This window comes from Hyperoodon ampullatus (genome assembly GCF_949752795.1).
Source record: "Hyperoodon ampullatus genome assembly, chromosome: 15".
Classification (NCBI taxonomy): Eukaryota; Metazoa; Chordata; class Mammalia; order Artiodactyla; family Ziphiidae; genus Hyperoodon; species Hyperoodon ampullatus.
Window position 1 is genome coordinate 17,330,705 of NC_136928.1, and position 121,896 is coordinate 17,452,600.

At 42.0% G+C, this 121,896-nt stretch overlaps 3 protein-coding genes, 2 long non-coding RNA genes and 1 pseudogene across 11 annotated transcripts; 4 read left to right on the forward strand and 2 right to left on the reverse strand.

Moving 5' to 3' along the window:
- Window positions 1–19,638: 19,638 nt before the first annotated feature.
- LOC307064148 (protein FAM170A-like) lies at window positions 19,639–23,776 on the reverse strand (annotated as a pseudogene). Its single transcript has 2 exons — window positions 23,707–23,776; window positions 19,639–20,437 (listed from the first exon to the last, which is right to left on the reverse strand). The product of its transcript is annotated as a protein FAM170A-like (transcript).
- Window positions 23,777–31,331: 7,555 nt separating this feature from the next.
- On the forward strand, window positions 31,332–35,148 carry LOC307064649. Its single transcript, XR_013811304.1, has 3 exons — window positions 31,332–31,377; window positions 31,512–31,649; window positions 32,963–35,148. It is a non-coding gene; the product is annotated as an uncharacterized lncRNA (long non-coding RNA).
- Window positions 35,149–58,727: 23,579 nt separating this feature from the next.
- Window positions 58,728–92,385, forward strand: LOC307064647. 3 transcript variants are annotated; one of them, XR_013811300.1, is made up of 6 exons: window positions 58,728–59,279; window positions 61,412–61,496; window positions 68,306–68,397; window positions 69,849–69,965; window positions 90,079–90,204; window positions 92,332–92,385. It is a non-coding gene; the product is annotated as an uncharacterized lncRNA (long non-coding RNA). The 3 variants fall into 3 exon arrangements; XR_013811301.1 differs by lacking the exon at window positions 61,412–61,496 and having other exon boundaries at window positions 68,301–68,397; XR_013811302.1 differs by lacking the exons at window positions 61,412–61,496; window positions 90,079–90,204; window positions 92,332–92,385 and adding an exon at window positions 79,140–79,617 and having other exon boundaries at window positions 68,301–68,397.
- Window positions 84,817–86,226, forward strand: LOC307064639 (lipoyl amidotransferase LIPT1, mitochondrial). The gene has a single exon (XM_079721295.1). The coding sequence runs from the start codon at window positions 85,075–85,077 to the stop codon at window positions 86,194–86,196; it is 1,122 nt and encodes a 373-aa protein (XP_079577421.1). The 5' UTR covers window positions 84,817–85,074; the 3' UTR covers window positions 86,197–86,226.
- Window positions 92,386–92,506: 121 nt separating the features above from the next.
- On the reverse strand, window positions 92,507–103,336 carry LOC307064642 (MIT domain-containing protein 1). 2 transcript variants are annotated; one of them, XM_079721298.1, is made up of 8 exons: window positions 103,180–103,262; window positions 100,348–100,399; window positions 96,537–96,638; window positions 94,780–94,916; window positions 94,610–94,696; window positions 93,657–93,772; window positions 92,849–92,909; window positions 92,507–92,748 (listed from the first exon to the last, which is right to left on the reverse strand). In XM_079721298.1, the coding sequence occupies exons 3-8, from the start codon at window positions 96,583–96,585 to the stop codon at window positions 92,653–92,655; spliced, it is 546 nt and encodes a 181-aa protein (XP_079577424.1). In that variant the 5' UTR covers window positions 96,586–96,638; window positions 100,348–100,399; window positions 103,180–103,262; the 3' UTR covers window positions 92,507–92,652. The 2 variants fall into 2 exon arrangements, with proteins under 2 accessions (XP_079577424.1, XP_079577425.1); XM_079721299.1 differs by lacking the exon at window positions 100,348–100,399 and having other exon boundaries at window positions 103,180–103,336.
- Window positions 103,337–108,598: 5,262 nt separating this feature from the next.
- Window positions 108,599–121,098, forward strand: LOC307064646 (large ribosomal subunit protein uL30m-like). 3 transcript variants are annotated; one of them, XR_013811299.1, is made up of 6 exons: window positions 108,599–108,663; window positions 110,096–110,176; window positions 118,013–118,159; window positions 118,367–118,435; window positions 118,519–118,702; window positions 120,866–121,098. XR_013811299.1 is itself a non-coding variant. In XM_079721304.1 (5 exons), the coding sequence occupies exons 1-5, from the start codon at window positions 108,613–108,615 to the stop codon at window positions 118,649–118,651; spliced, it is 486 nt and encodes a 161-aa protein (XP_079577430.1). In that variant the 5' UTR covers window positions 108,599–108,612; the 3' UTR covers window positions 118,652–118,735. The 3 variants fall into 3 exon arrangements, 2 of the variants coding, with proteins under 2 accessions (XP_079577430.1, XP_079577429.1); XM_079721304.1 differs by lacking the exon at window positions 120,866–121,098 and having other exon boundaries at window positions 118,367–118,440; window positions 118,519–118,735; XM_079721303.1 differs by lacking the exon at window positions 120,866–121,098 and having other exon boundaries at window positions 118,519–118,735.
- Window positions 121,099–121,896: the final 798 nt, after the last annotated feature.

A 121,896-nucleotide genomic window follows, 5' to 3' on the forward strand; every position in this document is an offset into this window, starting at 1 on the left:
GTACCAATTCACATTCCCACCAGCAGTGCAAGAGTGTTCCCTTTTCTCCACACCCTCTCCAGCATTTATTGTTTCTAGATTTCTTGATGATGGCCATTCTGACTGGTGTGAGATGATATCTCATTGTAGTTTTGATTTGCATTTCTCTAATGATTAATGATGTTGAGCATTCTTTCATGTGTTTGTTGGCAGTCTGTATATCTTCTTTGGAGAAATGCCTATTTAAGTCTTCTGCCCATTTTTTGGGTTGGGTTGTTTGTTTTTTTGCTATTGAGCTGCATGAGCTGTTTATAAATTTTGGAGATTAATCCTTTGTCAGTTGCTTCATTTGCAAATATTTTCTCCCATTCTGGGGGTTCTCTTTTGGTCTTGTTTATGGTTTCCTTTGCTGTGCAAAAGCTTTGAAGTTTCATTAGGTCCCATTTGTTTATCTTTGTTTTTAGTTCCATTTCTCTAGGAGGTGGGTCCAAAAGGATCTTGCTGTGATTTATGTCATAGAGTGTTCTGCCTATGTTTTCCTCTAGGAGTTTGATAGTTTCTGGCCTTACATTTAGGTCTTTAATCCATTTTGAGCTTATTTTTGTGTATGGTGTTAGGGAATGATCTAGTCTCAAACTTTTACATGTCCCTGTCCAGTTTTCCCAGCACCACTTATTGAAGAGGCTGTCCTTTCTCCACTGTACATTCCTGCCTCCTTTATCAAAGATAAGTTGGCCATATGTGCGTGGGTTTATCTCTGGGCTTTCTATCCTGATCCACTGATCTATCTTTCTGTTTTTATGCCAGTACCATACTGTCTTAATTAATGTAGCTTTGTAGTATAGTCTGAAGTCAGGGAGCCTGATTCCTCCAGCTCCGTTTTTCGTTCTCAAGATTGCTTTGGCTATTCGGGGTCTTTTGTTTTTCCAAACAAATTTTGAAATTTTTTGTTCTAGTTCTGTGAAAAATGCCAGTGGTAGTTTGATAGGGATTGCATTGAATCTGTAGATTGCTTTGGGTAGTAGAGTCATTTTCACAATATTGATTCTTCCAATCCAGGAGCATGGTATATCTCTCCATCTATTTGTATCATCTTTAATTTCTTTCATCAGTGTCTTATAATTTTCTGCATACAGGTCTTTTGTCTCCTTAGGTAGGTTTGTTCCTAGATATTTTATTCTTTTTGTTGCAATGGTAAATGGGAGTGTTTTCTTGATTTCATTTTCAGATTTTTCATCATTAGTGTACAGGAATGCCAGAGATTTCTGTACATTAATTTTGTATCCTGCTACTTTACCAAATTCATTGATTAGCTCTAGTAGTTTTTCGGTAGCATCTTTAGGATTCTCTATGTATAGTATCATGTCATCTGCAAACAGTGACAGCTTTACTTCTTCTTTTCCAATTTGGATTCCTTTTATTTCCTTTTCTTCTCTGATTGCTGTGGCTAAAACTTCCAAAACTAGGTTGAATAAGAGTGGTGAGAGTGGGCAGCCTTGTTCCTGATCTTAGTGGAAATGGTTTCAGTTTTTCACCATTGAGGACAATGTTGGCTGTGGGTTTGTCATATATGGCCTTTATTATGTTGAGGAAAGTTCCCTCTATGCCTACTTTCTGCAGTGTTTTTATCATAAATGGGTGTTGAATTTTGTCGAAAGCTTTCTCTGCATCTATTGAGATGATCATATGGTTTTTCTCCTTCAATTTGTTAATATGGTGTATCACATTGATTGATTTGCGTATATTGAAGAATCCTTGCATTCCTGGAATAAACCCCACTTGATCATGGTGTATGATCCTTTTAATGTGCTGTTGGATTCTGTTTGCTAGTATTTTGTTGAGGATTTTTGCATCTGTGTTCATCAGTGATATTGGCCTGTAGTTTTCTTTCTTTGTGACATCCTTGCCTGGTTTTGGTATCAAGGTGATGGTGGCCTCGTAGAATGAGTTTGGGAGTGTTCCTTCCTCTGATATTGTTTGGAAGAGTTTGAGAAGGATGGGTGTTAGCTCTTCTCTAAATGTTTGATAGAATTCGCCTGTGAAGCCATCTGGTCCTGGGCTTTTGTTTGTTGGAAGATTTTGAATCACAGTTTCAATTTCAGTGCTTGTGATTGGTCTATTCATATTTTCTATTTCTTCCAGAGTCAGTCTTGGTAGGTTGTGCATTTCTAAGAATTTGTCCATTTCTTCCAGGTTGTCCATTTTACTGGCATAGAGTTGCTTATAGTAATCTCTCATGATCTTTTGTATTTCTGCAGTGTCAGTTGTTACTTCTCCTTTTTCATTTCTAATTCTATTGATTTGAGTCTTCTCCCTTCTTTTCTTGATGAGTCTGGCTAATGGTTTGTCAATTTTGTTTATCTTCTCAAAGAACCAGGTTTTAGTTTGGTTGATCTTTGCTATCGTTTCCTTCATTTCTTTTTCATTTATTTCTGATCTGATCTTTATGATTTCTTTCCTTCTGCTAACTTTGGGGTTTTTTTGTTCTTCTTTCTCTAATTGCTTTAGGTGCAGGGTCAGGTTGTTTACTCGAAATGTTTCCTGTTTCTTAAGGTGGGATTGTATTGCTATAAACTTCCCCTTTAGAACTGCTTTTGCTGCGTCCCATAGGTTGGGTCGTCGTGTCTCCATTGTCATTTGTTTCTAGGTATTTTTTAATTTCCTCTTTGATTTCTTCAGTGATCACTTCGTTATTGAGTAGTGTATTGTTTAGCCTCCATGTGTTTGTATTTTTTGCAGATATTTTCCTGTAATTGATGTCTAGTCTCATAGCATTGTGGTCGGAAAAGATACTTGATACAATTTCAATTTTCTTAAATTTACCAAGGCTTGATTTGTGACCCAAGATATGATCTATCCTGGAGAATGTTCCATGAGCACTTGAGAAAAATGTGTATTCTGTTGTTTTTGGATGGAATGTCCTATAAATATCAACTAAGTCCATCTTGTTTAATGTATCATTTAAAGCTTGTGTTTTCTTATTTATTTTCATTTTGGATGATCTGTCCATTGGTGAACGTGGGGTGTTAAAGTTCCCTACTATGATTGTGTTACTGTCGATTTCCCCTTTTATGGCTGTTAGTATTTGCCTTATGTATTGAGGTGCTCCTATGTTGGGTGCATAAATATTTACAATTGTTATATGTTCTTGGATCGATCCCTTTATCGTTATGTAGTGTCCTTCTTTGTCTCTTCTAATAGTCTTTATTTTAAAGTCTGTTTTGTCTGATATAAGAATTGCTACTCCAGCTTTCTTTTGATTTCCATTTGCATGGAATATCTTTTTCCATCCCCTTACTTTCAATCTGTATGTGTCTCTAGGTCTGAAGTGGGTCTCTTGTAGACAGCATATATATGGGTCTTGTTTTTGTATCCATTCAGCCACTCTGTGTCTTTTGGTGGGAGCATTTAGTCCATTTACATTTAAGGTAATTATTGATATGTATGTTCCTATTCCCATTTCCTTAATTGCTTTGGGTTCGTTGTTGTAGGTATATTCCTTCTGTTGTGTTTCTTGCCTAGAGAAGTTCCTTTAGCATTTGTTGTAAAGCTGGTTTGGTGGTGCTGAACTCTCTCAGCTGTTGCTTGTCTGTAAACGTTTTAATTTCTCCATCAAATCTGAATGAGATCCTTGCTGGGTAGAGTAATCTTGGTTGCAGGTTTCTCTCCTTCATCACTTTAATTATGTCCTGCCACTCCCTTCTGGCTTGTAGAGTTTCTGCTGAGAGATCAGCTGTTAACCTGATGGGGATTCCCTTGTGTGTTATTTGTTGTTTTTGCCTTGCTGCTTTTAATATGTTTTCTTTGTGTTTAATTTTTGACAGTTTGATTAATATGTGTCTTGGCATATTTCTCCTTGGATTTATTCTGTATGGGACTCTCTGTGCCTCCTGGACTTGATTAACTATTTCCTTTCCCATATTAGGGAAGTTTTCAACTATAATCTCTTCAAATATTTTCTCAGTCCCTTTCTTTTTCTCTTCTTCTTCTGGAACCCCTATAATTCGAATGTTGGTGCGTTTAATGTTGTCCCAGAGGTCTCTGAGACTGTCCTCTGTTCTTTTCATTCTTTTTTCTTTATTTTGCTCTGCATCAGTTATTTCCACTATTTTATCTTCCACCTCACTTATCCGTTCTTCTGCCTCAGTTATTCTGCTATTGATCCCATCTAGAGTATTTTTCATTTCATTTATTGTGTTTTTAATCGATGCTTGATTCATCTTTAGTTCTTCTAGGTCCTTGTTAACTGTTTCTTGCATTTTTGTCTATTCTATTTCCAAGATTTTGGATCTTGGAAATAGAATCTTGGATCAGCTTTACTATCATTATTCTGAATTCTTTTTCAGGTAGACTGCCTATTACCTCTTCATTTGTTAGGTCTGGTAGGTTTTTATCTTGCTCCTTCACGTGCTGTGTGTTTTTCTGCCTTCTCATTTTGCTTATGTTACTGTGTTTGGGGTCTCCTTTTTGCAGGCTGCAGATTTGTAGTTGCCGTTGTTTTTGGTGTCTGTCCCCAGTGGCTAAGGTTGTTTCAGTAGGTTGTGTAGGCTTCCTGGTGGGGGGGACTAATGCCTGTGTTCTGGTGGTTGAGGCTCGATCTTGTCTTTCTGGTGGACAGGTCCACGTCTGGTGGTGTGTTTTGGGGTGCCTGTGGCCTTATTATGTTTTTAGGTAGCCTCTCTGCTAATGGGTGGGGTTGTGTTCCTGCCTTGCTAGTTGCTTGGCATAGGGTGACCAGCACTGTAGCTTGCTGGTCGTTGACTGAAGCTGGGTGCTGGTGTTGAGATGGAGATCCCTGGGAGATTTTCGCTGCTTGATATTATGTGGAGCTGGGAGGTCTCTTGTGGACCCGTGTCCTGAAGTTGGCTCTCCCACTTCAGAGGCACAGCACTGACTCCTGGCTGCAGCACCAAGAGCCTTTCATCCACCCGGCTCAGAATAACAGGGAGAAAAAGTAGAAAGAAAGAATTAGTAGAAGAAAGAAAGAGAGAGGGAAAGAAAGGAAGAAGGGAAGAAAGGAAGGAAGGAAGGAAGAAAGAAAGGAGGGAGGGAGGGAGGAAGGATGGAAAGAAAGAAAGAAAGGGAGGGAGGGAGGAATGAAAGCAAAAGGAAGAGTGAATGGAAGAAGGGAGGGAGGGAGGGAGGAAGGAAAGAAAGAAAGAAAGACAGGAGGGAGGGAGGGAGGAAGGAAAGAAAAAGAAAGTGGAAAGAAGAAGGGTGGGAGGGAGGGAGGGAGCAAAGAAAAAGAAAGAAGGAAAGGAGCGGAGGGAGGGAGGGAGGAAGGGAAGGTAGGAAAAAAAGAAAGAGCAGGTAAAGTAAAATAGAATAAAGTATGAAATATAGTAGCGTTATTAAAATTAAAAAGTAATTATTGAAAAAAAACGGACAGATAGAACCCTGGGACATATGGTGGAAGCAAAGCTATACAGAGAGAATCTTACACAGAAGATTACACATACACATTCACAAAAAGGGAGCAGGGGGAAAAATCAAAAATCTTGCTCTCCAAGTCCACCTCCTCAATTTGGGATAATTCGTTGTAAAAAGAGGAAAAGGGGGGAAAGTCTTAAATCTTGTCCTCAAGGTCCACTTCCTCAATTTGGGATGATTCGCTGTCCATTTATGCACTCCACAGACGCAGGGCACATCAAATGGACCGTGGAGCTTTAATCCGCTGCCTCCGAGGCTGCACAGAGAGATTTCCCTGTCTCTGCTCTCACAGCTCGCGGGTCTCAGCCTTGGACCTGGCCCCGCCTCTGCGCGTAGGTCGCCGAAGGGCGTCCGTTCTTCGCTCAGACAGGACGGGTTTAAAGGAGCCGCTGATTCGGGGGCTCTGGCTCACTCAGGCAGAGGGGAGGGAGGGGCGCGCAGTGTGGGGCGGGCCTGCGGCGGCAGAGGCCGGCGTGACGTTGCAGCAGCCCGAGGCGCTCCGTGCGCTTTCTCGGGAAAGCCGTCCCCGGGTCTGGGGACCCCGGCAGTGGCGGGGTGCACAGGCCCCCCGGAAGGCGGGGCGGACAGTGACCCGCACTCGCACACAGGCCCCGCGGCGGCGGCGGCAGCGGCAGCAACAGCCCCAGCGTCCCACGCCCGTCTCCGAGGTCCGCGCCTTTAGCCGCGGCTCGCGCCTGTCTCCGGCGCTTCCCCAAGCAGCCCTCTTAATGCCCTCTCCTCGCGCACCAGGAAACAAAAGGGAAAAAAGCCTCTTGCCTCTTAGGTAGCTCCAGACCCTTTCCCCGGACTCCCTCCGGGCTAGCCGTGGTGCACTAACCCCTTCGGGCTCTCTTCCTGCCGCCAACCCCAGTCCTCTCCCTGCGCTCCGACTGAAAGCCGATACCCGAGCCTCAGCTCCCAGCCCCGCCCGCCCCGGCGGCCAAGCAGACAAGCCTCTCGGGCTGGTGAGTGGCGGTCGGCACCGGTCCTCTGTGCGGCAATCTCTCCGCTTTGCCTTCCACACCCCTGTTGTTGTGCTCTCCTCCGCTACTCCGAAGCTTTCCCCCTCCGCCACCTGCAGTCTCCGCCTGCTAAGGGGCTTGTAGTGTGTGGAAACCTTTCCTCCTTCACGGCTCCCTCCCACTGGTGCAGGTCCCGTCCCTATCCTTTTGTCTCTGTTTATTCTTTTTCCTTTTGCCCTACCCAGGTAGGTGGGGAGTTTCTTGCCTTTTGGGGGGTCTGAGGTCTTCTGCCAGCGTTCAGTAGGTGTTCTGTAGGAGTTGTTCCACGTGTAGATGAATTTCTGATGTATCTGTGGGGAGGAAGGTGATCTCCGCGTCTTACTCTTCCGCCATCTTCCTCCGGGGTCTATTTTCAGATTCTTTTCCCTTATAGGTTATTACGAAATATTGGGTATAGCTCCATATGGGTTCTCTCTTTCAAGGAGAGTCTAAGCATATGAGGACCTGAGTGTGCCATGTGTGCTTTTTTAAAAATTCCTGTTAAATTTAATTGGTTTCGGTTTTAATTTTTGTTTTATTTCATCATTTTTTTATTTTACAAGTAAAAGAAAAATTAAGGGAAATGAAGGACATCTTGCAGTCTACTGCTTACCTGCTTACAAATTAGCTGCTTTTATATTTCTGTAATCTCTTCATCATATGTATTCATGGATGTGTATTTGTATTTATAACATAGATACAGTTTTAAATTGTTTTTTTCATTTAATACTAGCTAACATTCACTTTTAATTGCTTTATCATGTTCCTGCAAACTTATGCACCTATTTTTTTTTTTTTTTTCCGGTATGCGGGCCTCTCACTGTTGTGGCCTCTCCCGTTGCGGGGCACAGGCTCCGGACGCGCAGGCTCAGCGGCCATGGCTCACGGGCCCAGCTGCTCCGCAGCATGTGGGATCTTCCCGGACCGGGGCACGAACCCGTGTCCCCTGCATCGGCAGGCGGACTCTCAACCACTGCGCCACCAGGGAAGCCCTGCACCTATTTTTTAAACTATTCTTTATTCACAGACATTTAGTTTAAAGACTTCTCCTGTTTTAGGAGCACTACAGTGACAGTGTTCCTGATTTAACCTTTTTCTCAAAATATCTGTTCTGAAGAATATTGCCCCTTTTTGCCCTTAACATAGTAGGTTTAGGTATTCAGAATTTAAGAGGTATGTTTTATATGTGGTGCCTTGGATGTTTTTTGGTAGAATATCCAAATACGGCAGAGCACAGCAGGATCAAACTGCTGCTTCACGCAGAAAAAATAATGTATTGTTAGAAGTTTTCTCACGACCAGAGTTAGATTCAGTCTTCCCCATGCTTGAGTCAGACCCTTTGTGTATTTTATTTACTGGTTTGTTTCTTTTTCCATCTTATATTTTTTTCTAATCAGAGTACTACATGACCTTAGTTTAAAAAGTCCAGTGGTACTTAAAGCACTTGTCACTGCATAGACAGCTCAGAACAATTGTATAAAGAGGTGCTTGGTTTCATCTTTGTTTTAAATATAAAGAATAGGGGTTGTGCAAAAAGGAGGAACCAACTCAGACTCACCCAGAAAACCAAGGGTCTGGAGTCAGAGTATTGCATTCAAGCGAAAGACAGAAACGGGGAAAGAGTTTTCATTCAGAGACCTGGCATGGCCTTTTGGTTAATTTCCACATATAACACTCCTTCTCAGCTGGTTCCCACCTCAATGAGAAAGCAGGTGCCATCAAATACTGCCAGGACTAAATTGGTAACTGTTTCTGGGGCACTTGGCAATAATAATTAAACAGTGAAAGCTTTTTAGTTCAGGATCCAGTGGTTAGAATTCTAGGGAGTTTACTTATGAGTTGTCTGAGAGCCCCAGGTAAATACACAAAGCTTTCTCTTTCATAGCTGCACGAGGAAAGTCAGTGTGGCATTGGCAGGATGGAAGGAGGGGCTGCTGGGAAGTCTGCACACCTCACAGGAGCCGGAGCAACTTCCCATCCTCCTCGTCTTCTCAGGGCTGCCCCTCTTCCACTGGCCACTGGGTATAAGATTGAGGTGGTGTTGTTTGTCGTAGGAGGCGGTGACCTTCAAGGACGTGGCCGTGGCCTTCACAGAGGAGGAGCTGGAGCTGCTGGACTCGGCCCAGAGGAAGCTGTACCAGGATGTGATGGTGGAAAACTTCCGGAACCTGGTCTCAGTGGGTGAGGACAGCCTTTCTCTGTGGGTGTCTTTGTGACCTTGGTGTTTCAAGGCTTTGGGCCTCTTGAGGTGGTTCCCTGAGTTTGGGGACCAGACTTTTGCAATTCCTGTGGGACACGAGAGGATGTCTCTGGTCTTTCTAAACAGTGTGTTTCAGGTCCTTTTCAATTATTTTGTAAAAGAACTGTAAATCGACAGTATCTTGCTGTACCTTGTGTATTCTTTTTCAGATTTCCCTCCCTGCCATTAGTGGATTATAAAGCCAATTTATTGAGCCCTACGTGTGATTTTTTTAATGAAATAAAATAGTATAGAAAATATCAGAGTTTCTTAGGAAGAGTACAACACATTGCAGCAGAAACTCTGGGCGATGGCATGAGTGGTGTGAGAGCCAGTGGGAACAGATTTGATGAAAAGAGACATTGGTTAGATATAGGTCATTCAAGCTTCGTTTTAGTAATGTATACTTTTCTACCTGTGTATCTAGGTTGTGAAATAAATGCTGTTTCTTCAGTGGGTCGTGATCCAAAGTTTGAAAAACACAGCTTTCAATACCTTGAATATGCAGTTGGAACTCAAATTTCTAGTAAACTTTAGCTCTAGCCCGTTCATGTTAACTTGTGACTTTGCATGTTCTCATTCTTCAAACGAGATACAAAACATATAGAAAGAGAAGAGAGGCTTTGGTTGATGAATTCAGCAACCCAGATAGAAATTTAGGTGAGAACCAAGCAGTCGTGAGTTCCTGTGGTTAGCTCTCTATCTGTTTTGCTTGTCACCAGCCCTGTGCTGTCCATCACCTGGTCCCAGTTGGAAATCTCTTTCCAAGATTATTGCATAGTCTTTGTACTGGTCACCTGTTGCCACCCTTCTCCTCCCACAGTTTGTTCTTTAGGTGGCAAAGTGATCTTTTGTAACTTTAAGTCAGGTTATGTTGTTGTTTCAAAATTCTCTTGTGGCTTCTTTTACTTAGAATCAAAACCACTTAAAGTGGCTTCTAGAGCCTTCTGTGGGCTGCTGTTCGTTCTCCACCACCTCCCTGAATACATCACCTCTCCTCCCTCTTACCCTATCTTTTCCAGACGTGCAAAGGATGCTTCTGCCACAGAGCCTTTTCCTTGTCCTTCTCTCTGCCTGGAATACTCTTTCACCTGTAATCTTTTAGGCCTCTACTTCTTTCAGTCAGTCACCTTAAAGATGAGGAGGTGGCTGTCCTCTGACCACCCTATGGAAAATACAGTCCTGTCTTTCTTACTCTCTCTGCCCTGCCTTGTTTTGTCTCTAAGCGTTTCACTCATGTACATTTTGTTCACCTGTTTCTCACCTCTCTTTCTTCCACTGGAGGGTAATCCAGGAGTGCAGGAGGAATTCGGTCTGTTATATGTTTATTGCTCACTAGCCTCAGTGCTTAGCATAGTCTTGGTACATGACAGGAACTCTTAAATATTTCTTGAATAAACGAATGAGTTAATGGATAGAGAAATTAGCCTTCCATGAAAATAGCTAGTAGGCGGTGAACAAATCCGAGTGAATAAGGGATATTGCTAAATGTTTTTTTGTCTTCAAATGAATTCCTAGCCTAATTCTAACTTCTCAGGTGCCCATGATGTGTGTATGTGTGTGTTTGCCTTTCTGTACAAGTTGGCCCTCATCAACTTGCACAAAAAATCTGTATAGAACCTGTAATTATAACCAAACTGAGTAAAATGCTTTCCCTGTGACTTTCCTTGAGCTCTTAGTAGCAGAGCAAATTCATTTGGGGAGGAAATACTGTTTTGAATGAGGATTCTTATGTCTACTTCTTAGGTAACCCTCCCATAGAAGGAAAGAAATTTCTATTTCCTTATCTCTTATACCAGGGGAGAACAGGTCTCAGAAAACAGCCAGCTGGTGAGTTAGCCTTTCCCTTAAAAGATTTGCCCCACTGCGTCCCATTTGCCTCCTCCAAAGCCCACCTCACTAATAAGAAATTGATCTTTGTTAGCTCTACAAACATTTTGTGTGTGTGTGTGTGCATTTGTATGTATCTTGTAGAAGGCATTTTAGATAATGTCACCTTGAGTGCTTTGATCATTCTTTAATAGTTTCTAGTCTGTTTCTTCTCAATATTTATCACAGGCTATGGAATTTATTCCCAGCTCACTCATAAACCCCATTCTTCACTTTGGAACTCATTCTTGTTAAAGACCAATGTATCTGTGTCCAAAAATTTTCCATGCTGTTTTTAAAGAGACAGCATTCTTCCCTAGCCTCTAAATTTTGACTCCTGCTTGGCAGGGGGAGTGGAGGAACATATTAGGCAGCACAAATGCCTCAGAAGGATCCAGTGCATAGGTCTTCATGCTTTTTTTTAACCCCACTGATTCTTAGAACCTTTTTTAAAATTAATTAATTTTTGGTTGCATTGGGTCTTCGTTGCTGCATATGGGCTTTTCTCTAGTTGTGGTGAGTGGGAGCAGCTCTTCGTTGTGGTGCGCAGGCTTCTCATTGCAGTGGCTTCTCTTGTTTCAGAGCACGGTCTCTAGGAACGCGGGCTTCAGTAGTTGTGGCATGTGGGCTCAGTAGTTGTGGCTCACGGGCTTAGTTGCTCTGCGGCATGTGGGATCTTTCCGGACCAGGGCTCGAACCTGTGTCCCTGGCAGGCAGATTATTAACCACTGTGCCACCGGGGAAGTCCTGGTTTTTAGCACCTTTCATATTCTCCTCAGCACTAACCCCCTTGGTGTGCTGCCGCCTCGGGTGCAGCCTTTCAACTTAAGCAAAACTGTACTTTCCAGTCCTTTTCCTGTATCTGATACCTGACTTGTAAAAGCTGTTTCGCTTCTCTGACTTGGTTCAAACTTAACCTGGGATTCAGAATTGTAGAGAATCCTAGAAATCAAACTGAGTTCACCTGTGCATGCATTTCTTGAGCCCTGACAAACTGCTAGGCACTGTTAAAGCTGTGAGCACAGCAAAATGCTTGTCTTTATTGATACTGTGTTATGGTAGGAATGACATGTAATTTTTGAAAGATGATTTAAATAGTATGTCAGAGTAGTCATTTGGTTTTAAATGGGTTTCATTAATGCTAAGTATTTGGGAGTTTAACAGACCATCTCTTGGTTTCTGTTAGTATATAAACCAGAGAACTTCGTTTGTCGTGTGAAAGATAAGCTGAACCATCCTGAGGTTCATTAAAGTCTCATACTGTGTCTTAAGTGTAAAATCTTGAATCTTTGAACAAAGCTTTCACGTGTCCACATCTCTGAATTCTCTGTCCTTATAGAAGAAAACAATCAAAGTGAGTTGAGGGCCGTTCAAGACAGAGGGTCAGGTGAAGAGCTTTCCTGCTGGCAAATCTGGCAACAAATTGCAAATGACTTAACCAGATGCCAAGACTCCATGATAAATAGTTGTCAGTTCCACAAACAAGGTGATTCCCCCTGCCAGATTGGGGCAGGACTCTATTCAAATTTCTGAAGATGAGAACCGTATATTAAATGATAAAGCAGGTGATCCCAGTAGTACTGGAAATGCAAGGTTTGCAACTTTGAGAGCCCAGGATTCTTGGAGGAAAACTTCATTGACTGAGTCACAGAATTATCAGAATAGACAGCAGCAAATTTCCATGAAAAATAAACTGTGTCAGTGTAAAGAGGATGTTGACACCATCAGTTGGATTTCACATCACCTTGATGCTCATGGAGTACACAAGGGTCAAAAATCTTACGGCTACAGTGATTATAGAAAAGATAGCACGAGGGTTTCAACACTGGATCAGAATACTATGATTCACACAGGACAAAAACCTTACCAGTGTAATGAATGTAAAGAAACCTTCACCGATCTCTCCACCTTTGATCTTCACCAGCAATTACACTCAAAAGAGAAGTCTCATGTGCAGTGAGTGTGGAAAAGGCTTCCGTTGCAGCTCGGTTCTTCATATTCATCAGAGAGCTCACGTGGGAGGAAAACACAGTGAGTGTGATGAGTGTGGCAAGGAGTTCAGTCAGAGCTCACAGCTGCAGACTCCTCAGAAAGTCCACACTGTAGAGAAACCATTCAAATGTGGGGAATGTGGGAAAGGCTTCAGTCGTAGGTCAGCACTTACTATTCATTGTAAAGTCCCCACGGGAGAGAAACCTTATAATTGTGAGGAGTGTGGGAGGGCCTTCAGTCAGGCCTCTCACCTTGAGGACCATCAGAGAGTCCACACTGGGGAGAAACCATTCAAATGTGACACATGTGATAAGAGCTTCAGGCGGAATTCACACCTTCGGTCCCATCAGAGAGTCCATACGGGAGAGAAACCGTACAAATGTGAGGAGTGTGGGAAGGGCTTCATTTGTAGCTCAAATCTATACATTCATCAGAGGGTCCACACAGGAGAAAAACCCTACAAATGTGAGGAATGTGGGAAAGGCTTTAGTCGGCCTTCAAGTCTTCAGGCCCATCAGGGAGTCCACCCTGGAGAGAAATCATACATATGTAATGTGTGTGGGAAAGGCTTTAGTCGGCCTTCAAGTCTTCAGGCCCATCAGGGAGTCCACACTGGAGAGAAATCATACATATGTAATGTGTGTGGTAAAGGCTTTACTGTGAGTTCAAACCTTGAGGCACATCAAAGAGTCCATACAGGAGAGAAACCATACAAATGTAATGAGTGTGGGAAGAGCTTCAGGAGGAACTCCCATTATCAAGTTCATCTGGTTGTCCACACAGGGGAGAAGCCCTATAAATGTGAGGTATGTGGGAAGGGCTTCAGTCAGAGTTCATATCTTCAAATCCATCAGAAGGCCCACAGTGTAGAGAAACCTTACAAGTGTGAGGAGTGTGGGCAGGGCTTCAATCAGAGTTCACGACTTCAGATCCACCAGCTGATCCATACCGGTGAGAAACCATACAAATGTGAAGAGTGTGGGAAGGGATTCAGTCGTAGAGCAGATCTTAAAATTCATTGCAGAATCCACACCGGAGAGAAACGGTATAATTGTGAGGAGTGTGGGAAAGTCTTCAGGCAGGCCTCAAATCTTCTGGCCCATGAGAGAGTCCACAGCAGAGAAAAACCATTCAAATGTGAAGAGTGTGGGAAGAGCTTTGGTCGGAGTTCACACCTTCAAGCCCATCAAAAAGTCCACACTGGAGAAAAGCCATACAAATGTGAGGAGTGTGGGAAGGGCTTCAAGTGGAGCCTGAACCTCGACATGCATCAGAGGGTCCACACAGGAGAGAAACCATATAAGTGTGGGGAGTGTGGGGAGCACTTCATTCAGGCCTCAAGTCTTCAGCTTCATCAAAGCATCCACACTGGAGAGAAGCCGTACAGATGTGACAGATGCAGTAAGGTCTTCAGTTGGTCTTCACAGCTACAGTCTCATCAAAGAGTGCACACGGGAGAAGCCTTACAAGTGTGAGACCTGCGGTAAGAGCTTCAGTTGGCGCTCCAATCTAACAGTTCATCACAGAATCCATGCTGCTGATAAATCCTATAAAAGTGATAGGAGTGGTAAGACCATCAGAGAGCCCACACACGAAAAAAGTTCCATAAAATGATTAAAACAAAAGCAACTCAGGTGTCATGTGAATTCTTCCAGTCATCAAGTTCAAAAGGAAAAAAAATCATTTGTTTCATTAAAGTCGGTGTTTCAGCCATAGCTCAACATGTCCCAGTAGTCAGGAGGCCACACGGCAGAGAACTCTGGTAAATGGTGTAGTAAGTTTGAACTTTGACCTCTATTAAATATTAGGGGAGAAGCCTTAGTGTGAGTTTTAGCAGGCCTTGTACAAAAGTATGATGAACATGCCAAAATTTATGCCCGTTACAACGTAAATTCCACGAATGCAGCGACGTTTGTTCTGAATCTACAGTCTGAGCATTGTCAGCTACTTTGTAGGTGCTCGATATTTGTTCAGTTAATGAATGAGGAAAAACTTTTTGAAAATTATGCTGTAATCCCCTCCAAAATTTCATGCAAATTTGTATTCAGAGCAGTTAACCTAAATCTGGCCTTCAAAGTAATTCAGGGAGACAAAAATTTGAAGTGTTAGAAAACCACTCAGTATTGCAATTTGTAATATTAATGTGGCATCGTCCTGCTATGATTAGCTCCATTTGTCTCCCCCCAGCCTCGCTTCAAGTTGGATCTTATCTTGGACTTTGTCTATCTAATATTCTGTGAATCTTATACAGTACAAATTTGGTTATCTTTTGTGACAGTATAGACTTACTGAAAATGGATTGTTCATCTTGCAATACAGAAAACATAATGTTGACCCTTTTTTCAAGAATGTCAAGGCAGAGGTTTAAGTGTCAGAAAGAGTTACTAATGACAGTGACAGAGGACAAACATTTCTTAGTAAATGAACTGATCGTTGGTTTCTTATTCACCACATTTCCGTCTAGGTTTTGATGTGATTGTCTCCCAAGGGTTTTAGCATTACTTTCATCAAGACTTCTTAAGTACAGAAAAGAGGCTGTTTGAAGTAGATTACTTTTGTCAAGCTCTCTATCTCCTTACTCCTCTCTGGCCTGAGATAAAAAGAAAAAAATTATTTGTTGAAATTTGGTAATTTCATCAAACATATTTATTCAATGACTGACTTGCACACTTTTTCCTAGCGGAGGATTGAAAAATTGATTTTCAAAGTGAAGTTGCTGAGTACATATCAAAACATAGAACGTGCGTCCCTTTGATATAGAAATCATAGAATAGGACCTTATAATTAGGAAATTCAAATAGAAAAGGTGAGTAGCATGTCAATGTTACTAAATTTTGTAAAAGTGAAATATTCAATAGGAATGTCTTTATATTTTAAGATACTTATGTAATAACAGATCTGTTAAAATGATGGCTTAAACTTAATGACAGAAGCATGTAACAGTTTAATGTATTTTAGGTAGGTACATCACATACCTTAATCAAACATGTATGTGTGTGTGTTAATGCATCCTATCATCTGTAAAGGGATATTCACCCTTATGTAAACAGTGGCAAGATTTTCAGGGATTTTTTCCACATTTAACTTCCATATTTTAAATTTTTCATTGAGCATCAATTTTCCAGTAAAATACTGTTATTTTTATAGTAACATAGGTAGTAAAATAATGTAAAATATAATATTAAAAATTACTAAGAACATATTAATCCCTCACAGTAAGAAATCCTATCATCATGAGGTATACATATATATGGCCAAAATTAAGGAATAGACCTCTAGAAATCAGTTATAAAAAGAAAAAATGTATATGGTTATTCAAAGATACAGAATATTAGTCAGTGTAACGGTATATTTATAATTAATGCATTTGAAGTTTAGGATAAATCCATGCAGCCCAGAATATTCTGTTTTAATTCCAACAGTAGAAATTTACACATCCTAGTTCTCCTCCTCAGGCTTCCTTACTGGGTGAATGGATGGATAGCTCGGGGTACCGGCTTGTCCTTTCAAGTGCTTGGTCTGACTGGAGAAGTAGCTGGGTCGTTCCAGACACTATGACACAGAGAACCATTAGCTGTGGGAAAAAAGGAATTTACCCCCCAAAAAACTTTTTAAAATTGTTTACAAAGTAACAATGATTGGGCAAATCCTGAAGATAGAGAGTGGGAATAGGTAAGTTTTAGAGGTAAAATTTATCAACGATTCCCTGAGGAAAAATGTGCATAGGGAAGAAACCTAGAATGATGGGAACAAGTTGTTAAGGAGGAGGTTTGCATACCATTTCCTACTTCTTAGTCATTTCACTGATGTTTAACACTTACTTGGTTAAAGGGCTTTACTCAGCAAAAGATGTATTTAATGTGAGAGGCAGGTTTCCAAGATTGGTTTCCTAGACCACACCTTCACATGTGTATGTAAAGTCCATGCTACCTCAAATTGCATTGCATTAGATGTCAGAAATCCTAGGGCTTTCTTGTTTGGTTTGGTTTGGTAGATATCAAACCACCAACTCTCAAGGTAATTTGTAGTTTAGTGAGTTAAGTCAAGGGCTGGAAAACTACCTCCTGTGAGCCCAAGCTGGCTCATTGCCTTTAAAGCTTTATTGGAACATAAAAGCTCTTTATTGGCCCATCCATTTATTTACCATCTTTGAGTGTTTCCCATTGTGCTGACAGTGTTCAGTGGTTGTGACGAGCACTGATGGCCCACAAAACCTAAAATATTTACTTTCTGGCCCTTCAGAGAAAAAGTCTGTTGATCCCTGTGGTAAGCCCAAAAGGTTTGTCTCTGTAAGTGAAAGACCACAAGTAGAGCAGAACTTAGACTTGGTTCAGTGAGGATTCCAGAGAGGTTTCCTTTTTGATTCTCATATCTGCCCTTCTGGTTGACCTTGTTCTTTAGTTTGGTTCAAAGACAGTGGTAGCGACTAGGGACTACCTGTTTCTTTCTTCACATTCAATGAAAGATCTGCTCTTCCATTCTTAGTGATGAGTAGTTCACAACTCACTCCCAGTGCATGGCTTCCTCTAACCTTGACTCCCATCTATGCTAAAGACTAAATCTTTAGCTTTGTATCCAGTTCCATTGGCCTTTGTAGGGCCTTCAGTTTCAACTCCCAGTTGATAGCTTGAGCTCGAAATCTATTTTTACCGTTGGGGATTTTCTGTCTTAGCTTTGAGCTTGGCTACATAGCAACACTTTGGGGGACTTGTTATAATCAGCATTTCTATCTTTCTTTCCTTCCTTTTTATTTCTTTATTTTTTTAAGGGGATCCAAAGTCAAATTCAGTCAGTGGCTGAATGACAACACATTGATTCACAACCTTGTAGATTCTCTTATGTCATAGGGCATCAGTGGGAAGGAGTAGAATCCTGGAAATTTGAGGTGGAAATATATGGGCAGATTGCAACAAAGCTGAGGCCTGTGACCTCTGACCTGTGACCTCTTAGTTGAGCCTGCTGTGCTATTAGAAGGAAGTCTGCCTCTACTCTGAGATAGTTTCCTTGCAGGGGACTGTGGATCCTCAAGACTTGCCTCCACTACCTCTCGTTTTTCCAGACCTAGTAATCAGACTAGAGTCCTTGAAATGGGGACGGGAGCAGGGAAGGGGTGGGTACCCACCGGGTATAAAGGATGACCATGAGGAGACACTATCTGCTAAAATAAGGACTTTTATAATTTATATCAATAGAAACCTGAGAAATAATGTGTGTGGATTTTGTAGGTATTGAAGCAGGTGGGAGTAATGTAATATTGGGTTAGGCTGGATTTGTTGATACGAGTGCATTCAACACCCATTCCAGACTCAGCGTGTTAGCCTGGCTACCTGGGAATGCCTTCAACAGTTTGCTCAAATGACTGAAACCTGTACCCAAAGTTAGCGTCTGCTAAAGTCAAACTGCCAGAACTTTCTAAGTATGTTGTAGCAAAATTTCTTGACGTTGGCATGACTGACATTTTGAACTGGATAGCTCTTTGTTGTTGGGAGCTGTCCTGTGCAATGTAAGATGGGCCAGTGGCACATACTCTTCCCTGCCACCCTAGTTGTAACAATAAAAAGTGCCTTGAGGGCTTCCCTGGTGGCGCAGTGATTGAGAGTCCGCCTGCCGATGCAGGGGACACGGGTTTGTGCCCCGGTCCGGGAAGATCCCACATGCCGCGGGGCAGCTGGGCCCGTGAGCCACGGCTGCTGAGCCTGCGCGTCCGGAGCCTGTGCTCCGCAACGGGAGAGGCCACAACAGTGAGAGGCCCGCGTACCGCAAAAAAAAAAAAAAAAAAAGTGCCTTGATACATACACATGAATGTGCACCAGCCACGTGGGGCTCATTCATAACACAGCTCCTTAAAGAAAAAAGTCTCAAGACACTGCCACATATTTCCTGGGAGGGGGGACCAAAAGTGTCCCCAGCTGAGAACCACCGCTGTAGAAGGTTTACAAAGGCATAGGAATGCCAGACCACTGGAGTGGATTTATCACATAAGATCTGCTCACCCAAACCCCCTATGTGCCCTGGGAGGGCTCAGAGGACACGTATTGTTGAGGGGAGCGTTAGCAGTCTTGGAATGCTCTGTAGCTGCTCTTCTCTGCAGGCCAGGAATGAGAGGGAAATTATGTCATAATGGGCTCCGTAAATTCAGTGAGGCTAATGGGATCGTGGGGCATCATTGGTCAAGTGGAAACACTTCATTGGCAGAGATAAAGTGAGCGTGTTTTTCACAATGAACAGCAAAATGAAAGGGCTCATTAGAATGCTTTGATACACAGAGATTTTTTATATTTGCTCATGTGCTATCTCTAGGGCTGAAATAAATGGGAAGTCTACTAATACCCTACTTGATTTGAATCAGGAGAAAAGCTCTAGGTCTGATGAACATGTCTGACCGGAATCAACATGGGAGTTGTGCTCCCTCAGCCAATTCGATACCATGAGTCAGTTCCCATTTCCAGAGCATCTTGAATGAAGGGCAGGCCGGGTCCCCTTGAGGGAGGTTATACCCTGGTTTACTACCAACTATCCCGAGGGTCGTTTCTTCTCCCTGGAAGGGATAAAACAACTAAGGTAGAACAGGAAGAGACAAGAAGCACTCCAAGCTCTGCTGGTCAGGATTACCCTCCAGCGTTGCCTTAATGCTCAGAGCCACACACACCACAGTGAGCTTGGCTCCAGATCAACTACCACGCAACGAAGGTTCTGGAACATTTCCATATCTCGGGGGACCTCATTTCCACGTGACTCTCTTTCATATTCCCCTTTGTCACAGAAGGCTAGGTCCAGTGGTCAGGATGAGATCTCAGCTCAGGCCCAAGGCTCTCAGACCTCAAAGTTCTGGTCCTGCAAGGGCCCCTGTCCTCTCTTCAGACCAGTCCTGGCTCTCTCTTCCGAGAAGGAGCTGCTGGCAGTACGTCCTCTAAGAGTTGAGGTCCATCATGCAGACCCTGAGAAAACTCCTAGGAAAAGGCTCCACCTTCTTGTTGAAGTCAACAGAGCTCAAATTCCTTTGGAAGTGCTGGGTGTGTCCCAAGTTGATGCAACTGCAGAGCCATTAGGTCAACCAGCACATGTGTGCGGCCCCTTCCCTTAGACTCCTCTGGGCCCTCGTGACATAGGCTCAGAAAACTGCCAGCCTCAAGCCTTACCTCTTCCAAGGACGGCCACACCGTCTTGCAGGATCTTCTGTCCCATGAATCTCAGTTGCTGTGTGGAACTCAAAAGAGAGGAAAGACCCTGCCTGCGGGGTCTCTTTGGGCTGGGGCCTTCTTGCTTCTCTTCCTCCTCCTCCTCCTCCTCCTCGTCCTCCTCGTCCTCCTCCTCGGGGTGATCTCGGATTCCACATTGCCCATCAGCTGGGCCATGGTGAGATGAAAGACACGGCAGCTGAAGCCCTCCAGGACGCCGCCCTTCACGTGCTGCTGGAGGATCTCCAAGGAGGGGAAGACCCGGCAGCAGGCCATGCACCTGAAGCCGGTCTCCATGGTCACCATCCAGTCCGGTGTCCTGGCGCTAGGTCTCTCCTCGACGGCAGGTGACCCTGATGGGCTGCCTGGCTCTGCCCTTTCCTCATCCTCTTTCTCCTCCCCAGTGGGCTCACTGTCAGACAGGAGGTTTTCGGTGGACACATCAGAGGGGTAAGTGCCTACTGTGCACGCATCCTCAGGAAGGGTCACTTCTTCTATCCTCAGCTGCTTTTCAGGCAACTCCAAGGGTTTCTTTGTCTTCCAGGAGACAGCGACACCCTTGTTCACTTGTACCTGCATGTAGTATATTTTCATGCCCCTTTCCTCTTTGTCTGGGTGCAGATCGTTCTTACAGGGTGAAGAGGGTGAGGAGGAGACACAGTGTGATGGGGGAGCGGTCTCTCCTTCTTCCTGAACCTGGGCTAGGGGTGCTGTAGGCTGGACAGTGTCTCGATGTGATCTCCGGATTCCTGAAAAAGGAAATTAAAAACATAATAACATGCATGGGCCATGCCGGAACCTGAGGGAGCAGGTGTGGTAGACAAGAGAGGGACATTTGCATGACGTAGCTATGTCGTGAGCTTGGTGTCTGTTGGCCGTAGGACGCAGTGGTGTATCTGTTGTCATGTGTGGGCTTTTCATCTGCGTGTTGGGGGATACTGGAGCGGTGTCTGTATACACGAGTGTGGAGTACAGTGGTGAGGGCTGTGGTATGTGAGGGATGCGGATGGATGCGTGTACGACGAGGAGTGTGAGTTTGGGAATATCGGTGGTGCATTCCTTGTGGAATGGGGCTGTAGTGCAGGAGGAGAGCACTGTGGAGCACGTGCTTGGGGTTCATGTGTACTGAGAAGGGCTGTGCCTGGAGGGCGCATGTGTGTGTGAGCTGTGTGGACCTGAGCTGGATGGTGCTGCTCTCAGGCTGGAGGTCTATGATGCAGAACTCTGTCCTTCTCTGCAAGCAAAGGCAAAGGGAAACCCTACATTTTCCTCTGAAGATGCTTAATCTGGTCCCTCTTCCCTCCACCTCAACCCCAGACGTTTCCGGCCCCTGCTCCTTGACTTCCCCACCATGGTAGTACCAGGATTCTCACCCGCCCCCCACCCCCGACTCAGCTGGGATCCACGCCCTCGTAACAGCTCAGCCATCCTGCCCAGGCTCCTCCACAGAGCCCTCATCACGTCTGATGACCCTGGGTTTCCTCTCAGCCTCCCTGGGATCTGTGTGCCTCCTGCCTCACAGCCAAGCACCCCCTCTCCTGAGGAGCCCCACGCCCTTACCAGCGTAGATGAGCTTGCGCTGAGAAGAAGCACACGAGAAGTGTTGAGGGGCAGAGGAGACCTCCCCTGCCCCTGGGCTGCAGCCTTGGGCCACCACAGTGGATCCAAGGTGAGGGGGATCCTCTTGTGACTTCGAGATTCCTGAGGGAGGAATGAAAGGCTCAGGCTGGGTTCATCAGTCCTCTGTCCAGAAGTATTTACCGAGTGTCTGGCACGTGTCAGGTGCAGTGAATACACACAGTTGAGAGTGTGGTTCCCAGTGGATACTCCAGGATTTAATTCCAATCAGTACTTACTCTGTCACTGTCTAGTTGGTAATGTAGGCCTCGGTGGTGACTGTGAGTGTGTGGGAAGAGTGAGTGATGTGTATCAGTTAAGTCTGTGGTAAGTGTGGGGTTGGCATGGGGAGCACAGTGCAGATGTGTCTTATCTGTGTCTGTGGCCTTTGTGTGCATGGTTTCTGTTCACAAGGCAGGAATTCTGGGACATGTAACTTTTCCTCATTACATGGTGTGGCTTGTATTTATGGTGTGTGTTCATTCATTCATTCACCAAGATTCATTAAGCAGCTACTCCTGTGTATCTGGCACTCTTCCATTGTTCTAGTCTCTGGTAATGCTGCACATTCTAGTAGGGGAAGACACAGACTAAACAAAAATACAATAAATATATAATACCTGAGCTGGTGGTAAGTATATAAGGGTTGCCAGACTAAGCGAAGAAAAATACAGGGCACCCAGTTAAATTTCAGTTTCAGATAAACCCAGAATAATTTTTTAGTGTAAGTATTGCCATGCAGTATTTGGTCTTACTTACTTTTAGTGTATGTATGGCCCATACAATATTGGGGACATACTGATACTGAAAAATTACTTGTTGTTTATCTGGAATTCAAATTGAACTGGAGAGCCCATATTTTCTCTGGCAACCCTGACATGGGTTAGTGAGACTGTGGTTTACTGTGGTTTGTACAAAGCGGGTCTTGCATTACTCAAGAATGTGTTATAAGTGTGGTGTGTATGACACGTGACTGGTTCTTATAGAGGTATTTAGCGATGGCTAAGGTTAGCTGTGTTTGTGCGAGAGTTGAGGAGATACATATATATATATAGTGTGTGTGTCCCCTATATATATAGTGTGTGTGTCTATATACATACCTCATCTCCAGCGTTTGGTGTTGGAGGACAGGATTGTGATACAGGTGGGTTGTATGAGAACGTAGTATAGGAGGGATGCGTGTATATACCTCCATGTGCTGTGTGTGGTTTAATACGGAAGTTATATGTGGGGTGTGTGATATTTTTGCTATATCAGAGTGTACATGGGTGTATGAGTTACTGTCTCATAAAACACCCCTAACAAGAATTCTGCATACACTCTTACATACGCCGAGTGTCACCCAGGTCCAGGCAGGGTGACAAGAACTTTACCACGCAGACTTTATATCTGATAAGCACTCTACCTCCATTCATCCTGCTCTTCTCAGCACTACCACACACACACACTCACACACACACACACAGGAACATAGAGAAAAATATTCTGAATGGTCAGGGGCGGTCATTGCCTTCACCAGCCTGTCCCAGCCACTGCCTGAAAATCTGCCTGCTGTCTAGACCTCCATTCTCAGGGCCCATCCTACAGTCTCCAGGGTCCTGGGCCTGGTAGGAGCTACTGGGCTCTAATCTGGGGCAGAGACGTCTAGCTGGAATTCTGGGGTGACCACCCCCGCCGAGGGCAAGCTACTCGCGTACATTTAATGCACGCAGGCACCACGTGGGCCGTAGCTCTCAGAGCTCCCCGCAGGACCCTGAGGCCATTTCTCACCCCTGCCCACGCGGTCTCAGTCTCTGGAAAACCCTTCCCTTCCCTTGATCTCCTTTGGGAAATTCTTCCTGTTGAAGGAATAAAACCTCCTTGCTTTCAATATGACACCATCCCTAGACAAACAATCTTCTTTCGAAGTGCATTCCACTTGTCCAGATACTTTTCAACAGGGCCTTCAACTCATGGGGCTTCTCTTTCCACTTTGGTAAAAGAGGCCAAGCAACTCATGGGTCTCTCTCAGCATCCTTGCATCCTTCACATCCCCCACCTCATGACCCCAGGGAAAGATCCAAGAGAATAAGAGAGAAATCGGGGACTGAGAAAAGCTGCACCTCTAGGTCTGTGCAAGCAGGATGCAGCCTGCTGTGAGTCCGACAAAGCTCCAGGCCCGGCTGCCCCAGGAGAGAGTCCTCAGACCAGCGGAGCTGACCTCCCATCTCCCAGGGGGCATCTGGCAGTTCTGTGCCGTCTCACACCACAGGGACGCTCCAGATGGATACGGCAGCATCAGTGAGACAAGGTCTCTCGCTCCCTGCTTCACAGGTGACACGTTCTCAGTCCCCCCCCCTTCCTAGAGAAGGTTCAGTTTGGCAGAAACCCATGTGCCCCAGACAAGTTGCCCCCCACATACCTCCTCCGTTCTCGGCAGTTTCCTGGGACTCTTCATTTTCTAGATGTTTCCTCTTTTGTCGCCGTTTCATGGTACCAACTAGAAGTCTCCCGTAGAAGATGCCTCAAGAGATGTCCAACTCCTCCTCTTCCCAACAGGTTGGCCCTTCTTGGCTATTGGGCAATCCGTTGAAATGATTCAATACAAATAAAAATAGTCAAGTCTCCTAAATGGCTGAAAAACTTGTACCACTTAGTGAACCAGCAGTACTGCCTAGTGCTCACCAGGGCTGTTAAGTTTCCAAGGTTGCCAGGCTCACAGCAGGATTCTGTGACCTCAGTGATGACATCAGAGCATTCTGTGGACCTAGGTTCAGCACAGTCTCTGCAATAGCACAGGCCCTTTTTTCAAGAACAATTCCTGTTTCCCAGCCGAAGCTTTCCCGTGAAAAGGAAAGGTTCATACCATATCTATTATAAATTGTATCATACCGTATCTATTATAAAAGGAACATTTTGATTGGAGATCTTTTAATGTCTTTTATATAGAGATTTAATATGAATATTTTAAATGGTCTCCAGTTTCCCTGTGGATTATTGACATTTTAAACTCTGCACTTCAATTTTCCCTCAATACGTGTAATTTTGTCACAGTTATTTCTGTACTTAAAGATGGGGAACTGTATAATTGATTTCTTCATTTTTTTCCCATCTCTTTCCAAGGTACTGCATTTGATTGTGTCTTAGGGATGAGTGAAAAATGCTAGTCCTTGAGTCAGGACATTGGGCCCTTTACCAAGTAACTCAACCTATCTGGGCTTCAGCTTCTGTATGTGCGATCAAGAGGCTTGGACTAGCTGACTTTTCAAATGCTGTGTTTCTTTGTTTCACTCTCACTTACTGATCTGCTACTTAAGAAGAGGGTCTGTTCTCATAAAGTAGCAACAGTCTTTTCCTAACCTTGGGTTGGGCGGAGTTTAACTGTTCGTACTCAGTTTGTTCGTTATATTTCCTTCTACGTATGCTTAGGTCTAAATAATTTATATGGCTCTTGTGACAATTTTTAGATCTTATTTGTTTCTTATTTTCTTTTACAGTTTCTAATTTGTTATCGCCAGTGTAGAGGAGCCTGATTGACTTTTAAAATTTATTGATCTTGTATGTGTGTGCCCTGTTGAACCGTCTTTTTAGTTCCTGCTAGTTTATCTGTGGGTTCTTTTGGGTCTCCTAGATAAATGAGCATATTAAATGTAAATAATGTGTTCTTTGGATAAAGTTTATTTTCTTGCCTCTATATATATAGAAGCAATATGTTGAATTGATTTAAACATTTAAATACTTACATACCTGTTATCACAATCTAACGTTCTTGATCTTATTTTCTTTCAATCAATATTATGTTTTCAAGATTTATCCACGTGAATCCATATAGATCTAGGTCTTTGATTTTTGACTGTTTGCTATTATTTCATCACCTGCGTATAGCATCATTTATTTTCCATTCAAGCATTATTGGACAATTGGATTGTTTCCCTCCCTTCTCTAGAATAAGCAATGTTTCCTAGAATATCCCTGAAGATGTCTGACAGTCGAGAAGGGCCAGTCTGCCCGAAGATTCCTACTTGCTTTTAGCCACCTTCCAACAGGCCATCTCCAGCCAGCAATTTGAAGCACAGATGAAATAAAAACTCCCCCAAGTGTGGAGATCTTAGGAGCTTCCTAGAAGGTAGGAGGTTAATGATAGGCATCCTGCTGGGATCCCAGGGGAGTCTGAGCTGGCCTGAAGCTCATCTTCCTCCTCCACCTCTCAAGAGAAATGTGGAGGAAAGAACACTTCCAAAACTGTGAGTAGGCAGAGGGAGAGAGATTGGGGGCCGAAGCTGCAACTGAGGTCTTCGAGTGGGCTGTGAGGACGCAAATCCTCTAGAGAGCCAGGCTCTGCCTTCTGAGCACTTCTCTCCTAAGGCTGCTCATCATTCAGGTGATGGCAGGCATATACAGCCGACTTGGGCCACACTGTCGCAGAAAGCCTTATCAGAATCTCTTCTTCTTCATACACTCGTGTGTCTGTTACTTGGTTATTGCCTTCGGTACTCCACTGATGTGAACCACAGTCGCCAGGGGATCGAGGACACTAGTGACCCATCTTGCTCTGTGGCATCAGTCCACAGCTTGAGGGTAAGGGACGAGGCCAAATGAAGGTCAAGAAGGAAGGATGGAGTTTGAAGAGAAGACCTGAGTTAAGGGTGTCTTCTCAAGTCTTGATGACTGAAATGTAGCTCCAGTACCTGAAGTCCTGCTTGTTCTCAAGGCTGACCACGGGGCTGGGTTCACTCAGTGAAGGAACCGTATACACGTAGTATTGCCTTGCTTGCTCACACTTGCCCTCCTCTGATACACACTCTGCAAGACTGATCTTCCCATGAAACAACTTTCCTCCTGCCACTGTCATCTCATGAACATTTGCTTCCCCTTCCTAGTGTCCCCCTAGAATGCCATTGCAGCCAATTCATAATTTGATAATCATGCTTCTTACCACAGTCTCAGCAACTTCTGATAAATTTTATTCACTTTATTCCATAGTCTTCACACATCAATAATCTTCCTTAACTTCCTAGCTGCAGGTTAACCCATTCGGAATCATTTCTTTTTCTTTCTCTTCTTTGGCAAATCTTTACTATCTTTTAAGGTCTTTTTCTTGTCTCTCTACCATCCTGCCTTCCTGAACTTCTTTTTTTTCCGTTTAAGTCACCTTTCAATCTCCTTCCCCAACTTCCTCATAAACATTTAGAGTTTATTCCTCACACGTTAGACAGCCGTTTATGAATGGCCAGGCATAATGGACTCAGAATGAGTTGGCACCCCCGAGGTACCTGTCTTGCTGGGGAGCCACAGGTGAAGGGCTGGCTGCTGGACACATGTTTGCATGGAGTCAGGCTGAGTGGCCCCGGGGTGTTTGCTCTGCACTTGTGTGTGTTTTTCGCTAGTTGGTTTCCTTGTCCAGCCACCTGTGACCTCCCACCATCCAGCCCAGGCAATCCTTCTCATCACAGGGGTAGGATGTTTGTCTCATTTTCCATCACATGCTTTCCGCAAAGTTTGGTTGTGAGTTGTTCCCATTCCAAAGACCTTTCCTCTTTGAAGAGAAAAGAGAAAATCTTTTCTCTCCTTTTCTCTCACTGCATTTCTGCTCTATTATCTCCTCTGTCCAGAATGGCCCCCTGACTCAAATGGGTGTAGATCCGAAGATGGCAAGAAATGCCAGCAATTCTGAAATAATAATACGGATGTATCAGGAAAACTTGAAAACCTTTATCCCGCCACATGAAAAAAAATTGCACTTCCAGTGTATTCAGAGTCTCAGTGTAGAAACACAAATGATGTAGAAATTGAATTACACTCAAGTTTTCCTTTCCTCCTTTCCTGATTTATTCTAATCCTCAAAGTTAACATGATAAACTCTTTGTTGTGTAAAGTTTCAGACATTTTCTACCCATGCACACTTTTCTTTTTTTCACATAAGAGTGTGACCTAGGTCACTTTCAACATGCTGTGATTCTGTGATTCACTGTCTCCCACCGAGTCATCCACTGATAAAGTCATCTGTTTCATGGAGAAATATTTCCAATAGCTAATAGCCAATGTCTGTGGAGTGCTTACTCTGTGTCGGTTTCTTCTAACTACTTTACAGTTAATTTGTACAACATACCCATGGACTAGGTACAATTATAAACCCCAAGGGACAGATAAGTGCAGATAAGTACAAATAAATACAGAGGCCAAGTGACTTGCCCAAGACACTGGAGCAAATCAAAATCCATGCCTCTGTAATCATTTTGCTCTATTGCCTCTGTCTGGGAAGCTTGATGATTTTGCAACTAAAACCTTAAATATCCTGTTCCATTTTTATATCTCTGACACAAGCGTGGGACTGTGCTACAGGGTAACTAACCTGACTACTTTTGAAAACCCTTATGCACCTGGATGAAAGTAAGCCAGGGACTGCAAGCTATAGATTTAAGGTTTCCTACCAACTTTTAAAAATAGCTTCTTGAATGCAATTTATGTAATGTCAAGTCTAGGATGTAGTCCAAATAGTAACAGAAAAATGGAGATATGTAGAAAAATACTTAAAGTTGACAAGTATTGGGGGTGTAGTATTTTTGGGGCCAGCGTGTGGACCACAGGAAAACTTGCTGTTTCCATCCCAAAGGGAAGAGCCCTACGTTGCAACTGCCAAGGTCCCTGGGGCAGCAAGTGGGCTCACTGCTTAGTAAAGAAGCATCCTCAGTTTGATAGAATCATATGGGAGCCTTGCATTTGGTTAGCAGTTCTACATTCTTGAGGTACTAATATTTTCAGGGTGTGGGAGGGTATCAAGCTCTGAAAATACCCTTGGGGAGATTTGCTTATTAAGTTTGGCTTTTTCAATCTCTCTAATACTTCTTTACTAAACACCAGGTGGTTTCCTTCGCTTGTCAGAATCATGTTGTTTTTCCCTTGTCGAATGAACTTCCAAATACTTTTGGATGAGCTATTAAGTTTGGAAAAAAATATACATCTCTTTATAATAAGGAAGATAATTACAATGACAAGTAGAAAAGACTCTAAAATGGAGAATATACGCCATTACAGGCAATTAATGGGTGTGTGAAGCTCGGGCTCACTGTCCAGGACATAGAAATAAAAGCTGAGCATCCTTGAGGCATCTCTTGGATCTCTATAAGCCTCCATCATTTCTGATGAGTAGGGTTGACAGATAAAATATGGGCTGTTCAGTTAAATATGAATGTCAGAAAAACAACGAGTACATTTTTAAGATAAGTATGCCCCAAATAGTACATAGGATCTACTTATACTAAAAGTGATGACTTACTATTCATGTGAAGTTCAAGTTTAACTGGGTGTCCTGTATTTTTATTTATTAAAGGTGACAGCCCTACTGATGATTCACAATGGAGGCAGTTCAGGAACGGTACATGCTGGCTCTCGGACAGTCAGAAATGGTTCCAGCAGATCCAGGTACAGTATGAAATTCTTTTTGGATGTAGCTCAGAAGCCATGGCTAGCCCTTGACTGCAAGTACTGCCTCGGGTTTCCCTGAGGTGGGGTAAACCGTCCTCTTAATGGCCTTTTGGTAAGTCTGGAAGACCATATCCAAGGGGAGCCCCAAAGTCAGTTTCATCCTCACAACCATGTCTCCAATTCCTGGAATTGGCTGCATGTGACTCACAAGAGCTGAGGTTTGTGAAAATTGGGAGTGTCATAGCTTGAACCCTTTGTAGGTAAAGTTTTGCTGTTCTGAGAGTTTTAACAGGAGCAATGTGAAAGACTCCAGGTACCCAGGTAGATAGAAATAATCCTCTTATACTTCTGTGTATGTGACAATTCTCTAGTAGCTCACAGAGCAAATATCTGGTCTTAGAAAGACTGATCCAAGCTTGGATGTTTCTGGTGACAAGACAAGGTCGTGAGTTTGAAGTTCACCTTTTATGGTTGAGGAGACAATAAGGTTGTCAGAAGGGTAATCATGGAGGAGACGTTGGCTTCATCCATTGTGCAGGCTTGTATATTTGGTTCTATGTAGATTGTGTTTCAAAGGTGGAGCTTGTTTACAATTATGAACATTCTCTGACATGCTTTTTGGACCTTCATTCCCAGAGCGAGAGCAGTGCCGAGGCTCTAGAAATGCCATGGATATTCTGAGCTGTCAATGGCCTTTCCCAGGTACTGTTCCCTTGGTGCTGCTCCTTGAAATGTGCAAAGGGATTATCATCTGTTTTGTGGCGGGTCCTAGCATTGTGAAAGGAAGCTGCAGCACCTGGCTCAGAGGATTTCGGATGTGGTTGGAGTAGATGGGCCAAATTTAGGTAACTGGTGTTACTATAGACAAGGAGAACAAATTATTGGAAGTGGAGTTGTCTGGGATGGGAATGATGGTGCAATTTCACAAATGCTCCAGGACCAAGGAAGACAACCAGAAGTACTGGGATTATTTTAGGTTGCAGGTAAGAGACAGAGGGATGGAGTATAGATTGAGCTCATACAGCTGGTCAGTGTGTTGTTCATTCTTTCATTCATTCATTCATTCATCCAACACGTATTTACTGAGTTACTATCATGTGTCAGTTAGTCTGTTAGGTTTTGTGATACGATAGTGAAGGAAACAACTTCTCAGTCTTTAAGGAGTGTATAGTTCAGTCAGAGAGACTGATAAAGAAATAGGTAATTACAACATAGGAAATAAGTCATTTGATAGAGGAAGTAGGTGTTTGTGGGTGTAAACAGGAGGGTAAATGTAACTAAGTCCAGTTGTGGCGGTAGGGAATGGGAGACCCAGAGGGACTTCTTGAACGAAGTGATAGTGGAGATCAGCAGGGTGAGTAGCAATTTTCCAGGACCTTCCCAGGCAAAGATGGAAGGAAGGAAGAAAGTTTCAGGCAGAGGGACCACTCTGTACAAAATCCTTAAGATAAAGAGAATATTTTATGTTCTTCAGCATGGCTGGGGCATGAACTCTGAGAAAGGGGGTTGATAGGAGATATGGCTGTAAAGAGAGCCATGGCTCTGTCATTTAGACTTTGTTCTGTAAGCAATGGGGATTCATTGAAGGTGAAGGCAGAGGAGTGACTCCATCAGACTGTGTCCTAGATCACTTAGGTGACTGTGTATAGGGTGGGTTTAACTGAGCATCAGTGTGGACAGTAAGCTCACATTTTTCTGTGTGGGACCAGTGTCACACATGGGACTATGTAGGGCACCAGATTCAGTGGGGCAATGAATGTTTTTTGGTTTTTTCCTCCTTTTTTATATGAGGCTAGGCAGATGATGCCATGCCTTCGTTCCATTAAGAGCAATGTGAAATCAGTGAAATCTCCTCTAAGATTCTGCAAGGCAGATTTTTCTTTGTATTATTTTAAATTCCCTCAAGACCTGAAAGGGCCATTGCTGTAGGAAAGGGGTCTGGTACATGTAACACCTGGATGGAAATAACAGCTTATGGGAAAACATGGAATTTGAGGAATTCTGGGGCAGGATGCTGGAAGTAGATGACCGCAAAAGGCCTTTCCAAGTCACAGCCTTATAGCTCCTGGTCCTCTTTACCTTCTCCTCTTCCTGACCCCAACCTCATGAGGATGAAAGTGTACTCTAGAGACCTTTGATCAAATCCTGCCCACAACAGTCTGTGGTTTGAAAGTTACAAAATTCCCTGAGAATTGGTAAGCTGTCTATCTTCCTCATTAGTCATTTAGTACCATTTATAATTTCCAAACAGCTACTGTTTATAGAGCCCTTGCTTTCCATTTCTGAGTGTGTTTTATCATTATTCTTTTTGATGTTGGAAATGTAATCTTTAACAAACCACCAATTAACCATGAAATGTCACTGCAGCAAAACATCAGTATTCTCCATGGGGTTTGTTGTACTTGGATTTGAGCTTCATTGTTCATTCTTGGACTGTCTTCCTAGTTTGTGGCTTATTTGGATTCGCATTTCTTCTTTTTGTTGATTACTTGAAAGCTTTTGTGTAGAAATTAAGCTGGTAAAATAACATAGAAGGCTTTTCCCTTATGATAGTCCCTTTCTTTTGATACCAGTAATTAAAAGTGTGCTGTGATAGCATTAGAGGACTTAAAGTTTGAAGGTTTTAAGAATGGCTTGGAGACTCAGGAGTGAAAAGGGACTAATACAAGTGAGTATGAATTACTATTTTGCTGAAAATACTATTTAAAAGAGATTAGAATTCAGGTTTATTGAAGAAAATGGTTATATTTGAGCTATTTGAAGTTCTAACAGTCAGATATTCTTTGAAAATCTATTTTAAAGTTCTAACTGGTGATCGTAGAATAAAATTGCCACTTGATGGAATGTGGAATGTGAAGAGGTGAAAGAAAAGTCAGACTGGAATGATGCTACAAAAAAAGAAACTTCCCATCATGACCAGGCGGAGCGAATGGAAATCAGGTGGGAAAGGACATAGAAGCAGAGATGGCTTTGTGATTCCTGGAGCCTGCAGCTCTTTGAAAGTGCTACCCACCATGGGGCAGGTGCAGGGCACCAAATGAGAGCCTCTCGTAAAAGTCCACGCGGCAGAGGTGGCCGGGGCACCAGGTGGGAAGTCTCTCCACGTGTGGTACACAGGCTGGAATTTCAAAGATATGACGACACAGGTCTTTCTCTGAAAGGGGCGGACTGTGACGTTTTTTAGATAGAATTTCCAGAGCTAATGACATACTCAAGCTAAAGAAAATACATCTGTCCATCTAGGGACACTGAAAACAGTGGGAGGCAGAAAGAGAAACTATTTTGGCAACTGAGAGACCTGGGCTGGTGTCTGTTACTTCAGTAAATTACTTAATGCCTCTGAGTCCAGCTTCCTCACCTATAAACTGGTGATGTACTAATAAGATTGTTGTGGGCATTAAATGAGATCATGGACGTTGGGCCATTGGTACAGTACCTGGCACATAAGAACTGTTTAATAAATGGAAACCAGCACTCATTATTCAAATGATAAGAATAGTGCATCTCAGGCTCTTGTTGAGAGAGGTTTCTTATTATCTATTCTAATTGCTAAGATGCCTTGTGAAGCCCTCTGAATTTGCATTTGCCAGTTGCCTGCTATTGGCAATTTGTTCAATGTCCCTCCTATATTTCTTAGCCCCTACCATTTTGTGCATGTGGCAAACTTTCAATTGCCATTATTTGGCATTTTCCAGCCCAGGAACTTCTGAAGCTGTTGAAGTCTGCGCTGCCTGTGTAGATGGCAGGAAGGAAGTGAGGGGAATTAATAGCTTCCCAGCAGCAGTCCTCAACCAAGGACTGATGGGAGTGGGTATCTAAATGCCCCAGCTCCCTGGCCCTTCAAGTTGGAAGCTTGTGTTTCCCAGAGTTTCTCTGTGGATTACCTCCACTTTTCCACACTATTACCTGGCTATAACACAGTATTTAATGCTTGCCTTCTCTTCCCTATCTCACTTTCCTATTGGAGTTTCTTCCATTTCTCATATTAACTATTTGAACTGGAATGTTTATGACTGGGTTTGATTCTGGGAGAACCCATAGGAAGTCATTTTCTTGAGAGAAAACAGTTGTCAAGTTGCCTTCTATGAAAAGATATTAAATAATAGAAAAACTTAAGCTTTCTTTATGGTTGATTCATTTTTCCCTATGCACATTAATTGGCTACAGTATTGTTTAAATAATGATATAATATAGAAGTGATACAAAAAGCAAAAGGACACTGCTGATTTTAGAATATTTGTTTTCATGTTAAGCATCTAAGACACATCAGTTATGTGAAATGAAAACATGATGACCCAAAACCTATGGGATGCAGCAACTGCAGTTCTAAGAGGGAAGTTTAGAGCAATACAATCCTACCTCAAGAAACAGGAAAAATCTCAAATAAACAACCTAACCTTACACCTAAAGCAATTAGAGAAAGAAAAACAAAGAAGACCCAAAGTTAGCAAAAGGAAAGAAATCATTAAGATCACATCAGAAATAAACAAAAAAGAAATGACGGAAACAGTAGCAAAGATCAGTAAAACTAAAAGGTGGTTCTTTGAGAAGAGAAGCAAAATTGATAAACCATTAGTCAGACTCATCAGGAAAAAAAGGGAGAAGATGCAAATCAACAGTTAGAAATGAAGAAGGAGAAGTAACAACTGACACTGCAGAAATACAAAGGATCATGAGAGATGACTACAAGCAACTCTATGCCAATAAAATGGACAACCTGGAAGAAATGGACAAATTATTAGAAAAGCATAACCTTCCGAGACCGAACCAGGAAGGAATAGAAAATATAAACAGACCAATCACAAGTGCTGAAATTGAGACTGTGATTAAAAATCTTGCAAGAAACAAAAGCCCAGGACCAGATGGCTTCACAGGCAAATTCTATCCAACATTTAGAGAAGAGCTAACACGTCTCCTTCTCAAGCTCTTCCAAAATGTAGCAGAAGGAGCAACACTCCCAAACTCATTCTACAAGGCCACCATCACCCTGATACCAAAACCAGACAAATATGTCACATTGATAGAAAACTACAGGCCAATATCATTGATGAACAGAGATGAAAAAATCCTCAACAAAATACTAGCAAACAGAATCCAGCAGCACATTAAAAGGATCATACACCACGATCAAGTGGGGTTTATCCCAGGATGCAAGGATTCTTCAGTATAAGCAAATCAATCAATGTGATAAACCATATTAACAAATTGAAGGAGTAAAACAATATGATCATCTCAATAGATGCAGAAAAAGCTTTTGACAAAATTCAACACCCATTTATGATAAAAAGCATCCAGAAACTAGGCATAGAGGGAACTTACCTCAATATAATAAAGGCCATGTATGACAAACCCATAGCTAACATCGTTCTCAATGGTGAGAAACTGAAACCCTTTCCTCTAAGATCAGGAACAAGACAAGGTTGTCCACTCTCACCACTATTATTCAACATAGTTTTGGAAGTTTTAGCCGCAGCAATCAGAGGAGAAAAAGAAATAAAAGGAATCCAAATTGGAAAAGAAGAAGTAAAGCTGTCACTGTTTGCAGATGACATGCTACTTTACATAGAGAATCCTAAAGATGCTACCAGAAAACTACTAGAGCTAATCAATGAATTTGGTAAAGTAGCAGGATACAAAATGCGCAGAAACCTCTTGCATTCCTGTACACTAATGATGAAAAATCTGAAAGAGAAATGAAGGAAACACTCCTATTTACCATTGCAACAAAAAGAATAAAATACCTAGGAATAAACCTACCTAAGGAGACAAAAGACCTGTATGCAGAAAAGTGTAAGACACTGATGAAAGAAATGAAAGATGATTCAAATAGATGGAGAGGACTACCATGTTCTTGGATTGGAAGAATCAACATTGTGAAAATGACTATACGACCCAAAGCAATCTACAGATTCAGTGCAATTCCCATCAAACTAGCAATGGCATTTTTCACAGAACTAGAACAAAAATTTTCACAATTTGTACGGAAACACAAAAGACCCTGAATAGCCAAAGCAATGTTGAGAAAGAAAAACGAGCTGGAGGAATCAGGCTCCCAGACTTCATACTATACTACAAAGCTACAGTAATCAAGACAGTATGGTACTGGCACAAAAACAGAAATATAGATCAGTGGAACAGGACAGAAAGCGCGGAGATAAAGCCACGCACATATGGTCACCTTATTTCTGATAAAGGAGGCAAGAATACACAATGGAAAAAAGAGAGCCTCTTCTATAAGTGGTGCTGAGAAAACTGGACAGCTACATGTTAAAGAATGAAATGAGAACACTCCCTAACACCATACGAAAAATAAAGTCAAAATGGATTAATGACCTAAATATACAGCCAGACACTATAAAACTCTTCAAGGACAACATAGGCAGAACAGTCTATGACATAAATCACAGCAAGATCCTTTTTGACCCACCTCCTAGAGAAATGGAAATAAAAATAAACAAATGGGACCTAATGAAATGTAAAAGCTTTTGCACATCAAAAGAAAACCTAAACAAGATGAAAAGACCACCCTCAGAATGGGAGAAAATATTTGCAAACAAAGCAACTGACAAAGGATCAATCTCCAAAATTCACAAACATCTCTTGCAACTCAATATCAAAAAAACAAAGAACCCAATCCACAAATGGGCAGAAGGCCTAAATAGACATTTCTCCAAAGAAGATATAGAGATTGCCAACAAACACATGAAAGAATGCTCAACATCACTAATCATTCGAGAAATGCAAATCAAAGCTACAATGAGGTATCACCTCACACCAGTCAGAATGGCCATCATCAAAAAATCTACAAACCGTAAATGCTGCAGAGGCTGTGGAGAAAAGGGAAGCCTCTTGCACTGTTGTTGGGAATGTAAATTGATACAGCCACTATGGAGGTCAGTATGGAGGTTCCTTAAAAAACTAAAAATAGAGCTACCATATGACTCAGCAATCCCACTACTGGGCATATACCCTGAGAAAACCATACTTCAAAAAGAGTCATGTGCCACAATGTTCATTGCAGCTCTATTTACAACAGCCAGGGTATGGAAGCAACCTATGTGTCCATCGATAGATGAATGGATAAAGAAGATGTGGCACATATATACAATGGAATATTACTCAGCCATAAAAAGAAACAAAATTGAGTTATTTGTAGTGAGGTGAATGGAGCTAGAGACTGCTATACAGAGTGAAGTAAGTCTGAAAGAGAAAAATAAATACCCTATGCTAACACGTATATATGGTATCTAAAAAAAAAAAAAGGTTCTGAAGAACCTAGGGGCAGGATAGGAATAAAGACACAGATGTAGAAAATGGACTTGAGGACACGGGGAGTGGGAAGGGTAAGCTGGGATGAAGTGAGAGAGTGGCATGGACGTATATACACTACGAAATGTGAAATAGATAGCTAGTGGGAAGCAGCCGCATAGCACAGGGAGATCAGCTCAGTGCTTTGTTACCACCTAGAGGGGTGGGATAGGGAGGGTGGGAGGGAGACACAAGAGGGAGGAGATATGGTGATATATGTATATATATAGCTGATTCACTTTTTAGTAAAGCATGAACTAACACACCATTTTAAAGTAAGTATAACCCAATAAAGATGTTAAAAAAGAAAAGAAAAGAAAAGATTGAATCTGACCAGAACCCATGTGTAATCACAGCTCGGCATTTAACAACTGGTTTAATTCCTTATCATAAATATACAACCAGGCCAGAGGCATCCAATATTTATAATAAATATCAGTGACATGATAGTATCATCATGAGACCTCTGTGTATTCTTTCTGATTCAGATGAAACCCAAATTTTCTGTCTCCCCACAAAACTTACTTTTTCTATTTTCATGCATTGACTGCATAATTGATTTTGGAGAGCTGTTCCATCTGTGTTTTGAGTTGGGCTGAAGTAAGCAGTCTCCCTCTCAGTGGGTATGCCTACTCATAACTCGGACAAAATACAGCATGGAATACACATTGGATGTTTTGGTTTTATCTATCAGGTTGATTTACAAATGATGCCAGCGGTTGTATCGTCAAAATAGCAGCTTTCAAACTTTTTTTCCCCCCAGTGATTGATTCCTTTTACAAATATAATTTTCTCTAGAACTCCAAAGTATAAAGTATATTATGAAAATACTGATTTGACAGGCAGGTAGCTGAAAATGGTAATGGACTGCTGTGTGCTCTCAGGACACTCTGCAGTTATTATTTACCCAGAAACCCATGGGAGGTATAGTAAGAAATCCCATTTCAAAATTGCATCACCAACAATGCCTAACTACTGCTTGTATTTTTTTTTTAATTTTTATATTTTGCGGTACGCAGGCCTCTCACTGCTGTGGCCTCTCCCTTTGCGGAGCACAGGCTCCGGACGCGCAGGCTCAGCGGCCATGGCTCACGGGCCTAGCCGCTCTGCGGCATGTGGGATCTTCCCAGACCGGGGCACAAACGCGCATCCCCTGCATCGGCAGGCGGAGTCTCAACCACTGCGCCACCAGGGAAGCCCTTGTATTTCTTATCATAAGCATCAAAGTCAGGGAAGAAGCACACAAAACTTCTAATAAGTACTAAAAGATGTATAACTAAGTAATATTAAAACATTATCTGTTAGAAATTAGTTATTGAGTAATTGACTATTATGTGATAAGACTGGGTTCCAGGTAGATGAGTCTGAATTTTACATGGTATAGAAATTGGAGGGGCATGTTATTGTAGAAGTGGGTTACTGATATGGGAAAACGGAATTCTCTTATTATATAAATCTTAGAGAAGGGACAGTTTACCGTGATAAACTTAAATGATATGTACTTAGCCAATTGTACCAATAGGCCAGTCTGTGCGATGTTCAAGGAACATGGATTTTCCATTCTCTGAGGTCCTATCCAGTTGCATGAAACCCAGAATGGTGTCTCATCTAACCCTTTATGATCCTGAAAACTGTTTGTCACCCTGAAAATCCAGCATGATTCCCCAACATGATTGCAAAATCTGCCATTAATCAAGCAGCCCTTGTAACCTGGCTCTAGCAGTTTCTCACTATACCACTAGCACCATCTTGCCTCATTGCCCAAAGGTTGCATGATAAGACTAGGTACTGCACATGCCCAATATGGACTGGTTTAGCATATAGGCTTTGACAAAGGCTTTCACAGACATGAGGACTTGATTACACATCTTTAGAAATGAGAGCAAACCAGGTACTGCTGTTTTTAAAAAAATGACCAGGGCCAATCTACACACTTACTAATAAATAACATATTTAAAGTAAGGTCATTTATATACACAAATTTGGTAGGAGTCTTAACACTGAGATTTGCAGACAAGAATGAGTTAACCAGACATGCCTTGCAAGGGGGTTCACCAAAATGTGTTAAAACCTAATATATATCACTTGTGAGTCAGTGACTCCTAGAATATTCCCACAGTGTTAAAATATACATTAAAAATAAAAAATTTGGACTAAATTATTTGTGACACCTGAAACAACTATGCAGAATTTTAGGGCTTCTAGAAACATAGCTTAAAAATAAATCCTAAAATGAGGTCCCTGGCTTGGAGAATTTGGATTATTGCCGTTTTACCAATGGAGAAAAAGCAAACAAATCAAAAAATGACTTAGGCATGATTACATAGTAACTCAATGGCAGGCCTGAAGAGTGGAACTCAGGGTTTCTGTGCTGAAATCCAGGAATCCAATGAGCTAAACTTCCAGTAAGTAGAGTATAGCACTGAAGTTCCAGACGACAGCTATATCATTGAGTTTGGTGTAAAATAAAATTCATTTCATTCAAGTGAGAACTGTTAGTTGCTCAAAAATAATATTGGGATATAACTTCCTGTTACTTTGACTTTGCTCCTAATCCATGCCTGATGGCTTGGTAATGATAAAAAATCAAAGTGTAAAGTTATGTGCAGGAATACTCATTAGACTTGGAGGACAGAACCAGTAATGGGAAGGAATTGTAGGCTACTGTCTTAGACTGTGAAGTCATTCATAATAAGTTTCTTACTAGCTTTTGGGCCACCATGTTGTCCTGAATATCAAGCGTTAATCAACTCAGCTTGTAGACTGTAAAGTGTCTATAGGAAACAGAGTGTCATTTGATTTTCCCTAAAGTGATGCTGAAGCACATTGGCAATAGATTAACATTTTAAAGGACCATCATTTAAAGAAATGCTTTTCCTCAAAGAGTGAAATTCAGAGCAACCTATTCTAGCCTTAAAGTTCGGATGGCTCTTTGTTTGCATCCAACTTCATTCTGATGGGAAATTTTGGACAGTCCCCTTCCCTCATTGTGGAGAGTCAGGGGGAGCTCACATAAGGTGCTTGCCTTGAAAATGCATGATGAAGTTTGAGTAGTGAAGGAAGATGTAGGGGTGAGTATTCACTAAAGGCATTTAGTTTTCTCATTCAGAAGATAAGTTCAGATTTTCCCAAAAGGTAGGAAAAGATCTAGAAATGGAAGACAAAGCTGAGAGTAGAAGTAGGACAATGTGAGATCAGGTGGGCATGGAGCATGGAAGGATCTCTTTTTCTCTTTGTTGATTTTCAACTGGTTTATTGGCTTTATTGGTGTATTAGTTTTGGAGAGAAGGTGTGAACGTAGGCTTTGTGTATGTACAATCTTCTCGTTTCCTTTTACTGAGAATCTCTGGTACAGGGTGGGATTAGGCTCAGTGATAGTGGGTATGAGTCAGCAAAGGAACAGATCTCAAGAAATAGTTCAATTGAAGAATTTTAATAACGAACTAATAATTTCATAAGAAGATAGGGCATGTTTCAGCCCACAAAGGGAATATTTTATTGAAAAATACACTCTCTCCATAGTATGTGCTTGTACCCACTGGGGTAATTCTGGGAGTTAGATAATGCTTTGAAGTTAGTTGGGTGGTTTGAAGGTTTCTACCACTCTGTTCCTGAAAAGGTGTTTTTCATCTTTCTTGTTGATAATAATGCTTACAGGCTTTGTAGAGTAGATACAGTGATGCAGAATAAACTCAATAGATAGAACAAATAGGTAGCTAAAATACCTCTCAATGGAAGGGGACCAAATGCATTGTGAATAACCAAGTGTTCATTTTATTCCAAGGAGGGGGTTGGGTAAATGACCCTGGTTCTGTGCCAGATGTTGTTTAACAACTGGAGCTAGTGGCGATGGAGTCTTGCTGTGTCACTTCAGAAAGGACGTGTTGACTACCATTGTCAGTCTCTCTGGTGGCAGTCTTTGTCGTCATTCGCCACAGCCGAGAAGGCAGGCGTCTCACACAAAGTTGTTTAGTTGACAGATGTTTCTTGCATGGAAGCTCCGAGTTAGCTACCTTTGTAGAGTTTCCTATCCAGCTCAAGCTGGGACTACAGGAACCATTCAGCAAATGAACACTGACTCTACCAGCTGTTGCATCTACAGCACACGGAGGCTTTTCAGCTTGTCTGAAGCCTGGTGCAATTTGTCTGCACAGGTGCTGCAGGTGGAAAGGTATTAGACTTTCATTAACGCTGGCATTTCACTAGAGGCATTCAAGCCTCCCAGAGCTGGAAAGGGTTGCACTCTTAAATGTTAGGATTCAAAGGACATTCAGATCTTAAGGAGAGAAGCAGGGACATGTAGGCAATGGCCCTCTTTGTTTATAATGTCTCCTTGGTTTCTGAACTCATTCAGTGTTTTGTCCTCCCCTGCCGCTCTGGATGCTGCCGTGCCAGATTCATTAACTGATTAACCCCCCTTTTCATTTTCATGTGAAATGATTCTAACGTTTAAGTAATGAACCCTGGTCTCACTGGTGTGCTGCTGACCTTGGGCTTGTTTTGAATTTGCTAGCTGGCTGCAGCTTACTCTTCAAGCCTTGCCTAAAGTTATCATTCTGTGATGAGATATGAAGAAAATCGGTTAGAAATGGTCCAAAAGACTGAACCAATACAGGAATGGATGATTTTTTTCACCCAAACAGAGATGGAAGAGAGGGAAGTAGGATAACTGCATCTTGGTGGGACATGGCATGTCTGAAGTGAGTGGGAAAGGGAGACGAATATGGAAATTCTTTAGCCCTTGCAGTAGAGACTGGGGGTAGAGGGATAGCTTTAAGTTCCCTTTAGTTTATTTAAGAAATGATTTTATCCTCACATCTGAATGGTCTGAGTACAAATCCAAGTTAATTACAGTGGAACCCGTTGGACTCCTGATGTTATGGTGGGAGTCCTATACCTGCTTTATGAGTTGGCTGCATAAGATGGGTCTTTGATTCTAGTCTGTGTTTCTGTTAGAAAGGATGTTAGGATAGTGACGTATCTTAGGGGTATCAGTGCATTGTGCTGTGATACTCCTTCTTTTCTTTCCTTCTCTCCCCACCTTCTTCCTTCTCCTCAGAACATATAGAAGCCAGAAATTTCCTAACCTCTTTTTACCTTCAATTTTTAAAACATTGACCATGTCCCTGGCTCTGTGCCAGGTAATGTTGAGTCATTACCCCATTTAATATCGTCAGCAAGCAGCAGAAGTAAGCATTGTCAGCACCATGTTACAGACAGAAAATTGAGGCTCAGAGAGGTAACGACACTAATGTCAGGTCATGTAACTAATAAGTGATAAGGCTGAGATTCAGATCCATATCTCACTACAAAAGCCGCCTTTCCCCCACATGACTGATGTGCATTGACTTTCAATCCATGTTTTCTTTAAAAAACTTTGGAGAGAGACCAAGTCCTTGACTTGGGTTAGAAAGGTGTTTCATAGACCTGAATCTCAAAATGCTTAAATTACTGAAATAACAAACAGTAAGAAGTCCAGACCTTCTCCACATTTGGAATCGTTGTTCTTCCCATAGTCTTGTGTCTGTTTCGTCAAATATGAGTTGATTATGTTTCAATAAAAAAGGCCACTGAAACATAAAGCTGGGTGATTTAAAGTCATCTTTTGAGGCTTGACAGTCGGTGAATGTTTTATTCTCCTCTGTTGCTATGTCACAAGGACAGACGTAGATCTGATTATAAAATGCAATTGTGTTCCTCTCCGTATTCTACACAGAAAGTGTTATTAAGCCGTGGTGACCTTTACTCACAAGAAACGTGGTTGGCGAGTCACAGAAAGTGTGAGCAATTGCTCTCCCATGAAGCCCTGCTCCTATGAATGGAGAGATGTCTTTTGGTAAAATGTAGCCATCTGGGAGGATGTAGGAAGGTTGAATACTGAGAAGTAAAGTGATGTGGGTCTTATGGATGGTTGTTGTGAAGTAGATCATTTGTCTAAATCCCAAACCCTGAAATGGCTATCTCTATGAAATGGAGCATAGCTTTTATGATATGAATATTCAGTGACCTGACATCAATAAAAAGAGGAATAAAAAGAAGAAAAGCACATAGGTCAATTACATTTTTCCCACCTGGAGAGGTCTTTGCCGCTGAAGCTTGGCATGTCTCTGGACGCAGAGCATCCTTCTGGTGTGTGCTTCAGGCATTGTGCGCAGGTGTCTGGTTGCCATTGTGCTGCCAGTGGGCTGGGGGGCCACTTGCTGGTGGAGCTCATTGGCAGCTCTTTGTGTATCTTCCTGCTCCCACGAAGCGTCATGTCTTTATCTTCTTCCTTCACTGCCTACCTCAGGCACAGCAGGGGGATTGGATCCTCTAGCACCACCATGAACTTGAGAGCTTTGCCTCTGCTCTTAAATCTTGCCAAAAGCTTAATTGACACGTTTTCTTGAAAATTCTTTTTTACGTTATAACTAAATCTTTTGGAGCTTTTTCCAGGTTACTTTGTTGGAGTTTTCTCTTACTTGCTGTGAATTTGCTCTTAGTTCTCAATTCGTGGAAGTATCAAATTTGGTCTGTCTTTTATTCATGGTTAATTTTACGTTATTCATTATCCATTGATATTTTAACTCCTTTAAGCATATTTAATGGTGGTACACGTCATGCCAAACACGTCTGAGTTTCTCAGATCCATCTGAAGCAGAGAGGATGAAAAAAAAATCAGAATCTTCACTTTTCCAGAGGAAGGGGGGCCAGACCTTCTAATATTGTAAAATGTGTGAAATCATTGCTGTCTCCAACCGCAAGATTGTTCCAGCATCCATGAGGCAATTTTATGTGTTTTTGGAATGAGATCCTTTAGTTTCTCTCTGTATTACATTTAGTGTCTGATAAACAATCCCTACTGCCTACACTTTTGTCCTGTTAGTAGTCTAAAGACTTCATTCTCACAAACTGTACCAGTTGACTTTTATCTCCCCTGTTATAATAAGTAGTTTGATGTCTGTTATAAGTAGCCTTGCCAGTAATGTTCGAGAATCATCAGGTTCACTAAAATCCCTTTGGGCTGAAATGTTTTCAGTATTCCTGCTCACCTCATTGTGTTCAACCAGCCCTTCTAAGCTTTCTTTAATGTTTCCATTGATTTCCTTCCTAAGTCACAGTCCCTATGACCAGTCCTGCCATTGCAGGTGCACTCAGAGTTCACCCTGGTGGATCACAGGTTCTCATGTCTATCAAATGAAGTGGGATGATATTGTAAAGAAGAAATACGTTAAGTCCGTATGGCTGGCATCTCATGAAATTCACTTGGCATGTGGGCTAACATGCTTTCATGATTTTATAGTCTTTGTTTTTAAAAAATGTTTGAAAACATTGTGGTAAAATATATATAACATGTAATTTACCATTTTAACCATTTTATAAAAAGGTATACACTTCAGTGGCATTCACACTGTTGTGCAACCATCACTACTATCCACTTCGAGGACTTTTTTCATCTCGTAAGATGGGAACCCGGTACTCATTAAACAATAACTCCTCTTTCCTCTCTTCCCCCAGCCCCCGGCAACTATCATTCTACTTTCTGTCTCTATGAATTTGACTATTCTAGGTATCGTATATAGGTGAGGTAATATACAGTATTTGTCCTTTTGTGACTGGCTTATTTCACTTCACATACTATCTTCAAGGTTCATCCATGTTGTAGCGTGTGTCAGAATTTCTTTCCTTTTTAAGGTTGCATAATATTTCACTCTAGGTGTATACCACATTTTCTTTATCCATGCATGCGTTGATGCACAGTTGGGTTGTTTCCTCCTTTTGGCTATTGTGAATACTACTGCTATGAATGTGGGTGGGCAAATATCTTTTCACATCCTTGCTTTCAATTCTTTTGGGTATATATCCAAAAGTGGAATTGTTGGATCAGATAGTAATCCTATTTTTAATTTTTTGAGGAACTGCCATACTACTTTCCACAGTGTTGCACTGTTTTATATTCTCACCAGCAGTGCACAAGAGTTCCGATTTCTCCGCATCTTCACCAATAGTTATTTTCTGTTTTTTTGATAATAAGCATTCTGACGAATGGGAAGTGGTGTCTCACTGTGGTTTTGATTTGTATTTCCCTAGTATTAGAGATGTAAAGCCATCTCTTCATGCGCTTATTAGATATTTGTATATTTTCTTTGAAGAAATTCCTATTCAAGTCCTTTGCCCATTTTTAAATTGAGTTGTTTGTTTGTTTTGTTGTTGAGTTGTAGGAGTTCTGTTTATATTCTTGATATTAACCCTTTGTCAGACATATAATTTGCAAATATTTTGTTTCATTCCAAGAGCTGCCTTTTCACTTTGTTGATAGTACAAAAGTTGGATGCATAAAAGTTTTAAATTTTGATATAGTCCAATTTACCTATTTTTTTCTTTTGCTGCTTCTGCAGCCTTTGTCTTTTTATATTCAATCTTTTATAGTGTTTTTATCTTGAAAGAATCATCTTGGTTATTTTACTCTTTCCTCAAGATTCATGTTCTAGACCTTTACTTAACCTCACTGCTAAGCATGCTTTTCACTCTCACAGACACTAAAATCTAGCCTGGAGTGTTGCTCCACGCGGAAGGTGAGTGGGCAGGCTGCAAGGGACCTTACATCCCCATGCTTTTACTTAGGCTTTCTCTAGGTTGAAGTTGTGTTATAAACAATAACGTATGATTTGGTTTGTTGGATAGCCTCAGAATTCCACTTTCTTTTCCATCCATGTATTCACTGTTCATTGGTGCTTGTATTTTCTATTTGTGCAGTTACTTTTCTATTAGTGTTATCTGAAAAATGAATGAGTATTCTAGATACCCTCATCTAGGTCAGGGTTTTTGTAACTTCTTTCTTTAAAGCACTTGAACCCCTTTTCTAACAAAAGCTTAAGTAGAAGCTCAGTACAGTGGGTAAGAGCAGTGGTTACTCAGGAGCAGGGAATGAAGATGTTCAGCTCACTGCTTTCCCTCCTCCAGCCCTTGAACCTTTCCCTTTGAACCTGGATGGAGGCTCTGTGGAGCCGAGTTTGCTCAGGACAGAAAAGCCTGTTGATAAGGCAGGAGATGAATTACAGTCATTCACTTCCCACTTCTCCAGTCCTACTTACATCAAAGCAATTCAACTTTTGTATGGTAAATGTATTTAGGAATCCATGTACTATTCAGCTTAAACTACAGGGTTCTCTCAAACTGGAAATCAAATAAACAAACATCCCCCCACCCCCTCAAAAAAACCAGGTTTCTCTGCCTGAAATTGTTGTTCAGAAACCTCCAATCGACTTTACTGACCAAAACGATAACCCACACATGCCAAGGACTTGTAACCATGATACATGATACACTTCTTGGGACACCCCATTGTGCATAGTGACCCATTTTATTGATGAGTATTTCACATAGGAAGATTCAAAAGCCAGAGGAGAGTCCCCTGGTAAGGAGGCCACCTACTGAGACACAGGAAACTTAATTTTGATCCCCAGACATTTTAAACTAGAAAGGAACTTGGAGATCGGTAGCCCAAGAGGCAGCAAGAGTGGTGTGTTTGGTTTGCACAGAATTTAAAAAATTAGTTGCCAGCATTAAAAAAAAAAACCAGCAGTGTTTATATAAACATTACAAATAAAGATAAAAATCTTGATTTTAGCCTCTCTTGGAAAAATCATAACATGTGACACTAGGCCCATGGTCCTGTATGGCACTGATGAATTACAGGAGGCCTTTAAAAACTCCCAGTGTTGGGCTTCCTTGGTGGCGCAGTGGTTGAGAGTCCGCCTGCCGACGCGGGGGACACGGGTTCGTGCCCCGGTCCGGGAAGATCCCACATGCCGCGGAGCGGCTGGGCCCGTGAGCCATGGCCGCTGAGCCTGCGCCTCCGGAGCCTGTGCTCCGCAACGGGAGAGGCCACGACAGCGAGAGACCCGCGTACCGCAAAAAATAATTAAAAAAAATAAAATAAAATCCCAGTGTCCAGTCTGCATCCCATACAAATTAAATGATATTCTCTGTGGTTAGCACTCAGACGTCAGTATATATTTTAAAAATTGTACTAAAAACACATGACAGTGATTATCATCTAAGTCATTTTAAGCGTACAGTTTAGTGTTTTAAGTGTATTCACATTGTTGTGCAACAGACTTCTAGAACTTTTTCATCTTGCAGAACTGAAACTCGATACCCATTAAACACTAATTCCCCCACCCTCCTTCTTCCAGCCCTTCCTTGGCAACCACTTTTCTACTTTCTGTTTCTATGATTTTGAGTACTCTACATACTTCATATGAGAGGAATCATACAGTATTTGTCCTTTTGTGACTGTCTTATTTTGCTTAGCATCATGTCCTCAGGTTTCATCCATGTTGTAGCATTTGACAGGATTCCCTTCTTTTTTTTTAAGGCTGTATAATATTTCATTGTTTGTATGTCCATTCATCTGTGAAGGAATATTTTGTTTGCTTCCACCTCCTGACTATTGTGAATAATGTTGCAGAGTGTGCAGATTTATTTCTGAGATCCTGCTTTGAATTATTTTGCATATAAACCCAGAAGTGGGATTGCTGGATCATATGGTAATTTTATTTTTAATTTTTTGAGGAACTTCTGTATTATTTTCTATAGTGGCCGCACCATTTCTCATTCCCAGCAAGAGGGCACAGGGTTCTAACCTCTCCATGTCCTCTCCAACACTTGTTATTTCTGTTCTTTTGACAGTGGCCATCCCAGTGGGTGTGAGATAATGTCTCATTGTGGCCTTGATTTGCATTTCTCTTAAGTTTAGTGATGTTGAGCATCTTTTCATATGCTTGTTGGCCATTTGTATATCTTCACTGGAGACTTGTCTATTCAAGTTCTTTGCACTTAAAAAATCAGTTATTTGTGGTTTTTTTTGTTGAGTTGTGGAAGTTCCTCAGATATTTTGGATATTAATCCCACATTAGATATAAGATTTTCAAATATTTTTCCCATTCCAATAGGTTGCCTTGTCATTCTGTTGATTGTTTCCTTACCTGCATGGAAGTTTGAAAATTTGATGTAGTCCTATTTGTCTACTTTTGCATTGTTGTATGTGCTTTTAGTATCATATCCCAGAAATTATTGCCAAATGTAATGTCCTAAAATTTTTACCCTATGCTTGCTTCTAGGAGTTTTATAGTTTTGGTCCTGTACTTCTTTCTTTCTTTCTTTTTTTTTTTTTTTTTTGCGGTACGCGGGCCTCTCATTGTTGTGGCCTGTCCTGTTGTGGAGCACAGGCTCCGCACGCGCAGGCTCAGCGGCCATGGCTCACGGGCCTAGCCGCTCCGCGGCATGTGGGATTGTCCCGGACCAGGGGAACGAACCCATGTCCCCTGCATCGGCAGGTGGACTCTCAACCACTGCGCCACAGGGAACCCCTGTACTTCGTTCTTTAATTTATTCTTTTGCAAGTAGATATCCAGTTTTCCAATATCATTTGTTTAAGAGATTGTGTTTTCCCCATTGTGTATTTTTGGCACCTTTGTCAAAAATCGTTTGGCCATATAAGCAAGGGTTAATTTCTAGGCTCTCTACTCTGTTAAATTGGTCTAAATGTTTTTCTACAAGTACCATACCACTTTGATTGCTGTTGCTTTGTACTGTGTTTTGAAATCAGGAAGTGTGAGGCTTCTAACTTTGTTCTTTTACAAGATTGTTATGGCTACTTGACGCTCCATAAGAATCATAAGATATTTTTCTGCTAGTGGGATTTTGATCGGAATTGCATTCAATTTGTAGATTTCTTTGGGTAGCGTGGCCATTTTAACGATATTCCAGTCCTTGAGCATGGGATGTCTTTCCATTTATATACAAATACAATCTTCCTTGATATCTTTAAGCAGTGTTTTGTAGTTTTCAACGTACAAGTTTTTCACCTTCTTGGCTAAGTTTATACCTAAGCATTTTCTCCTTCTTGATGCTGCTGTGAGATTATTTTCTTAATTCTCTTTCAGATTGATCATTGTTAATGTATAAAAATGCAACTGCATTGTGTTTGTTAATTTTGTATTCTGCAACTTTGCTAAAATTATTTCTTGGGTTCAGCAGGTTTGTTTGTGTGGGTGTGTGTGTGTGTAATCTTTAGGAATTTTTGTGCCTAATATGTCATCTGTAAACAGAGATCATTTTACTTCTTCCTTTCAAATTTGGATGCCTTTTATTTTATTTTTTTGTGTGTCTGATTTCTCTGGCTAGGACATTTAGTACTATGTCGAATAGTAGTGATGAGAGTGGGTATCTTTTCCGTCTTCCTGGTCTTAGAGGAAAAGCTTTAAGTCTTTCACTGCAGAGTATGATGTTAGCTGTCGGTTTTTCATATATGGCTTTTATTATGTTGAAGTACTTTCCTTCTATTAATAGTTCGCTGTGTTTTTATCAGGAAAGGGTATTAAACTTTTGTCAAATGTTTTTTCTACATCAGTTGATATAATCACGTGGTTTTGTCTTTCCTTCTGTTAATTTGCTGTATTACAATGATTGATTATCATATGTTTAATCATCACTGCATTTCATTTGGGCATGGTGTATAGTACTCTTTTGTTGTTGTTGTTGTTGTGGCCTCTCCCGTTGTGGAGCACAGGCTCCAGACGCACAGGCCCAGCGGCCATGGCTCACGGGCCCAGCCGCTCCACGGCACGTGGGATCCTCCCAGACCGGGGCACGAACCCGCCTCCCCTGCATCGGCAGGCGGACGCTCAACCACCGCGCCACCAGGGAAGCCCGTATAGTACTTTTTTTTTTTTTTTTTTTTGCGGTATGCGGGCCTCTCACTGTTGTGGCCTCTCCCGTTGCGGAGCACAGGCTCCGGACGCGCAGGCCCAGCGGCCATGGCTCACGGGCCCAGCCACTCTGCGGCATGTGGGATCTTCCCAGACCGGGGCACGAACCCGTGTCCCCTGCATCGGCAGGCGGACTCTCAACCACTGCGCCACCAGGGAAGCCCCCGTATAGTACTTTTAATGTGCTGTTAAATTCAGTTCTCAAACTTTTGGGGGTTGTGAATCCCATTGAGAATCTGTGAAAGACATAGACTCTCTCTCGGGTAAATGAATTTCAGCACATAGAATATTTTAGAAATAACTTTGAAGGCTTCGTAGAGTGCCCGGAAGTTCTTCTTGGGGTCCTCTAAGGACAACTAACCTTTGTTGTCTGATTACCATGCTAAGAACTATGTGATGCATGTTACCTGAGTCATCTCAATTAATTCCAGCAATGACCTGATGAGACAGGTTCTATGTTATACTCATTCTATAAGATGAGGAAATGGAGGAAGTAAGCAGAGGAGCTGAGATGAAAACCTAGACAGTCTGGTGCCAGAGCTGGAGACCCATGGAGTTCAGTTTGAGACCCCTTGGCTTGGAGAATTTGATTTGATTCTAGGCTGAATTCTAATCTGAAGGAGCATCAAGAGTATTGGACAATGACGGGGGTTCTGAGTCCCCAAGGGACTCAATGGTGTGATCCATAGATGAGCAGCTTTTGACATCACCTGAGTGCTTGTTACAAATGCAAGCACTCAGTTAACACCCCAGAACTCTAGAATTTTAACAAGATCCTTCAGGAGATTTGTGTGCACATTAAAGTTTGAGAAGCATTGGCTTAGGCCCTGTGGCATTAACAATTTTGACACCCTCTGAGACCATTTCGAACTTAAAATTAAATTTTTGGTAGCTTTGGGTGATATTGCTTATTGGTTCCTGGTGAACTGACTGATAGTGATGGTTGTGGGGAAGGTGATATTGGGAGAGGTGGAGTCAGCCCTAAATGAGTGTGTGTGACAGCAACATATTTGCACCCAGTATGTCCCCCTTCTCCGAGGTCACTGTAAGATGTCTTTCGAATATTCTTTTAAAATGATAGCATTCTAGAATTGAGAAACAAATGGATGAAAGTGCCATTCTCACTTGTTAGCTGCATGCCTGCCAGCAGCACAGGCTGATTCTGGGTAGTACTAGGCTATGGAGAGCCATGAAAGCTTCAAAAGGAAAAGCTTTCATCTCTCGTGAATATTTCCTGCCAGGCACCATTGCTGTGGTAGGTCTTTAAGGACCAGTGGGGGTGTGTCACTCCTGGGGAGCAGGTGTCCTCTGAGCTGATTGCCTGCGGCCCCCTCCTGATACCCTTACTCTATGACCCGATTTCTGACCTCCAATGTTGGCTATTGTCTTAGAGCCCTGCTCAGCTTTGGCGTCAGTGCCTCCCTTGGAATCAGTTGCCTCTTGGATTGTTACCATCTTCAGTTGGATTCTGCAAGTAATCCCTTTCTTGTTTTTGAACTATAATAAGTTGAACTTCCTATGGCTAAGTGATGGCATATCCCTAAGCCAGAGCTTTTACCAAGCAGTAGTTCTTACACTCAGATCTCTCCTCATGTGGGACCTTCTTTGTCATCGAGAGCAGTCATTATGATTAATTCAGAGGATCACAGGAAAGGACTTTTTTTTTAACCCTTTCAGGTACATTCTGGAATGTAGGAACATCCTGTAGAATAGTGAGGTTAAATGAGTACAATGTCCTCACAGACAGGTTTTTTTGATGAGAACTCGAGTCCAGCAAAGAGTTTGTAGTTAATTTAGTAGGTTCTGGGATAGAGATTGGACTTTTGTGATGATGAGTGAAGAGATTATCATTTGGATACTAGGAGAGCTGTGTGTGCTTTTCTTTCTCTGAGCATGGAGCGTGAAATCTATTTAGAGGTGTAACCATGAGCCCCAAATGAGAAGTCTCTTAGAACAAGAAACAAAAAAGGCACTGCTAATAATTGTGATTCCTGTACCAAGAGTGCTCTGTGAAAGTGGTGCTAAGAATTCCCCTTTAAAAGCATCATATGTCATTAGATTTTAAAGTTCAGTACAACTTCCTCAACTGATAAAGCTGGAGGACGCACTGTTTCAGAATGTTTAATATGGGGTTCTATATTTGAGTTAACTAGACGGGGAACACAGAGAGAAAATGGAAATTATAGACATTTATATGATTACCACTGAAGTATATTGATATTTGGCATGGAAATATTATCCCCTAAAATGCAAGGAAATGCACATCCTGGACATTAGACAAACACAGATACCATTGAATATGTGGGTCCTGAGAATTTTGCTTTTCCTTTAATTACTCATTTGAAACAAGTGATGACTGAAAGAGTAAGCAATATGTAGTCAGCTCTTCAGCTGGGGGAATATTTCAGTGTGAGATGTGGATCCATTAAGGTCTTTTGATGTGTAGATTAATTTTTTTTATTAATTAACCATTGTGCAGAAGTCAGAGCAAATGGCTGTTTTCCACAGGAATAGAGGAACCAGTGCAAACCTTGGAAATGTCAATGTGCCGACCACCTTGAAAAGGTTGTTCAATGGAAGGTCTTTTTTAAAAGAAATTTCGGTATAGTTGATGTACAATAGTATATAAGTTATGATGTAGTGTTTCACGATTTTTAAAGGTTATACTCATTTACACTTATCATAAAATATTGGCTATATCAATGGGAGATCCTAAATTGCCAGTTTACTTACAGTGCCTGGGAATGTTTCTTCATTGGGAAACACCTAATATAATTAAACTAAATTAAATTAATTCATACACGGCTTAGTTCCAAAGAAGAGTCAAGCTATTACAGATGTTGCTTTCCTAAAACATAGGATAATTCAAGGTTGCCTAAGGAGACAAAGTGCATCAGTTGTGGAATCATCTATGTGTCATCTGCTGATGTTTCACTAGTGATCATTGAATCATTCAGAATTCTATAAACAATATTCTTCCACCAGGGTAAAGAAGTCCGCACTGCAGTTCACTGTTTCTTGGCAGTTGCGAAAAATGCAATCGGAGAAGTTGTCAGGGACCTTAATTAAAGCTCCCGGAGTGACTCTTTTGCATATGCAAATTATCCTCACTGGAGAAGCCTCTGTTTACATACTGAAGGGTCTGACAAATACTGATTGCAACTGTCCGTGTATTTTGGGGTGTTTGTCTCAAGTACCACAAACACGTTTATTCTGGTGATATTCTGAAGGGAATGGTATGAAAATAAACTCTAATGTTTCACAAGCTGATGTGTCAGCAGCCTTGAAATTGAGAAAAATGAGCTTTGAAAGGAAGAAATGGGTGAAGTTGGAGCAGGTGATTGGGGACCAGGAACAAGGGAAAGATAAAACATCAGTGAGTCACAGTGGTGGAAGGGCACTGACATTTGAATGGAAGAGAGTCCAAGAAAAAAGGAAATTAGAGAAACAAAGATAAATGAACAGAGAAGAAGTATTTGTCAATTTTTTCATCAGGATTTAAACTTTTTAAAAAGTATTTTTCTTTCCTTTTTGCGTTAATGTTTATAAGCACTTGTTGATGCAACTGGCACTGTACTAGATGCTTTATTTTAAATTTTATTATTACAACCCTGTGAGGAGGCTAATAGTGTTTAAATGTGTTTAATAATGATTAAATGTGTGAGCCCTAGAGTTTGATCGTCTGGAGTTGGAATACCTGAGGTGTCACCTATTGGCTGTATGATCTTGGGCATAGTAAGCTTTTTGTACCCCAGTTTCTTCATCTGCAGAATAGTGGCAATAATAATAATATATAATAATAATTATTATTAATAATAGAATACCAACATTATCATATTATTATGATATACTATATAACTATATATTATTATTAACCTAATCTCTTAATATTATTATATTAGTAATACTATTATTATTATTAATATTATTATTACTATATCTCGCTTTCCGGGCGGCTGGGACGCAGGTGGGCCTGGCGGGTCCGCGCGGCCTCGGGGCCGGAACCCGGGGTCCCCGCCCACCCCAGCGTCCGCCGCGCGCCCGCCGCGCGCCCGCCGCGCGCCGAGCCCCACGCCCCGCGCTTCCGTCCTGGGTCTCGCTGGCCGGAGGCGCATCCGGCTCCGCGGGACAGGCGGGCGCCGAGGTCGCTTGTGTTGGGGGTAGTGGTGCGGCGAGGATCCGGCGCCTCCGCGGAGCATGGCGGGTCAGGGGCTGGGGGCGCCGCGCCTTGCTATGCCCTCCGCACTTTCCCGGCTCTGAAGCCTTGAGAACACGGCCAGGCAGCGGTAGTTTAATGGGGAGTTTGCCTGCTGGGAAGTAGGGACCTGCTGGGGTCTCAGTTCTTGGCTGGCCCCGAACACGAGGTTGCCAAGCGTGTGACGGCAGCAGGTAGGAGTGAGCCGCTGGTGCAGTGATGAGCAGGGAAGGAAGGACACTGGCTGTTGGCCTGTGAACCTAGGCAAGAATGACCAGCCAACACAATCCAGACCAAGGTCCGTGGGCCCAGCTCGGTCCTGTGCAGCTGGTCAGTGGAATCGACCTGCAGGTGTGGCTCTTGTCACTCTAGGGCTGGCTTCAGGACAGATGAGGCCAGGGAACCGTCCTGGATTCTCCAGGAGGGTGCTCCGGAGTGGAGCCGGGGGGCTGTGCCCGGCTCAGCACGGTGGCCACGCACGTCCAGTCTGCCGGCCAGGGCAGTGGGGAGCCGGGGGAAGTCATGGCCTTGGGAGTCTCCTCCTGCTGTAAAAGAACCCGCAGGCTTATAAAATAACTTTTGTGTGGAATGTTGGTGGGTTGAAAAGCAGTTCTGTGTGCTTTTCCCCCTCAGTGTGGATCAGCAGTGCTGAGGCAGCAGGCGTCATACAGAAGTGTGAGCAGAGACCATCTGGAATCCCCGAACTCCAGGGAAACTAGAGGTGACAGCCAGCCTAGTGAAGAGGACAGGAGCTGGGGGCGGTGGCGCTGGCAGCAGCCCAGCAGGCACCCCTCGTCTCAGGGCCCTAGTCCTGGATCCAGCCGGGTGGTCAGGGGAGCTGCAAGGTCTTCTGGGTGAGCAGAGCCCACAGTCCTGAGCTGTTCTTCGCTGTGTTTGCGTCGTCTCCCCCCATCCAAGGGGAGAAATCTAGATGAGGTTTAAGAATCAGTGCTTTAAGAATGTGGATCTCATAGGTGAAACCTCGGAACACATGTTTTCAGCACAAGGTGTTAAAGTGAATGGAAGGATTCAATGCCTTTTCCAGGAGAGTGTCTCCATGTGGGCAGAATTAGAGAATAAATGGGTCTTGAATTAAAAATATATATATATAAATATATATATATATATATATGTATCATAAGGTTACGGTGAGGATTAGAAGGTTAATATATGCAAAGAGTGTACACATGGAAGCACTCAATAATGACTGGCCATTGTTATTACCATTTATATTAATATTCCAGTTAAGTGGTTGAGCATCAGAAAAATCAAGTCACATTCTTCAGGTACACCAGTTAGTTTCAGACCCAGTTGAATGTGACTTTAGTGCCTGTGCTTTTAATCACATCCCATAAGGAGACAGCAGAGCTATTTTCTAACTGCAACATTAACTGACTCTTTTTTAAGTTACTTAAACTCTCTGATTTTGTTTGGGTTCCCCCCTAAAGCAGATTCTATGACAAGGGCTTGATGAATGGTCCCTAGGGAATGTGATTTTTCTTGAAGTGTATATTAACGATTTATTAAATAACGACTGTAGCCAAATCTGATAAAGCAGGATAAGCACAGCAGATTGGGAAGAGTGCAACAGGGAAGAAAGGAAGCCAATCCAAGGATGCAGTTTTAAGAGGGTGGCCGGGTGCAGCTGGGGCTCAATGCTAGCAGGGCCGCACTGGAGTTATACAGAATATGCCTCAGAATGGTCCACCAGGGATGGGGAAAGGTGAGTGTTTATTTCCCAGTTCCTATCCTATGTTAATCAAGCGTTGCTCCAGGGGTGTTAATTTCCTTGTACTTACAGTTTTGCACATGACCCATCACAGCCCAGAATCTCAGTGGACAGAGAAGCTTGGGCCAGAAAGCAAGTGACGGGCAGTGCAGCAGAGGTGTGTCATTTTGTCAAAGGTTATATCTGCGGCACAGCTGGTTGCCACAGCCATTTGAGCAAAGCCGTGCGCCAAGGGGTTATAAAGGTGTTTAGCACCTTCTGCCTACTGGAATACACATATTGATTCCATGAGATATTTGCTTCACGTTTGCATAGGTAAATTTTCTGTCATTCACACTCAGTTATTGAGGTGATTCAATGAGATGTGTGTACAAGTGCTCTGAAAGCTATGTCATGTAGACTATTACACTACACATGTGATATTGAGATCTCCAAAGCTGAAGGTCAAGCAGTGGTTGAACAATTTTTTTAACCCATTAGTCTGTAGGTACTTTTGAACTCAACACCTCTCTCATTTCATGTAAGTAATAAACCTTTCATACCTTCTTGTTGTGTGTCATCAGTCTTGACTTTCCAACCAGATTTTGGGTGGGGGGTTTATTCTGTTTCTTCAGAGTGGTTACAACACAAAGAAATCTGGATTTCAGCCGAAAAAAATCACCTCAAGACCGCAACAGGGCATACTTCACTGAATTCCAAACTGATTGCTGATGTGATCCTTTGGATTGGAAAAGTCCAAACAGTTCATCTGCCCCATCCCTGGTCATTTGGCTAGTGGCTGTCTTGGATGCTGGACCCTAATATTCTAAGGTAAAAATAGAAGAGCAGAGAATAAAAGTTTATGCTGACTAGGTTAAAATCTGAGCCAGTCTGGCACTTTCTGTCTTGAGTGGAAATCAATCTGTGTTCTACTTTCAGAGCTAAAATACAGTTATGAAATGTTGAATTTTCTTTTTTAAAAAAATATCTATCTATCTATCTATCTGTCTATTTATTTGGCTGTGCCAGGTCTTAGTTGTGACCTGCAGGGTCTTTGTTGCAGCGTGTGGGATGTTTTAATTGCGGCATGCGGGATCTAGTTCCCTGACCAGGGATTGAACCTGGGGCCCCCGCACTGGGAGCATAGAATCTCAACCGCTGGACCACCAGGGAAGTCCCGAAATGTTGAATTTTCAATGTTATTTTTCTGCTTTGTGTTTGAATTCTCACTTCTTCACTTACCTGCTGTGGGATGTTGGTCACATTACTTCACCTCTTTGGGCTTCAATTTCCTCATTGCAAACTTGAGATAATATTAATAGTAAATCCAAAGAACTGTTACGAGGATGACTGTAATGTGTTTGGAACATAAAGACATTCAATTCATGTTAGCTGCTAATATTATTGTTATTATCATTATATGTTTTGACAAAGATCTGTAGGTTTATTTTTTGAGTGTTTAAATGTAATGGTTATTTCTATTAATTGAATTTAGTGATGAGCTGCTCTAATCTGACATTTATATGAAATATAGAGGCTCTTAGAATTATCTTGATGTCTTGACTGAGAGAGAAGTTTAAATGCTTTTGACCCTCTGGGGAGCCCTCTGACATCATGAAATCACATATCCTTTCTAAAGTTGATTTTCTAAACAGAAAATTGATAGCCCGGTCCATAACTGATTTAGAAACAATTGGAAAATGTCAGGTAACTTGCAAAGGAATAATGATTTTGCTGCTGCTACTGTGTATTAATAGAGGTTGTTTCCCACTTCAAGAGCTGGAAGTGCCTTGTGTTCTTATTCCAGGTACTTGACATGTACCCTGTGAAGGTGATTTGGGCACACATGGTACCTATGTAACAGATCTCTATCTCATAGACTTATGTAAAAGAATATAAGTGTAGCCCAGTGTAATAGTCTGACCGCATTTTTAAAGCATTTTAATTAATTTATTTTTATTTTTTAAAATTAAAAAAAACTTTTAAAAATTTAAAAATTTTTGTATCTTTAACGCTTTTTAAATTAAACAAATTTTAAAAATATTTTAGATTTTATTTACTTTAAATTTTGTCTGACCCCATTTATTTGATGTTTGCTGACATCTTAAACCTCATCCTTCCCTCCTCCCCTTGTGCCCCACTTCCGGGAAATCTGATAAGAAAGTCTGAGTGAGGGCTTCCCTGGTGGCGCCAGTGGTTGAGAGTCCGCCTGCCTATGCAGGGGACGCGGGTTCATGCCCCGGTCCGGGAAGATGCCACATGCCGCGGAGCGGCTGGGCCCATGAGCCATGGCCGCTGAGCCTGCGCGTCCGGAGCCTGTGCTCCGCGACGGGAGAGGCCACGACAGTGAGAGGCCCGCGTACCGCAAAAAAAAAAAAAAAAAACAGCAAAAAAAAAGAAAGTCTGAGTGCTTCCACCTTTGGTGTTGATGGGAATTTCAAGCCACACAAGCCCCTGCCTGTGCACAGAGGCCCTCATACCAGCCTCACCCTCTAACCACCATAAAAGCCCCCGCAGGTCTTCTTCCAGCTCTCACAAACCATTTTCAGTCCAGCTTATGAAGGCTACCCTGCTCTCCCCAGAAAGCCTCATTAAGTAAGTAATAAACCTTTCATACCCTCTTCCTGTGTGTCATCAGTCTTGACATTCCAACCAAATTTGGGGTGGGAGATCCATTCTGTTTCATCAGAGTGGTTACAACGCAGAGATATTGGCGTGTACTGAAAGGAACCAGGGTTTCTTGGAGAACTAAGTCCAGGTTTGGGGCAAGGACAATACAAGGTAAGTCTGGGATATCTTGTCATACTGTAAAGCAGGGAAGTGCTCCAAGACTAATGGGATCATGTCAAAAGAATAACAGAAGCCAGGATGAAGGGGCTTCCACTTGTCAAAATGGGACAATTTGAGCATTGAAAAGAAGAATGATGGTACGAGATTATATCACATTGAACATAAATCTAGAGTGATAGAAAGAAGAGGGGAAAGAGGGAGAGAGAAGAAATAAGTAGGAAAGCTCTTCTTTACAGAAGATTATAGTAAATGTAGAAAAAGGAGAGAATTTTTTTAAAAAATCACCGTTTTGCACCTGAATGCAATTCAAGCAAAGATCATCAAAGAATACTAAAACTTTTGAGTAAAATGTTGTTGGAGGTGGCAAGAGGTATTATCCCATGGATTATGTGTTTCCATTGCCAAGGAAAATTAACCTTTAGAATAGATACCTGACACAATGGGAGGCATACAGTGTCCCCTGTATGCTATGTAGTACTTATGCCAAAATATTTAACCTGATTCTCGTAGTGAAGAACAATTACATATAGAATGTGGGGCATAATATAGGACAACTGTCCTGAATTTTTCAATGTTGTGAAAATAGAAACAGAAACAAAAAGAATGCTCTTCAGGAAAAGATGTAAGATACTAAAAGACAGGGCTTCCCTGGTGGCGCAGTGGTTGAGAGTCCGCCTGCCCATGCAGGGGACACGGGTTTGTGCCCCGGTCTGGGAAGATCCCACATGCCGCGGAGCGGCTGGGCCCGTGAGCCATGGCCGCTGAGCCTGCGCGTCCGGAGCCTGTGCTCCGCAACAGGAGAGGCCACAACAGTGAGAGGCCCGCGTAGAGCAAAAAAAAAAAAAAGATAAGATACTAAAAGACATAATCAAAGGCAATGTGTGAACCTTGATTTGACCCTAGATTGAAAAAGTAAAACAATTAAAAAAAACAATTTTGGTCAACTGGGGAAATTTGAATGTGGATATATGAAAGTGATACTCTGATTATATAGGAGAACACTCATTCTTAGCAAATGTGTGATCTTTAGGGATGAACTGTCATGGTGTCTGGAACTTATTTTCAAATGGTAGAGCAAGAAAGTATATATATATATATACATATATATATATATGTATATATATATATATATATATATATATATTTTTTTTTTTTTTTGCGGTACACGGGCCTCTCACTGTTGTGGCCTCTCCCGTTGCGGAGCACAGTCTCCGCACGTGCAGGCTCAGCGGCCACGGCCCACGGGCCCAGCCCCTCTGCGGCATGTGGGATCTTCCCGGACCAGGGCATGAACCCGCATCTCCTGCATCGGCAGGCGGACTCTCAACCACTGCGCCACCAGGGAAGCCCTGAGTATATAATTTTGAAAAGCTCCTCCCACCCAAGGAGTTTCTTCAGACCCCGAGGAAAAGTCTCTAGTTGGGAGGGGAGATGTTTTCCCGTACATGTATTGAGCACCTCATATGTAACAGGTGCAAGTCACCATTCAAAGCGTCCTTTATGTGTGTCATTTAATCCTTAATGATGATAACACACACTTGTATAGAACTTCCTCTGTGCCAGACTCTGTTCTAATTAGTTTACATACATTCACCCATTTAAATCCTCATCACGAAGTGTATGAAGTTGGTAATATAATGATCTTCCTTTTGCAGGTGACCACTGAACCTTAAAGGAGGAACAAACATAGTGCCCTAGGGCCTAGGGCTGATCTCAATATTCATAAACCAGGACAGGACAATCATCTTCTCTTGACAGATGAGGAAGATGGGGTTCTAACAGGCTAAGGAAAACTGCCCACAGTCACAGAACAAGTAAGTAGCACACTTGGAAATCAAACTCACGTCTGATTTGTTCCAGAGCCCCCATTCTTTCCATTTTGCTGCTTTGCCTCCCAGAGACGTTTTTGCTTTGTCATAAACCGCAGAGCAGAGCGTGGCACTTTTAACGAAGGAAGAGTTTGCCAAATGAAAAGCAGATTAATGAGATATTTGGGATGCTTTGCAGTAAATAAATCTCAGAATTCTCATGTTCTCCCACTCACATCGTTAAAGCCATAACAGTAACAATTACCTCAGCCTGGTTGAGGCCGTGTGGGAGTGTCTGTCGCCCTGGGAAGACACTGGGGACCCACAAAACTTTCCTTGAGCTGACTGAGCCATAGGTCAGAAATTGGATATATCAGAGGTTGGCTTTCCCCGTCAGAGCCTCGTCTTGCCCCTCCTGTTTCTGGCTGTGTCTTGAAACGCGGTTACCTGAGGAGAGGAATAGAGCTTAAAATTGGGTCAACATTAAGAATATTAGAAATGTCAATGTCAACCTGTTCTCCGAGACTTAGAGCACCATTTGAACACGATTGCCCAAGACTTGAGTAGAGTCTATCTTTTTTCTTTTTAATAATAGATAATCTTAGCTATTCCCTGGGAATTAAAAAATACCTCTTTGAAACTGAGAGGCCAGAGCAGAAATGTAATTATTTCTATATGATACACAACTGAATTTAAAGCCAGATGCTCACATTTATATTCAAGAGGAATGTGTGTCTACTTAACGCTGGTGTTGAGGGTCTGGGGGATGTGAAGACAAGCAAGTCCCGGGCCCTTTGTCTAAGAGCTAGGAATCTACTAAGGGAAATGGGGTGTAAGCTGTAATAATCTGTGCTGCGAGGGGAAACATAGCATTTACTGCCCATCCGCCACAGGCCAGGCATTGTGTCCAGTACTTTATACAAGGCCATGGCAAGATGGATGTATTAGCCCCATTTCTAGGGGAGGAAAGCAAGACTCAGAATAAGTTGTCCTGGGCCAACAGCACTTTATGAATATGGCTGAGATTCAGACTCAGGTGACTCTAATGACAGACCTGCACTCTTTCCCCTAGGATTTACTGTTAATTAGGCAGGATCCACTTAATGGTCTAACGTATTAGGTATCCTTCATGGGATTTAAAGATTCACGAAATTAGCTCACCGAGTTGCATAACGTTTTGAGATGACAATTTTTGACCTGGGGTATTTTTTTTTCTTTTTTTTTTTTTTTTTTGTGGTATGCGGGCCTCTCACTGTTGTGACCTCTCCCGTTGCGGAGCACAGGCTCCGGACGTGCAAGCTCAGTGGCCATGGCTCACGGGCCCAGCCGCTCCGCGGCATGTGGGATCTTCCCGGACCGGGGCACGAACCCGTGTCCCCTGCATCGGCAGGCGTACTCTCAACCACTGCGCCACCGGGGAAGCCCCTGACCTGGGGTATTTTGAGGAGTCTTGGGCGAATCAAATAATTTTCAGCTTTTTCCAAGGAATGTACAAAACAGAAAACTTTACCCATTTCTTGTGCTTTTATGTTGGTGGGGTGAGGCTTATGGATGGTCTTTGGGTGAGGGATAGAAGAGGTCTGGATAACCCAGATAGCTCCATTACTTGGTGAGAAATAATGGTTTTGAAGTCTGACTTGGCTACTTTAAAGTGGCTGTATCAGCTCAGTAGGAGTTAGCAGTTTGATGTGGCTACCAAAAAGCCAGTCTTAAGAGAAGTATCTCTGGTGGGGGAGGTAAGAACCCCACTCTGCTTTGCCTTGGTCAGACCTTAGTTGGAATACTGTGTTAAGTTCTGGGGACTGTAGACTAAGATAAATATAAAGCAACTAGGACACACATTCAGGAGAAAGTTTGGATCACAATGTGGAAATGAAATCTGGACGTTTAGGGAAATAGGGCTGTGCAGCTGAAGAAAAGACTTGAAGGGCTGAGATAACAGTCTTCAAATATTAGAAGGATTGTCTTGTGGAAGAGGAATGTTGATTTTTTTTTCTCTGTGGCCCTAAAAGATGCAACCAGAAGCCACAGGCTCTGGGGAAGTGGATTTGTCCTTACAAGGAAGAATTTTTTGTTCTATCTGCCTAAATCTGTTTTATCTGCCTAAATATGTTGAGTTTTTGTTGTTGTTGTTTTAGAAAGTGGTGGATTCCCAGTCCCTGAAGGTCCTAGGACAGGTGCCAAGTAATTACTTGGTGGAGCCATGGCAGAGGAAATTCAAAGGTACCGTGGATTGGATTTCACAAACATCAAAGTCCTTCCCAACCCTGAGCATCTCAGTACCTGTGGACTGTCCTTCCAGGCTTTGCCTCCACCTTTGTCACTAGGGTTGGGGTATGTTTTGGGGGGATGGATAGATGGATGGGTGACGGGGAATAGGACGAATGTACAATGGCAAAGCAGTTACTTGGTCCATTCAAATTTGGTCTGCCATTTTTAAATTTTGCCTTTCCTATATACTCATTTGCTTGCCCTAAACTCTGGGCACCTGGAGGCCTTTGCTGTAACTGCTTGTGATCCTCAACATCGTACCCCATCTCATGCAATTGGGTTCTTATAAATGTTATTTGACAGTGATTTTTATCAGGTATCAAGTATTGTCAGGCTCCAATAGTAAGCGAATCTAACTTTGCTGTATGTACAAACGCTAGGTTTGTAAAGCTTGTGGCTGCCTCCCCTCTCTGGGGAAAGACAGAAGCTGAATTCTTTTCCAAATTTCAGTGAGATGGAAATTTTGGGACACCCATGAGACAGAGAACCAGTCAAAGGGCTTCACACTTAAAAGTAGCCTTAAAAATTACCCATGTGCCAGTTGCACTACTCCCAGCTCCCTGTCAGGTAGCAATCTTCAACTGTTTTGAAAGATCTCTAGCTCTTTTTATCCAATTAAGGACTGCAAGTGATTGACAGAAGGTTTTTGCTCATAGTCTACAGCTGAACTCTTGTGTCAGCAGTAAATATTCCAGCAGAAGGAGTGGGGGTTTGATCATTTTACTGCTTTCTGCAGGGCAGACTCTGTGGGCTCATGGCAACATCTAATCTTCAGTGACCCCAGTTGTCACACCCAGGAGTAGGTTTCTCTCTAATCCTTTTCAGAGCTATGAACAGCAGGGAAACATGATTTATAGACCAAGAGGCATTTTCATCATGGGATTTGTGAGCATTTCATATCGCTTTCCTCATTATGGATACACTGCCCATCCTTTGGAAGAGACACTAAGGTGTTGGTCAGATCCTGTTAACCTCATTTACTTCCATGAATTCATGTCAAGTGTATTATGTTCATGGAGGAGATTTTCAAAACCCTACCAAATGGGTTTAGAGGAAGATGGGGCTAACTTCAGATGACTTCTTTAGGCCAGAGGTTTTCCTAGGCACCAGTAATCATCTGATTCTGCTTTCTAGGGCTGCTTCCCTTACTTACAATTCATACATAGAAGCTAAGTCCTTGATGCAAAGGTGTTCTTTACAGCTGTGGGTTTTACCTCAATCTCTGGGCTCCTTTAAAAATAAACTTCGAATATTCTTCTCAACCCTAGTTATTTGAACTCTCTGAGTCTCAGCTCAGTTTATTAACCTGATTAATTTGCAGTGGATCTCTATGTCTTATGTCCTTAATACATTGCTTCACACAGGGGCACCAGCTCAGGAAGATTTTGTCTGTTGCAAATTTATGAGGAAGTTGAATATTTATTTTTGGTACTTTTTCACCACCTCCCCAACATCTACCTCCTGATCAGATACCATTTCTTCTTCTTCTTCCTGTCTCTACATTTCCAATGCCATTAAAAAATGGCCCAATTCTCAGCCTGTTTTCCCCTAGTCCTTGCTAAAACAGTGGCTGATGATGGTTTAAGTTAAGGCACCACTTCTCATGAGGTTACTTGTATTTTAATAAAAATCTTTGAAGGGTAAACATTCAAAGTCCTGATTCTCTATGGTTAAATTTTAGGCAGTGTAAAAAATAGTTTTAGATGGAGACGAAGGGAGTTGGGTGGATTACACAGGACATGGGATGAACAGGGCTGTCACTTGTTTTGTTTTTTGCGGTACGCGGGCCTCTCACTGTTGTGGCCTCTCCCGTTGCGGAGCACAGGCTCCGGACGTGCAGGCCCAGCGGCCATGGCTCACGGGCCCAGCGGCTCCGCGGCATGTGGGATGCTCCCAGACCGGGGCACGAACCTGTGTCCCCTGCATCGGCAGGCGGACTCCCAACCACTGCGCCACCAGGGAAGCCCGAGGGCTGTCACTTTTGTTCAGTTACATGAACATGGTGACAGGCAAGCATAAATGCAGAGATGGCATTCCTGTGCTGGTATGGGGAAAAGGAAGAGAGGCCACTGGTCAGGACATTGTTTTGCCTAGGGAGGAAGAAGATCCAGTACTTTGGTAATTTATTTAAGCTTTTGGGTTTTTTTTTGCGGGATAGAGGAGCAAGTAGGGGAGCTCATACTTGAAGCCGAATCCGGCCTCCGTACCCTGACACTGAATTAAATCTCAAGACAGAGTTGTGGGTGAAGTAGAAAAGAATAGCTTTATTGCTTTGCCAGGCAAAGGGGGCTAGAGCAGGCGATTGCCCTCAAAACTCTGTGTCCCTGACCTGGAGAGGGTAGTGAGGAGTTTTATAGTAATCGTTCAAAGAGGAAGGCATGGTCAGCTCATGGACATTTCTCTGATTGGTTGGTGGTGAGGTAAGTGGGTGTCAGCATCATCAACCTTAGGGTTCCAAGTGGTTCTGGGGTCTGTGTGTTTGTGGGTAGCACACCATTAACTTCTCCCACCTAGTGGGGGTTTCAGTATCTGCAAAACAGCTCAAAGATATTGTTACGTGTATCCCTTAAGGGGGAACCAAGACTCTGCCCCAAGGCTGCACTAGTGTTTCTTTTGACTATTCCTCCCTTGTCTCGCATCCCCTCCCTTCTCTAATTAGCAACTGTTTGAACCTGCTCCTTGGAACTCAGGGAAGGTCATGGAGGCTGAATGAAGCCTATTTCCTGTAATCAAGAAATGGGGGACACCGATACAGGCTTTGTGCCCAGGAGCCCACAGGGTCCTGCTAGGGATCATACTCAGTGCAAGGAGATGTGGAAAATGCAGAGATAAGGAATCACGGCCTCTACTTTCCAAGGGCTCCTACTCTATGTTGTGGGGGAAATCAGACACATTCATTAAGAGTCTGCCCGATTGAAAACTGGACAGGGACATGTAAAAGTATGAGATTAGATCATTCCCTAACACCATACACAAAAATAAGCTCAAAATGGATTAAAGACCTAAATGTAAGGCCAGAAACTATCAAACTCTTAGAGGAAAACATAGGTAGAACACTCTATGACATAAATCACAGCAAGATCCTTTTGGACCCACCTCCTAGAGAAATGGAAATAAAAACAAAGATAAACAAATGGGACCTAATGAAACTTCAAAGCTTTTGCACAGCAAAGGAAACCATAAACAAGACCAAAAGACAACCCTCAGAATGGGAGAAAATATTTGCAAATGAAGCAACTGACAAAGGATTAATCTCCAAAATTTATAAACAGCTCATGCAGCTCAATAGCAAAAAAACAACCCAATCCAAAAATGGGCAGAAGACTTAAATAGGCATTTCTCCAAAGAAGATATACAGACTGCCAACAAACACATGAAAGAATGCTCAACATCATTAATCATTAGAGAAATGCAAATCAAAACTACAATGAGATATCATCTCACACCAGTCAGAATGGCCATCATCAAGAAATCTAGAAACAACAAATGCTGGAGAGGGTGTGGAGAAAAGGGAACACTCTTGCACTGCTGGTGGGAATGTGAATTGGTACAGCCACTATGGAGAACAGTATGGAGGTTCCTTAAAAAACTAAAAATAGAACTACCATATGACCCAGCAATCCCACTACTAGGCATATACCCTGAGAAAACCATAATTCAAAAAGAGACATGTACCAAAATGTTCATTGCAGCTCTATTCACAATAGCCCGGAGCTGGAAACAACCTAAGTGTCCATCATCGGATGAATGGATAAAGAAGATGTGGCACATATATACAATGGAATATTACTCAGCCATAAAAAGAAATGAAACTGAGCTATTTGTAATGAGGTGGATAGACCTAGAGTCTGTCATACAGAGTGAAGTAAGTCAGAAAGAGAAAGACAAATACCATATGCTAACACATATATATGGAATTTAAAAAAAAAAAAATGTCATGAAGAACCTAGGGGTAAAACGGGAATAAAGACACAGACCTACTTGAGAATGGACTTGAGGATATGGGGAAGGGGAAGGGTAAGCTGTGACAAAGGGAAAGAGAGGCATGGACATATATACACTACCAAACGTAAGGTAGATAGATAGTGGGAAGCAGCCGCAGAGCACAGGGAGATCAGCTCGGTGCTTTGTGACCGCCTGGAGGGGTGGGATGGGGAGGGTGGGAGGGAGGGAGATGCATGAGGGAGGGGATGTGGGAACAGATGTATATGTATGACTGATTCACTTTGTTATAAAGCAGAAACTAATAAAAAAAAAAAAAGAAAAAAAAAGTCTGTCCGATTGAAGGATGTGAAAAGAGTTATCACAGAGGTACAACTAACATGCTGGGAAAATGTGTGGTCCATTCTCACTGGGATATCTGGAAGGGCTTCCTGTAGAAAGTGGGATTTTAATTGAACTTAAAAACAATTTGTACTTTGAAAAATTATACTCTTGAAAGAAATGAGTTGAGCAAGTGCCTGTCCTCTGATGGAGGGAGGGAAGTCTGGCCTAGTTGAGGCGGGAAGGTGAGTGTTACGCTTAGTGTGGAAAACTCGGCAGGGTCTTCAGCCCTACGGGGCTTTGAACGTTCGGTTGACTATTTTTGGTTTTATTCTTCTCGCATTGGGAAGCCATTTAAGATTTAAGCAGGGGAATAATATTCTTCAAGAAAATAACTGTGACCAGGATGAATTGAAGGGAGGGAGAAACGACATACTCATTTATCTACAATTTGGGGAAGAGAGGAAGATTATCTCTAATTCATTAGATGTGCATTGTATCAGCAGGAGGGAAATAAGCAGCATATCTTGATACATAAATCCTCCTCCCATATATGCATTCTTTTTCACCAGGGAGCAAGTATTTGGCAGCCAAGTTATCTTTAAAGTAATAATAAGAAAGCTGTTTGGAATAAATGTTTCAGAACCATTTGTTACTTTGCACAGACCTATGAGCAAATAGGATTGAGCTAAAGCATTTACAGTGGTATGTGGTTCTGCAGGGGCCGCCACCCTATTATATATACTTTTATCTTGGCTAAACTCCAGCTGTTGCCACTGCTATTAGTCAAAGAACTGAAGTGTCAACGAGCTAATCAAAATAGCAAAGTGGGAGTCGAGTTTTTCCGCCTGTTTCCTAAAGTCTTAGGAAGATTGTTTCCTTTTTATTCCTTATATTCAGAACATAAAAGCCTCCCAGACATCTAATCTTTACTAGGTCAAACATTTCAAAAGGCAGTGGGATTATTTTCCAGTTGCTTTTCAGTTTAAGGCAAGTGTTTTAGGGGCTTCCAAAGCCTCCCTCCTGAATCAATTTATGAAAACAAAAACAAAAACAAAAAATGAAGGAAAGGCATTATTAACCCAACTACATTGTCTTGGTGTAAAAATCCTAACATATAGCATAGTGGGAAAAGGTTCTGAATCATGACCTAAGAGATGTGAGTTCTAGACCCAGTTTTGTGAGTGCATAGCTTGGTGGTTTTGTCAAGTCTCCTATTTGACAGGGAGGGATTAGAATTTTTCTGTATGGTTTCTGTACTATTCAGTAGTATTGTTCACAATTACTTTTGCCTAAGGAGTTTAGAAAATGGAGAGACACATGATAATGTTGCAGGAAGAGGGACCTCTTCCAGGGCCCAAGAGTGGGCTCTTGTCTACCACTCAGAAAAGAATTTTCTGAGGAGACACACGTGCTGACAAAGCAACAGACTTTATTGGGAAGGGGTGTCCGGGCGCAGAGCAGCAGGGGAAGGGAACCCAGGAGAACTGCTCTGCCATGTGGCTCGCAGTCTCAGGTTTTATGGCAATGGGGTTAGTTTCTGGGTTGTCTCCGGCCAGTCATTCTGACTCAGGATCCTTTCTGGTGGTGCACACATTGCTCAGCTAAGATAGGTTCCAGCGAGAAGGATTCTGGGAGGTTGGTAGGACATATGGACAGGAGTCTCCTCTCTCCTTTTGACCTTTCCCTAATTCTTGCGGTTGGTGGTAGTTGGTTAGTTCCGCGTTCCTTACCAGGACCTCCTGTTTTAAGATAACTTGTGCAAGTGGTTACTATCGGGCCTGGTCAGGGCAGGCAGTTTTGGGCAGTGGTTTCCCTAAAAATAAGATTGTGGTCAACAATTTTGGGTGAAAGTGATGTGTGTTACTTTTGGGCCAGAACTCACACTGCCAGTGTGAGACTCCAGAATTCTTTCTCTCTACAAAGATGACTGAGAGAGGTGGCTTTGTCAAGCTGGGGGCAGGAATAAGGAAAATGAAGAGCAGAACTCCTAGGCAGCCCATGATGGGCATGTACAAGGAGCGGGAAATGAACCTTTGTTGTTTTAAACCACTGAGATTTGGAGGAATTATTCAAGCTTATTCCTTTTTCTTTGTTTGTTTGTTTCTTTTGCAATATGCGGGCCTCTCACTGATGTGAGAGGAAGATAATAACAATGACAAGTAGCAAAAGCTCTGAAATGGAGACTATACTCCATTATAGCCAATTAATGGGAGTGGGAAGCTCGGGCTCACTGTCCAGGACATAGAAATAAAAGGTGAGGATGTTCTGAGGCATCTCTTGGATCTCTATAAGCCTTCATCATTTCTGCTGAGTAGGGTTGACAGATAAAATATAGGCTGTTCAGTTAAATATGAATGTCAGAAAAACAACGAGTACATTTTGAAGATAAGTATGCCCCAAATAGTACATAGGATCTACTTATACTAAAAGTGATGACTTACTATTCATGTGAAGTTCAAGTTTAACTGGGTATCCTGTATTTTTATTTAGTAAAGGTGACAGCCCTACTGATGATCCACAATGGAGGCAGTTCAGGAACGGTACATGCTGGCTCTCGGACAGTCAGAAATGGCTTCAGCAGATCCAGGTACAGTATGAAATTCTTTTTGGATGTAGCTCAGAAGCCATGGCCAGCCCTTGACTGCAAGTACTGCCTCGGGTTTCCCTGGGGTGGGGTAAACCTTCCTCTTAATGGCCTTTTGGTAAGTCTGGAAGACCATATCCAAGGGGAGCCCCAAAGTCAGTTTCATCCTCACAACCATGTCTCCAATTCCTGGAATTGGCTGCATGTGACTCACAAGAGCTGAGGAGGTTTGTGAAAATTGGGAGTGTCATAGCTTGAACCCTGTGTAGGTAAAGTTTCGGTGTTCTGAGAGTTTTAACAGGAGCAATGTGAAAGACTCCAGGTCCCCAGGTAGAAAGAAATAATCCTGTTCTACTTCTGTGTATGTGACAAGTCTCGAATAGTTCAGAGAGCAAGTATCTGGTCTTAGAAAGACTGATCCAAGCTTGGATGTTTCTGGTGACAAGGCAAGGTCGTGAGTTTGAAGTTGACCTTTTATGGTTGAGGAGACAATAAGGTGGTCAGAAGGTCAATCATGGAGGAGACCTTGGCTTCATCCATTGTGCAGGCTTGTATATGTGGTTCTATGTAGATTGTGTTTCAAAGGTGGAGCTTGTTTACAACTATGAACATTCTCCGATGTGCTTTTTGGACCTTCATTCCCAGAGCGAGAGCAGTGCCGAGGCTCTAGAAATGCCCTGGATATTCTGAGCTGTCAGTGGCATTTCCCAGGTACTGATCCCTTGGTGCCGCTCCTTGAAATGTCCAAAGGGATTATCATGTGTCTTGTGGCGGGTCCTAGCATTGTGAAAGGAAGCTGCTGCCCCTGGCTCAGAGGATTTCGGCTGTGGTGGGAGGAGTAGTAGTACTACGACTATAGATTGTATCACAGCATATCTCTTCCATCTTGAGAGTGGGGTTGGGGGGTTATGAAGGGGGACTTTTATTGTACTTTTATACATTGTACCCTTGAAACTAATTCAATTTTTTAAAATTAATTAATTTATTTTGGGCTGCATTGGGTCTTTGTTGCTGCTAGCGGGCGTTCTCTAGTTGCAGGGAGTGGGGGCTACTCTTCACTGTGGTGCACGGGCTTCTCATTGCAGTGGCTTCTCTTGTTGCGGAGCACGGGCTCTAGGCACGCAGGCTTCCGTAGTTGTGGCACGTGGGCTCGGTAGATGTGGCACACGGGCTCTAGAGCGCAGGCTCAGTAGTTGTGGCGCGCGGGCTTAGTTACTCCGTGGCACGTGGGATCTTCCCAGACCAGGGCTCGAACCCATGTCCCCTGCATTCGCAGGCATATTCTTAACCACTGCTCCACCAGGGAAGCCCAATAATTCAGTTTTTTATAAAGAGAAGATTCCTAATATTATTCCAAAATTTTAAAAATATGTAGTTGGATAACACTATGAAAAATTAACTGATATATTCTTTTATTATTTCTCTTTGCTCCCTGGATTTTTCTCCCCATCCAGTCAGCTAGGCACTGTGAGTTCACTGCATTAGGAAGGTAAAGACTCAGCAGAAATGAGGGAGAAAAAAAGAAAATTCTCAGCTTTGGAATGTTCACAGTGGAGGCCACAGTAGAACAGGTGAGAATTCTGTGAACAAAAAATAAATGTCGTCTCAGATGTAAAAAAGTATTCTCTGCACTGAGAGGCAACAGAGGGAGGGAGGGAAGGACTGAAGGAGAGAGATCAGTGTGGCCAGGGACCTGGAGACTGTGCTTGAGGACGATATGCCCAGGAAGAGAATCAGAATCTGGAGAAGATTCAGCCTGCACGTGATCATTGCCTCCAGCCAGCACCCTCATCTCAGACGTTGGGAAATTCAGAGAGAGAGTGGGAGTACGTTAGGAGGGCCACGCGCAAAGTCTGTGTGGCAGGGGTTGTGGCCATTCCCTATTTGTGAGGAGTCCCCAGCAATTTGCAGGCCTCTTCTGGAAAATGCTGGCGGACGTCTCTCTAGTGCTTATGTGAAAGCTTGTTCACAAACCTTGAAAGATACAGATGTAGATGACAGATAGATGCATAGATAGAAAAATGTAATTAAATAAAAGCTCCAGGAAAGGTTTGGAAAATGCCCTTTATTGCATAAGACGTTTCTATTGTCATACGATGTTAGACTGAGTGCCGGTCCCTTCATCCTCCTTCAGACCACGGCATTCTGTCTGCTACTATCCCGAGGGTCCTTTCTTCTCCCTGGAAGGGATAAAACAAATGAGGTAGAACAGGAAGAGACAAGAAGCACTCCAAGCTCTGCTGGTCAGGGTTACCCTCCAGCGTTGCCTTAATGCTCAGAGCCACACACACCACAGTGAGCTTGGCTCCAGATCAACTACCACGCAATGAAGGTTCTGGAACATTTCCATATCTCGGGGGACCTCATTTCCACGTGACTCTCTTTTATATTCCCCTTTGTCACAGAAGGCTAGGTCCAGTGGTCAGGGTGAGATCTCGGCTCAGGCCCAAGGCTCTCAGACCTCAAAGTTGTGGTCCTGCAAGGGCCCCTGTCCTCTCTTCAGACCACTCCTGGCTCTCTCTGCCGAGAAGGAGCTGCTGGCAGTACGTCCTCTAAGAGTTGAGGTCCATCGTGCAGACCCTGAGAAAACTCCTAGGAAAAGGCTCCACCTTCTTGTTTAAGTCAACAGAGGTCAATGCCTTTATTAGTGCTGGGTGTGTCCCATTTGATGCAACTGCAGAGCCATTAGGTCAACCAGCACATGTGTGCGGCCCCTTCCCTTAGACTCCTCTGGGCCCTCGTGACATAGGCTCAGAAGACTGCCAGCCTCAAGCCTTACCTCTTCCAAGGCCACACCGTCTCCAGGATCTTCTGTCCCATGAATCTTAGTTGCTTTGTGGAACTCAAAAGAGAGAAAAGACCCTGCCTGCGGGGTCTCTTTGGGCTGGGGCCTTCTAGCTTCTCTTCCTCGTCCTCCTCGTCCTCCTCGTCCTCCTCATCCTCCTCGTCCTCCTCGTCCTCAGAGGTGGTCTCGGGTTCCACACTGCCCTCCTCCTCAGGGGTGCTCTCGAATTCCACATTGCCCATCCACTGGGCCATGTTGAGATGAAAGACACGGCAGCTGAAGCCCTCCAGGACGCCGCCCTTCACGTGCTGCTGGAGGATCTCCAAGGTGGGGAAGACCCGGCAGCAGGCCATGCACCTGAAGCCGGTCTCCATGGTCACCATGCAGTCCGGTGTCTTGGCCCTGGGTGTCTCCTGGACTGCAGGTGACCCTGATGGGCTGCCTGGCTCTGCCCTTTCCTCATTCTCTTTCTCCTCCCCAGTGGGCTCACTGTCAGACAGGAGGCTTTCGGTGAACACATCAGAGGGGTAAGTGCCTACTGTGCACGCATCCTCAGGAAGGGTCACTTCTTCTATTGTCAGCTGCTTTTCAGGCAACTCCAAGGGTTTCTTTGTCTTCCAGGAGACAGCGACACCCTTGTTCACTTGGACCTGCATGTAGTATATTTTCATGCCCCTTTCCTCTTTGTCTGGGTGCAGATCGTTCTTACAGGGTGAAGAGGGTGAGGAGGAGACACAGTGTGATGGGGGAGCGGTCTCTCCTTCTTCCTGAACCTGGTCTAGGGGTGCTGTAGGCTGGGCAGTGTCTCGATATGATCTCCGGATTCCTGAAAAAGGAAATTAAAAACATAATAACATGCATGGGCCATGCCGGAAGCTGAGGGAGCAGGTGTGGTAGACGAGAGAGGGACATTTGCATGACGTAGCTATGTCGTGAGCTTGGTGTCTGTTGGTCGTAGGACGGAGCGGTGTATCTGGTGTCATCTGTGGGCTTTTCATGTGCGTGGGGGGGAAACTGGAGCGGTGTCTGTATACAGGGGTGTGGAGTATGGTGTTGAGGGCTGTGGTATGTGAGGGATGCGGCTGGATGCGTGTACGACGAGGAGTGTGAGTTTGGGTATATCTGTGGTGCATTACTTGTGGAATGTGGCTGTGGTGCTTGGGGTTTCTGTGTGCACTGAGAAGGGCTGTGCCTGGAGGGCGGATGTATGTGTGAGCTGTGTGCACCTGAGCTGGATGGTCCTGCTCTCAGGCTGGAGGTCTATGATGCAGAACTCTGTCCTTCTCTGGAAGCCAAGGCAAAGACAAAGCCTACATTTTCCTCTGAAGATGCTTAATCTGGTCCCTCTTTCCTCCACCTCAAGCCCAGACCTTTCCGGCCCCTGCTCCTTGACTTCCCCACCATGGTAGTACCAGGATTCACACACACCCCCAGACTCAGCTGGCATCCACGCCCTCGGAACAGCTCAGCCATCCTGCCCAGGCTCCTCCACAGAGCCCTCATCACGTCTGATGACCCTGGGTTTCCTCTCAGCCTCCCTGGGATCTGTGTGCCTCCTGCCTCACAGCCAAGCACCCCCTCACCTGAGGAGCCCCGCGCCCTTACCAGCGTAGATGAGCTTGCGCGGAGTAGAAGTACAGGAGAAGTATGTAGAGGCAGAGGAGACCTCCCCTGCCCCTGGGCTGCAGCCTTGGGCCACCACAGTGGATCCAAGGTGAGGGGGATCCTCTTGTGACTTCGAGATTCCTGAGGGAGGAATGAAAGGCTCAGGGTGGGTTCATCAGTCCTCTGTCCAGAGGTATTTACCGAGTGTCTGGCACGTGTCATGTGCAGTGAATACACACAGTTGAGAGTGTGGTTCCCAGTGGATACTGCAGTATTTAATTCAAATCAGTACTTACTCTGTCACTGTCTTGTTGGTAATGTAGGCCTCGGTGGTGACTGTGCGTATGTGGGAAGAGTGAGTGATGTGTATCAGTTAAGTCTGTGTTAAGTGTAGGGTTGGCATGGGGAATACGGTGCAGATGTGTCTTATCTGTGTCTGTGGCCTTTGTGTGCATGGTTTCTGTTCACAAGTCAGGAATTCTGGGACATGTAACTTTTCCTCATTACATGGTGTGGCTTGTATTTATGGTGTGTGTTCATCCATTCATTCATTCACCAAGATTCATTAAGCAGCTACTCCTGTGTATCTGGCACTCTTCCATTGTTCTAGTCTCTGGTAATGCTGCACATTCTAGTAGGGGAAGACACAGACTAAACAAAAATACAATAAATATATAATACCGGAGCTGGTGGTAAGTATATAAGGGTTGCCAGACTAAGCAAGGAAAAATACAGGGCACCCAGTTAAATTTCAGTTTCAGATAAACCCAGGATAATTTTTTAGTTTAAGTATTCCCATGCAGTATTTGGTTTTACTTATTTTTAGTGTAAGTATGGCCCATACAATATTTGGGACGTACTGATACTGAAAAATTACTTGTTGTTTATCTGGAGTTCAAATTGAACTGGATAGCCCATATTTTATCTGGCAACCCTGACATGGGTTAGTGAGAATGTGGTTTACTGTGGTTTGTACAAAGCGGGTCTGGCATTACTCAAGAATGTGTTATAAGTGTGGTGTGTATGACACGTGACTGGTTCTTATAGAGGTTTTTAGAGATGGCTGAAGTTAGCTGTGTTTGTGCGAGAGTTGAGGAGACACATATATATAGTGTGTGTGTCTATATATATATCTCATCTCCAGCGTTTGGTGTTGGAGGAGAGGATTGTGATACAGGTGGGTTGTATGAGAACGTAGTACAGAAGGGATGCATGTATATACCTCCATGTGCCGTGTGTGGTTTAATAAGGAAGTTATATGTGGGGTGTGTGATATTTTTGCTGTATCAGAGTGTACATGGGTGTATGAGTTACTGTCTCATAAAACACCCGTAACAAGAATTCTGTATACACTCTTACATACACCGAGTGTCATCTAGGTCCAGGCAGGGTGACAAGAACTTTACCACGCAGACTTTATATCTGGTAAGCACTCTACCCCCATTCATCCTGCTCTTCTCTGCACTACCACACACACACACACACACACACACACTCACACACACACACACACACACACACAGGAACATAGAGCAAAATATTCTGAATGGTCAGGGGCAGTCATTGCCTTCCCCAGCCTGTCCCAGCCACTGCCTGAAAATCTGCCTGCTGTCTAGAGCTCCATTCCCAGGGCCCATCCTACAGTCTCCAGGGCCCTGGGCCTGGTAGGAGCTTCTGGGCTCTAATCTGGGGCAGAGGCCTCTAGCTGGAGCTCTGGGGTGACCACCCCTCTCCCAGGGCAAGCTACTCGCCTACATTTAATGCACGCAGGCACCCCGTGGCCTGTGGCTCTCAGAGCTCCCCGCAGGACACTGAGACCATTTCTCACCCCTGCCCACGGCGGTCTCAGTCTCTGGAAAACCCTTCCCTTCCCTTGATCTCCTTTGGGAAATTCTTCCTGTTGAAGGAATAAAACCTCCTTGCTTTCAATATGACACCATCCCTAGGCAAACTATCTTCTTTCGAAGTGCATTCCACTTGTCAAGATATTTTTCAACAGGGCCTTCAACTCATGGGGCTTCTCTTTCCACTTTGGTAAAAGAGGCCAAGCAACTCATGGGTCTCTCTCAGCATCCTTGCATCCTTCACATCCCCCACCTCATGACCCCAGGGAAAGATCCAAGAGAAAGAGAGAAATCGGGGACTGAGAAAAGCTGCACCTCTAGGTCTGTGCAAGCAGGATGCAGCCTGCTGTGAGTCCGACAAAGCTCCAGGCCCGGCTGCCCCAGGAGAGAGTCCTCAGACCAGCGGAGCTGACCTCCCATCTCCCAGGGGCATCTGGCCGTTCTGTGCCATCTCACACCACAGGGACCCTCCGGATGGATACGGCAGCATCAGTGAGACAAGGTCTCTCGCTCCCTGCTTCACAGGTGACACGTTCTCAGTCCCCCCCCTTCCTAGAGAAGGTTCAGTTTGGCAGAAACCCATGTGCCCCAGACAAGTTGCCCCCCACATACCTCCTCCGTTCTCGGCAGTTTCCTGGGACTCTTCATTTTCCAGATGTTTCCTCTTTTGTCGCCGTTTCATGGTACCAACTAGAAGTCTCCCGTAGAAGATGCCTCAAGAGATGTCCAACTCCTCCTCTTCCCAACAGGTTGGCCCTTCTTGGCTCTTGGGCAATCCGTTGAAATGATTCAATACAAATAAAAATAGTCAAGTCTCCTAAATGGCTGAAAAACTTGTACCACTTAGTGAACCAGCAGTACTGCCTAGTGCTCACCAGGGCTGTTAAGTTTCCAAGGTTGCCAGGCTCACAGCAGGATTCTGTGACCTCAATGATGACATCAGAGCATTCTGTGGACCTAGGTTCAGCACAGTCTCTGCAATAGCACAGGCCCCATTTTCAAGAACAATTCCTTTTTCCCAGCCGAAGCTTTCCCGTGAAAGGGAAAGGTTCATACCATATCTATTATAAATTGTATCATAACGTATCTATTATAAAAGGAACATTTTGATTGGAGATCTTTTAATGCCTTTTATATAGAGATTTAATATGAATATTTTAAATGGTCTCCAGTTTTCCTGTGGATTATTGACATTTTAAACTGTGCACTTCAATTTTCCCTCAATACGTGTAATTTTGTCACGGCTATTTCTGTACTTAAAGATGAGGAACTATATAATTGATTTCTTCATTTTTTTCCCATCTCTTTCCAAGCTACTGCATTTGATTGTGTCTTATGAATGAGTGAAAAATGCTAGTCCTTGAGTCAGGACATTGGGCCCTTTACCAAGTAACTTAACCTATCTGGGCTTCAGCTTCTGTATGTGCGATCAAGAGGCTTGGACTGGCTGACTTTTCAAATGCTGTGTTTCTTTGATTCACTCTCACTTACTGATCTGCTACTTAAGAAGAGGGTCTGTTCTCATAAAGTAACAACAGTCTTTTCCTAACCTTGGGTTGGGCGGAGTTTAACTGTTCGTACTCAGTTTGTTAGTTATATTTCCTTCTACGTATGCTTAGCTCTAAATAATTTATATGGCTCTTGTGACTATTTTTAGATCTTCTTTTTTTCTTATTTTCTTTTACAGTTTCTAATTTGTTATTGCCAGTGTAGAGGAGCCTGATTGATTTTTAAAATTTATTGACCTTGTATGTGTGTGCCTTGTTGAACCGTCTTATTAGTTCCTGCTAGTTTATCTGTGGGTTCTTTTGGGTTTCCTAGATAAATGTGCATATTAAATGTACATAATGTGTTCTTTGGATAAAGTTTATTTTCTTTTCTTTTTTTTTATTAGTTTCTGCTTTATAACAAAGTGAATCAGTTATACATATACATCTGTTCCCACATCCCTTCCCTCATCCATCTCCCTCCTTCCCACCCTCTCCATCCCACCCCTCCAGGCGGTCACAAAGAAACGATTTCTAGGAAAAAAAAAAAAAAACAGCTAGATGCATGGTGGTTCCCTGGGGGAAAGAGCTTGGGAGCATGGGTTTTGGGCATACCTGTTTCTAAGGCAGACAGTTCTATGTATGGAATGAAAAAATACAAATTTTGAAGTTATATACAGAAATGGTATCTGAAGCTATGGGAATGAAAGAGGTTGCTTATGGTGAATGTATAGTGTGAGACAAAGCAACTACAACACTTAGGAGCTGGGCAGCGCAGGGGGAGCTGGCTAAGGGGACTGAAGAGTTGGCAGAGTTGGTGGAAAAGCAAGACAGGATAATGTCAAGATTGCCCACAAAAGTCTTTAAGGTGGAGGCAGTCAGCTGAAAGTGTAGATGAGGACTTGAAAGGTCCACTGGATCTAGCAACATGAATGGCACTAGTGACCTTAGCAAAACCACTTTTTTCTTTAATAGGGACTTGGCTCAAATATTTACAGACTGGTTTTTCACCTCCATGAATGTCCAACAGGACATTTGATAGTGTGTTGGACGCTGAATTTGGGATGTCCTTCATTGTATGTGATGCCCCATGCATTGCAGGATGTCAAATGTCATAGCACAATCCAGTCATTGAGATGATAACAAACGCAAACGTTAATTACTCTGATTGAGAACTACTGCTGCTAAGATATCAGAGAATTGGAATCCCAAAATCCAAGCCAAGCCATAGTTTTAGCAGCACACCTGGGAATGGAAATCCACAAAGACTTCCTGGAAGGGGTGGAATGGAACAAGTTTAATCAGGACAACAGCCTCACTTAGGTGTTTATTTGTTTCATGGAAGAATTCTACAAGCAGAATCCTAAAGTGAACATTTTGCAGAGTTCTGCCGTTGTTTCTGATGAGAAACTTTCCATATAAAAATAATATAGTTCCGGAGAAATAAGGACGTTAGGAGACCTTAGATTCAACATACCTATAAAATAAGACGTATAATACATGCATTGGTATTGCATCTAATGGTGTTGTCATTGATGCCAGTCACAATAGTTATCATTTACTGAGCTGTCGTGTAAGTGGCTTAGTTGTGATTCCCTAGAAGCTGCTTGAGACAAGGACCCAGATGCACATGATTTTTGAGAGTGTGCTCTTTAAGGTAAGCCTGTAAGGGAGTCAGGGAAGCAGAAGGAATCATCGAAGAATGAGCGCTCAGATAAATTCATGGCCTGACTCACAGGGTGCTCTGGAGGGATTATACTGCAGAGTTGTCCCACTGTCCCACTTTGAGGCAAGAGGTGGGACTATTGTAGCCCTAGGCCAGTCAGGCATTGGTTGCCGCCTCCAAGCCAAAGTCGGCAGGCTGGTGGGCAGGGAGGCAGGGTGAATCACTCTGGTGTGCCTGTGCCTGCTAGCTCCTTCATTCACACCAGCTGGAGAATGGATGATGAATTAAGGGTAAAGGGGACCTGGGTGGGGTGCTCACAGTCTTTATTACAATGCCAGACACCTAACATATATTATTTCCCTTTTATTTTGAAACAATCTCAAATTTACAGCAAAGTTGCAAGCATGGTACAAAGGGCTTTCCCTCTCCTCCCAACCATTTGAGAGTAAGTAGCTGACCTAATTCTCCATCATCCTTGAGTACTTTTTTTAATGATTTACAGAATTTTATTATTTAAAAAAATTTTTTTAATTGAGATATAATTGACATATGACATTATATTAGTTCCAGGTGTGCAACATAATGATTTCATATATATTGCAAAGTGATCACTGTAAGAAGTTAACATCTATCAACACATAGTTATTTTTTTTTCCTTGTGATGAGAACTTTTAAGATATATTCACTTAGCAACTTTCAAGTATACAGTACAGTATTTTTATAGTCACCATGCTGTCCATTTACATCCCCAGGACTTACTTATCTTATAACTGAAAGTTTGTACATTTTAATCATCTTCACCCATTTTGCTCACCCTGCAAAAAGCACTTTTGGTGGAATAACAGGACAGAATCCATGTTGGAGTAGGTTGGAAAACAAATGGGAAGTGAGGAAGTGGATACTGGATGTGTAGCAACTCCACAAAGAAGCTCAACTCTGAAGGGGAGTAGACAGCATGAGAGATGGAAGATGAGATGGAGGTCGTGTTTGAGTGTCAGCAGAAGGATCGAGTGGAGAAGCTGAAGAAGTAGGAGAGGGATTAAGGATGACCACAGGATGGAAGTCTAGGAGCAGGGAGGACGGATCCATTCTTGAAATACACTTCGGTAGGAAATTAGGGGGGGAAAAATTGTACCACCTCAGATTCCAGAGAAATGGAATTTAGAAAGATGTAATATAAGCAAAGGGCAACAGAATTGCGTGGCTCTTTTTAATGATAACTTGGAAAACTCCTACTGGGACTAACTGCACGGAATCCATTCCCACCTGCATAATCCAAGAAAGACTAATTACTGAGAGTGACTTCAATCAAGAGGGTAATAGTAAATAAATAAGGAGCCACTGTGTCTTTATTGTAGCTTTATATGGAGCCCTGGTCATCGTATCGGCATCACCAAATTGTGAACACTGGAGCTTCTTACTCCAAGATGCAAGCCTTGATGGTTTCTATTCTAAGCCAAAAGAGAGATTGATTTCTGTGGAAGACTGAACCAGATGAGCACAAATTCTTTGGGCTCCTTCCATCAAGAGGTGGGGTCCATTTCTCCACCCCTTGACTCTGGGCTGCCTTTGCTGGTGCTTTGGACAACAGAATGTGGCCAAAGTGCTCCTTCCAAGGCTAGCCCTGAACGGAGGTGCCCCATCAGCCAGCCAGCACCAGCCGCCAAGGGCGTGAATAAGGCCGTCCTGGACCACCCCGCTCAGCCAGCCTGTGCTGAGTGAAGGAAGCCACGTGAGCAAGCCTTGACCATATAAATGTTAGAATAAATCGTTGTGTTAAGCCACTGGCGTTTGAGGCAGTTTGTTACGCAGCTATAGTTACCTGGAACTTTGCCTGTCGGGGGAATTTCCCATCTGGCTAAGCCACAAGAATTTTCTTGCCAGCTGCACCGAGGGACACCCCAAGTGGTAACGTTCATTGCCCTCAGTGTGTGTGTTCTCCAACCCACTTCTTCCTACCTGTTACCATCTCTGTATTGGGAATACCAGCGTTTATTCCTTTAAATGCCATTTAACTTTTAAAACCGATTTTAGTTTCGTCCCCTTCCAAGTGGAGTTGCCTGCCCTTTGGACTATGAGACGTGCAAAGCCCCGCGCAATGCCTGGATGTTCAGTAAAGAACATCCGACCCGACTGCTCTAGGTACCAAGCGGGCTCCTCTCCAGACTGACTCAACCCCGCTCCTACGTGTTCCCCGCTAACGCTCTGGGCTGTCACGCAGGGAACCTCCATCTGCCCTGGGGCTCTAGGACTTTCCATATTGTTGATACTATTATTCGAACGTGGGCGGCGTCCCTGCCTCTCCTCTGGTTCGGCGCCAGCTCGGCCGGTCGGAAGGACCCTCCGGCACCCCCCGGCCCCGCCCCCAGGCAGCGCTTCCGGTGCCCCGCCCTCCGCGGGCCGGGGTGACGGGCGGGTCGGCTGCGTGCGCAGCAGGACGGGACTGTGGGTCGCGCGCGTCCTTCCCCCAGGGGGCCGCGCGCTGCTTGGCCGCGACCGGAAGCCTCAGGTGCGTGAAACCGGAGGCGGGGCAAGGCGGGGCGGGGCAGGCAGCGTGGGCCCCGAGGACAGGCAGCGGGCGGGGAGCTGAGACCCTGGGGCGGTGCGCACGGCTGGCGCTGCAGGCCCTGAAGTGTCCGGTCAGAGCTTGGGAAGACCTAGCTCCACGGTTAGGAGCGGATTATCCGGAACACTGGAGGGTCAAAAAATTAGACATGTTGGGTGCCAGCCCTGTGCGCGCCCACCGAGAACCAAAAAGGCGAAATCAAACAGGCACACGGCTGTCCTGAGACTGGCTAAGTTCTGTACTAAGAGGTGGCAAGATGGCAAGATAAAACTTGGGGAGGATTTTTTGAAGGAGCTGGGCCTGCCTAGGAGGGTAGGTGGGGTCCTGTTATTTTTTGCTTTCTGTTCGATGATGGAGAAGCAGGTTTGGTAAATGCAAAGTGGTGGTAGAAGTGTCCCCGCCACCCCTGAACATGGAAATATGATTGTTCTCTGATTAAAAAACGCTAAAAATGAATAATTAAAAGGTAAGAGTAGAGATATGCTAAGTTAAAGAGACAAAATTTTATCAGGCCTTCAGGACTTGACAGTATCCTGCCAACTAAAAAAAGACTGTACATCATGCAGCTGGAGGTCTGATCTGTTTTTGAAGCATGGAGTAAAAGAGAGGTGCGCCTGACCGGATGAATCCAGGCCTCCTCTGGGAGAGACAGGGTGTCCTGGCGTTAACAGTGGGATCTCTCCGGAGCCCAGGAGCTGAGAGGCGCTTTCCTCAAGGCTCATTCCACCAGACAGTGAAGTCGTATAACTCCATCCTTTTGTCCGGATTCAGTATTCACCAAGCAAACTTACGATGAGAGGGTAGTTGGACAGGCCGATCTGAATATCCGGTTGATAGCCTATAGTTCTCTTTGTAAATTAATAAATTGGCATTTAGGTTTTCTCAGACATCCCTGTGTTCCCACTTTCTCTCACTCTGTGTGTGATTCTTTCTCGTCCTACGAGGCTCAGTGGAAATGTTACATCCTCACAGGGTCCTACTTGTTTATGTGTTCAGGTGCCTAGAACAGTTTCTGGCACATAGTAGGCGCTCAGCCCAACTCCCTCGACTTTCAGTCTGCTTCTCTTTTTTTTTTAATTGGAGTATAGTTGCTTTACAATGTTGTGTTAGTCTGTGCTGTACAGAAAAGTGAACCCGCTATACGTATACATATATCCCCTCTTTTTTGGATTTCCTTCCCATTTAGGTCACCAAAGAGCACCGAGTAGCGTTCCCTGTGCTATACAGCCGGCTCTCATTAGCTGTCTGTGTTATACGTAGTCGTGTGTATATGTCAGTCCCAATCTATCCCACCCCCCCTTTACCCCTTGGTGTCCATAGGTTTGTTCTCTACGTCTCTGTTGATATTTCTGCTTTGCAGATAAGGTCATCTGTACCATTTTTCTAGATTCCACATATATACGTTAATATACGATATTTGTTTTTCTCTTTCTGACTTACTCTCAGTCTGCTTTTTTGGTCACTTTTTTGATGAAGCCTAGCCTGACAACCCTATATGAAATTGCAGCCTGGGGACTTCGCTGGCGGTTCAGTGGTTAAGGCTTGGTGCTTCCACTGCAGGGGGCATGGGTTCAATCCCTTGTAGGAGAACAAAGATCCCGCATGCCTCGTGGCCAAAATAAATGAATGAATAAATAAATAAATAAATAATAAATTAAATTAAATAGCAGCCCAGTTCCTCTCACATACACGTTTCCTACGTTCCCTTTCCTTTTTCATATGGTCCTCATCACCTTCCTGGATTTGGTTTACTGATGAATCCCAAGTGCCAAGAACAATGTCTGTTGCGTAGTAGATGCAAGCTCTCTTGAATTAATATCTTTGCTGTGTTTCACTCACACCGTATCCACAATGCCTGGATGAATACAGATATTTTGAGCACTATTAATACATTAATTGGATCAATTCTGGAGCCCTTAGTTACCATCTCTTCAGCTCTGTGCCATTGGCTGCTGGTAGCCAAAGACTCTTAAGTTCAATGCAGTCAAAACGGACCAGGTATCTTCACCCCATATCTCCTCTTCCTATGAAATCTGTCCTAGGAAATGTCACCTCTTTCCACCCATTTCCCAGGCCAGAGGTCAAGGTATGCATAAAATTAATAAAAGAGGTAACATCCTGTGTACTTTCTATGTGCCAGGCACTCTCAAAAGCACTTTACATGTATTAGTTCATTTAATCCTGATACGAGTCCTGTCATTACCCACGTATTACAGATAAGGGATCTGCGGCACAGAAAAGTCAACTAATCTGCCTTAGCTGGGAAGAGACAGAGTTGGGATTTGAATGCTGGCTCGTAATCATACCATAAAGGACCCTTGACTTCTTTCTCTCACCCTCACTGAACCAATTACCAAATAGCAAGATTCTCCCTGCTTAAATCTCTAGGCAATGTCTCTGAAGTATACATCTGTAAAACTCTTCAGCACCTCCTCATCACCCTCAGGGTGAAGTTCAAGTATTTAACATGGATTTTTTTTTTTTTGGCCGGAGGCTTGTGGGATCTTAGTTCCCGGACCAGGGATCAAACCCATGCCCCCTGCAGTGAAAGCACAGAGTCCTAACCACTGGACCACCAGGGAAGTCCCTAACGTGTATTTTAAGTCTCTTCATAATCTGATCTCTACTTCTGCCTCCTTATCTCTTGCAGCTCCCCATTCCTGCACTCTTAAATACCAGCCAATTGAATTAAATTCTTCGAATTCTTTGAATGGGTCTTTTTTTCCTCCAAGCTATTGTACTTTGTTGGAATACTTTTCCTTACCCCTTCTATGTCTCAACTTCAATGTCACTTCCAATCATGAGAGGGTTAAATGGCCTTCTAATGTACTTACCCTGTCATAGCACTTATGACACCGTATTTGAATTATCACCTTCCTTGGATTTTAGTGTCTCCCACTAGATAGTGAGTTCCTTGAAGGCAAGGACCAGTCTGTGACCTTAATGTTCTTGTGTCCATCCCTTCTCAGTGTCTGCTACCACCGTTCAGGCCCTCATTGTCTCTAACTGGGACAACTGCATGGGTCGGTTAAACCGTCTCCCTGCCCCTAGTCTATCTGTTTTTAATCCATGCTCAACACTGCCAGCAGAAGCAGTTTTGTATAATGGCTGACTTAACACTTTCCCACTTAAAACACCTCACTGTATCCAGCTGCTTTTAGAAAAAGGCCAAATGCTTTAGAATTACATGAATTTGTCTCCTCCCCTTCTTTATTCTACCTTGTGCCTAGTAGGCACTCCATAAACATTTGTTCAGTGAAGGAGGGACTGTATCAAATTGGGTCAAACAGAACCAAGAACAAAGAGTTTAACCAAAGAAACGGCATCTGGCTGCAGAGGCTTCCTAGGACAGCACAGCCAGAGATTTCAGCGGAGCTGGAAGACTGGTAGTGGAACTCCTTTGAGGAGGGAGTCCCCAAGACATGCCTTACTGTTGGAGGACTCTCTGTCTTTGCATTTGCCTGGAACATGCTACTCCCATCAACGTGGTAAAAACCATCAGATTTCGAGACTCAGTTCAAGTATCCCTTCCTCTGTTACACCTCTCCTGACCTTTCTAGATAGAGTGTAAATTGGTTCAGCTTTTCTGTAGCATTATTTATCAAGATATGTCAAGAGTGATGAAAATATGAAGACTTGTTACCCTAGGAATTGTGCATCTAGGATATAACTACAAAAGAATGTGGCCTAGTTCTGGGCTTTAATAACCCAGTCCTTCCCAGGTCTTTAACCTAAAGGAAAATTATGACCATTCTAAGAAATGAAATCGGAATAGAATGGTTTCTTTACAACCATAACTAGTCAAAATACTTCATTATTATAGCTAGTATTTTCAGCCTTTTCATCAGCACTGCTAACACAAATAATGTGTAAAGTGTCAAAACATAATAAAATTGTTCCTAGCCTTTCTATTTAACCTTGCTACTCTGACCACCTCTCCCCTGACTTCAGGGGGTCCATCCTAATTTAATATTGATCTAAATAAAACAGGCTGCCAGTAAACATGTATCTCAAAGTTAAATAGGAATTATTTTTAAAGTACTACAAGGACATAATTAAAGCTTTTCAGACAGATGTTCATGAAAACATTGTTAATAACATAGAAAAACTAGAGACAATCTAAACTTACAAACTGAGAGATTGGTTGAGTAAACGGTGGTGTTATCTTGACAATGGAATGTAACATGACATTAAAACAGATGTAAAAATAGGTTTAACATTGAATGAAATGAGTATGGTTCCACTTTTGGTGGGGAAAAGTGTGTGTGTGTATTTTACACATGCACATAAAAAAAATGGGTACACACTGAAGTGTTAATTGGGATTATCTCCGGGTGGTCATGTTATGGTTTCTTTTATTTTGCTCTTTTTGCTTGTCTGTATTTTCTCATTTTTCTCAAATAATGTGTATTACCTGTGAATTCAAAATAATTTGTTTGTCTTTGAGATATATTACATAATATATTTTCAGCTTTATTATTTGAAAAATCTGTGCCCTTATTCCATTTCAACTAAAACAGTTTGAGGTTTGTATCATTTATTTCCTTTGAGTACTCTGTTGTACAATTTTTGCTAAAGACTAATGATAAGGCTAAAAGGCAAGAAAAGCAACCAGACTGGATACTTAAATAAGTTTGGATTAAATAACCAAGAACTGATAGCTACAAACTAGAATTTAATTTTCTTTTTCTCAATCATTAATTTGTTTGTCTTCCATTTTTAAAAGCATGCTGATCCCATTTTCAATGAAGAATTGCTTCCAGTTACTTTGTAACCTCAAGGTCCCAGCAGCTGGTTTTAAAGACACAGTTAAAAGTGGGCTCATTTTACAGTCAGTTTCCAATGATGTTTACCAAAACCTGGCTGTAGAAGACTGGATCCATGACCATATGAATCTAGAAGCCAAGCCGGTTCTTTTCTTTTGGAGGAATTCTCCCTCTGTTGTAATTGGTCGGCATCAGAACCCTTGGCAGGAATGTAACCTGAATCTGATGAGAGAAGAAGGTGTAAAACTAGCTCGGAGGAGAAGTGGAGGAGGAACAGTCTACCATGATATGGGTAACATCAACTTGACTTTTTTTACAACCAAAAAAAAGTACAATAGGATGGAAAATCTAAAATTAGTTGTGAAAGCTCTGAAGGCTGTCCAGCCGCAGCTGGATGTGCAGGCTACCAAAAGGTTTGACCTTTTACTTGATGGACAGTTTAAAGTCTCAGGAACAGCTTCCAAGATTGGCCAGACCGCTGCTTATCACCACTGCACTTTGCTATGCAGTACCAATGGGACCTTCTTGTCATCTTTGCTGAAGAGCCCTTACCAAGGGATCAGGAGCGCTGCCACTGCGAGCACACCTGCCTTAGTAAAAAATCTTATGGAAAAAGATCCCACTCTGACCTGTGAAGTAGTGATAAATGCTGTTGCCACAGAGTATGCTGCATCTCATCAAATCGATAATCACATTCACCTAATAAACCCAACAGACGAGACACTGTTTCCTGGAATAAACAGCATAGCCCAAGAACTACAGGCCTGGGAGTGGATATATGGCAAAACTCCAAAGTTCAGTGTAAACACTTCCTTCAATGTGTTATATGAACATTCACACTTGGAAATTAAAGTATTCCTAGACATAAAGAACGGAAGAATTGAAATCTGTAATATTGAAGCACCTGACCATTGGTTGCCGCTGGAAATACGTGACAAGTTAAATTCAGGTTTTATTGGTAGTAAATTTTGCCCAATTGAAACGACTGTGCTTACAAGTATATTACATAGAACATGTCCAGAAGATGATGAACTACACAGTAAATGGAATATGCTCTGTGAAAAAATTAAGGGAATAATGTGATTCCAAGTAAATTTCTTAATATTGACAGTTTCAATGAGAGAATTTAAAATGTTTACAGTACATTGTATGTCTCTTAAAATAAAAAAGATCTAGTCTCCTTCAGTAACTTCTCCCTATTTGAAACTGTCTATCACCTATCCTAGTCCATATTTTCCATTGACCTCTAAGATACTCTCTGTCTTTATTGATTTTAATACCTGGCTGTATCTGTATTTCACCTCCTTTCTCTGTTACCATCTTGGGGTTGTATACCATATGGGACACTCTGACCTCAGAGTTAGTTCTTTTTCTTACCACTAGGGAATATAACCTCCGCTTCTTGCCACCTGATACCTTAAACTCTAAAATTCTCCCATTTCGTTGTTTCCTTATCCTTCCATCCTCTCCCATTAAATCAAGCTTATTGCACTTTTCTAAGCCGATAACTTTTCCTCAGTCTCTTGCTTCAACTCCATTTCTTACCAGCATTCTCATTTGTTTCTCTTGACCTATCATAGCCACCCTTTTTTTTTTCCCAACAATTGATTTCCACTCCTATACCCAGATGGCAGGCAATGCTAGAAAAAAATTCACATCATCTATAGTTTTCAACTTGTATTTCTTTGTTCTGTTGGTGCCAGATTCGACTCACCTGTTGACTCCCCCTCATTCTTCAGAGGCCTTATTCATAAATGTTCTCACTCTTCCTAAGCTCAGAATTCCATTACTCTTAATCTGGTCACAAACCTTGATTTATAATTTGAGAGTGGAGGGTTTCACAAATGAGCTCCTTCAGCGCCCCCATGTTCTCTACTTCAACTTTTCTCATTGCATTCAATCTCAAAGAATTGGCTTGAGAATTGGCTTGTGGCTTTTCTCTCCAGCCTGTTTGTGCTTTGTATGTACTGTCAGTTATTTATCTCCTTTATCTTGCCTAACTCTCTCTCGACTTTTACTGGATCTTTAGCCTTAGTGAATAGACACGCTCATGTCTCCCCTTTCCCGAAGACTCCTGCTCAAGGCTTTACTCTGTTTATCTCCTACTCTCTTTATCTCTATCACTTCATTGCCAAACTTCTTCAAAGGGTACCACCACTGCCAACCATTTCCTGTCTCTACAGTTCACTCACATACTCCTCTTATTTCTACAGTAGTTCCTACATGTTTATTGAGTGTCTACTCTGTGCCAGGTACTTTGCTAGTTGTTGGATGTTCATGGTGAGTGAAAGCGACATGCTCACTGAGCTTAAGAACTGACAGTTTATAGTAGTGGTTTCAAACTTTTTAAAAACTGGAGTAAAAAATGTATTTTATACTGTGCACCAGCACACACATATGTTGACTATACCTAACAAGTTTCACAATACGATGCTTATCCTTTACTACTTACTTATCTGATATTTTATATTCAATTTTATTTCTTTAAAAATTGACTTTATGACCCATTAATAGGTCAAGACTTGAGTTTTTTAAAACTAGGGAAAGAAATCAGTAAATGCTTACAAAGTGAGAAAAGTATGAAAGAAAAGTCCAGGCAGTTAGACAATACGGGCTCCCTAGCTAGAGCGATCAGGGACCTGACATTGAAGCTGAGCCCTGAGGAATGAGAAGTGGAGCAGGCAGGAGAGTAATACGGATTTACCGGTTATCTATTGCTACGTAACAAACCACTCCAAAACTTGGTAGCTTAAAATAACAACAGTCATTTATTCAGTCCAAGATCAAGGTGACAGCAGGTTTGGTTTCCTCTTTTTTTAAAAAATTATTTTTTAATTTGGCCACACCTGGCAGCTTGTGGGATCGTAGCTCCCTGACCAGGAATTGAACCCGGGCCCCAACAGTGAAAGCGCCAAGTCCTAACCACTGGACCGACAGGGAATTCCCAGGTTTGACTTCTTCTGAGGCCTGTCTCCTTGGCTTACAGGTGGCACCTTCTTGCTGTGCCCTCACACAGTCTTTCCTCTGTGTGCGTATCTGTGTCCAGATGTCCATTTCTTATAAGGACACCAGTCATATTGAATTAGGGCCACCCTAAAGATATCATTTTAACTTATTTCTTTGAAGACCTTATTTCCAAATATGGTTACATTCTGAGGTACCAGGGGCTGGGATTTCAACGTGTGAATTTCTTGGGGGGGGGGGGCTGCGGTTTGCACAATTCAACACATAACGGGGGTTTCAGGACTCAGAGACCTTCAGACATCTTCGCCTGAAACAACCAGTGTTTGGCTATCACATTAATTTCAGACCTCTTAGGAGATCTCCTTTCATGTATCTCAGTGGATCCAGATCCCATCCTTGTTTCTGAGTGGCTGTGGGGAGCAGGGGTGGACATACAGGGTTTTGCTGCAGCTGGTTCTCTCAAAGTGGGAGCAGGGTAAGGGAAGGGGATTTTTCAAGTTGCTCCTGGGACAAACACAGGTGCCAGGCTAGCTGTTCTTCATCTGAGGCAGGTTTCATGGGCAGGCCCCATTGTTCTTTGCAATATTAAATACCAAGTAAACACAATTCTGAAGGGGTTGTTCATGGGCCCGTTTTTAAGCACTACATTTGTCACAACAACTGAAAATTATTTTCTAAGAAAGGTATAAAAACCCTGACATGATGTGCTTGGTGCCATAAAGCAGCCATGATTTTCTGATACCCTTTGTTTCTCGAGAGAGAGGACATCAGGTGAAGGCTTCAGGTTCCAAAAGGGAAATCTGACGGGCATTCCTGGAACACATGGATTAAAGGCATGTTTTGCAGGTCGATTCTGCAGAACTTTCTGTATGTCTGCATATGAGGATGAAGGGGAGGGAGGAATCAAGAATGACTCCTAGATTTCTTACTTAAGCAACTGGACGGATGGGGGTACACGGGAGCAGTGGGGGAGTGTGTATCCAAAGTTCAGTTGGGGCCTGTTATGTTTGAAATGCTTGTGTGTTTCTGAGATGCCAGGTGAAATGCCAAATAGGCAGCTGAATATGTGAGATTAGAATTCCAAGGAGGAGTCTTGGCTTAATAGGAGTTGACAGCATATAAATAGTATCATATATCATGAAAATGGATAATTGTGGACTTTTGTAATTCATCTAAAGTTTAAAGTGTTTAGCATCCAAGTCCCCTATGTTTGGGGAATCCTCCAACTTACAAATCTTGGTGGGAGGTGGAGCCCACCTTTTGGAGGAGGCCATCAAGAGGATGTGACCGCCAGTTGTCCTTCAAGCTGGACCCAGGCAATCAGAGGCTCCTAACCTCCTCCCCTGTCCTTGGAATGTATGTTCTGCCCACTGTACCTGTACCAGGAGCCCACCAGGTCTGGCTTAACTCAAGCTTTCCCCTGCTGCCATGCAAAGCAGGCTGCCACCGTAAGGGCATTAGAGAAGCTGAGTACCATTTATGGATACCCTTGTCCAATAGACAGTGACTGGGCAGTCACATTTTAAAGGTCATGATATGCAAGTGTAAAACAAAGAATGTTGCCCACCATCCAGCTCTACAAGGCTCAAGTCATTAGCCACTGCAGTCGCTGACTGATGGTGCACCCTGAGGAATTCAGGACAAAAAACAGGATGAGAACATATATGCTTTGGAAAAACGGGCCCCTTAGATAGTTAGATATACCTCAGGAAGATTTTTAGAGAACCCAGATTCTTGCATCTTCGCATACATAGAAAAAGCACTAACATCAGTAACTAATATATCTGTTCCTCATGACCAGCACTAACCTTCTACTGAGATGTATACTTGACTGCACGGTTTCCCTGGCCAAAATTACGTATATACTGGCTTCTTCCCCTGTGTCTTGGGGAGCAGTCCCCTCTGGGCTACCAAGAGGCTGTTTCCCAGGCTATAGTCCTCACTAAGTTTTCCGAATAAAACTGAAACTAACAACTCTTATGTTGTGCCTTTTTCTTTCAGTCAACATAAGATTGGGTGAAGGAACATGACACTGATGGAGGTTCTGTCTCTCCTACAAGCTACAACCAGCAGAGTCGGTAGAAAGGAAGAATGAAACATTAAAGCAGCAGATTGAATTACTAACAGGTAAAACCCACCTTGGCCAGATGGACTAAAGTACTATCCCAGGCTTTAAGACATTTGAGTGATCAAACAGTAGGGCCTGTTGCCCCACAGGCCAGATGGGAGACCCTTGCTTAGACACACGATACCCACATTAAGGTATGGAAATTGCAGGAGACAGCCATTTCCCTCTCACTGTGGATCTACGAGCTATGCTGCTGAGAACACCAAGCCCCATCACACCTGGGAAGGGAGTTTGCAATGGGATTTGTAAAGGAACCTCCCACCAAGATGGGTGAGTTACTTTGCATCCCTGTTTGAGGAGGAATGACTCATTCTCCACTGGGATGCTGATGTCCTGCTGCAAACCAGACCCATCCAGGTACTACACCTGGAACAGAACACACATCTTTGAAAAAGGGGAGAAGGTGGGAGTCCTGGTCTGGCAGTTCCTGCCCCGTCCATCTCCTCACACCTGATAGTGCTTCCTCCCCCAGCCAACATGGAAGGTACACACAACTAGGTCAAGTTTCTAAAGCTGCAGCCACATTAACGTCTAATTATCAGGCCACAAGTGTAATTCTTTTTTACTTATTTATTAATTTTTTCCCCACAAGTGTAATTCTTATAGGGGAAGACCTCCGCATACAAGTTCCTACTAAAAAAAAGGTTACTATCTAGTACCTAGTTTAGGAGAACTCCAATATTTAAAAGGTAGGGTGGAGGAGAAGCAAAGTGTGTTCCATGGAAGTTGAGATTCAAGAAGGGAGCGGCCAGGGACTTCCCTGGTGGTGCAGTGGTCACCAATCCGCCTGCCAATGCAGGGGACTTGGGTTTGAGCCCTGGTCTGGGAAGATTCCACATGCTGTGGAATCCTAAGCCCATGCACCATAACTACTGAGCCTGTGCTCTAGAGCCCGCGAGCCACAACTACTGAAGCCCGCGTGCCTAGAGCCCGTGCTCCGCAACAAGAGAAGCCACCGCAATGAGAAGCCTGCTCACCGCAACGAAGAGTAGCCCCCGCTCGCCATAACTAGAGAAAGCCCGTGTGCAGCAACGAAGACCCAATGCAGCCAAAAATAAATAAAATGAAATATAAATAAATTTTAAAATGGTGTGAATTCAGAACACAATGATAAAAAATTCCAAAAAAAAAAAAGGGAGTGGCCAGCTGGGTCTAATATACTCCTGAAACAAGTAACATGAGGGTTAAAAAGTGTCCATTGGATATGGTGGTATGGAGGTCACTACTGACCTTGATAAGAGCAATTTCAGTGGAGTGACTGGGTAGCCGGATAGAAGTGAATTGAAGTGTGAATAGGTGGTGAGGAACGGGGAAAAAACTGTATAGAGAACTCCAAGAAATTTGTTCATGAAGAACAAAGAAACAGGGTGTATCTGGATGGGAATGTATGTACCGCAGGAACAACCCAGTAGACATTGCTCAAAGGACCAAATCCTTGGTCAGGTCAAACTTGCTGAAAATGTGGCAATATTCCTTATATGTTAGGACTATTAACCCTTTTCCTATATGTTGTAAATTTGATCTCATATGTTTTTAACTTTTTTATGGTTCCCTTTATTCAAGTTTTAAATATTTATATGATCATTTGCTCTTTACTCTCCTTGATAATTCCTGGGTTTTGTGTTATGCTTAGTACATTCAGTGGAGTTAAAAAAAAAGTGTTTGGATATTTCATTGCATTAGCTCTTTAACCCATTTAGAATAATTTCTCTATGTGGCATAAGGTAGAGATCTAATGTTACCTTTTGCAAACTTTTATTGGCTCGTCTACTCGTTTCCCACTAATTTGAAAGACCTTTATTATCTATTATGTGCCCATACACACATCCACTTTCTCTCAGGTGTGTTTCTGGATTCCTTATTCTGTCCCTGTGACTTATCTGTCCATTCTTATGCCCAAACATTAAGATATATATATATATATATATATATATATATATATATATATATATATATATGTATATATATATATATGTAAATGTAAATAGGTAAATGTCTGCTAAAGACACTTAATTGTAACAATATTATCGGTGGTTATTTTTTTCTGGTTGTTAGGCTCACAAGCCTATCTGTCTCTTAAGAGTACTCTAATTCATGATTTTTCTTCCTGGACTCTACATTCTCAGGGACAAGATTAAAGCATCCAATTCATCTTCTTAATAGGTGCTCATTACATGTTGATTCACTCTCCAACAGGCAAGTAGAGAAAATCTGGTAAAATGTTTAAATTCACCATATGACTTGAAACACTATAACTCTACTGAGTAATATATTTATAAAAATACTTAGGATTGGTCACACAACTGAACAATGAATCCATAAATTAGTAGGAATGTAGAAGTTTATTGTTAAATTCATACATTATAGGAATGATCTGTCCAAAGTAAAAAAAAAATTGAATATTCATTTAAAATAGAAATATATAATGTAAATTAGGCTACTACCCATCATATTTTTTGTGTGTGCTTATTATGAAAAATGTCCACTGTTGTTTCATGACATGGTCTTAAATCAAAATCACAATATCCAAGGGAAAAACGACTCTAAGAAGAGAAGAAAAGAAATTCTTTAACAAAAAGGACCAAAGCCATTTTGTTAAAGTAAAAAGAGTGCTACACAGTCACTCATAAGACTATATCCTACCTGTGGTTTCTTAAAATAATCAAGTCCCCTTCCGATCTTAATCATCCAACCATTTTTGAACCTATTGAAATTAGTATATAGTATTACATTCCAGACATTTAAGTCAGACAATGACCAAAGCTATAATGTACTAAGTGTCAGCTAAATTTCCCCCTAACAAATAAAATCACTTCCTCCAGTGGCAAGAGTTGAACCAAACCTGGGTTTACCTATGGGCTGTGTCTACAGTGAAACAAAACATCCATTAGCTGATAAGGAGTTTAACAATTCAATTAAACCTTCCTCCTGAATTTCACCTTGCTGATAAAGCTTCCCAGTTCTGCTAAGAAGTGGCTTCCAAGTGTACTCAGGCAGACTGTGGTGATGTTTCAGGGGTTCCCCTGCCTAGAGGTGGGGGACATAAGCAGGGGGAGCCCTGGCAGGCATGACACAACGTCCTGTCATGCCTACTAGAATATTTAAAAGACCATGAGAAGTAAAACCACATTAAATAAATATTAGTATCACTAGAAAAGGAAATTATCCCAATGCCATAACACTGTGTATAGCTGAATGACAGAAAAGTACTTCCTCTTCTCACATGACACAGAACATGTAAATTTTATTCCATTAGGAAATAGGAAACTCACATACAGGACAAAATAAGCCAGATTTTTTTTTTCTTCAAAAGTGAAAAGATATGAAAATTGAGCTTTATTTAAATCTTTAATATTTAAATTGAATATTGTATGTAATTATATATAACTTATTATGAGAAATAAAAGTATTTTTCAACTGCATAAAAATTAAAATATTACTATACACTAACCTAATTTCCCGGTCGTGTATCAAAGAAGAATATTCTAATTCCAACTGCACTCCATGATTCCTGAGTGACTCTCTTATTTCTTCCAGGCCACTACTTTGCTGTTCTTTCCCACTGCCCTGTTAATAGGAAAAATACAACTTTTTGCCTCAGTTATTAATATTTTAAATTATTCCTAAACAATGCAATGTGTATCATAGGTGAATTAAAATGAAAAGATTCTATACTAGTTTCATTGTCCATTATTGCAAACAAGCAACCGAAGAAGATGAAGTAGTTTAAGAGCAACTGTTTTTATCAAAATAATTGTTTTTTTCTCTAACGTGAACATAACACAACTCTGTCCTATCTCCTAAAATGTACTTTATTACATTAGCATTCTGTGGCTTGGCAAATCTGTAAATATTTTTTATAATTTCTAGAGATGCATGTTTTTTCATAGTAAATTTCTCAGCATGGCACAGGACTCGTTTACTAATAAACCCAGATAGCTTTAGTTTTTCTGTAAAAGGAAGTGAAAGTGAATAAACCTATATTCAATTAAAGAATAAATAAAATATATTTTAATGGTGCTGTTTCGTTATTCAGATGGGGCTTCCTTCTTCTCAAATTAATCATAGAAATATGAATTCTTTAGAAGCATTCCTATTTAAATCAAAATCAAGATGACAGAAATTGTCAATAATGCAGACAGTGTGATTGCCTCATAGAATATCCAAGAAACTGAGAAACTACTTGAACAAGAGAGTTTAGCAAAGTGGCCAAATACAAGATATGACATACTGAAATCAACAGCATTTTTCCCAAGGTGTTTTATGCCGGTTGTTAGAGAATAAGTTCATTCCCAGTGAAACAGCTCTAACTGAAGCATGATGTCCAGGTTTGCCTTGAACTACACCCTGCAACTGAGTAAAGTTCATGACATTAAGAGACAGTAAATGCCTTCAGATACCTACTTCATCCAGAGAGGTGAGGAGATGAATAGTTTTTATCTTACATGTTCTCTTAACCAGCATCTCACAAAATCGAAGGAAGTTATACAGCTGAAAGACATTAGGAGGCGTTATTACTAACTCGTACATTTAAAACAATAACGTTTCATCGTACGGGAGTACATTTCACCTACCTGATGAGTGTGTCTAATGTAAGGATCTTCTATCCAAACTTCCGTAACTGTTTCATTCAGGTATTCTTGAAAAAGTGACTCATAACTGAAACCTGTTGCATTCTCTTCTATTTTAATTTGCTTGTGATATTTTCCAGCTACAAAACACAAGCTTCAATAATAAAATCAGGGACTACTTCCTTTCTTTTTATACATACTATATTTACACCCGGTAATAAATCAGCATCAGATACAAGTTAATTTTTTTTTAACTCGTGCAGTCAGCAAACATTTTCGAATGCCTACTCCATGCCAGGCACATTGCAAGATGCTACACATGCAAAGGTAAATTCCATGTGGGATTTTTTGCCTTCAAGGAGGCCGGGCAAGTGGGAAAGTCCAGAGATTTCTTGGAACAGGTTCTTGAACTAAATCCTACAGACCAGGCAGTTTATTCAAGAGGGAACCATATGTATAAAGATACCTAATATTCCTGCCACCATGAGTAGAACCACAAGCTATGATTCAGTGGCCATCTGGTCCTTCTCTTCAGATTTAAGTCTTTTTATGACTTGCAACTGAATAGCTGAAGTATTAAATATATAAATGCAATATAATATGGAGTCTAGGAGTCTTTCTTAGAACTTGTAGAGACTGTGTTAAGCAGAAATTTATAGTACTTCTTAATAACCCAAGCCAAAGCCTAGAATGCCACAGCGTCAGCAGGGTAGTTCCATTGTTTTTGTTTATTCAAAATGGCTAATTATTGAATAAGTTATCGAAGACCTTTACGGCTTTTTTTAAACATATGACCCTTAATGGTAGTTCCTAATTTATATGGTGGTTGCATTTTTAAACCTTGTTTGAAAACCAGTAGCTTGGATTCTGTTCCTAATATTTCCAAAGATAGAATGTTACCAACCGTGCATCGGTTTTCAAGCCAAGCTAGCCACACAGGTTAATTTAACCCACAGTATTCAAACCACAATGCTGATGGTACTATATTTCATCCAAGTTTTAGAGGGAAATTGCATTGTAGATTTCAATTTGGGGTGAAGGAAACAATTTTATTCCCACTCAACAGAGGACCTCAATGCGGGTAGTCAGGGTGTGCGCTAGTACAGAATACCAGGAAGAGGTGGGGAGAGGGCTGGAGTAAAGAGCAGCTGAGGGCCGGGGGCACTGGGTTTTTTGAGGGCAGTAGTTCCACTGACTGTAGAAAGCAGCAGCTGTGCCCTTCAGGTGGCAATGGCCATTTGTTTCTATATGTTTGTAAACTGGATCCTCATGAGTAGAGAACCAATTATAAATAGGGAACCATACCTCCTGCACCTCTAATCATTAGAAATACCTAACTCCTGAACTGTTTTGACTCACAATGAAAATCTCAAAGAAGTCCCAGGAGTTTCTTGAGCTACTTTAATATTTCGGTCATTTTATAAAGGGAAATACAAATAAAATACAGGATTTATATTCAGTATTCCTCTGTAGTATTATTGAAACTGGAGTCTACACATAAGCTTCACGGGGATCTATGAACTCCTTAAAATGGCATGCCAAGTTCTGCAGTACGTCGAGCTGTCCTCAGATTCTCAGGAGGGTATCTGACCCCCACCTTCCCCCGACCAGGGAAGAAAAAGGTTAAGAACAGCTCGTGTGCAGACGAAAGGAAATGCAGAGTAGACCTGCAAGCTCCAAAGGGCACAGCCAGAAACACTGGGTGAAATGGGCTTTATCACAATAGCACATACACACACTCTCCAAAACAGCCTCTTTACCTTCTTTTTCTTGATCCAAGTATTTCTTTATGTTTTCTGCTCTATCCATGTAGTCAGAAATTCTTTTTCTGAGATTACATTTCTTTGTTACATCTTTGGTACCTACAAATTTAAAAAGTACACTTTCAAGTTTCAAAACAGGCTTCCCATTTGGTACAAGCAGTATTTCCCATTTCCCAAGTTTTCCACGGATTTCCTGTCCTTTGGCATGGTCTGTCTTGGTCCTAAAATGCACAAATAATAGGCCCAAATTTAGCTTGATCATGTAGGGCCTTCATTTTTTTCACTAAGCATTTGAAGCAGCTTTATTTAGGAGTGGGGACTCAGACACCGTGTCTCACTGCTGAGACTTCAAATCTGGTGAGGAAACAAAGGTGGCTTATTACATGTCACTGAGTCTGAGCACTATTTTGTCCTAATTACCCATAAGTTTGAAATCTAAGCATAATCAAAAGAGAGCAAACAATCAAAAGAGAGCAAATAATACCTATCTTTCTTCCAGAAAACCAGTTTCTGTTCCAGACTTCCCCTTTATGGTTTATGCTGAATCATTTTCCCAGCCACCCCAAAAATGGAAGGTATTTTTGAATATACATTATCAAATAAAGTCTTACTCCAAGCCCCACCCCCAATCAGTCACCAAATCAATTCCTGGCTCCTTCCTTCCTCCCTTTTAATATTGCTTTTATTTTCCATTATAATTTCATTTTTAAACCCTGAGTTTTAAAACATTTTATTTTGAATTAACTATGTATTTATGGAAAAGCTACAAAAATGGCACAGAATCCCTTCACCCAGATGCCCCTAGTATTAACATATCACACAACCATGGTACAGTTATCAGAGTAAGTAACTTAATATTGACACGACACTATTAGCTCATCTACAAACCTAAAGAAAGTTAGTGGGAAAATCCGTTTTCTGGTCCAGGATCCCACATACCATGTAGTTGTTATGTCTCTTTAGCCTCCTACGATCTGTAACAGTTCCTTTAGTGTGTCTCTGCCTTTTATGACCTTGACATTTAGGAAGAGTACGTGGTCAGTTATTTTGTAGAATGTCTCTCATTTGGGGCTGTTGTGTTTTCTCATGATTAGACAGACTGAGGTTATGCATTTTTTTAGCAAGAAAATCACAGAAGTGTTGTGCCCTTCTCAGTGGGTACACGATGTTGATGTGTCTTATTCCTGGTGACACTGACTTTGATCACTTGGTTAAGGTGGAGTTCACAGATTTCTCCACTGGAAAAATCACTATTTTCTCTTTTGTATGGAATCACTATCTTGTGGGAAGATATCCTATCTCTCTCCACTCTTCATCTGCTAATTTTAGCATCCGTTGATGGTCTTTGCCTGCAACAATTATTACTGCAGTGTGTGTCAAATGCTGATTTTCTATTTCCATCATTCCTTTTTAATTTATTAATTGGAATTCCACTGTAAGGAAGAGCTGCCTCTGCTCTCCCATCTACTTACTTATTCAACTAATGATTTATATCAATATGGACTCATGGATATATCTTTTATTCTATGGGTTGTAATCCAATACTATCAATATTTTCTTGCTCAAATTTTAAGAGTTCCATCATGTTGGCTCTTTGTCCTTTTGACGTAACCCCTCATTTTTTGAGCACTTCCTTACTTTTTGGTGCAAAATGTTTTATTTTCCCTGCCCCAGCCCTGGAATCAACCATTTCTCCAAGGAGTGCTGGTTCCTTTTATCCGAGAATGGTATCAAGAAATCATATTTTGGGTACTAACTGTGCTCACTGCTACTCAGGGAGTCTTATCACTACCTCTAGACCCTTTCCGTCAATGCAGGTAGAAAGTACGTGGAGGTTTACTAACACACACATACAACTCTATTTCTATGTCTGTCCATCTGTATCTACATTAAAAACCATAAATTCGGGCCTCCCTGGTGGCGCAGTGGTTGAGAGTCCGCCTGCCGATGCAGGGGACATGGGTTCGTGCCCCGGTCTGGGAGGATCCCACATGCCGCGGAGCGGCTGGGCCCGTGAGCCATGGCCGCTGAGCCTGCGCGTCCGGAGCCTGTGCTCCGCAACGGGAGAGGCCACAACAGTGAGAGGCCCGTGTAACGCAAAAAAAAAAACAAAAAAAAAAAAACCATGAATTCATGCTGATAACTTTGATCCCACAGGGTTCATTCTAGCCTTCCTCCTTTCCTTACCTGTAACTTCTTTTATTATCCACAATATATTTACTGGCTTGTTCAAGCCTAGTATAGACACAAAATAGTTTGAGAATTCCTAACCCATACTGTTGTGAGAAAATAATTTACCAATTAAAATAATACAATGTTTGTATACTGTTCACTTTGTCTTTAACTTTACAGAATACAGCCAAAATACTATTTTCCAAAGATGCTTAGGTTACCTATTTCTTTCGCTCTCCTTTATGTGTAACAATTGAATAACTTAGAGAAGTTATTCACTCCCTCCTCATCCTGCTACCCTACTCCCATTTCCCCTTTCTTTCCACCTCTTTCCCACCCACCGCATATTAAGTAATTAATTTCATTAGTTTCTGGTTTTATCCTTCCTGTGTTTCAACAAATGAGTAGACACATGAAAATCTTCTTAGATCTTTGTCTTTACATGCAGGTTACCATACTATAGCTACTCTTTGTCCTTTGCAGTTTTCACTAAACAGTATATCCTGGGAATCACTCCATATCACTTGACAAAGATCTTGCTCAACCCTCTTTACAGCAGTATAGTACTCCACTGTTTGGCTGTACCATGGTTTATGCAACCACTCTCCTACCCAGGGGCATTTAAGTTGTTTCCAACACTTTGTTGATATCCATATAATTACTGAAATCTTTCCCTTTCAAGTTCTTCTACTGCCAAAATTAATATCATTTAGACCCCCACTTTCTCATGCCTATACTACAGTAGCATAAGAAAATCTTAATATACCCATATATCATCCATAAATATCTTGTGGAGAATCCTGTTTTTTTGTCCTAAGGTGATATGAGAACTCATACTCTTCCACTACGTTGATATATGTGCCTCTAAACTCAAAAACTTTGAACTTTTTGTCAGGATTCAGCATTTTACGGACTCTTTACAAAGAGGCAGTATGAAAAGTGATTAACAGCAAAGCATCTGGAGTCAGGCTGTTCTAGTTCAAAACTTGCTTTGTCACTTTTGCCTATGTGACCTTGGCCAGTTATTCAACCTCTCTGCAACCTCATCTGTAGCACAGAAAGAGTAACAGTACCTTAGAGAGTTGTGGAGATGATTAATTATGAAAGAGACTTGCATGTAGGAAATACTCAATAAATGTTGTCAATATGATTATCATCTACATAATTTTTTCCATACACCTCCCTCTCAGCTTCCTTTAGAACATTTTATCTAACACCTCTTTTCTTAAGCTCTACTGTTACTGTGCTCCTGCCTATAAATATACTCTATATTCCCTGTCCTCTACAAATATAGTACTCCTTTCTTAATCATCATCCTTGATTGGAGTTTGATACTATAGACCCATTCTTCAAACATGCCTTGGTTTTCCAGGCTTGAAATCATACAGCCATCTTCAATTCCCATTCCAACATCTAATCACGTGCCAGTGCCAGTAATTCAATGTCCAAACTGTCCCCTCCCTTTCCTAATACTGGTGTCACCCCCCTGGTTCATTCAGGCCCTTATCACCTCTCGTCTTGACTTCTGTAGGAGCTCCTTAATTGGTCTGCTTGACTTCAGTCTTCAGGTTAATGTCTCTCCTATGCTCTTGCCACATTCACTCATTTACTCAAGAAATATTTACTGAGAACTTACCACATGCCAGGCATTGTTCTAAGCACTGGAGACGTAGCAGTTAAGTCCTCCCCTGTCATTCAAATGAGAGGAAAGACAACAATAAAAATAAATTGGTAGGACTTCCCTGGTGGCACAGTGGTTAAGAATCCGCCTGCCATGCACGGGACATGGGGTCAATCCCTGGCCCGGGAAGATCCCACATGCCACGGAGCAACTAAGCCCATGCGCCACAACTACCGAGCCTGCGCTCTAGAGCCCGCGAGTCACAACTACTGAGCCCGCGTGCCACAACTACTGAAGCCCACGTGCCTAGAGGCCATGATCCACAACAAGAGAAGCCACCGCAATGAGAAGCCCACACGCTGTAACAAAGAGTAGCCCCCGCTCGTCGCAAGCAGAGAAAGCCCACGCGCAGTAACAAAGACCCAACGCAGCCAAATAAATAAATAAATAAATAAGCAATGGGAAATTCACAATAGTCAAAAGGTAGAAGCAATCTCAGTGTTCACTGGCAGATGAATGGATTTAAAATAAATAAATAAATAAATTGGTAAAACACGTATGTTAGATTGTGCTAAGTGCTATTAAATAAAATAAAGCAAGGAAGAAGGATAAGGGAGTCCTGGCATGGGGGTTGTAATTTTACACTGGGGTCAGAGAATGTCCTCACAAATAAGGTGACATTTGTGTAAAGACCTGGAAGAGGAGCGGGAGTAGGTCATGCAAATATTTGGGAGAAAAGCATATTCCTAAGAGAGCCGAGCCCTGAAATGCAACTCTCATTACATCACTCCTTTGTAAAAACTTTAAATGGTTTCTCCTTGTCAATGGAATGAGTTAAAATCTCCTAGCAGGGCTTCCCTGGTGGCGCAGTGGTTGAGAGTCCGCCTGCCAATGCAGGGGACACGGGTTCGTGCCCCGGTCCGGGAATATCCCACATGCCGCGAAGCGGCTGGGCCCATGAGCCATGGCCGCTGAGCCTGCGCGTCCAGAGCCTGTGCTCCGCAACGGGAGAGGCCACAACAGGGAGAGGCCCGCGTACCACAAAAAAAATAAATAAAAAAATTTTAAAATCTCCTGGCAGTCAAGGCCATCCGCAGTGTGCTCCAAGCCCCAGTCTACCTTTAATCTTTACTTCTCACTCTTTCTCCACAGACCTATGCCAAAGCGAACTGAACCACTTATTTGGTAAAACAGTACAGACAGAATTGGAACACTTTCAGCTGAATTTCTGAAATTCTACTCATCCCTCCAAAACCCCTATCAAAAACCACCCACACCTTTCCATCCCCCAATGACTGTTAACTGTTTAAATCCTCATTGCACTTGTCCATATGGCTCCTGGCACTTCTTCCCTGTGTTAAGAGTTATTTGCATTTACATCTTAGCCTGCAAGATCACGTCACTGTCTCTCTAAGCCCCACAGGATCAGTGGAGCACACAGGCGCAGAACTGTGATGCTGCTGCTTCAGCGTCGAACAATGTAAACCATCTCTCTTTCTGAGAGTCAGTATAGTAGAGTCTTTAAAGCCTTGGCTTTCAACTGTGACTCTACCAATTGTGGCAGAACTGGAAAGCGAACTTTATTTTTTATGCTGTAAAATGAGGATAACATCACCTCCTACTTCATAAGGCAATTGTAAGAATGAATTGAGATCATGCTTTTAACGTGCTCTGCACACTGCCTGGCACTCAGCACTTACAAATGATGTTACTCTCATTATCATCACCATCATCACCGTTATCATCATCATCATCATCATATGGTCCCTGCCCAAGGTAGAGTTTTACCATTCTGAGAAAAGTGCTGAACATTGAAAAGCAGCCTCTACTATCTCAAAGCTTCTGAAACAAATCAGAGACACTCAGGCTAAAAAGCACAGAGGGGAGATCTGAGGCCAGACTAAGAACCCCAGGGGCTGGGGAGCAGGGGCTGGTCTTAAGTCAATTTAATACATAATTACTAGGTGTTTACTACCTGCCAGGGATTGTATTGGGTGTTAAGGGTTATCTGTGTACCTCTCAACATTCAATAACCATGTAGCACAAAGTCTTAACTGTCTCCTCTCACAATCCTATACATTTCTCACACCGAATTTCAGTATACCCATTTCTCATTAAAAAAAATCTTGTTTTTAAACTTTTAATGAAGGGACTTCCCTGGCGGTCCAGTGGTTAAGACTCCGCGCTTCCATACAGGGAGCGCGGGTTCGACCCCTGGTCCGGGAACTAAGATCCCACATGCTGCGGGTCACGGCCAAAAAAAAAAAAAAAAAAAAAAAAAAATTTAATGAAAATGTTTAATGAGAAAAGTAAGGAAAAGGGTGGAACGAACACCCTTATTACCCACCACCTAGATTTAAAAATTGTTAGCATTTTGCCATATTTGCTTCAACTTTCTTTTAAAGTAAAATCAAATTCAGACATCATGACAATTCTTCCCCAAACACTTCTTCAGGCTACATCTCTAAAATTAAGAACAGATTTCGAAAAATACCAGACTGCCTAACAAAGTTAATTTTAATGCTACCCAATCCATAGTCAACCTTTCCAACTTGATCCCAAAATGTCTTTTACAGCTCATTCAAACCCAAATCTTTTCAAGTCTTATCTATTACATTTGGTTATGTCTCTTAAAATTCTAGGATAGTAACCCCTCTTTTATTGACGACATCAGTCTACTAAAGATATCAAAGAAATCAGTCCACCTGTCCTGTAGACTACCCTACGTTCTGTATTTTAAGGCTTTCTCGCTGTGCACAGTAAGCGTTTTAATCTTTCACTGCCGCCCAGACACAGCAGATTGCAGCTCCTTTTCCTCTAGTCCTCCCTCCGCGGCTCACTGCTCACCTTTCAGAACCTGCAGGAGCATATCAATCCCCTCCTGGTAACACACCAGAGCCTGCGGGTACCGGCACTCGGACTCTAGTTCCAACGCCCGCTTTATCACAGTGACTGCAGCTGTGCTTCCGGAGTCCTGGCCCAGGAGAGACCCCGCCATAATGCCAGAAACTCCCTTCCGCCACAACCTCCCCCTAGGCGGGCGGTTCTGCAGCGCTCCCGGGAGCGGTCACGTGACTCCAGTGCGCCTGCGCTCTCTTTTTATGGCGCCTGAGTGGGAGGGACTCGGCCGGAACTAAAATGCCAGGGTGTGTGCACTGTGAAGGTCGGGTTTGAGTGTGGCACTCTGGGTCCTTTCTCTGCTCCGGTTCCCCTGAGTGGTGAGCTTCAGGCTGAAAGACATTTAGCAATTGCTGGTGAGTGGGGAATGAGCGGCCGAAAGTAGTGCATTTTTGCCAGGAGTACATATCTGGGAACCCTGTGCAGATGCGGATTGATTTTCTCCATTCAGTTCTGTGTTTACGGGTCACAGTAACCTGAATGGAACTACGTCCTGGTACTGTCCCTTGGGCTCCCGAAAAGCCACTGGCCGGCTGGATCCCGTTTCCCAGTTTGTGGAGTCCCGGGACGCGGCATGTGGAGCCCCGCCTCCTGGAGCTCGAGGGCAGAGCCGCCTCGGCTGGGCAGTCTGGCGGGAAAGGGAGTTCAAGTATGTTTTAACATTTAATGTGCTTCTGCTTTATGCATAACTTCGGCTTTCCTCTGGGGTCAGCCTAACTTGAATTGTTGATGGAGATACAAAATTGCCTAATTTAAAAATTGCCGCATTTTAGAACGTAAATCCTCTGAAGTTGGCAGTTAAAATATTTACCGTTTTACTAAAAGCCGTGATTTTGCAACCGCGTTTTGATCGCCACCTACCCAGAGCTGCTTTTTCCGCGGTTTTTTTGTTTAGTTCTGTTTATTCCAAGAGGCACTTCGGACGCCTACCTAGAAGGCATTAGGAGTTCAAAGAGACATTTCTTGCCTTCAGAGTTGTCGCTTTATTGAAAGGGAAATCCTATGTTCTGCATTTTCAGTAGTGCCCCCCCATTTACCATTATGTCTCTTTAGAAAAGGAATTAGTTTTTTTTAAAGAACAGTTACACGCATGGTCGTTGTAAAAGAGTAACAACAAACCTATCAGACATTACGGGGGTGTGGGACGTCGGGGAGGGGCGGAAATAGCCCTGGTAGCCAACCCTCCTCTCCCTGGGTATGCTAACGTTTCTCTGATAGCCTTCCAGAGTTCTTCTCTGTTCACACACACATTCACAGACATCTTTTTTTTTTTTAATTAATGGAAGTGGGATCATACTTCTCATATGGTGCATTTATTTTCCTGCTTTCGTCTTTGCAAGAGAAACTTAATTGTACGGTGAAAGACAGTATAATTGCTTCAAGGTCCAAGAGTTATGTGCCTAATTATTAAGAATAACCTTTATTGAAACTTACAACTTTTGACTGTCACACATTCTGAAGTATGTAAATGACACTTCATTCATTCAGCAAAAATTAACTGAGTGGCTGCTACGTGGCAGTGCTGCTTTAGGTAGATGCTTGGGATACATCTGTGAATAGACAGAGCAAGCCTAAAACAAAAGAAAATTTTAAAATCTTTGTGCTTGTGGAACCAACATGCTGTTGGGTGGGAAGAGACAGTAAACCACAAACCTAACAAAAAATTAAATTATGTTAGAAGATGTTAAATGCTATGGAAAGAAAATCAAGGAGAGTAAGAGAGATTGGGAGTGCTGACAATTGTAGTGTGGGTCAAAATGTTAAATAATGGAATCAGGGTAGAACTCATTGAGAAGATGAGACTTAGGCCAGAAATTGTAGGATGTAAGAGAGTTAACTATGCGGATAGCAGGGGCATTCCAGGAGAGGGAACAGTCAGTCAAGGGAGTATGCCTGCCTGGCAGGTTCCAGGACCTGCAACGGGGCCAGTGTGTGTAGCGATTGAGCAAGAGTATGGAGGTGAAATCCTCAAGGCGCGGGTTTAGCACTGGCTGTCACTCTGATTGAAATGGAGAGGCATTGGAGCTTTTTAGTCTTGTAATAAATAAACTTTTAATTTTGGAATAACTAGATTTATGGAAACGCTATGAAAATAGTATGGAGTTCCTACATACCCCCCACACCAAGTTTCCCCTTTTACTAACATCTTACATTAGTATGGTACATTCGTTATAATTGATGAGCCAGTATTGATACATTATCAACTAAAGGTCATACTTCATTCAGATTTTCTTAGTTTTTTTTTTTTTTTTTAAATACATGGACTCCCGTATTTTTTTTAAATTAATTAATTAATTTATTTTTGGCTGTGTTGGGTCTTCGTTTCTGTGTGAGGGCTTTCTCTAGTTGTGGCGAGCAGGGGCCACTCTTCATCGCGGTGCGCGGGCCTGTCACTATCACGGCCTCTCCCATTGTGGAGCACAGGCTCCGGATGCGCAGGCTCAGCGGCCATGGCTCATGGGCCCAGTTGCTCCGCGGCATGTGGGATCTTCCCAGAGCAGGGCTCAAACCCGTGTGCCCTGCATTGGCAGGCAGATTCTCAACCACTGCGCCACCAGGGAAGCCCAGATTTTCTTAGTTTTTACCTGATGTCCTTTTACTGTTCCAGAATCCCATCCAAGATACCACATTATGTTTAGTTGTCAAATGCTTCTCTTGACTATGACAGTTTGACTATGACTTTCCTTGGTTTTGATGACCTTGACAGTTTCGAGGCAGTCAGGGATTTGAGGAGGTCCTAGTCAAGTATTTTGTCCAATGTCCTTCAATTGGAGTTTGTCTGATATTATTCTGTTAGAGAAGTGTTAGGGGTTTTTGGAAGGAAGACATAGAGGTGAAGTGCCATTGTCATTCCATCATATCAAGGATACATGCTATCAACTTGACTTTTATCACAATTGATGTTAATCTTGATCACCCCCATGACATAGTGTTTGTTAAGTTCCTCTAATATAATGGTATTTCCCCCCCTTTCTATACTATATTCTGGTAACAAGTGTTTAAGTATAGCCCATGCCTCAGGGTTGATAGCTTTACTCCACCTCTTTGAGAGGGGAGTATCTACATAAATTATTTGAAATTCTTCTGTAAGGGAGATTTGTTTGTTCTCCCTCATTAATTAATTTATTCATCTATTGATATCAGTATGGACTCATGGTTAGTTTATGTTTTGCATTATAAACCAATACTTTGTTACTTATTTTGTTGCTCATATTATTTCAGCTGTAGCCACTGGGTAGCTCTTTTATTTGGCTTCTGGTCCCTTTGACATACCCCCATCATTTTGATTTTTTGAGTAGTTCCTTTCTAGCACTAGGTGCTCCAGACTCATCATTATATATTCCCTGCTACAGCCATATAATCAGCCATTTCTCCAAGGAGTCCTGGTTGTTTTTTTTAGAGAATGCCATTAGAAACTAAGATCTGGGCACTGGGCATGCTCATCGCTACTGGGATGCCTTTGCCTTTAGGTCCTCTCAGCTAACAGAGCTAACCCATGTGTGTATATGTATCTATAATTATTTCTATATCCAGCATATCTATATTAAGCTAAACATGAGTTCCAACACTAATCCTCTGTCATTGGATCACATGGATCATTGTAGTCTTCCTCTCTGGCCTGTGTGTAACCTCCTACTCTAATAATGAGAAACCTGGCTCATTGGAAGGTTTTGAGCTGAGGAGTTGACATTATCTGATTTCGGACTTAATGAGATGATTGCTGCTGTGGAGAAAAGACCTTGGGGAAGTTAGAATAGAAGCAGGAAGGCCAGTTAGGAGGCTCTTGTTGAAATCTAAGTGATAAGAGAAAGATTTAACAAAGAGTGAAGCTAAATAAGTTGGGTTAGTACCTAACGCTTAACTTGGGAGGAATGAGTATGGTAGAGAAAATAATTTAGCATTGTCTATTTGATTGGAGGGCGGGAGGATTAAGCGTCTCTTCTAAAGAAGCCTTGATACAAGGGATCTAAACAACCGGCCAAGCAAACTGGATGATTTGAACTAGAAATTGCTCTGCTGTATTGTAATGTTTGAGGTCTCAAGTCTGAATGGCAGCTCTGAAATTCTGATGTACTTCTGAATTCTGAGTTGAGCGGACCATGGATCTAACCCATTAACTGATTCAGACATTCATCAACAAACACTGGGTGCCTACTCTCCATCAGATGGTGTGCCAGATGCCGAGAGTAGAAAACGAACAAGACAAAATTCTTGTTTTCAGGGCGCTAAGGATATAGTAGTTAACTCTTCTCAAACTGATACGTAATTAGTTTTGAGGGACTGGTTCGGTTGCTGAGACTTTTTCTGAAGTCAGGCCCTTCTAATGGGACATCTCGCATTGATTCCAGTAGCTTCATTGCTTTGTCCACACCACAGGAAAGACCTGCAGAGCTTGAGTGAGCCAGAATCTGGTGGGCACTGAAATACAGCACTTGCCCTATTTTGGCATGTTAATGTATTCTTATTATAGCTTTGTAATAATTTAATGATATTATAATAGTAAAAACTACCATTTATTGAGGGCTTCTTATGTGCCAAGTACTGTTTTAGGTGTTTTCAGAGTACTTCATTTGCAAGATAGGTATTATTTTCTTTCTGTTCTTTGGGGGAAAAAATTGAAACATACAAATTAAGTAACCTGTCCAAAATATACATGTAGTTCATGAACTTAATCTTTCTGCATTCAGTTTAAGTTTAAGTCAGTAGGCTATAATTGTTTTTTGTCTAAATAAACATGACTTTTAGTTTATAAATGCAATGCATGTTCGTTAAGAATAGTCTAAAAATATAAATAAGCAAAAGAGAACATTCTGCTTTATTTAACAGAAGGGTGTTATGATTTAGTGAAAATGTGCTGTATTAGGTATTAGGAGGTTTGGGTTCCAGACCATATACTCTCTTGAAAGCTGGATGCCCTTCGGTAAATGATTGAACTCTCTGGGATTCATTTTCCTCATAAATAAAGTAAGAGCGTTGTCAGTTCTAATTAGGAGTTTGGATTTCTTCAGTCTCTTCCAGCTTTTCAATTTTTTTTTGATTCTATAGCAAAGCATTCTTTATATCTGCCCTTGCTGTTGAAGATTTTTTAAATGATAGTAACCTCCATTGCCTATTTTTGTTGAATCAGCCTAGGGTGTAATTTAACTCTTTGGTGAAAATGGGATATGGTTAATGTATAATTACTTCCTATGGTTTTCTTGAACTCTCAATAAAACATCTATTGTAACTTAATTCTTGTCCTTTGTGTATTAAAACAATCAAGATTTTGCTGTTAAACTTCATCCAGTTTTTCAGTTTGAGCTATCCATTTCTAAGACATACCTGACCCACAGATCTGTTTTCTACTTCTCACAGCCCCTAAGGAGAACAGTCACCACACTCATGGCAGGGATTTTGCGCTCAATAGTTCAGAGGCCCCCAGGCAGACTACAAGTAAGTATTTCTTTTCAAGAATTATCTTTTTTTTTCCTATTCCTTAAGAACTTTTTCTCTCTTTTCTAATTAACAAAACATACAGGCAAGTTAAAAATTTAAGTTTCTTTCTTTATATATATATATATATATATATATATATATACTTTTTTAATGTCAAGGGTTAATTTTATTTGTGGTATATCTGCTGTTTTATCCCTAAAGATCTGAAATCACAAAAGACCTTTTCCTGGAGACAATGCTGGTAAAAAATGTCTAGTGTTGATTCCCCATGGCCCACCTTAATCTTTTGAAAGTTTTAGATTTTTTTTCCCTTCAGTTATGAAAAGTCCATTTTCAGTAATAGAAAATTAGAAAAATGTAGAAAAGCAGAAAGAAGAGAAACAATTTCCCAGAGACCATTAATGTTTGTACTTTCATGTATTTCCTTCCAGTCTTTTAGAAATTTCAGTGGTGCAGCCTAATCTATTCATGAGGTCCAGAGTGTAGATAGGACCTGCTGCTGCCTTTAGATAATAATAATGCCAGGTGCTTTACGCACTTACCTTAACCTCAGATTAATCCTGGGTGGTAAGTATTATTTCCTTTTTATAGCCGAGGAAACCGACCTCCGAGAGGGTAAGTATCTCATATGTCACAGCTGGTACGTACAGAGCAGGATTAGAGGCCCAATGTTCCTGGTATGTCAAAGCCCATGTCCTTCACCAGTCTCCCCCTAACCCCCAATTCCCTCCTGCTTATTCTCCCATTGTTGATACCATCTCTGCAGTACAGGGAGGGCATGAAGGGAATGATTATTTCCCACCCAGAGGAGTTTCCTGGTATGAAGGATTAGCAGTGAATCCTTTTTCTTCGGCAGCCTGAGAGAAACACAACTGGAAGATTGTAGAAAGGGAACAAGAGATAGGAAATAGGAGTTGATGGCATTCTTGGGACTAGAAAGAAAACTGGAAACTCATTTTGGCTTTCTTTTACACTGTATTGCTGAAGCTGAATTATTGTATATTGTCTAGAGCACACTGACAAACTACAACCTACAAGCCAAATTCAGCCCACCACCTATTTTTGTAAAAGTTTTATTGAAACATAGCCACACCAATTTGTTTACATATTGTCGACAACTGCTTTCGCCCTCCTGTGGCAGAGCTGAGACTTGGCTGTGGAAACTGTGTAGCCCCAGAGCTGGAAATATTTACTGTCTGGTTCTTTACAGAAGAATATTGCCAACTGCTGGTCTAGAAGTTTATATTTAATGTGCTTTTTCTTTATGTTAGTGGTAAGATGAGATGTATTCATTCAGCTAGGGGGCTGAGATAAATGTTTACTAATTACAGGTTAGGTGAGAACAGATTTTGTCACCTAAAAATTGGTAGGTTATGATTTCTGCACTAGATAGAGTTCTAAAAATCAAATGTTTTATGGCATATTTTAGATGATGACAAAAGGTGTGGAGCCCCTTGTTTGTACAGATTGGATTCGTCACAAATTTACGAAGTCAAGAATTCCAGATAAAGTAAGTTTTTACGTTACTGTTTTTGAAAAACATGTTACTGTTACCGAGTCCAAGCTCATTCTGCTCACCGCAGGACAGGCCAATAAATTGGGAGATGAGGTGTTAGGGCAAGGAATAGCGACTCTTATTTGGAAAGCCGGCAGACCGAGAAGATGGCAGACTTTCTGAATCTATTTTTGAAATGTCATTTTGCTTCAAACCTCCAATAGCCTTATATCCATTCTGGAAATTTCTGTAGACTCAGCATAGTTAAGCTTAGTTTAACTTCTCCCCGTGCATTGCTTTTCCTATTTTTTTCTACCTTAATCACACAGAACCACTTACTTTTCCTGAATATTTCATGCTCCTCACACTGTTTCTTTAATTTTTCTCTCCTTTTCTTTGGCACACCTACCCCATCAAAATCTCTAGAAAAATACCCTTCATCCTACCCACCTGGAGGCAAATACTGCTAACACCCTCCACATACTTTTCTGTTAAATATTTTTGAAGATGTGCATCATCTTGGCTATAATGCTTCTCCAGCTGCTTTCATCATTTAGCAATGTAATGTGAACCCTCTGTGGATAAGTTAATGATTGAATAATATCTTTTTTGATTAAAGTACCGTCTTTTTTTTTTGGCCTTTCTCAGTCTGATTCCCCAGAGGTATGACTCTTGACCTAATGTTTTTGACACCTTTATATATATAAGAATAAAGATATATATATGTATATATATATATACACATACACACATACACACACATATATATATAATTGTTAGAATCATATTTAGAATTTAGGGGAGAGACCTTCAAGATGGTGGAGGAGTAACACGTGGAGATCACCTTCCTCCCCACAAATACATCAGAAATACATCTACATGTGGAACAACTCCTACGGAACACCTACTGCACGCTGGCAGAAGACCTCAGACTTCCCAAAAGGCAAGAAGCTCCCCACGTAACTGGCTGTGTGGCTGACAGGGTCTTCGTGCTCCGGCCAGGTGTCAGGCCTGTACCTCTGAGTTGGGAGAGCCTAGTTCAGGACATTGGTCCACCAGAGACCTCCCGGCTCCACGTAATATCAAACGGCGAAAGCTCTCCCAGAGATCTCAATCTCAAACCGAACACCCAGCTCCACTCAACGACCAGCAAGCTACAGTGCTGGACACCCTATGCCAAACATCTAGCAAGACAGGAACACAACTGCACCCATTAGCAGAGAGGCTGCCTAAAATCATAATAAGGTCACAGACACCCCAAAACACACCAGCAGACATGGTCCTGTCCGCCAGAAAGACAAGATCCAGCCTTATCCACCAGAACACAGGCAACAGTCCCCTCCACCAGGGAGCCTACACAACCCACTGAACCAACCTTAGCCACTGGGGGCAGACACCAAAAACAACGGGAACTATGAACCTGCAGACTGCGAAAAGGAGACCCCAAACACAGTAAGTTAAGCAAAATGAGAGGACACAGAAACACACAGAAGATGAAGGAGCAAGGTGAAAACCCACCAGACCAAACAAATGAAGAAGAAATAGGCAGTCTGCCTGAAAAAGAATTCAGAGTAATGATAGTAAAGATGATCCAAAATCTTGGAAGTAGAATAGAGAAAATACAAGAAACGTTTAACAAGGACCTAGAAGAACTAAAGAGCAAACAAACAAGATGAACAACACAATAAATGAAATTAAAAATTCTCCAGAAGGAATCAATGGCAGAATAACTGAGGCAGAAGAACAGATAAGTGACCTGGAAGATAAAATAGTGGAAATAACTACTGCAGAGCAGAATAAAGAAAACAGACTGAAAAGAATTGAGGACAGTCTCAGAGACCTCTGGGACAACATTAAACTCACCAACATTCAAATTATAGGGGTCCCAGAAGAAGAAGAGAAAACAAAAGGGACTGAGAAAATATTTGAAGAGATTTTAGTTGAAAACTTCCCTAATATGGGAAAGGAAATAGTCACTCAAGTCCAGGAAGCGCAGAGAGTCCCATACAGGATAAATCCAAGGAGAAACACGCCAAGACACAAATTAATCAAAATATCAAAAATTAAATACAAAGAAAAAAAAAGCAGCAAGGGAAAACCAACAAATAACATACAAGGGAATCCCCATAAGGTTAACAGTTGATCTTTCAACAGAAACTCTGCAAGCCAGAAGGGAGTGGCAGGACATATTTAAAGTGATGAATGGGAAGAACCTACAACCAAGATTATTCTATCCAGCAAAGATTTCATTAAGATTCGACAGAAAAATTGAAGCCTTTACAGACAAGCAAAAGCTAAGAGAATTCAGCACCACCAAACCAGCTTTACAACAAATGCTAAAGGAACTTCTCTAGGCAGGAAACACAAGAAAAGAAAAAGACCTATAATAACAAACCCAAAAGAATTAAGAAAATGGTAATAGGAACATACATATCGATAACTGTCTTAAATGTAAATGGATTAAATGCTCCAACCAAAAGACACAGGCTGGCTGAATGGTTACAGAAACAAGACCCGTATATATATTGTCTACAAGAGACCTACTTCAGACCTAGGGACACATACAGACTGAAAGTGAGGGGATGGAAAAAGATATACCATGGAAATGGAAATCAAAAGAAAGCTGGAGTAGCAATTCTCATATCAGACAAAATAGACTTTAAAATAAAGACTATTGGGGGGCTTCCCTGGTGGCGCAGTGGTTGAGAGTCCGCCTGCCAATGCAGGGGACACAGGTTCGTGCCCTGGTCTGGGAAGATCCCACATGCCACGGAGCGGCTGGGCCCATGAGCCATGGCCACTGAGCCTGCGCATCCAGAGCCTGTGCTCCACAACGGGAGAGGCCACAACAGTGAGAGGCCCGCGTAAAATTAATTAATTAATTAATTTAAAATAATAGTAAAATAAATAAAATAAAGACTATTATAAGAGACAAAGAAGGACACTACATAATGATCAACAGATCAATCCAAGAAGAAGATATAACAAGTGTAAATATTTATGCACCCACCATAGGAGCACCTCAATACATAAAGCAAATAGTAACATCCATAAAAGGGGAAATCGACAGTAACACAATCATAGTAGGGGACTTTAACACCCCACTTTCACCAATGGACAGATCATCCAAAATGAAAATAAATAAGGAAACACAAGCTTTAAATTATACATTAAACAAGATGGACTTAATTGATATTTATAGGACATTCCATCCAAAAACAACAGAATACACTTTCTTCTCAAGTGCTCATGGCACATTCTCCAGGATAGATCATATATTGGGTCACAAATCAAGCCTTGGTAAATTTAAGAAAATTGAAATTGTATCAGTATCTTTTCTGACCACAAAGCTATGAGATTAGATATCAATTACAAGAAGAAATCTAAAAAATACAAACACATGGAGGCCAAACATTACACTACTTAATAACCAAGAGATCACTGAACAAATTAAAGAGGAAATCAAAAAATACCTAGAAACAAATGATAATGAAAACACGACCCAAAACCTATGGAATGCAGCAAAAGCAATTCTAAGAGGGAAGTTTATAACAATACAATCCTACCTCAAGAAACAAGAAACATCTCAAATAAACAACCTAACCTTACACCTAAAGCAATTAGAGAAAGAAGAGCAAAAAACCCCCAAAGTTAGCAGAAGGAAAGAAATCATAAATATCAGATCAGAAATAAATGAAAAAGAAATAAAGGAAACAGTAGCAAATGCAGTAAAACTAAAAGCTGGTTCTTTGAGAAGATAAACAAAATTGATAAACCATTAGCCAGACTCATCAAGAAAAAAAGGGAAAAGACTCAAATCAACAGAATTAGAAATGAAAAAGAAGTAACAACTCACACTGCAGAAATACAAAGGATCATGAGAGATTGCTACAAGCAACTATATGCCAATAAAATGGACAACCTGGAAGAAATGGACAAATTCTTAGAAAGGTATAAGCTTCCAAGACTGAACCAGGAAGAAATAGAAAATATGAACAGGCCAACCACAAGTAATGAAATTGAAACTGTGATTAAAAACCTTACAACAAACAAAAGCCCAGGACCAGATGGCTTCACAGGTGAATTCTATCAAACATTTAGAGAAGAGCTAACACCTGTCCTTCTCAAACTCTTCCAAAAATTGCGGAGGAAGGAACATTCCGAAATTCATTCTATGAGACCGCCATCACCCTGATACCAAAACCAGACAAAGATACTACAAAAAAAGAAAATTAAAGACCAATATCACTGATGAACGTAGATGCAAAAATCCTCAACAAAGTACTAGCAAACAGAATCCAACAACACATTAAAAGGATTATACACCATGATCAAGTGGGATAATCCCAGGGATGCAAGGCTTCTTCAGTATATGCAAATCAACCAGTGTGATACACCATATTAACTAATTGAAGGATAAAGACCATATGCTCATCTCAATAGATGCAGAAAAAGCTTTTGACAAAATTCAACACCCGTTTATGATAAAAATCCTCCAGTAAGTAGGCATAGAGGGAACTTACCTCAACATAATAAAGGCCATATATGACAAGCCCACAGCCAACATCATTCTCAGTGGTGAAAAACTGAAACCATTTCCTCTAAGATCAGGAACAAGACAAGGTTGTCCACTCTCACCACTATTATTCAACATAGTTTTGGAAGTTTTAGCTACAGCAATCAGAGAAGAAAAAGAAATAAAAGGAATCCAAATGTAAAAGAAGTAAAGCTGTCACTGTTTACAGATGACATGATACTATACATAGAGAATCCTAAACATGCTACCAGAAAACTACTAGAACTAATCAATGAATTTGGTAGAGTAGCAGGATACAAGATTAATGCACAGAAATTTCTGGCATTCCTGTACACTAATGATGAAAAATCTGAAAGAGAAATTAAGGAGACACTCCCATTTACCATTGCAACAAAAAGAATAAAATACCATGGAATAAACCTACCTAAGGAGACAAAAGACCTGTATGCAGAAAACTATAAGACACTGTTGAAAGAATTTAAAGATGATACAAACAGATGGAGAGATATACCATGTTCTTAGAATGGAAGAATCAGTATTGTGAAAATGACTGTACTACTCAAAGCAATCTACAGATTCAATGCAATCCCTATCAAACTACCAATGGCATTTTTCACAGAACTAGAACAAAAAATTTCACAATTTGTATGGAAACACAAAAGACCCCGAGTAGCCAAAGCAATCTTGAGAAAGAAAAATGGAGCTGGAGGAATCAGGCTCCTGGGCCTCAGACTATACTACAAAGCTACAGTAATCAAGACAATATGGTACTGGCACAAAAACAGAAATATAGATCAATGGCACAGCATAGAAAGCCCAGAGATAAACCCACGCACATATGGTCACCTTATTTTTGATAAAGGAGGCAAGAGTATACAATGGAGAAAAGACAGCCTCTTCAATAAGTGGTGCTGGGAAAACTGGACAGGTACATGTAAAAGAATGAAATCAGAATACTCCCTAACACCATACACAAAAATAAACTCAAAATGGATTAAACGCCTAAATGTAAGGCCAGACGCTATAAAACCCTTAGAGGAAAACATAGGCAGAACACTGTATGACATAAATCACAGCAAGATCCTTTTTGACCCACCTCCTAGAGAAATGGACATAAAAACAAAACTAAACAAATGGGACCTAATGAAACTTAAAAGCTTTTGCACAGCGATGGAAAATATAAACAAGATGAAAAGGCAACCCGCAGAACGGGAGAAAATATTTGCAAACGAAGCAGCTGACAAAGGATTAATCTCCAAAATATACAAGCAGCTCATGCAGCGCAATATCAAAAAAACAAACAACCCAATCCAGAAATGGGCAGAAGACCTAAGTAGACATTTCTCCAAAGAAGATATACAGATTGCCAGCAAACACATGAAAGAATGCTCAACATCGCTAATCATTAGAGAAATGCAAATCAAAACTACAATGAGGTATCACCTCACACCAGTCATAATGGCCATCATCAAAAAAATCTACAAACAATAAATGCTGGAGAGGCTGTGGAGGAAAGGGAACCATCTTGTGCTGTTGGTGGGAATGTAAACTGATACAGTCACTATGGAGAACAGTATGGAGGTTCCTTAAAAAACTAAAAGTAGAACTACCATATGACCCACCAATCCCACTACTGGGCATATAACCTGAGAAAACCATAATTCAAAAAGAGTCATGTACCACATTGTTCATCGCAGCTCTATGTACAATAGCCAGGATATTGATGCAACCTAAGTGTCCATCAATAGGTGAATGGATAAAGAAGATGTGGCACATATATACAATGGAATATTACTCAGCCATAACGAGAAACGAAATTGAGTTATTTGTAATGAGGTGGATGGACCTAGAGACTGTCATGCAGAGTGAAGTAAGTCAGAAAGAGAAAAACAAATACTATATGCTAACACATATATATGGAATCTAAAAAAAGGGGGGGTTTTGAAGAACCTAGGGGCAGGACAGGAATAACTGTGCAGACATAGGAAATGGACTTGAGGATGCGGGGAGTGGGAGGGGTAGGCTGAGATGAAGTGAGTGGCATGGACATATATACACTACCAAATGTAAAATAGCTAGCTACTGGGAAGCAGCTGCATAGCACAGGGAGATCAGCTCAGTGGTTTGTGACCACCTAGATGGGTGGGATAGGGAGGATGGGAGGGAAATGCAAGAGGGAGGAGATATGGGGATATATGTATATGTATAGCTGATTCACTTTCTTATAAAGCAGAAACTAACCATTGTAAAGCAATTATACTGCAATAAAGATGTTAAAAACAATAAAAAATAGAACTTAGGATCATATTCTCAGAATTAGTAGTTACAGAATATATCATATATAACACTCATCATGGTGTAGATGAAAGAAATACAAGATCCTGTTACACAGTGGTGTGGAAATTTGGTTTTTTTGCTCAATATATTATGACCATCCTTCAATGTTAGTACTTACAAAGATAGTAAACCTTATTTGTTTTAATGGTAGCATTATAGCCAGTAGGATTCATCATAATTTATTTGCATCGTATTTTATTTAGTTATATTATTTTTAGTTTTATTTAGAATGTATGCATCATAATGTATTTAGCTATTCTCTTGAGGAATATAGATCTGGCCTTTAAAATTTTCAGTATTGGGCTTCCCTGGTGGCACAGTGGTTGAGAGTCCGCCTGCCGATGCAGGGGACACAGGTTCGTGCCCCGGTCCGAGAAGATCCCACATGCCGCGGAGCGGCTGGGCTCGTGAGCCAGTGCCGCTGAGCCTGTGCGTCCGGAGCCTGTGCTCCACAACGGGAGAGGCCACAACAGTGAGAGGCCCGCTTACCGCAAAAAAAAAAAAAAAAAATTCAGTATTACAAATAGTGTTATACATACTTCCTTATTCGGGGTTGCAGTGAATACGTACTTTTTATAATACTCATGTGTTATTGTCATTGTAAGTTTTTGTTTGTCCCCCTACTTGAATGGGGGAGGGGATGCAGCCCAAGGCCCAGCTCATAGAATGCAATATATTCTCTTGACACTTGAACTCTTTAGTGTCATCTGGTTGCTCCTGCTTTTCTCTTAATAAAAGCAAAACATAACAAACCCTTGCCTGTGTGGTACTTTCCTTAGACTATGAAATTCTTAGACTCCATCTATCTGAGTAATCAGCCTGGTAGAAATGTTCAATTTGAGGGTTAGGATTATAGAGCTATTAGGGATGAAATCATTATGTAGTTGTTTGAAGTTTTTTTAAGGAAAAAACAATAAAGGAGGTACATAGAAGCTGTGTAAATTGAAAATTCACCGTTTATAATTCTTCCTTTCCAGGTTTTTCAGCCTTCACCTGAAGATCATGAAAAATATGGTGGGGATCCACAGCAACCTCATAAACTGCATATTGTTACCAGAATAAAAAGTACAAAAAGACGTCCATATTGGGAGAAAGATATAATAAAGATGCTTGGCTTACAAAAAGTTTGTAACTATTTTAGTCATCTTTAGTGTTGTTTAAATTTGCTTTAAATTTTCCACTTTTAAAACTTTGTTTAAATGTATTATTTCATGTAATATATTTGGAAGTTTGATTTAGACAGAATGAGCCTACACCTTAACCTTTTCCTGTAACATGGGACCATCTGTGCTTTTGAAATTGATCCATAACATTGTTTCCTTTGTTTGTAGGCACATACTCCTCAAGTTCACAAGAATATCCCTTCGGTGAATGCAAAACTGAAAGTGGTTAAACATTTGGTAAGGTTTGTTGTTTGTTATTCCAGCAGTTTCTTAAGACGTGTTACCTAGTATAACTCTAAAAGCATTCCCTTATGTCACAGAATCAAGCCCCTGAAGCTGCCACAAGGTCTCCCAACAGAGGAGGACATGTCCAGCACGTGCCTCAAGAGCACTGGAGAGCTGGTGGTGGGGTGGCTTCAGAACCCCACGGACCAGGAAGTGAATAAGTCCTGATGGCCTCGCGGCTTCAGAGTAAAAAGTGCAAGTCATTTCTATTTAAAGATGGTGAGAAAGTGTTCTCATTAAAATATGTTTTAAATTCTAGTCATTTTCACTGGCTAAACATGGTGTGATTCGTCCTTAGGTAGGCCTGGAGGTTTTAGTGCTATTAATTGGTTTAATTCTTTCCCCTTTCCCTCCAGTAGTTTCACTGGAAAATGGGTAAGGATGGCAGTGTTTGAACATGTGGGTTCAGATGTCACCTTAGCAATCGTCGTTAACTTTTTTTAAAAAATTGTTTTCTCCTTTAATTGAATTCAACACATTCTATGAGTGGCCCTTTGAGTGAAGAGTGTGTTATGTGTTGGAGAAATCCAGAGCTGACCAGAATGCGGTCCCTGCCCTAAAGGAGCTTAGTCTGTTCCCCTGGAGAACAGAGATTCAGCCAGAAGCATTAGACACTGGGTGCAGCTGGACCAGCTGCTCTGTGCTGTGGTGTCTATAAATACGTATGTGGACTTGGCTTCATTTTATCCTTAAATTTAATACCCAAAACAGTATCTGTTTTCTAATTATAAATCTCATTTGGCCTAAACTTTATTGATGTTCCTTGAATTCCTAGAAACCTCTGCCAACAGTTGAGGTTGCTATTTAAAAGAAAGAGAAGGGAAAAATCATCTAGGGAAAGTTGTTTTATTTCCTTTTATTCTATTTCAGATACCTGGAGGGGTGGGGAGAAGTAAGAATTTTAAGAGAGGTTCAGTACTGGGAAATTCTGTGGCAGCTAACTAAAGATGATGCTGAGGACTCAGGATTCTATTGCCCTTTGTTTTCCTTGTCTCGTAAAATTTGGCTCAGACAGCAGTGACATTGGCATACTCACTGCTTGTGGTCCCAGCATCTGTCCTGTCATAGAGTTTTGGCATCAAGGAGAAGTGCTGTGTGAAGTGAAGCCAGATATCATTAATTAATAAGCTTCAAGGCAATCACACTTTCAATTCCACAATTATTGAATATCCAGTATATGTACGGCCTGGAGAGGATATAAAGCAGAAGGACACTAACTTCGAAGGGCTGGGTCTAACTGGAGAGAGACCTGTGTGCCTCAACAGAAGCTGTCCTTGCTGGAGTTGGATTGAGGCCAGCTGTATAAATATTGATAAAAGCAGCCCCTGCTAATGTTTTGCTGCCTCTTTTACTAGGCTAATATTAATGTTTAAAACAGGGAAAAGACAGTTGCTTAATTTTTACCCAAAGAGTCTAATAAAGTTTTGGTAAGTAATTTTAACCTCTGCTGCTCATGACTAGAGGAAAATACCTGAATGTTAGGTTGGATATTTAGAAATGAAATTGCCCAGAAGAGGAAAAGCCTGTAGGGAGATGAGCATAGGCTAGAGCATTTGTTTTCTGTTGTCACGTAACGTATTAACCACAGTCTCAGCCGCTTAAAACCACACGTGCTCATCACCCTGCTGTTTCTCTGGGTCAGGACTCTGGGCACAGCTTAGCTCGCTGATCTGCTTAGGGTCTCACAAGGCTTCAAGAAAGACCTCAGCCAAAGCTGGGTTCTCCTCAGATCCTTGACAGGGCAGGTATCTGCTTCCAAGCTCTCCCAGGTTGTTGGCAGAAGTCATTTCCTTGTGGTTATAAAATTCATGGCAAGTTGCTTCTTCAAAACCAACACTGGAGTGAGAGACTTTAATAAGATGGGTGCTACCCTCTTAGGTAATCATATAAATGCAGTGGCCTAGATTCTGTCTCCTTTGTTGCATTCCATTGGTTGGAAGCAAGTCACAGGTCCAGCCCACACTCAAGGAAGAGGGGAAATCCACAAAGGTGTGCCCACCAGGGGCCAGGATCAGGGAGGCCTCTGTAAAGTCAACCTGCCAAGCCCAGTCAGTCCATCCTTAAGTTGGATCCAGGGGATTCCCCAGAATGGTACTCCTTTGCCTCCCATCATTTCAAACCTTACAAGGACTTCTTCTGTCCTGTCTTTGTGTCTCAGAGAATTGCTTTATTTCAGAAGGTTTTTCTGGCCACTCCTAGGTGACCGTTGGCCTTTGGTCAGGCTCAGGGGAGACAAAAAGTTACCCAAGCACTATTTTTAAGGGCCATTCCAGTTCTCAAGGTCTTCTCAATCTAAATGGTGCCTCTTTCAGGCCAAACACGTGTTTTCTTCATCTTTTCTTGTTAACAATACTAACTAGTATGCTTATCATTCTGTCACAGTTTCACCAAGGACAATTTGGAATTGCGCTGGCCATTTTAGGGAGCTTTTGACACGAGCAACATTGTATGTTTGGGAGGTACTTTAGAACAAAAAAGAACAAAAAGTGAAGAAACCTCCATGAAGACATTATTTGTTTTTCTTTAAAAAAAAAAAAGACCATTTTATTTAATGTAGAGGATATTTAATATCCTCTCCTTCCTTTCTATACTTTGAGGAGTATTAAATACTGGCTTTTTGATCACACAGCTTGATAAAAATATCAAGGGTCCAAGTTACTGTCTAAACCATCTGTTGCTCTCTTTTTATGTATTTGTGTCAAAATCTGTTTTATACATTTAAACTTTTCTCAGCTTTAAGACCTTGGTAAACAATTAATTAATTAAAACTGGAAGTCTGGACAGTTTCTAAATAAGAAACTGATATAAAACATTAGTCACTAAATAAAATTTTTACCCTTATTTCTCAGAATGGCAATCCATTAACAAACGATGAAAATGCCTTTGAATAATATTATTTATGTTTCTTTTTCCCTCAAAATTATTAAAATGATATGAAATGAGTGCTCATGAAGAAAAAAATAGCCAAACAATTCATTTTCTGTTCTCTAATTTTCTTTATTTTCTGGAGAAAAGAAAAATAGTTGATCACTTCAGTTAAAGAGAATATAAACAGTTAATTATACCAGGCACAGTAATTACAGAGAAATACAAATATGTGTTTAACATAATGGATACGATTTTCTGCTTATTAACATGGTAAATTTAGTGATATGTACATTTTTTATTTAATATACTGATAAATTATGTTTTAAATCTATAGGTATTCAATATAAGCTTTAAATGTCTTAAATATATTTACACATGCCTAAATACTTGCATATAAAGGTATATTAGTAATGACTACAATCTGTGCATGAATAATGTAAAATAAAAGTAAAACTAGAATTTGGGTAAACTAAGGTATTTTTCATCAAATTATTTCCTATTTTGGGGTACTTATCACATATCTTGTCTTCTATAAAAACTAGTCT

Coding starts and splice junctions, on each gene's coding strand:
- LOC307064639 (XM_079721295.1), top strand. CDS start 85,075: ATGCTGATCCCATTTTCAATGAAGAATTGCTTCCAGTTACTTTGTAAC.
- LOC307064642 (XM_079721299.1), bottom strand. CDS start 103,330: ATGGCGGGGTCTCTCCTGGGCCAGGACTCCGGAAGCACAGCTGCAGTC. Junction 96,639..103,179: donor GCTCCTGCAGGTTCTGAAAG/GTGAGCAGTGAG, acceptor TTAAATTTGTAG/GTACCAAAGATGTAACAAAG. Junction 94,697..94,779: donor ACATTAGACACACTCATCAG/GTAGGTGAAATG, acceptor AATGTCTTTCAG/CTGTATAACTTCCTTCGATT.
- LOC307064646 (XM_079721304.1), top strand. CDS start 108,613: ATGGCAGGGATTTTGCGCTCAATAGTTCAGAGGCCCCCAGGCAGACTA. Junction 118,160..118,366: donor AGATGCTTGGCTTACAAAAA/GTTTGTAACTAT, acceptor CTTTGTTTGTAG/GCACATACTCCTCAAGTTCA. Junction 118,441..118,518: donor GTGGTTAAACATTTGGTAAG/GTTTGTTGTTTG, acceptor CTTATGTCACAG/AATCAAGCCCCTGAAGCTGC.